General features: G+C 32.4%; 11 protein-coding genes across 15 annotated transcripts; 5 read left to right on the forward strand and 6 right to left on the reverse strand.

Moving 5' to 3' along the window:
- Positions 1–37,779: 37,779 nt before the first annotated feature.
- On the reverse strand, positions 37,780–41,644 carry LOC118063021 (gibberellin 2-beta-dioxygenase 8). Its single transcript, XM_073408943.1, has 3 exons — positions 40,978–41,644; positions 38,518–38,839; positions 37,780–38,188 (listed from the first exon to the last, which is right to left on the reverse strand). The coding sequence occupies exons 1-3, from the start codon at positions 41,418–41,420 to the stop codon at positions 37,958–37,960; spliced, it is 996 nt and encodes a 331-aa protein (XP_073265044.1). The 5' UTR covers positions 41,421–41,644; the 3' UTR covers positions 37,780–37,957.
- A 15,869-nt stretch (positions 41,645–57,513) lies between these two features.
- On the reverse strand, positions 57,514–60,184 carry LOC118062991 (uncharacterized). Its single transcript, XM_035076891.2, has 5 exons — positions 59,998–60,184; positions 59,723–59,820; positions 59,294–59,393; positions 58,363–58,545; positions 57,514–57,788 (listed from the first exon to the last, which is right to left on the reverse strand). Exons 1-5 carry the CDS (start codon positions 60,052–60,054, stop codon positions 57,666–57,668), a joined length of 561 nt encoding a protein of 186 aa, XP_034932782.1. The 5' UTR covers positions 60,055–60,184; the 3' UTR covers positions 57,514–57,665.
- A 5,595-nt stretch (positions 60,185–65,779) lies between these two features.
- LOC118062990 (polyubiquitin) lies at positions 65,780–67,846 on the forward strand. Its single transcript, XM_035076890.2, has 2 exons — positions 65,780–65,906; positions 66,473–67,846. Exons 1-2 carry the CDS (start codon positions 65,826–65,828, stop codon positions 67,616–67,618), a joined length of 1,227 nt encoding a protein of 408 aa, XP_034932781.1. The 5' UTR covers positions 65,780–65,825; the 3' UTR covers positions 67,619–67,846.
- Positions 67,847–71,356: 3,510 nt separating this feature from the next.
- Positions 71,357–73,247, forward strand: LOC118062989 (protein translation factor SUI1 homolog 2). Its single transcript, XM_035076889.2, has 5 exons — positions 71,357–71,513; positions 72,297–72,379; positions 72,530–72,735; positions 72,815–72,868; positions 72,989–73,247. Exons 2-5 carry the CDS (start codon positions 72,343–72,345, stop codon positions 73,031–73,033), a joined length of 342 nt encoding a protein of 113 aa, XP_034932780.1. The 5' UTR covers positions 71,357–71,513; positions 72,297–72,342; the 3' UTR covers positions 73,034–73,247.
- Positions 73,248–78,702: 5,455 nt separating this feature from the next.
- On the reverse strand, positions 78,703–82,482 carry LOC118062986 (probable tetraacyldisaccharide 4'-kinase, mitochondrial). 4 transcript variants are annotated; one of them, XM_035076884.2, is made up of 8 exons: positions 82,235–82,481; positions 81,869–81,992; positions 81,392–81,622; positions 80,834–80,983; positions 80,442–80,651; positions 80,181–80,240; positions 79,647–79,727; positions 78,703–79,262 (listed from the first exon to the last, which is right to left on the reverse strand). In XM_035076884.2, the coding sequence occupies exons 1-8, from the start codon at positions 82,405–82,407 to the stop codon at positions 79,095–79,097; spliced, it is 1,197 nt and encodes a 398-aa protein (XP_034932775.1). In that variant the 5' UTR covers positions 82,408–82,481; the 3' UTR covers positions 78,703–79,094. The 4 variants fall into 4 exon arrangements, with proteins under 4 accessions (XP_034932775.1, XP_073261313.1, XP_034932776.1 ...); XM_073405212.1 differs by having other exon boundaries at positions 81,909–81,992; positions 82,235–82,264; XM_035076885.2 differs by lacking the exon at positions 80,442–80,651 and having other exon boundaries at positions 82,235–82,482.
- A 120-nt stretch (positions 82,483–82,602) lies between these two features.
- LOC118062987 (DDRGK domain-containing protein 1) lies at positions 82,603–85,964 on the forward strand. The gene is made up of 8 exons (XM_035076887.2): positions 82,603–82,841; positions 82,946–83,051; positions 83,340–83,443; positions 83,712–83,813; positions 83,899–84,060; positions 84,423–84,479; positions 84,756–84,792; positions 85,467–85,964. Exons 1-8 carry the CDS (start codon positions 82,719–82,721, stop codon positions 85,670–85,672), a joined length of 897 nt encoding a protein of 298 aa, XP_034932778.1. The 5' UTR covers positions 82,603–82,718; the 3' UTR covers positions 85,673–85,964.
- Positions 85,965–86,110: 146 nt separating this feature from the next.
- On the forward strand, positions 86,111–89,933 carry LOC118062988 (COBRA-like protein 10). The gene is made up of 3 exons (XM_073405215.1): positions 86,111–87,494; positions 87,912–89,344; positions 89,494–89,933. The coding sequence occupies exons 1-2, from the start codon at positions 86,921–86,923 to the stop codon at positions 89,330–89,332; spliced, it is 1,995 nt and encodes a 664-aa protein (XP_073261316.1). The 5' UTR covers positions 86,111–86,920; the 3' UTR covers positions 89,333–89,344; positions 89,494–89,933.
- Positions 89,934–92,365: 2,432 nt separating this feature from the next.
- Positions 92,366–100,383, reverse strand: LOC118062985 (rab GTPase-activating protein 22). The gene is made up of 11 exons (XM_035076883.2): positions 99,972–100,383; positions 99,080–99,175; positions 98,896–98,999; positions 98,069–98,364; positions 97,310–97,432; positions 96,504–96,592; positions 96,005–96,110; positions 94,976–95,073; positions 93,896–94,156; positions 93,144–93,227; positions 92,366–92,681 (listed from the first exon to the last, which is right to left on the reverse strand). The coding sequence occupies exons 1-11, from the start codon at positions 100,059–100,061 to the stop codon at positions 92,667–92,669; spliced, it is 1,362 nt and encodes a 453-aa protein (XP_034932774.1). The 5' UTR covers positions 100,062–100,383; the 3' UTR covers positions 92,366–92,666.
- A 15,236-nt stretch (positions 100,384–115,619) lies between these two features.
- Positions 115,620–116,710, forward strand: LOC118062984 (early nodulin-like protein 9). Its single transcript, XM_035076881.2, has 2 exons — positions 115,620–115,921; positions 116,042–116,710. Exons 1-2 carry the CDS (start codon positions 115,714–115,716, stop codon positions 116,497–116,499), a joined length of 666 nt encoding a protein of 221 aa, XP_034932772.1. The 5' UTR covers positions 115,620–115,713; the 3' UTR covers positions 116,500–116,710.
- Positions 116,711–117,070: 360 nt separating this feature from the next.
- On the reverse strand, positions 117,071–123,430 carry LOC118062983 (protein disulfide-isomerase 5-4). Its single transcript, XM_035076880.2, has 15 exons — positions 123,230–123,430; positions 122,994–123,084; positions 122,817–122,911; positions 122,071–122,128; positions 121,317–121,501; positions 121,144–121,201; positions 120,656–120,696; positions 120,451–120,525; positions 120,063–120,119; positions 119,053–119,119; positions 118,810–118,956; positions 118,332–118,553; positions 117,595–117,756; positions 117,379–117,456; positions 117,071–117,294 (listed from the first exon to the last, which is right to left on the reverse strand). The coding sequence occupies exons 1-15, from the start codon at positions 123,268–123,270 to the stop codon at positions 117,217–117,219; spliced, it is 1,455 nt and encodes a 484-aa protein (XP_034932771.1). The 5' UTR covers positions 123,271–123,430; the 3' UTR covers positions 117,071–117,216.
- A 15,880-nt stretch (positions 123,431–139,310) lies between these two features.
- LOC118062981 (vascular-related unknown protein 4) lies at positions 139,311–140,637 on the reverse strand. 2 transcript variants are annotated; one of them, XM_035076878.2, is made up of 3 exons: positions 140,016–140,614; positions 139,743–139,814; positions 139,311–139,627 (listed from the first exon to the last, which is right to left on the reverse strand). In XM_035076878.2, exons 1-3 carry the CDS (start codon positions 140,592–140,594, stop codon positions 139,490–139,492), a joined length of 789 nt encoding a protein of 262 aa, XP_034932769.1. In that variant the 5' UTR covers positions 140,595–140,614; the 3' UTR covers positions 139,311–139,489. The 2 variants fall into 2 exon arrangements, with proteins under 2 accessions (XP_034932769.1, XP_034932770.1); XM_035076879.2 differs by having other exon boundaries at positions 139,519–139,654; positions 140,016–140,637.
- Between the last annotated feature and the right edge of the window lie 3,542 nt (positions 140,638–144,179).

A 144,179-nucleotide genomic window follows, 5' to 3' on the forward strand; every position in this document is an offset into this window, starting at 1 on the left:
AAAAATAATGGTCTCATTGTGATGGGTGACCTACCCAAGTGGAAAGAATATGAAAAAGTGGTCTCGTTGTGATGGGTGACCTACCCAAGTGGAAAGAATATGAAAAAGCGGTCTCGTTGTGATGGGTGACCTACCCAAGTGGAAAGAATATGAAAAAGCGGTCTCGTTGTGATGGGTGACTTACCCAAATAGAAAAAATATGGAGTGTGGTCTCATTGTAATGGGTGACCTACCCAAATGAAAGAATGGCCTCATTGTAATGGGTGACCTACCCAGAAAAATGTCGACGAGGGCTCAAAGGCGCACTCGAAATGAGGTAGGGTTAGAAAACGCACTACTCGAGAAGTGAGGGCTCAACGGCACACTCGAAAAGAGGTAGGGTTAGAAAACGCACTACCCAAGAAGTGAGGGCTCAAAGGCGCACTCAAAAAGAGGTAGGGTTACAAAACGCACTACCCAAGAAGTGAGGGCTCAAAGGCGCACTCAAAATGAGGTAGGGTTAGAAAACGCACTACCCAAAAGATGATGATGAAACACCGATACAACAAATGTTGAAAGAAATGCATTATGATCAATATGCATGTATACTTACCTGAGAAAAATAGGTGCCCCTTTCGTTGTAAACTTCTTCAAGCTCTTGTTTCCATTTGTTTGTCCAACCTTTTCTCATGAACCAAAATATACTTCATATCCTCTTAGTGAAGAGATCTCTGATTCCTTATGGGGCCCTTTCTTGCTCCATTAAGTATTGTGCTTTATTATTATTTTTAAAAGGAAAACTCAAAAAATTGGTTTTGTTCATGAAAACTAAAACTTTTAATGCAATTAGCAATTCTCATAAAAAGATGCTTTTTTTTTTAGAAGTTTTTATTATGATACCCCTTTGGGTTTTGGTTCACTATGGACCTCTATATGCATTTCGTGCACTTCTTGCCCCCTAGTGTGGTGTGCAAAAACAATGTCAAACAGATTTGCTTTGGTTTTCTCCAATTGATGGAGTCATCTCCTTGGTCATGCGATAAAAGTTCTTTTAAGTAAAAAATTTCAAATGCTAGGAGATCGTATGTTTTATGAAAAAAAAAGGTTCTTTACAAAGAGAATTCATGGCCGAACTTTAATTTTATTGATTGGGAAATTACAAAATGCATCAAGCGTAATATTTCCTCACAGAGTCAGAATTCACGGGCCTAACTAGATCTTCTCCATCCATTCTAGATAACAATAAAGCTTCTCCCGAAAATGCTTTCTTTACCACTAAAGAGCCCTCATTGTTTGTCGTCCATTTACTCTGATCTTCTCTTGGTAAAAGACAAAATTTTCTTCCATATAAGATCTCCTTCGTGGAATCCTCAAGGTCGAATCTTCTTATTGTATGATTTGGCCATCCTTCTTTGATAAAGTTGATGATGACAGATTGCGGCTATCCTCTTTTCACTTATCAAAAATCAACTAAGTTTCGTCAGATGATTTCTTATACAAAGTTTCCCCATCAAGATAGAAATCCATTGCCAACCTCCTCAACGTCTTCTTATTGATTTTTGGATGCCCCTATGGGATATGTCTGGTTTTGGATGAAATTCTTGATATCATAGTGCCAAGGGTTTCCATCTATTTCTCTTTCAAACTGAGCAATAATGAGCTAAGTTATTTCTTATATCAATGTGTATTGGTTGTACCTTGTGCCCAAAGTCTATTCTAGCCATAGAAGCTGGCGTGACCAAAACATCAAAATGGTTTCCTTCCTTTCCTAGATGGGTGAACTTTATTTCCTCAAATTCTCTAGCCCATTTAGACAAGTATTCTTGGCAAGGTCTCAACTTCTTGTCCTTGGTTTTCCCTTTTCATTTCACTTGACAAATAATCAAAATCGAGTCTCCAATACACATCTATCTTTCTGATGTTTAGCTCTAATGCAACCTCTAAAATCGAGAATGCAAGCTTCAAACTCAGTTGTGTTGTTAGTGTACCCAAATTGCGACTTAACTGAAACCGGATACTGTTTCTTATTAGGAAAGATTAGCACTGCCCCCACTCTATTACCACAACACCCTCAAAGTACATTTGTCATAAGTCGTGGTTAATTGGATATAAATTGAGCAATGTAATTCAAACTTTCCAAGAACCTCCTTACATCCTTCTTAGTCTTGGGAGTTGGCATAGGTTGACTAGCCTTTACTTAATCAGTGTCCACTTCTATCCCTTTGTCACTCATCATAAATTCCAACAAACTTCTTAGATTTCACCCCGAATGAACACCTTGCATGGTTAAACCTCAACTTGTACTTTCTTAGTCTTTCAACTAATTCCTTCAATATTTGGACATGATTCTCTCCCTCTCTAGGTCATGTCATCCACGTATACTTTAATCTCTTTATGCATCATGTCGTGAAATAGAGTCAACATAGCCCTTTGGTAGGTGCCCCCAACGTTCTTTAACCTAAACGGCATGACCTTGTAGCGGGTTTCCAAGCTTGTTCATGTTGTTTATTTTTGTGAATCCCCTAATGTTATTTTCCTACCATTCTTCCTTTTCTACAACTAATATGGATTCTTTAAAGTCCGGCCATTCATTCTCAGTGTAAAGTGTAGGTGTAGTTATGGAAGATTCATTTTGAAAAGAAAAATGATGTGTAAAAACACCAAGATGAACTTTTGAAAAGGCATTTGGAACCTCGATTTAAAAAGTTGAAAAAGGAAAACAACACAATATCATGATCAAAGAAGCATTGTTGATTAAATTTTGAACACCAATGGAGCTTCTTGGGTCTCCCAATTCTAGAACATCTTTCCCTTGGCTAGCTTTTGAATAAAGGTCTTCAGATTCAAGATGCTTTGAGCTTAGGCTTGTTTGGATGCAAAAAGATATTATGGAGCATACATCCTAAGGATAGGCTCTAGTTCCTTTATGTGAGACATTGGGTAGGTTTACTACTAGGTCTCTAAAAGAGGGTCTCTTGCTGTTCCAGTGATCCACCTCGTAAAGGCGATATGGAGGTCTAGCAGATAGTGGGATGGTACGTGTACCAATCACAATCAGTCTAAACACTCAGCAAAGAGTTGGGGTTTACACAAACTTAAACCTTGACTCAAGTCATAAGGCAAGCTGCTAGTCCCCCACTTAATCTTAAAGTTACATGTGTGTGCCCTCCAAAACATAATAATAATAATAAAGTGATGCATGACTATGCCATGTATGATAGAATGTAAAGATGTATGCTAAAGCTTTTAAACAAAGCAAACCATTCATAGTAAAAAAAGAAAAACAACAACACATAGCATAATAAAAAAAAAAACAATTACCAAGCTTAGTCCAAGGGTCCCCAGCGGAGTCGCCATTCTGTCGCACCCCAAAAAAAATATACATCTACCCATTTTTCAATTGCGGGTTCGACTGGCGAATTTTTTATTTTTTTGTTTGGAGTCGCCACCTAGTATTTCGGTCACTAGGAACCTAACTGGTCTCAGAGATCGGGTACGGAGACTGGTTGCGTAAAGGGAAGGTATTAGCACCCCAAATACGCCCTACCTAAGGTTAAGCTGCATTGTTTTATTTGTCTGATAAAAAAAAAACTAAAGTGTTATTGTGTTTTCCTAGTTGTTGGTCTGTTTATGGTTCAAGAAAAATCCTCCTCGGTAAGAAGGTCTTTTATCTTATCGGGTAAAATCCTAACCGTTCTAACGTCCATACCAAAATTTTATTAATAATATTTAGGAATACGTTTTACGTATAAATTCGTAATCCCAAATACTAAAAGAAAAAAAAGATTTTTTTAGAATTTTTGAAATATTGGCCTAGTTCTCATGGCTTGAATAAACTGGTTATTAAAGCCAAAATGCATGTTAATACATATATTTGTTTTGAAAATTTTCTTTGTTGTATGAAAATATGATGTTATAATATTTATATGTATATATTGGAGAGACTAGGCCGTATTTTAAAACAAAAACAATTTTTGGAAAAATATTATTTTTTTTATGCTTTGGCGAAAATCAGGTATTTTAATACTGAGCTTGTATCCTTACGGTATAAAAATACAACCCAATATTAATCCATTTTTGATAAAAATATGCAGAAAAAATCAACAACATTTTTAGGGACTTTTTAGAATTTTTTTGAAAGCAAAAACATTTTTTATTCTGAAAATCTTTTTGATGTTTTGACGAAAACCGGGTATTTATAACACTGGTTTTGTATCTTTACAGTATAAAAATACAAACCAGAATTAAAACATTTTTGACAAACATATGCAGAAAAATCAACAATATTTTTATTTTTATTTTTTTTCGAAATATTATTTTTTTTTTTATATATATAAATACATTTTTTATATATATAACATATATACACATATATAATAATAATAATAATAATAATAATAATAATATAATAATATATTTATATATTAAAAGGGCTGGGCCGGCCCAAACTAAACTGGGCCGGACCCAGCCCACAAGCGTTGGGCCGACCTCGGCCCAACAAGTACCCGGGCCGACCTCGGCCAAAATTACTGGGCCGAACTCGGCCCAAAAAATAATTAACCTCGGTATGGGCCGGACCCGGCCAGACCTCCGACGGGGCCAGATCTCTCTGGCCCGGTCCACATAATTCTGGGCCAGACAACATCTGGCCCAGAGGAATTAAAAAAACGCAGGGGGGGGGGGGAATTATTTCCCCCCTCGTCCCCTGCATGCAGAACGCCTCTGCATGCAGGAGACGAAATTTAAGAAACAAAAAGAAAAAAAAATGTGCAGGGGGGAGAGAAGCGTACCTGGCACGGCGGAGACGACGGCTTGGTGGCGGTGCTGCTGCGGAGACGGTGGCAGCTTGGCTTACGGACGGCGGTTCAGGCGGTTTTCTCTCTCTCTCCTCCCTTCGGGTCTCTCTCTCTCTATTCCTCTCGGGGTCTCTCCCTCCTTTCCTCTCGGGGTCTCTTCCTCTTTTTATAGGGGCAGAACCGTGGGGGACCATCGTTAGTGCGGTGTAACGGCTGGTCGGCCAATGTCTAAAGGTGGTGGGGGCGAGGAGAGAGAGGCGGGAAGATTTGAAAAAAAAACAAAAAATGGTTTTCTTCTTCTGCTGCTCTGCTTCGGGGGGAAGGAGGAAGATGAACAGTGTCGTTCAAAACGACACCGTTCTGGGCTTCCTTTTTTTTTTTTTTAATATATATATGAAACGGTGTCGTTTTGGATAAAACGCGCCGTTTCATTTAAAGGAGCCAAATTCCAGATCAGTCCTCCATTATTTCACCTTCGGTCTCCGCCCCTCTTGTTGGCCGCCTTTTTCACTTTGGTCCTTGGCCTCTGATTTATGCAATTAAGCCCTCAATTGATTAATAAACTTCCAATTTCTTCAATTAAGCCCCTGAAACAATTCCAAACAGCCCCCTCTATCTTTGCGCCTTCTCCAAATTGGTCCCTGGTTTCGGATTTTCACAATTAAGTCCCTAATTGGCCCTTAAACTTCAATATTTATGCAATTGAGCCCCTGATTTGACCCAATAAATTCCTAAAAAATATATTTTGGCCCCAAAACTTAAATTTCTCCAAATTAAAGCCCAAATTGACTTAAAAATCAATTTTTCTTGGAATCAAATCTTCTATAAATTCAAATAAAAATCCAATTAAGTCCATAAAAATCCAATTAAGTCCATAAAAATCCAAATTCGGGCTTTTCTCCTCAAAACTCAAATTTTTCTTCTCAATAGGGCTTTCATCCTTCAAGAATATACTGTCAAAAAATCAATCCTTGTATTTTTAAATTCCTTGACCAATTTTCTGACTATTTTCCGAGCGCTTCTGCCTCCTGTTATCTTTTTCTAACCTTTTTTGGCTATTTATTTTATTTTTCATGGGGACCCAAAAATGGGTTACAACAGATGCCCCCTCTTTATAATACTTACGGAGCATGGATTTTGCGCAGTAAGTGTTATAAAGATAAACCCGAAACGGAACTCCCGAAACTGATCCGGTCAAAGCTTGATTGATCTGAAACTTTGTCCTTTATAACAATCCTCTTTAGCCCAAAAACTATGATCAAAACTTAGTCATCTCGAGATCCTTATCCAGCGATCCTCTAAATTCTTACTTTAGTTTGATCAATATGGAAATCCATCCGAGATCCCATCTGGTGATCTCCTTTAACTTGGAATCCCAACCGGCGATTCCTTTACTCATAATCAATATAAAAAAAAAAAATGTGTATGTGGTCTCATTATGATGGGTGACCTGCCCGAGTGGAAAAGAGAAAGAGTGGTCTCATTATTATGGGTGACCTACCCGGGGGAAAGAATGGCCTCATTATTATGGGTGACCTACCCAGATAAACAAAAAATGGAGAATGGTCTCATTCTTATGGGTGACCTACCCAGAAAATATGGTCTTATTGTGATGGGTGACCTACCCAGAAAAAGGAAGAGTGGTCTCATTCTTTGGGTGACCTACCCAGGGGAAGGAATGGCCTCATTCTTATGGGTGACCTACCCAGATAAACAAAAAAATGGAGAATGGTCTCATTCTTATGGGTGACCTACCCAGAAAATATGGTCTCATTGTGATGGGTGACCTGCCCAAGGAAAAGGAAGAGTGGTCTCATTCTTTGGGTGACCTACCCAGGGGAAGGAATGGCCTCATTCTTATGGGTGACCTACCCAGATAAACAAAAAATGGAGAATGGTCTCATTCTTATGGGTGACCTACCCAGAAAATATGGTCTCATTGTGATGGGTGACCTGCCCAAGGAAAAGGAAGAGTGGTCTCATTCTTTGGGTGACCTACCCAGGGGAAGGAATGATGGTCTCATTGTATGGGTGACGAACCCAAGAAAAATGCTGGTCTCATTGTATGGGTGACGAACCCAAGAAAAATACTGGTCTCATTGTATGGGTGACGAACCCAAGAAAAATGCTGGAGAATGGTCTCATTGTATGGGTGACCTACCCAAGAAAATGATGGTCTCATTGTATGGGTGACGAACCCAAGAAAAATGATGGCCTCATTGTATGGGTGACCTACCCAGGAAAAAAGATGGTCTCATTGTATGGGTGACGAACCCAAGAAAAATGATGGTCTCATTGTATGGGTGACCTACCCAGGAAAAAAAGATGGTCTCATTGTATGGGTGACGAACCCAAGAAAAATGATGGTCTCATTGTATGGGTGACCTACCCAGGAAAAAAAGATGGTCTCATTGTATGGGTGACGAACCCAAGAAAAATGATGGTCTCATTGTATGGGTGACCTACCCAGGGGGAAGAATTTTGTAAACTCCATGCTTTTCTAAGAAATGGTTTCAATATGAGGTCCCTTCTGGCGACCTTCCTTGATGAATGTCGAAGTACGAGATCCCTTCTGGCGATCTCCTTTAGCCAAACAACTTGGAATCCCATCTGGCGATTCCTTTTATACCAAAGCTGAAAATTGAGGTCTCTTCTGGCGACCTCCATTGATGAATATCGAAAACGAGACCCCTTCTAGCGATCTCAAACAACTTGGAATCCCATCTGGTGATTCCTTTTATTCAAAGCTGAAATATGAGGTCCCTTCTGGCGACCTCCATCGAAATACGAGATCCCTTCTGTCGATCTCAACAACTTGGAATCCCATTTGGTGATTCCTTTTTACCGAATGATATCGATGTCGTTCTTCCTGCTGGCAGGGTTTGAAAACCATTATCTTCTCTTCTTGTTCTTCTAGAATCAACTCAATGATTCTTTCTTCGTCCATAATCTTGTTGGAATGCGCTACGATCTCCTCCTGTAACGATCCAATAAACATATATGCAATGATTTATGATTAGATGCAATGCATGCATTCATACCTGGTTTTGAAACATAGGTCCCATCCTCTTCTTCTAGTTCATGAGACTCCCTTTTAATATGAACTTTGCTTTTGAAGTCGTATGCTGGATTCATCTATCATATTCTTGGAGAAGAAGTCTTTGACTTTCTTCAAGTAGTCCTTTTCTCAAAATGTATGACTTGTATTTACCTCTTTGTCATGCTTTTATCAAATGCTTTAGCTTGGTTTTCAAATCTATAAGCTTTCGTAAAACTTTTCATAAAACATCTCGTCTTGCCCCCAGTGTAGGGGTGCGATCCTAGTCTGGGTTTTTATATAGAGAAGAAATTCATTTCGACTCAAAACAAAACCACCAACAAAAAACTCTTTAGAGAGTGAAAGGACAATAATGAAGTGTTTTTTTCAAAAAATGCACATTGTTTAGGATTGATAAACTCTATTTTTGTCTTGAAAGAAAATTTACAGGTGATGTATCAATTCATTATGTTATCCAGAGGTGAGGTTGTATTTCAAGGGTAGCTTTTCTTAAATTTCATATTAAACCATTTTATGATACTTTATTTGTAACCACTAAACCTTGTTTAAAAAGTGCATAATCTCATCATTTATTTAAAGAAAAGGTAGGCTTAAACACAAAATCTGGCTGACAATATGAGCTCTGAATGCTCACTAGAGAAAATAAAAGCAAAGACAAAAGCAAATGACAAAAACATGCTAAGGCAAATAAAGTTGTTTTACATTTTGAAAACTACGAGAAGCTCTTGGGTCCACCCGTTCTGAAACTTCTTCTAGTGTGTGGAAAGTCAACCGAGGCAATGCTTCATCTTCCTTCCCCATTTGCGTTTCCTTGTCTTCTCCTTTGATCTCGCCTTCTTCATTATTGACGATTCTTGACCAAGGTTTTCCAACCCTTTATCCCCTATCACTTTTGTCATGTGGCGATGGATTTGAACTGATATTGGGTGTATCTTCAAATGACACCCATCCTATCTTGATGAGCTTCAACAACTTGTTCTTGAAACCATAGCACGTTTCAAGACAATGCCCGGGAATACCAGCATGGTACTCGCAAGTTCAAACTCGGGGCTTATACCAGATGGGGAATGGTGGTTGTAGTGGTAATGTAGGGATAAGAGCTATTTGTCCAATGCTCAGTAGTTTGGCATATATGTCTTCAGAGGCATGGGTAATGGCGGTAGTTGTTCTGAAATGTATCTTGGGTTTTGGTCTTTGGTGGTTGTTTTTGGGTGTTTGACTAGTCCATTTGCTCGATTAGGGGAAAAAGGTTTGTTAAAGTTTATGTGGGCCACATGGGAGGTAGGTATTTGTGGGTTATATGAATCCGTTATCTTGTCATTGGACCCACCTTCAAAGTTGTTAACGGGACCTTTTCAATTTTCTTTCCGAAAAAACCCTTTGTCTCCAATGGCTCAATTATGCGTCCAGCTTTTAATCCCCTGCTCTATTCTTTCCGCTATGCGTACAACATCATAGAAATGTTGAGATGAGCTACCCATTAAATGCTCATAGTAGGGTGCCTTGAATGTGTTGGCCAACAAAGTCACCAATCTCCGTTTCTATCAAAGGGGGTTGCACATGCATGGCCTCGTCCCTCATCTTTGCGCATAAGCCCTTAACTGATTCTTGGCTTCTCTTTTCCATTGAACATAAGGCTCATTCGATCTGGAACAATTTCCAAATTGAACTTGTATTGCTTAAGGAAAGCCTCAACTAAATCCTTCCATTTCTTGATCTTGGCATTATCCAACCTCATGTACCAACTTAGCGCCGACCCCGATAGACTATCTTGGAAAAAGTAGATCAGTAACTTATCGTCATGAATCACCTCAGCCATCTTATTGCAATAAGATCGAAGGTGAGTGTTTGGGCATTCCAACCCAGTGTACTTTATAAACTCCGGAATCCTAAATTTTTTTGGTACCGTGATGTTTGGTACCAAGCATATTTCAGACGCTCGCATGGGGTCAAACCAGTCATTTCCCTCGACTGCTCTTAACCTTTCTTCCAAGGCTGATATCTTGTCATCGTTCATAAATCTGGTGGACCTATTATCGGGAGGCCCTTCCACAGTGATGTGAGCTTGAGGGGGCTGAATGGGAATGGTAGGTGCAAAGTGCTGCCCCGTCACTGAATCTGCCCCCAAGTTCTGAGATGCCCCCGGAACTTGTCGCCATTCTGTCGCACCCCAAAAAAATCCGGCGCGCGGCCTTCGATGGCGATTTTTCGTTTGTTTTTGCTTGATTTGTTTCTTTGGAGTCGCCACCTAGTATTTTGGTCACTAGGAACCCTAACTAGTCTTTCAGAGATTCTAAGGCAAGGGACTGGTTGCGTAAAGGGAAGGTATTAGCACCCCTAGTACGCCCTACCTAAGGTAAGCTGCTTGGTGTTTGGTTTGCTCTATAATTGCTATGGTGTTGGTGTTTTTCTAATCCCATCAATTTTCCTAAGTTTGATTCAAATAAAATTTATTTGGATAGAAATCCAAGGAGATTCCATGTGCTTTGAAAGCTCATTTTTCCCTTAGTATTTCAAGAGTTTGCGACTCGTAAATCGCAAGAAGGAGGGACAAAAAATTAGAAATCTAAGGAATTCAAAGCGCTTTTAAAAGCCTTCTTTTGCCTTAGTATTTCATACTTTCACGGCTCGTAAACCGTGGAGTAAAAAAATTTAAAGTTTTGAAATGTCCTCGATTATAATCAAGGCTTCTTTCAAGGATGTGTGCGGATTTATTACTCCCAATAATATTTTGGATATTCATCCTTTAAGGATTTCTTTATCCAAACATTAGCGGTGAATAATAGATGAATTCCCCCAAAATAAGATTTTTATAGTTTTTGGAATATTGGCCAATACCCTTTGGAGTTTTACAAACATGTTGTAAAATCCAGATATGCAAGAAAACAAATTTGTTTGATGTTTAAGAAATCCATGCAAAAACACATTTTTAAAACTTCCAATATTTTTGTATATAATATATATATATATAAACATTCAAAACATGTTAGGGTATTGGCCGTATGCATGAAAACAAAACATTTTTTTTTTGTTGACGAAAACCAGGTATTTTAATACCGGATTTGTATCTTTACAGTATAAAAATACAAACCGATATTGATCAAAATACAGTAATAAAATTGCAGAAAATCACAAATTCTTTGAAATAATTTTTGAAGAATTTTTATTTTTTTTAATAAAAAATTTTAGATTGGGCCTCGTTCGGCCCATATAGCTAGGCTGGATCCAGCAGGCCTAACCGGGTCACTGGCCCGAGCTAGTGTCCTGGATGGAAGCTCACGTGTGCATGCTTAGTAACATATACAAATGGTAGTGTTGAAGTGAATTATAATTCGCTATGAACAGTAGAAATGCAAAAGGAAACCACACATAGTAAACATGCAAAAAAAACAAAACACGCATAGTAATATATGGTACTGTTCAAAGTGAATTATAATTCACTTGAACAGTAACATTTGCACTTCACTGTTCAAGTGAATTATAATTCACTTGCACAGTGAAATGCTAAAGGAAATCACATGCACAGAGACGCAAAACGCAAAACGCTTACCTGGACGTGGAACCGAAAGGAACGAAGACGATGTCCAACACTCACAGTGATGCTGGTGGCGGTGGAGAGGAAGCCAACGAGGGCTCACGGTGGTGCTGACGGTGGCAGTGGCTGGTTTGGCGGTGGTGTTGTTGGCGGCTCCTCTTTCCTCTTCCTTACTGTTTTGGCGCTGCTTCTTCTCTTTATTTCCTTTGCTCCCTCTTGTCAACAAGGTTCTTCACTTTCTTTAACAGCTTCGTGGAGATGCTGGTGGTGGCAGCCTGGGAAGTGGCCTGGATGGTGGCCAACCCTTCTTCCTTTTTCTTCTGTGCGTTTTTCTCTTCAGCTCTGTTCTCCTCTGTTTTCCTTTCTTCCTTCCACTTTTCACAGGGCTGTTGTTGACTGAGATGGCAATGGCAGCTGGTGGCCGACCTTCCTCTTCTCTACTGCTTCTGCGTTATTTCTTCTCTTTGTCTAGTCACCTTGCTTCTCTGCTTCTTCTTCCAAGGGGCGGTTCTAAGAGCAAGGTGGGCGGTGGCAATATTATTTCAAACGGTGGGGATAGAGAGAAAGAGAGAGGTTATTGTTCTTCTCTTCCCCTCTGTTTTCCTTCTCTCTTTTGTTCCCTGTGTTCTCCCTCTCTCGTCTCTCGTTTCAAAAAAGCCCCCCCTCCTCTCTTGCTGGTGTCAAGAGCAGTATTTATAGGCTAGAAGGGAGCGGGTTGTTGATGCGCGTGAGGAGCAGGGGAGCGGCCTACTATTATGCCTGGGGGAGCAGGGGAGCGGCCTGCTGTCGGGCGGCTGTGCTGTTTTCCAATCATGTGGCGCAGGGCTTTAGCAGTATGTGGGAAGACACTGTTCAGTTTTTTTTTTTTTTTTTTTTTAATTTTACTTATTATTTATTTATTATTTTTATGGGGATCCAAAAATGGGTTACAACAAGGAGAACCTACAACATTATATAAAATATACTCAAAAGCAACTCAAAAAAACACAAATAAAAGATTCCAATGCATAAAAAAAAAAAAATCAGGTTTAGTCTCCCAGGTTTATTGAATCTATATTAAAAGTTCATGGTCACAAAGACTTCATTGTATTAGAAGAAACTGAAATCAAAGAAAATCATCTAAAGGTAACAATAACTAATTTGGTAGTAGGCGAGAATTAGAGTAAAAAAATAATTGATGTAGCTGAAATCATACTTAAGATTTCGAAGTTAAATGCACTGCAGAGAACTATTCAAATGAATTCGATAAGGAAGAAGACAGAACACTAGATGAAGATTCAACACTACAACCTCAATTATACGAAAACAAGATAAAAGATAAAGAATAACTACCAGAAGTAACAAAATAACAGAAATAAAAGAAACATAAGCATTTAAAGAAAAAAAACTCCAATCTTAAGGCTGAGACGAATGAAAAGGGGTGTCATACCCAAAGCTATATTGGCACACAATTGAGAGGATCACCATAAACCATCGTAACCACGTAAGCCCTTTACATACATATCATACATAATTCGAAAGGAAACTTCACAAATAAATTTCATGAATCAAATATCTTAATCCAGAATTTCATAATTGTAAGTTTGTAATAGATTGTACATACAATCTTCATACCATCAATTTACCCAATTCCAAATAACTATATTAATTAACATATAGATCATAATCAATAACCTATAATAACAACCTTAATAAGTAATTCTCCAATAACAGTCTCATCATCTATAGGTGATTAATCATATTTCAACTTTTTCATGCATTCAAAATCTATATTTCTGGGATAAAATATTGTGAAAAGAGATTAGCTTTTCCAGTTCAAAGAGTAATCAAAATAAACACATCTGGAAAAATATTATCAAACACAGATATTTCATTGAATATTATCAAAACATATATATATATATATATATATATATATATATATATATATATATATATATATATTAAAAATACTTCCAAAAATATACTGAAACCTCATACTTAAGTATTTCCAAAGAAATATTATACTCAAATAAACATATTATACAAATACTCTCAAAGATATACTTATATCAAATATTCACACACACAAGTATTTTCTCACATGAATGCAAAACACATGTACCACATATCTTATATCCAAGAATACTCTTATATCAAATATTATCACACATGTATGAAAAACACATATCTTATATATAGTATATCCAATGATGTTTATATCAATATTCACATACATATATATTTCCTCACATGTATATCAACACAACAATAATAATAATAATAAAAAACAGAGGAATCACAACAAGACGAGAAGGATCCCAAGCTCCACATATTACGGGGGTTTTAACAAAATCAGATTCCAGGTTTTTAACAAAATTAGGCTATAGGGTTTTAACAAAACCTATCTTTGATATCACCTTTGTCACGACCCGAATTCCCGTGTCCATGACTGGCAAACGGCAGGAGTGGTGTCGAAAGAACACCCCACCTACACTAAGCCTCAGAACATACATATCAAAAGAACAAGTTGTTTAAAAATATGCATCATTTCATAATCTTCAGAAATATTATATTATTCGAAAAGTAATGAAAACCAAATGATAGTTCAAAACTTCTCATCGGTAAATTAAAACAAAAAATTTAATCAATAATACTCATTACATTGTTAAAAATCCAAACTTAATTAAAACATGATAATAATGTAGTGTCTAAGACATCGAATCAAAACTAAAAGGAATGCAAGACATACCGACCAAAACTGAAGAAGTAGGAACACTCAACAAAGTTCACCTGCTATCAGAAACTATGAATCTAAAATAATATTAAGAATTAGGGGTGAGTTCAACCAACTTAGTGAGGGAATAATATTTAATATACATTTTAGATATTAATATTAATAGTTGCAAGTCGATTTATCTTGATATACATATACATATAAATAAAAGATTCTAATGTAGAAAAGAAAATCAGGTTTAGTCTCTTGGGTTTAGGGACTAAAACAACAATTTTCTAAAAACAGGACCAAAATGTAATTTTACCAAAATTAGGATCAAACTGTAAAATACATAACCATGCTGAAATTCCACCTATAAACCATCCTCAATTCTGTCAAGAATGAACCAGGGACCAAACTATAAATGTTTTATAAAGTTTAGGGACTAAAATGTAAATTCCCAAAATTAAGGGACCAAACTGAAAATATTCCAGATCAATTATCAAACTGAGATTCATCATCCTTAACCTCATAATAACACTGTCCAGAATCTCAAAATACATTTAGGGGTCAAATTATAATATTTCCAAAGTTTAGGGACTAAACTAAAATTTTCATAAATCAAGGACCAAAATAAAATTTGGTCATCTTTAAACTCAAGACCATTCTGTCCAGATTTTATAGCAAGGTAAAAATGAATTTATTAACCCATAAAAATTAATTTAAAGAAATCAACTCATAAATCAATCTTAACAATATAAACTTCCAATCCTTATAAACCTTAATATTTTCTTTAATCATTCCATAAAAAAAGTATAATTGAAAGTAATATGAAAGAGAACCACTTACTTGCTACTTCCACCTTTCTTGAACCAAAAACTCAAGATCAAAAACTAAAATCTTTGGTTTGAGGAGAGGAAAGTCACGGCGGCTACAAGAATTAGAAGAGAGGAAAGAAATTCTCTTGCAACTCTTTCTTAAATACCTAGGTTAACATATGTTGGATTTGGGCTGACTCGGGCTTAGGTTTGGGCCAAAAGTTTGAGTCTTACAAATATAAAGATTTAATTTAAGACAACTTAAAGTATGTTAGAATTGATGATTTCTAGTTGGTTGTTATTTTAGAATAGCTTCTAAATATATCATGTATGTTTCCAAAATCTCACCTTATATATATATATATATATATATATATATATATATATATATATATATATATATATATATATATATATATAATATATATGTTTCCAAAAGAAACTAGTCGTTTATAGAATGTCTTTGATGGCTAAAACGGTTGATCAGTTAAAATGACCATATTATTCGGTTGACCTGATTTTGCAAAATTCTCAATAGTTCATCACATATGAATAGCGGTCAATTGGTTCGTTTGATATACCAAAGCGGTCGACCAATTCAACTTAAAAAACCAATTTTAGTAGTTTCAAACCTGGTAAAACTTGAATAGATTAAATATATATCAATCATATTTATGTATGCAATGTAAAGTGTGTGAGTTCATTTTAGTTTGTTATTGTGTAAGATATAAAGATTTAACAATAAGCTCTAAAATAAATTCTTAATACCTAAGTCTTTACTTGCTTTGCATCTTAAACTTGTTAATAGATATAGTTTAAAGATTTTGATGGGTTCCTAATTGGTAGTTTATCTATGGCTTAGATAAAGATTTACTCTCATGAATAAATTTGGCATTTTAAATTTATTATGGGCTCGTATGCCTAGATAAATTTTTATGGGAATGGTCTATGTAGGTGCCCTAACAAGGTTCACTTATCTAGGAAGGTGAAAGGATTTTCCACAACTTGTATATTATGGTGAAAAATACTCCCGATTAAATTTGATGAATATATTAAATAATTCTTAAAATTTTCTAGTTTAACTCCTGGTATTTAATACCATCCTACTTATAGCTCTAACACTTATATACTAGGATGTTGACCATTAACTTCCATGAAATATAATTTTAAGGGTTATTGAAATATAGGTCAAAATACTTTGGAATTTTATAAACCTGCTGTAAAATCCATGCAATATCTTTTTAAAAACATTCCAAAGTATTTTTCAATTTTTTTAATAAAAAAAAAAGCTCAAATAATTCTAAGGATTTTTTTGCCATAGACAAGAAAAAAAGTATTATTTTATAATTTTTTTAACAATTTTTATTTTGTTTATTTTAAGCTTTGTATGACAAAAACCCATTTTTTGTAATAAAACTCCCTAAAACAAGCCTAAAGGGTGTTTGCCAAATACAACCTTAAAAAAAAAAAAAAAAAAAAAAAAAAAAAAATTAGCAAAAATATTGCTAGCCAAAACAAAGCTTTAGCCATGGATTAAATTTTGACACCGACCAGGTTAACAAAAAGTCTTGGATTCAACTATAAACCAAACGAAAAACATTGGTTTGACCTGAAAATAAGCCAAACAAAAAAACCAAACCTAAAGGAGATTAAACTTGTCAAAAACTCAAAATATTGGTGAAAATAGATCGAAACCCAAAAAAAACAAAAAAACACAAATGAACATTCGAAGTGATTCTAGCAACATGAACTCTAAGCCATACCATATTTCATGAAATAAAAGGAAACATAAAGGTTGTAAATCTTATAAGGATAAATAATTAAGCAACAAAACTCAACAATTATTACTCAATAATCCCGATTTGATAAAAAAAAATATATATATACCAAAACCAAAACCCTTCGATTAAAACCCTTCGATTAAAAACTCATAAAAAATATTTATTAATGCATTAAAACCCTAGATTATTCTCTAATGATGTTATGTGAATGTGAAGATGCAAAGAAATGAACTAAAACATGTAAAAAAACTTGTAGCTAAGGCAATGTTAAGAATAACATGAAGAACACAAACCCAGATTTTACGCAAAAATGCATACCAAGCCTATAAACCAAATATTTTTTGTTCACACAAACCACATTGTAATATTCATATGTGTTTGAATCAAAATAAACAACAAAAAATAACAAATCATGAAAACATACATGAAACCAATTATCCAAAACTGGCAAATAAAAACAACAAGCTCATCCATGCAATTTGGATTCAAATTTGATTTTCAAAGCATATTTTGGTCATGATCAAAGCCTTATAAACCCAGGATTAATAACATGGTTTATCAATGCATTAACTAAACTAACAAAACTAATAAAATAAGCATTGTTGTATCAAAAACTAACTTAACTAGAAGGCTTTATTACATCAAAAAAATCAAACATATCCTAAAATGCTTAAGAGAACAACAACAAACCATAAAATAAAAAATTACTAAAAAAGAAAAAGAAAAAGAAACAAGCACATCCCTACTTTTTATGCATTACAAGCACAATTCCATACTTGTAAACATAAATACAAACCAAATGACAATCAAAATCAACTCAAACAAGCCTTTTTTTTTTCAAGTATACTTTCTCAGTATTTCTCACCTTTTTTTCTCCTTTTTTTAGCTCGAGTTTTTAAAGGTATTTAAGGGTTTTTCTAGGAATTTTGATGGATTTTATCAAAGATTGATCAAAGTTGAGCCCTTTGAACATAATGAGAGAGTTCTAGACAAAATTTCATAGTTAGAACCTCTGTCTTTCAATTGTTTTTGCAATGGTGGTTTATGTCTAGGTGGTTTTTCCTTACTTGAAGATAAAGGCATGAATTCTTTACCTTCTGATCTTAAGGGAATGATTTATAGCCCTTAATAAGAACCTTTTGGGAGCTTTGAAATGTGAATACATGAAAAGATGAGGTGGTTTTGCTCCAATAGGTATCTCAGTTAGAGCTGACCGAGTTGACCATTTTCGAGGCTTCATTGGAGCAATTCTAATATTATCATCGTTGGAGACCACCTGAAGTTGGTAAAAGGGGTGAACATCTTTTGTTAGGATCCAACCTTGCTCAATTTGAAAATCTATAGCTCCATATTCACTTACTTGAAGGTGCCAACTTAATCAGTCTATAATTTGAAAATTGAGTTATGGTTGATCAAGGCATCCAATTTCATGAAAAGGCGATGTAGAGGGGATGTTCCTCTTTTATTTGCAAAAAAACCACATGTCATTTGGAGGTCCAGAACTCCACAACGAGCTCTTGAAATATGCCAACCTAATCATTGTGAATTGCCAAAAAAGAAGATGAGCAAATGCTAAATGACGTGTCGTCTTGGTTAAACTCTATAATTTAAGGTTTTTAATTTAGGATTTGACAAAGTTTCAATTTAATATTTTTTCTTCCAAGTGAGGCACATGAACCCTTAATTGACACAAAAATTTTATTTGCATGCAATTTAACCCCTGACAAACTTAAATATCAGCCTGGAAGATTAGAGTCATTTTCATTTTGGTCCTTGGTTTTTGATTTATTCAATTGGACTCTTTATTAACCATCAAACTCTCAATTTCTTAAATTTTCCGCATGATTTGGTCAATTTTAGCCTTTGAAATCTTGCTCCTCTTACGATTTGATCCTTGATTTTGAATTTTTTCAATCAAAACCTTAATTAGCTATCGAACTTTAATTTTTCACAATTAAGCCCCTTATTTGACGAATTAAACTTTACAAAGTCTAATTTCAATCCCCAAACTTCAATTTCTTCTAATTAACACCCAAATTGACTTTAAAAAATTGATTTTCCTTGCAATTAAGTCATTAATAAAATTAATTAAGCCTTCAAAAATTCTCATTAAGTCCTTACTCATCAAAATTTGTATATCATTACCCCAAATACAAATATTTTTTCTGAATAGTAGTTTTGGTCATCTAGGGCTTTAACTTATGATGTATTGATGAAACAAAATTTTCTGATGAAGGCAACTTTGATGTGAATTATTAATAATTTTCCAGCTTATGGAAAGGTTTCTGGTTGTAGCACGCATGACAAACTAGCATATCCAAACTTTATAAAAAATAACAAGACATTCATGCTAATAAACAATAGGAAAGCATCTTTTTTCAACTACCGTTTATGGTTTTTGGTAATGGATTACAGGTTTAAAAAACATAAAGGACTTATTTGTTGGCAAAGTTGAAATGGATGTTGCACCACCACTTTTCTTAGGTGAAGAATTGTATAACATGGTGTCGGAATACGATGATATTGTGTTTGGTTTTCAATCCGGTAAGCAGAAGTTTCCTAGTTATGGTTTGATCAATAATTGGATAAAACATAGTATTTTCTAGAAGCTTTTTTTATTGAAAGGCCAATCTCCTTCACCATAACCTTGATATCATGCACATAGAAAATAATGTATTTGAGAATATTTTCATCACAATTATGGATGTATAAGAGATGACAAAAGATAACATCAAGGCTATTTGTTGGGTCACGGGTCACAAAGCCCAAAACCAACTTCGCCTTAGACAAGAATGCACAATTACTTGTCTACCTATGGCTTAAAAGTCCGTGTTTTCCTGATGGACATGCCTCAAACATATCAAGATTGGTGAATTTCGAGGATTGCAGATTGTATGAAATGAAGAGTCATAATTGTCACATGTTTATGCAAATACTCATTCCATTAATGTATCGAGATTTATTGTTAAAGGGGATATAAGATGCACTTACGGAGATCAGTCACTTCTTTTGAGATATATGCTTCAACAAGTTGCAGACACAACATATGGAGATGCTTAAAACGAATATTATCCAAACAATGTGCAAACTTGAGATGATATTCCCTCCATCATTTTTTGACTCTATAAAGCATTTATCCATGCATTTACCATTTGAGCCAAAAGCTGGAGGCTCGATCCAATATAGATGAATGTATTCATTTGAAAGGTTAGGGTTTACACATACATTATAATTAAATTTTTATAGTCTTTCTTTACGTATTTCAAAACACTCATTTAATTATGTGATGAGAAGATATTTGTCAAAAATAAAATTCAAACAAGCATATAATTATGTGTTATTTAATTGCGATGAACTGAAACCTTTTATTTAGTAAGTATACTACTTAACATGTTAGTTTTGAATAATTTATCTCTTATAATATCATAAACTAATACATTGTTGAATTTATCACAAGCAACATAATCAATATTTACTATTGTAAAACTCTTAGTTAACTGAATCCCAAATATTTTAATTACAAGATGAACAAAATTTCACGTGGTTTAGAGCACATCTAAGTACTATTTAATTATTTTTATCTTTTGGGATACTTAATTTCATTACACATTTCATGTTAATTGTTCATAGTTATACTTCATGCACTAGGTTTATCAATCGGGAGGGAATGTTAGTATTACTTTGTCTTTACCAAGTCTTAGTCCTAAAAATAAAGTGAAGTGCTACAATAGGTATTTTGTTAATGGACATACGTTTCATACTGAAGAGTATAGGTAGGGTAGAAAGACATATAACAGTGAAGTTTGTGTTAAGTGATCAACTTTTAATAAGTTTAAAGTTGGAAGAGGTCATTTTGCTTCAATATCATAACGAGTTGAATATAATATTTTTATTCAAATGCTATTTGTATAACAACACTGATAGAGAAATCAAACTAGATCCCCATCATAGGTTGGTCAAAATTAATTTAAAGGCTAGACTCTACTATGTTAATGATGTCTTTGTTTTCTCCAAGCAATGCCAACAATTTTATTATACATACAATCTTTTCTTTAGAAAGGATCATTCCAGAGCTAAATGATTATCCATAGTGAAAACCAAAACCCAGGGGTCATGTCGAGGTTATTCAAGATGACAATGATGAATTAACTGTGGGAGATGATGTCTTTCAACTTAGTGAGTTAGTTAAAATATATTAAGTTGCTTTGTCTAATGACTATCGAGGTTATTCAGAATATTTTTATTGATATTGACACTAAAGAGTTGAATCTTGAGCTCCTGCAGACATAAACAAGTCAATGAAAATGATATCGATGAAAGTAACATACAAGATTGTGATGAAGATGATGATGAGTCAATTAACAAAAATAAAGAGAGAATTTGATTAATTTGCACAACATGAATATGTAATGCTATAAACTATCATGTAATATTTATGGATGGAATTCACTTCAATGTAAAGACAATGATGTTAATTTATTATTGAATGATAAGAAAATATTTATTTTATTATTATGATGTGAACTAGTGTTATTATGTTGTGTGTGTGTTTTTTTTGTGGATTTAAGTATTTGTAGGATGGATAAATAAGGAATACAAATACAATTTGTGATCCAATACTATTTTATTTATTGGACACATTACATACAAATATACGATAGAATGTGTTCGTCTCTATATTTCAGAGACCATGAGAATTGTTCCTCTTCACCAATTTGAATTTACAAACGGAATCATCGATAAAAATATTAAAAATAATAATATTTAATATTTTTTCAATAATCCCATCAGTCAAAACTAAAATAAAAGACTTTGACCATGAGAGATTTGGCTTTATCTTCTTCTCTCACACACCCATTTATCTCTATTTTTCTTCTCTTCTCTCTCTCCTTCAAACCCGAGATCAATCATTCTCTTTTATTCTCATCCTAAGGTTTGTTGTCTTTCTTCTTTCTTCTTCTTACTTTTCTATTTTTTTTTTGGGTTTATAACAATGCCTTTTTTTTTTCTTTTTTGGTTATTTTTAATTAAAAGCCGAAATCAAGCACGACTTAAGGTAAGAATTTTTCATTCCTTTTTCTTTTATTGTGTTTTTTTATGATTTTTTTTGTCATTATTTTTGTTCAATTTTGTGTTCTTAATAATTTTATGAATTAAATAAATTACATGAATTTTAGTTGTTATTGGAATAATATTTACATTATTTTGTTGATTTTTTGTTCTTTTTTTCAAATTTATTGTTCAATCTCAATTAAATGTGTAGGAATAATTTTAATTATTATTTTGTATTTATATATTTTTTTAAATTTAGGATTAAAATATTATCACTTAGAAATAATTGTGTTGAATTTTAGTTGCTATAGTTATAAGACTTGCATTATTTTGTTGAATTTTAGTTGTTTTTTGTTTTCAATTTTGTTGTTTAATTTTAATTAAATGTGTAGGATTGATTTTAATTAGTATTTTGAATTTTTTAAAATTTATAATATTTTTTTGTAAATTTATGATTAAAAATATCATCATGTAGATAAAAATTTTCTATGAAATTGAATTATGTTAAATTAGTAGAAGAAATCGAATAAAGTCAACTGGTTTGTGGCATATATGTTGTGTATTTGAAGGTTTTATAATTTTGGGTAGTTTCTTGTATAGAAGGTATGTTGTCGAATTTAAAAAAAAATATGAATCGTTTAATTTTTTTATCCGATAATTTATGTAGATGTCTGGGAGAAAGTCTATTGCACATCGCAAGGGTAGGATCGCTGATAGTTCTTATAGGAGTGATGCTGACAACCATGAGTCATTAGATGCCAACATAGACATTTACTTATGATGCTAGCTTGTCTCAATTGCGATGCCACAACATTGAAGAGGGGTCCCTTTAAAGTGTGATTCATTTACTCGCAAGTACGAGATCTAATGGAATGATGACCTTTCAATGTAAGTTTATTTACTTTCATTTAACAAATACAAACATTGAGGTTGCTAGAACAATAACATCAGCTTTTAAATCGTTGGTGGAAATTTCATTGTTTCAATGGAGCTAGGTTTCCAAACATTTTGAATGGAAACCACAGGTTGATGCATGATTACCAAGGTTCAAGGTTAGTGTTAACTAAAATATTTTTTTTATGTTAATTTGGACTGTTTATTGAAATTATTGAAATTTTCCTTTTATAAATTTTTATTTCAAGATAAAATTTGAATGGGATAGAGTTGATGATAATCATATGAGGATAGTTTGGGAGAATCACACTACAATTAAGTATGATCGAATTCAAAGATAAAAATTTTTATTCCAAATATTAAAATTTTATTTTTCATTTACTAACAGATAATTAATTTTTACCATATAGGTTGTGTTATTTTTTATATGAGGCGCAAAAACATCCCCCAAAATATACGAAAGAAAGAGAGCTTCTATACTAGAATGACATTGTGGTATGGAAGGATTTTAGACCGTCGTACGTCTCAAAGGCTATATGGGCAGAATACATTCATCATGTGACATCCATACATTTCACTATACAGTCACAGTTTAGTACGGATCACTGGAACTAGCATGTTCATGATTCTGTTACCATGCATACTAGCAACTCTATTTTATTCGTTTTGGATGCGAAGCGGATGGTAGGATTTTTTTTATTACATCCATTTCTTTATTAGTTGTTTTTTATAAATAGTTTAACTGACAATTTTTTTATTTTATTTCAAGCTACTGTTCTTGTATGCGAGCCAAGCCTGATGGAGCTTCTTATTGAAACGCATGTGCAAAGTGATGACTGCCAAAAAAGAGTGCAATAATTTATTGATATCCAAGCTCAACACATTTTGAATTAGGAGGTGCAACAGGGAATGTATTTGTTGTTGTAGGATGAAGAAAAAGGTTTCATGAAATCGATGCCCCAAACATCAAATAATTCAACTTCTAGGATATTTTGCAGTGGCATTTCATTTCGTCAAGATATATTCCAAGTATTCTGACATCTATCACAAGCAATAACAAAAGCATGAGCATCTTTAAACATAATGGGCTGATAAAAACTAGACTGCAAAACTTTGGTTGCAGTGTGTTGCGCTACAAAGTGCCCCCAATATTCAAGTGTATGGCAATGCTTTAGTATGTTTGTCATTTTCTCTTTTGGAACGCACCTCCTGATGACTTGTTACACCTCTAAAATAGTTGATAGCCAATTTGTTGATAGCACCTCTAGAATATCCTAGAAATTGAATTATTTGATGTTTGAGGCTTCGATTTCATGGGATTTTTTCCTTCATCCTACAACAACAAATGCATTCTCTTAGCAGTGGATTATCTATCAAAGTGGATAGAGTCAATTGCAACGCCTACAAATGATGGCAAGGTGGTACTTAATTTTCTATAGAAAAACATTTTTACCATATTTAGTACTCCTAGAACCATCATCAGTGATGAAGAAACTCATTTTTGCAACAAGCAGTTCGAAGCACTATTATCTAAATATAGAGTCAGACACAAGAGAGCATTATCTTATAATCATCAGTCAAATGGCCAAACAAAGATATCAAATAGAGAGGTGAATCAAATCTTAGAGAAAACAGTAAGTGATTCTCGGAAAGATTGGGCAAGAAAGCTAGATGATGCATTATGGGCATATCAAATAGCATTCAAAACACTATCGGGTCTCCATATCGATTAGTTTTTGGGAAAGTATGCCACTTCCTGTTGAATTAGAGCATAAGACATACTGGACAATGAAACAACTGAACATGGATCTGCAGGTCACAGGTAAGAAAAGAATTCTGCAACTTAATGAGATGGATGATGAATTAATTAATATTAAGTTAGGTAATATTTGTTAAATGTTAGGTTTTATATATTAATATTTATATATATAGATGATTTATGTATGTGATTTTATCAGTTATATATCAATGAATTGCTAATATAAATACCAACAAAAAGTGGTGCATGTTTTCATGAAGTATGGACGAGAGATGTTCCCTTGATGGACTTTGCTCAAACAATGTTCCCTTGATGGACTTTTCTCAAACCAATAGTGTATTTTTCCTTCGGTTGGTGTTTTTTCTTTTCAGGTTTCGTTCTCTCTTCAATAGACGACGGGAGTTGTCTTGGGTTGCAATCTGCAAGTTATGGACAAATGTCAACTAACTTTGGGGTCAAGATTGTCTCTTTGGTACGGTGATAAGCAGACAAGCATTGAAGATGTGGTGGCCACGCCACCGTATGCCTAGCCTACCACACCACCGTATGCCCAGCCTACCCTAGCAGTGGTACATCTCTATTTGTTGCAGGGCATCGAGTTCGACGAAGAAAATTTATAGTACACAACCAACATGATGGAGGACTGGAGAGGTATACTGAGGTTACATGGCCTTCCACGGTGAAGAGAAATATAATAATTATTATTTTTTAAAATATTTTTATTTAAAAATAATTTTTATATTAGTATATCAAAAATATTTATAAATGCAAAATAAAAAAATAATATTTTATTTTATTTAAAAATTTATTTTATTTTTGATATCAGTATATAAAAAATAAAGACAATTTAAAATAAAAAAATTTAATTTAAAAAAATATATATTTTTAAATATAAAAAAGATACGACCTTGTGTGTATTTAAAGACTTAATATACAAGCCTAAGGAGATAAAAAAAAAAAGTAAATATAAATAATGTCTTCTAAGTATATAGACTCTTTTTTTTTTTTACCAAAACATTTTTTTACCAATTTTATTTTCAAACTTTTAGATTATTTTTAATTAAATACTTTCATCCATATTTCCAAATAAATTCTATTTCTTATTTTGATGTGAAATGGTGTCATTTTTTAAAGAACTTAATGGATTTAATTTTATAATATTAATTAAGGGATTCTTGATTGAGAAATAAAAATAAATTATAATAAAATTGATATAAAAAATAATTTAGAGGAAAAATTGACACTATCCTAATATTATGAGGGTATATTTAAGGTTTGTCCAATAAAATAAAATAAAATAAATAAAAGAAGCACATATAAATAAAATTGACACTAATTTTCTTTTTGGTGTAAAAAAAATGAAAAGGTGAGTAGTTTATTATAGACTCTATGACATAGAATATTAATTTAAATTTAATTGCATTGATATAGTCATGTGGTTTTAGCAAAATAATTAGTTAGTCTCTCTTTTTTAAGAATCTAAATACCGAGTCCCTTTATTTTTATTTTCTTTGCTAATTTAGTTCCTTCATTAAGCATCCATTAATAAACCCAGATCAAAAAACATAGAACAAACATAGCTAGAACAACTCTTTCTCCCTCTAAAAAAAACCCACCAAACACCTTCATTTAATTCTTAAAACAATAAAAAATGAAACTCACTAGAGGTTTATAAGTATCATTGAAGTTTTTTTTTTTTTTATGAAAAATCAACAATTCTCTTTATTATCGTTATTGCTACCACTACTATTGCCGCCACCCTAACTTTATTTCTATTCCTACAAGCAAGATAAACATGCTACATTGCTATAAATTTTTTTTGTTAAAATGAAATAATTATTTAAGTTGAATTTAAGATTTATGGTGAATTTAGGTTTTGTTGAACTAATATGAAATTAGTTAAGAATATCATCGATTAGTATTGAATTGATATAGTTGAATATGAAAATAAGTTAAATTAATTATGAAATAATAGTTTCAATTAATTAATTATGTGTTGCGTTTAATTGGTGTTAATTTATCAAATTAGAGATTTTATATGTATGGTTGGAATAAACTAATAATGTAAATAATTATGCTTGATGATTTCATGGATGAGAGCATGCATGTGGTAAAATTATGATGAATTAAATGTTTCATTAAATTATTGATAAGTTGATGAATTTGATATTTTTCTTAATTATATTAATTTGTTATATTGACCAGACTGGGGAATGCAATAGTTTGGTTACAAACAACACGTTCCAATAGACATAGACATGAGCAATGCATTGCACACCATAACTCATTAAGGTAAAAATGATAATTATGACTGGTTAAGCCGACATGGAGCTTATGTATCAAAGTGAGATGTACGGAGGAATGATATATTTACAGAGATGCATTATGTGATTACAAATAAGGAGCTAATAATTTGGTACATGAGTATCACATTTCGGGTCATTATTCCTGATCCCAAGTAGGTTCCTTCTCTTAGATGCATGCAGTACGAGCACCATGCCCAGTGGATCCAAAATCTTATGAGTAATCAAGTCTTTTCATAATTAATATTTGTTAAATGTTAGGTTTTATATATTAATATTTATTAATATTAAGTTGGCTTTATGTTATGTGAAGGTCAAGAGGCTACATTTTATTTTCGTAATATTGATGAGCCAGTGGTTAAATGTGTTTTTATTGCATACTAGTGGTTAAATGTTTGGTGCATTGGACTTGATACTCTTTGAAAAATGTTAACTCTTGATGATGTCATGGCAGAGGATAAAGCCACTTAAGCAGGTGAATGAGCTAGATCTAGTTGTGCTACTGATGAGCTCGAATCATTCAGTAGATAACGTAGATGTAGATAGATAAATAGATAGATGAGTTATGTTTATATATTTTGGGATTACTTGAATATTGAATTATTTTTTATTCAATTTGCAAGAATATATGTTTTTTTTTTTTTTGCATTCTTAAGGTTATTTGTAATTATGAAGTGTAAGAATTTAATAACTATAGTTATAATTTGTTGATTGAGGTTATTGTAGTTTGTTTAAAGAGAATAAAGTTTTTAGTATAGATTCTATGTAGAGAAACTCTGTTCAAATTTTGTTAAAATTATAAGATTTTTTTTAAAATCATTGAGTAAATTAAATTTTAGATTAACATAAACTATGATTTTATAAGTTTTTTCAGCCTTAAAACACTTAAAAAAACTGAATAATAGCCAAAACGGTTATAAACTATGATTTTATGAGTTTTTTTCATGTTCAAAACACAAAACATTTTCAAAAAATAAATAGTAGCTAAAAGATCCGACTGTTTTGAGAAATGATCAAATCCTTTTAGCTACTATCCAACTATTTTTAAAATATATAGTTATTTTCTAAAGTAATATAATAATATATATAACATTTCTAAATCATGATATTTAGTTCACTACCAGAAACTCGCTAAATACCAATGGAATCCCCGACGGCATATTTCTGTCGGTATTTTTCGGTCGAAATTACCGACAGAATATTTCCGTCCATAATTCGGTCGCTAATTACCGACAGTTCAATTCCATCGGTAATTACCAACCGAATTACGGACGGAAAGTTCAGAATTAATGAGAAAAGGGCGGGTACCTGAGGCAGAGGTTTTGGCGGGTGATTTTTCCGACAGAATCACCGATGGATTCAAAACCTGGGACCCGTACAGGTGACGTGACCGGTTCACCGTAAAAAATACCAACGGAATCACCGACGGATTTGAATGCCAGATTCGTACGGGTGACATGACAGGAGCACCGTCAAAAAATACCGATGGAATCACCGAGGGATTTGAAAAAGCAGGTCCGTGCAGCGACGTGTCGATTCCCCATTACAATTAGCGACGGAGTCACCGACGTATTCACCAATGGTTTTATTCCATCGGTGATTCCGTCGGAAAAAGTGAATATATGGTTGCCCTGCCGACACTCTCCTCCCCCATTTCTCCTTCTTCTTCCTAATCCTAAGTCTCCCCATCTGCAAATAACCAGCCCTCCCTCGCCCTCAAACAAAAATCTTTCTCATCTCAGCAATTGTATTTCTTGAAGTTTTGTGGTCACAACATCCGTGTTTTGATTTACCGACGGATTTTATCAATTTTTGTAAGTAATTCTATCTTTTTAAATTTTGACATTTAAATGTCAATTTTATTGTTTTTTAAGTATATGTATTTTTATTATTAGATGTACATGTTTTATTGTTATTTCTCAAACAAACTTGTAGTTTATGAATGTATAATTTTATACCTGTTATGGTTTGTTTTAGATTTTGTAAGATTGTATTTGTTTGTAAATTTCGCAACGTCTATTCCCAGAAATTTTACTGGAGGCGGTATTAGGTGTCCATGCAGGAAGTGTCAAAATAAAAAGTATCTGCATCCAGATGTTGTAATGATGCATCTTCTACACAAAGGGTTTGTGAAGGATTACGAGTGTTGGTATGCATATGGAGAGGTATTTGTTAGTAATAGGAGAATGAGAGAAACGGTGATTGGGTCAACTTCTAGTGCTAGCAACGTGCATGAAGCGGCAAATGACAACACTAATCCTTACAGAAACATGGTTATGGATGCAATGAGAATGAATCAAGGTAATGTCAGTCAATGTCCAATCGTAGAAGAAGAACCTAATGCAGAGGCAACTAGGTTTTTTGATTTGTTGAAAGATTCTGACGAACCATTATGGGATGGCTGCACAAACCACAGTAAATTATCGGTCGTGGCACAGGTGTTCACCATCAAGTCAGATCACGGGCTAAGTGAGGCCGGGTATGATAAAATTATTGATTGGGCAAGAAGCATTTTACCTGAAGGGAACAGGCTCAAAGAGAACTTTTATACTGCGAAGTCCATGATGAAACCCCTCGGTTTAGGATACCAGAAAATTGACATGTGCCCTAACTTCTACATGTTATACTACCTTGAAAATGCTAAGATGATCGATTGCATGACATGCGGGCATTCTCGTTACAAACCCAGAACTGGCAAGGGAAAGACTCTAGTGGCGTATAAAAAACATAGATATTTCCCGATCACACCTAGACTGCAGAGGTTATTCATGTCACGAAGGACTGTTGAGCACATGACATGGCACCAAACATATGATGCGGTTGATGGTGTGATGGTGCATCCTTCTGACGGCGAAGCATGGAAACGCTTTAACAATGTGCATCTTGACTTTTCAGCTGAATCAAGGAATGTCCGTCTTGGGTTGTGTACAGACGGATTCAACCCATTTGGGTCATTTGCTCCTCCCTATTCTGTTGGACGGTCATACTCACAGTTTATAACTTGCCACCGGGAATGTGTATGAGGTCGGAGTTCATGTTTTTATCTACTATCATACCCGGTCCAAGTAGTCCGGGGCGGAATATAAATGTTTGTCTTTGACCATTGATTGATGAGCTGGTGCAGTTGTGGTCCTCCGGAGCTCTGACTTATGATATATCGAGGAAACAAAATTTCCTTATGAGGGCGGCTTTGATGTGGACTATCAATGATTTTCCAGCTTATGGAATACTTTCTAGTTGGAGCACACATGGGAAACTCGCATGTCCATACTGCATGGAAAACAACAAGGCATTCACGCTAGCAAACGAAGGTAAAGCTTCTTTTTTTGACTGTCACCATCGCTTCTTGCCACTTAATCATAGGTTCAGAAAGAACAAAAAAGATTTCTTTATTGGTAGAGTTGAAAAAGATGTTGCATCCCCGTGTCTTTCTAGTGAAGAATTGCATCATGTTGTATTAGAGTATGGTGACATTGTGTTTGGCCTTCAATCAGGTAAAAAAAAGTTTCCTGGTTTTGGTTTGACCTATAATTGGGTAAAGCGAAGTATCTTTTGGGAGCTTCCTTATTGGAAGACCAATCTTCTCCGCCATAACCTTGACGTCATGCACATCGAAAAGAACATGTTTGAGAATATTTTCAACACCGTCATGGATGTGAAGGGAAAGATAAAGGACAACATCAAGTCTAGATTGGATATAGCTTTATAATGTAATCGTAAAAATATGGAGTTGGTTTATGAGGAGTCACGGGTCGCAAAACCAAGGGCAAGCTTCGTGTTAGAGAAAAATGCACAACTGCTAGTCTACAAATGGTTTAAGAGTCTGCGTTTTTCGGATAGACATGCATCGAACATATCAAGGCTTGTTAACATAGAGGACTGCAGATTGTATGGAATGAAGAGTCATAACTGCCACGTGTTTATGCAAACACTCATCCCATTAGCTTTTTGTGATTTGTTGCCAAAGGGAATATGGGATGCACTGACGGAGATCAGTCATTTCTTCAGAGATATATGCTCCAACAAGTTGAATGTTAAGCACATTGAGAGGCTTCAAACGAATATCATCGAGACACTATGCAAACTTGAGATGATATTCCCTCCATTTTTTGACTCAATGGAGCATCTCCCTATACATCTACCGTTCGAGGCAAAAGCTGGAGGACCGGTCCAGTATAGATGGATATACCCATTCGAATGGTGAGATATTACAGTTGCAATGGAATTCATATCTAAAAGTTTTTTCTATGTTTTTCTTAATTGGAAATACTTGAATTGTAATTCAATGCAGATACTTGTTTAATCTCAAGAAAAAGGTTAAGAACAAGGCGCATGTTGAGGCTTCGATATGTGAGGCCTATATTGTTGAAGAGATATCAACATTTATCTCGTACTATTTCGAACCTCATCTGAGAACAAGAATCAATCGCGTTCCACGGCATGACGATGGCGGTGAAGTGCCTTCCAGTGGGAACTTGTCAATATTCTCCAATATTGGACGACCCACACCTAAAAATGGCGTAAGAGGAAGATATTTGTCGGAAATAGAATTCAAATAAGCACACAATTATGTTCTATTTAACTGTGATGAGCTGAGACAATTTATTCAGTAAGTCTATATATGTGTAATACTAATTAAACTTTGTCAGTAATATACGGTTAATTATATATTGTGAAATCATACACTTATTATCACTTGCAGGCAACATCGACAATATTTGCTCTCCAATAACTCGCAGTTGACCGACTCCCAGATCTTTCAATTACAAGATAAACAATTTGCCACATGGTTCAGAACACATGTAAGCACTATCACAAACTCATTCTAACTTGCAAAATTAATGTACGTATGCATGCCATTACGAGATTCTTGTTCATTTACCGTTTATTAATGTACATTACATGTATACAAGGTTTATCAAATGAGAAGAAGTGTGTCTAAGTCATTGTCTTCACTAAGCCTCGGGCCTGAAAGAAAAGTTAAGTGCTACAACAGGTATTTTGTCAATGGATATGTTTTCCATACTCAAGAATACGGGAAAGGAAGAAAGACATACAACTGCGGTGTTTGTGTTAAAGGATCCACAAGTAGTGAGTTAGAAGTTGACTACTATGGTAGATTAGAAGAGGTTATCGAACTCCAATATCATAGCGAGCAGAATATAGTGTTTTTATTCAAATGCTATTGGTATGACATGACGAATAGAGGAATCAGAGTTGATACGCACCATGGTCTGGTCGAAATCAACTCAAAAGGTAGACTCCGCAACATAAACGATGTCTTTGTTTTCGCAAAGCAATGTCAACAAGTTTATTACACATATACCCCTTCATTTAAAAAGGATCGATCAAGAGTTGATTGGTTGTCCGTTTTAAAAACGAAACCACAAGGTCGTGTTGAGGTTGTTTAGGATGAGAACGAAGAAACAAGTGTGCGGGATGAAGTCTTTCAAGTTAGTAAGTTGGTTGAACCATATCGAGTTGCTCCTTCGATTGAATTGGAAGAAAATTCAAATTTTCGTGTTTCCGATGATAGTCTTGTTGATGTTGACGTAGAGGAGTTGAACGTTGTTTTGAGCTCTAGCGAACAAGCAAATGTCGATGAAGAAGATGATATCCATATTGAAGATTGCGATGAAGGTGATGACTATTCAATTGATGACGAAGAAGAAGATAATTCTGAGTAACTATCAAAACAAAGCCCTATGTAAAACCCTTTTCTTCATGTAATTTACATTATGGATGATGTATTTTGTAAAAAAAAATATTTACTGTTTAAGCAATGTTGTTATTGTTTTATGCGATGGACAGTTTATCAGTTAAGTTTTTGCAGGAAGGTAAATAGGCAATACAAATACAACCTTTCTTGCAAAATGCAAACTTACCGACGTCCATACCGACGGATAAACATTTGTCGGCATCTCACAGAGAGTTCGAAATTAATTACGCGAAATGCCACAATCACCAACGCCATCACCAATGGATTATATTCCGTCGGCATCTCACAGAGAGTTCAAAAATAATTACAACAAAATGCCACATTCACCGATAGCAGAGATCCGTCGGTATCTCATAGAGAGTTCAAAAATAATTACAACAAAATACCACAATCATCGATAGCAACACCGACGAACCTAAATCCGTCGATATCTCACAGAGAGTTCAAAAATAATTACAACAATATACCACAATCACCGACGAACACACCAACGGAGTTGTCGACGTCAATACCGACGGAATATGTCAGTCGATAATTTGTCGATCTCAAATATTACCGATAGAAATACTGATGGAATGCACGAATTCCAAAGGGTGTGAATTGAATGCACCTCTGATCGTGTCAGATTACCGACGGAATCATCGACGGACCGCAAAAAATATGGAGGGTAATTAAAAATTTCGGTGCGAAAATAAAAAATTACCCACGGATTTTTGACCTGTTACCGACGGATTTAAAAAATTAATAATATTTTTTTAATATCCGTCAGTAAATTCGTCGGTAAATCTGCCATATAACCTATAACTTCCAGCGCCCGCTGCTTCGCCTCATTTTTTCTTCTTCTCCGTTTTTCTTCTCCTCTGCTGCCCTATAATTTTCAGTTTTTTGCTCTCAATCCTTCAAGGCTTTAACCTTGAATCTCTTGCAAGATTTGAATAAAGTATGTGGTTTTTTCTATTTTATTTTATTTTAGTTGTAGTTGTTTTTATTTTTGTTATTTTGTTGTTTTGGTGTATTTTTTGTAATGTAGATAAAGTTTTGAATTGGACATATTATTAAGGTATGTATATTTCGTTCCTTTTGTTGATGTAGGGTTTTTTTTTTTGAATTTTTTGAATATTTTTTATTGTTGTGTTGTTATAATTGGTATTAGTTAATTTATTGGATATTTTTGTTAAAGTTGAATTTAACTTAGAATTAGTAATTGACTATGTTAGAATAATTAGTAATTTTACTCCATTATTACATGATTTGTATTTAATTATTTCCATTGATTTTAATTGTTAGTCTATATTTTTTTTTAATTTATTGAATATAATTTATTGTTGTATTGCCATATATACTTATTGATTAATTTGTTGAATTAATATTGTTAATGTTGAATTTACCTTAGAATTAGTAATTGCATTTATTGGAATAATTAGTAATTGCATATGTTTTTAATTGTTAGTTTATATATTTTTTAAATTTATTGAATATATTTTATTGTTGTATTGCCATAATGAATATTTAATAATTTGTTGAATTAATATTGTTAATGTTGAATTTATCTTAGATTTAGTAATTGAATATGTTGGAAGAATTATTAATTTTACTCTAACTTGATGATTTGTGTTTAATTGTTTCTATTTATTTTGAATTTATAGTTTTGTCGTATTGACATAATTATTGAATAATTTGTTGAATTGTAATTGTTAATGTAGAATTTACCTTAGGATTAGTAATTGAATATGTTGGAATAATTAGTATAGATTGGGTCAATTTGTTGTGGCTATTGTTAATATTTGCAGGTTTGTGGATTTGGGTAGTATCCAAGTATCGGGGAGGTGCTGCCGAATTTTTTTTAACATTTCAATTGAATTATATAATTATTTATATAAAATTGGTTAGATACAGAGAATGAAAACCAGAGCTGCACGTACGGTCGCATCTAGTTCGTCTAGCAGCGACAAAGACATTTCCTTAGGTGCCTCTTAAGAAGAGGCACCTACACCACTTGCGCCGTCAGTTGATGTTGCCTCTTCCAGCGATGTTTCACGTCGCAGAAGTGGCATGCCTTAGCAGCAGAATCGATGGACCCGCAAGTACGAGGCACAATGGAAGGACGATATTTCAATGTAAGTTTGTTAAGGTTTTAATTTAAAAAAAAAACAAATTTAAAACAAATTTATGAAGTCACTATTTAATTAGTTTAATTCTTTTCAGGTTCACAAATATTGAGGCCGCCCGAGTAATATCATCGGCATTTAAAGCGTCGATGGAGATTCTATTGTTTCAATGGAGTCAGATATCCAGGCATCCTGAATGGATGCCTCAAATCAATGCATGGTTTTCCAGATTTAAGGTTCATGTTAATATATAATTTTCAGCTTATTTCTAATAAATTCTTTATATAATTGTAAATAAATTATTAACATTTTTAAAAATTATTTTTTATACACAGAATCGATTCTGCTAGAACAATGAACATAACAATGTTGTGAGGAGGGTGTGGGAAAATCATGCGGCAACTAGGTAACATCGAAAACAATACAACTTTTTTTTACAAAAAAATTTATGTTTCGAAATGTAATTTTTGATTGCGTTAAGTAGGTTGCGTGATTTTTGATACAAAGCCTAAAAAAAGGCAAAACAAAACTGCGAGGGATAGGGGGTTTCAAGGCTGAAACGATGTTGCGGGTTGGAGGGATTTCAAACCGATATACATCCCAAAGGATATATGGCCGCACTATCTTGAGCACGTGACGTTTGAGCGGTTCACACGACGCTCACAGTCCGGTGCTGGCAACCGGAATCGGCCAATTCATGGCTCGATGACAATGCAAACCGGCGGCTCCGTTCTGTTTGCTGCACATGCGAAACGGATGGTAAGATTAATTTAAATGAAATATATCGTTCAATTAATTTGTTGTTAATAAATTTTTTTCATTATAGGCTACGTCTCTTGGACGTGAGCCGAGCCCTATGGAGCTGTTTGTGGAGACGCGCGTGTGGAGTCAAGACCACCAAAAGGGGGTGCAACAGTTCGTTGACAGTCGCGCTCAACATTTTATGGTATGTTTATTCAATCATTTTATTTTGTAAGTTATTATTATGTTTATTGAATTGAATATGATGATTACTTTTTTTATTTTTAGAAGACCTATAATAATCGGTTGAGGGAGACATACGGGGACGATCCTTCGACCCATCTGGAATTCGATCCGAATTTGTGGATGGAAGCTAGATCGTCAGGTGGACCCAATAAGAATCGGGTTTACGGGCTCTTCAACACTAGGGCCGACAACTTGCGGACGACCCGTACTGCTTCAACCATCGGGAGCTCCCAATCAGTATCAAGCTCCCAATCTAAGGAGTTCGTGGCCTTCAGCAAAGGTGCGACCACCTATCAGAGGCGTACACACAACTCAAAGAACAATACACAGTAGAATCTGCACAACAAAAAGCGGCCTATGAAGAGCTTCGTCAAATGGTCATAAACATGTCACAAGGTGGAGCATGTGCACCCAATCCAAGTTGGCCGTATAACAGCCAGCCTCCTCCTCCTCCTAATCCTCTTCATCCTCCTTTATATTAATTTTTGATAAACATTATTTACATTTAAAATTTCATTTAATGTTTTTTTGAAACATTTCATTTTGTAATGAATATTATTTATCTTTCATTTTTTGTTTTTGATGCTTAATATAAATTTTATTTGCATAACTGGTTTTTATTACCATTAATTTATATCATTTTATATTATGTATTCTAAATAATTATAAAAAAAATACAAAGGGATTTACCGACGGAATAAATCCGTCGGCATTAGACAGTAGTCGCGACCATCACCGACAAATTTCCAGATGGATAAATTCGGTCGGTGTTTTCATGACTCACCAACAGATTTACCGACGGCATTAATCCGTCGGTATTTTAACTTACCGACGAATTTACAGAAGGTATATTCTATCGATATTTCATCAATTCACCGACTAAGTTACCGATGGAAATTAACCGTCGGTGAATTGTGATATCACCGACGGAATAACAATCCGTCGGTATTATTGAAGCGGGAAATTTTTTTTTTTTGCGTGCAAATTCCGTCTGTAAAACCGTCGGTAAATGATTTTTTTGTTTTGCCGACCGATATAGTGATGAAATGGGGAATCACCGACAAAAGGTAAGCCGACGGACTTATAATTTAGTCGGTAAATATTTTACCAACGTACTATCAATCACAGACCGACAGAATATTTCCATCGGTAAAACTGTAAATTCTTGTTGTGGTTACACGACATCCTTAAACTACTTTATTTCACCAAAAATTTTCATATTAGCTTGTTAAATCACAGATTTCCCAATATATCCTATACATAATCTTCTATTCAAAAGTTTGATATAAAATTATTTTGCTTGTAATTAATAGTAAATTGATTGACCTATCTTTTACGAGGTCAAATGCAGGTGATCTACGAGATTTTTTTAGCCTGTCGGGCTAGATCCTAGTGTATAGCCTGTCGGGCTAGATCCTAGAAGGACTTGCGAGTTGTGAGTGAAAACATATAACCACCAAACCCCAGGTACGTGACACCCTTGTGTTGGAGTTAGGCCAAAATGGTGGGGAAATTGTGCTCTTCTGTGCAAGGAAGAAATCAAACCATATGTGAATCAGAAGACAGATGCACAACTTGTGGACAAAATTCACAAGTAGTAGTCATCTTTAATTGAATGACGTCTCACTTTTGAAGCTGTCTTCAAGATAAGGAACTGTACTTGACTATGGGGATAAACGCAGTTGTCTGTTGGTGTCTTCCAAAGTATTCATTTCCTGGAAAATCATTTGCGGGATTAGTTTATACAAAATCATAGTAAGAGGTTTGATGCATGATAAATTGCAGGTTTGTATCCTTTTATAAATCTCTGGTTGCCTTGCTTTTCTTTGAAGGTGCTTGGTAAATTGCCTCTACTTAAAAAAATTAAAAATAAATCACTTTCCCTCATTTCTTAACCTTGGAAATTACTAATCTCTAATGTTTAAACAATAAAATCAATTTGTTTCAAAATTAATTTAATGGAATGAACTCAACCCAAGTATTTGGTGCGTTCAGATTTTACAAATAGATTTGTTTTATAATTAATGCCACCAACGTGCCAAATATCATAGATAAAATCTCATTATTCTCAAATCATTAGTCATTTAAGTATCTTGTTACCCCAAGCTTGAGCTTGATTGGTGTTTTGGAAATATTTAAGAGAGCTTACAAGGTTAAGAATCCCATGTTTTTTTTACCAAAGTCTGACATGTTTTAGCATGGCTAACTCAAAGAGCAAAGGGCTAGCTAGTCCAAAGCTTAGGAAAACCCCACTTCCTCCTTCAAGTAAAAAAAGAAAGAAGACTTGCTGCGCCATGTTGACATGTTCTATAATTTTAAACAAAAGAAAGCAAAAACATTATATCGATACAATTTAGAAACTGAAATTACCAATTAAGTTGCAGTTCAAATAATCGAAACAGTACGAAGAGGGAACTTTTATTTAACTAGTTATTCTATCTTGAAATTTTCCAGCACACACAGGGCCACATGTTCACAGAAGAAACCTTGAGACCCCAACTTTATCACCAGTAGCTTTAAGATCACTTTGAATCTGCATCATAAACTCTCTGAATGTGAACTCCTTATACTTTGATGGCTTGATGCTACTCTCTATCACAGTCTCATAAGTGGGGCAATAGAAAAATGCCAAAGAAAACCTTTCAACTTGTTGGGGGGCAAGCACCCGATGCTTGATGCTTTTGTAAACATCATTGCTCAATGCCTGAATTTTAATAAACACAAACATGAATTGAAAGGGAATACGAGTGGGGTATAAAGGAAAAATTAATTACTTTAATACCTAAGGCTAACTATAGTATATTTTCTTGATATATAGGATAGTAGTGTGATTATGTGCAAGTCTGCTCCCTTCTTTTTGATTTACTAGGTTTAAATTTTAAAATTATAGTCAGCAAGATCATGCACCCTTGATTTTTATCTTTTATTTCACTTGGAAATTATTGATTTCGCCTTCAAATTAATCTCAAGCTTATTTATAGTCAGAAGCTTATAAACAGCTAGCTCGTAAGTGCAAGTTTATACAGAACATACCTGGAATAAGTCACCAATATTAATCACTAGAGCTTCTGGATTCGGTTTAACGTTAATCCATCTTCCATTTTTCAATAGTTGCAATCCTCCAATCTGATCTTGATTTATTACTGTGAGGAAACTACTATCGGTATGAGGCATCAAGCCAAAGACCTCAGAAGAGAATGGACATGGAGGATATCTATTCATTCGAAGATAACTAGTTTCTTCTGGACAATTCTCTTCAAAGAAGGTGGATGAAACTCCCAGATTCTCAGCCAGAATTTCTGCCACGCCTTTAGCTAATGCGTTAGCTGTTGTTGTGAAAGCTCCAATGCTTGCACTGGAAAGATGGAGTGGTGTTAAAAAGATTAGATCCGAGTTCATAATACATATGTATAACCAGTTACATATGTGCATAATCAAGTTAAAGGACGATATACACTAGGAGGCTCTCCCCTCCATATCAATACACTTAAGTTTGCCTTGAAATGGAGAAATGGAAATTGGAACACCTTTTGGTCATAAATTATTGGGCTGTGTTTGCAACAAGAATGTGTAATGGTGATTTCTGTCTCAAAAACCGCAGTCTAGCCAGAGAAGAGAGGTAAAAATTCTATATCTCGAGTGCTTTATTTACAAAATATTATTTTCCAATATTTAAATGGGACTCGTAATAACTAATGAGGAACCTCTAACAGATTCGATCATATGAGTTTGCTAGCAAAAATTAACATAATTTTTCATTTGATAATTAGATAGAGCTTGCACATTCTTGTAGAATAGTTCTATAATAGGTCAATTTATTTTCATATCCAAATTAGATCTAAAAATTAAAAAAAATTTATTTTCTTTATTATTTTCAAATTCCTTTTTTAGTTAAAATTCAAAGTTTTATTTAGTTTAGATTTTATTAACTACAATAGTTTTAACTCCTACTTAAATAATGTTGTGTGTTATTTTTCATAAGATTAAGAAATTAAGAGTTATTGATGTTCATGATTTATCAAGCCAGAGTTATTTTTTTATAATTTAGAACTGTAATTTTAGAGTTGGGAAAAACTCTAGGTTCTTTTTTTCTGTTATATACTATAAAAAAATATTTTTTAAAAATAAATTTCTAAGGATATAATTAAGGTTGTTAAGTCTATTGTAGTTGGCATTTTTTTTTTTAACTAGAATGATAAATTTTAGTTTTGGAGCATATTATATATTAAATTATTTGAGAGTTATCCTGAATGACTTGATGGGTCCAAAACAACTAGACTTAATTGAAAGAATAATAAATACAAGGATAGATCAAATAAATAAAACACCATGAAAACATAAAGGGATACAGAGAAAAGAAGACAAACATATATAGAAGCTGCATTTAAGCTGAAAAATTAACACAGCAACAAATCAAAATTGAGGAAGGAAAATAACCCAGGCCAAGTAAAAAGCACAGCTTGTCCACAATAGAAAACAGCAGGAGCATACAAGAAATGATTGAACAAATGGGGCAAGCAAATGTTTGGCAGTTAGGTGGTAAGGAAACATCGACTATGCATGGATAAAAACATAAGAGCTTGATATGACCTAGATTAGCTTTGGAAAGGAAATCTATGGTTATTTATGTCTCTATTTGTCTTAATTGTGTACAATCTAGCTCCAACATATGAGACCCTTGTGGACAATCTCTTTTTGTAACCATCGAAGGCCTTGTAAGGATTGACACCAAGCTGCCGGGACCCCTGATTTTCTTATGTTAAACCAGTTCTTTCAGAACTATATAAGTACTTGATGCACATGATCATTATAGTAGGCAATTGGATAGTTCATTTTCACTTAATCACACTAGCTGAGGTAATTAGCAAACTATTGGATGAACCTTGAATTTGTGAGTGCATTCAAAAAACCTCAAGATTGAAGAATTAATTGATTTTAATTAGGTCAGGCATCCTTAATTAACTGTATGGTTTATTGTTCTCTTCCACACACACACAGAGACGCATGTATTTTGATAAGTCCAATAGAAAAAAAAACACCAATTTTGGAGACCAAATTGTAGGAAAGAGAGAAACATGAGTAAAGCTGCCATGGCAGCGAGTGTGAAAAAAGAGCAAACAACAAAACAGACTAACCGAAGAGGTGTAATCTTGGAACAAAACAGGAGGTTCATGACAGAGCTCAGGGGTGCAGAAGCAATGATTAATAAGAGCTCTATATATTTGTTTCTTTAATCTCATAAAGCAATATGCATGTACTTTACAAATCTCTAGCTACAACATTAACTTGTAGACACATGAGATTCATTTCATAAACTGAACTTCTTTAAATTGCATATGGGATTCATAGTTGAGAATTTGATATAAAAAGAAAAGTGTTCTAATGTCCTATCCCAGAAGCATTTGATCATTGTTTATTTCACAGAATGTTCATAATTAGTTTTTAATTAGCCTCCGTATATCATTTAGCTACAATAGGAAATTTGACAGTTACCTGAGACTCTTGTATGCATCACCGATTCTTGAAATATCAGTGAGAGGTACGTGGAAGGCTTCTGACCATGCGAGCTGCCTCAAACAAGTGGCTCTAGGGTTTCCCCATCTGTAACTATTTGCAGACAAATTCAGAATGTTGTCTTCAGCCTTTTCTCTGAACGGATGTTGGAAAGCCTTCCTTTGCTCGTATTGAAGGCTCTTCAACATCTCCTGTGGAATCCCATGATTGACAACTTGAAGGAATCCCCATTCACTCGCAGCCTGCTTTATCTCTTTTACACATTGCTCTCTCTCCGAGTGTTCAAGTGTCAAACGCTGAAGATCTATGAGAGGCAGCTCACACTCATCACTAGCATTCATTAGGCTATCATCCTTGTCTTTTGATACTGTGGTATAATCGTTGAAGAGGGATTTGTATTTCTCTAGAAATGGAGGATCCATTTTTATGAAGGGAGAGATGGGGCGGATGAGGCAAAGGAAAGAATGTGATCCTTGTCAAAATTGAAGATATAAGATGTGTAATCCATCAGTATATATAGAGCAAGAAATCTTGGGAGTGCAGTATAGTACAAACTTGGTAATGGCATGCAACCGCTTATGGCAACCTGCGGTGTTTACACACATTGGCTGTACCCTGTTGTGTAACCAGACCTATTCATAGTCTAGAATCGATGCCCTTTGATATTTAGACCGATCAATTAAGATGTTTTAGGAAATAATACATCTGTTTTTTGGGAAGAAATATAAATCATTTCGAAAAGAAAGGAAAGTACTGTTTCGGATATGGAAGGTGAATTGTAGAAAATTCTTTTCATCCAACAATATATATATTTGTGAATATATACCACAATCCAATCTGGATTCAAGTCTCGGTATTTATTTTGAATTCAACCATGTAAATTAGATAAAAGAAAAAAATTTAAGTGTTTATATCTTTGTGTTTTTCTCATGTGTTAATTAAAAAAATTATTTCCATTTATTTTGAATTTTATAGTTTAATTTTAATAAATATAACAAAAAATATTATGAGAGAATCTGTTCAATCATATCTCTTTGAATGTTCTTCACCTCTCTTTCCTTATTACTTATTGATGAGAATTATACATATGGATCATGGATCATATTCACTTTTCTATACCCCTAGATACCTATATATGTACAAGAGAGTATGATCATTTATCTGTGTCTATTTATAAGGGAAGAAAATCCATCTAAAAGAAGAAATTAATACAATTTATTTTGTCATTCAATTCTAAAAATTTATTCCACTCTTATCTCAAAATTATAAGAGACCTCATCAAAATCGATTATTATTGAATTTATATTAAATATTTTAATTTAAATTAAAAATCTATTGTTAACTTGATTAATTGATTTACTGAGTTGATATCAAAGAAAGAATACTCAAGGTATTTAATTAAAATAATTAAAAAAAAACTTAGTCAAAATTAATTGGTTGAATCACTAAAACCTTTTTTGTTTATGAAATGCATCCCATGAAATACCTTTTAAACAAATATACTTTAAATCAAGTATTGACATGTTCAAAAAACAAACAAACAAAAAAAAAGAAATATATCTTATAGAGTTTCAACTTGTACCCCTCCATCTACCTAAAACTATGCACGTAGTACACTATCATACAAGAAGTTTTTCCATTTGCGTTAACCCTTTTTTTAACATATAAATACATGCCTTAGAGAAAGATTTTTAGAGAACGAAGGTTTTTTTTTTTTTACCTCTCATTATCAAACGCACAACCTTCTCTTTCTATTTTCATATACACTTTGTCTTTTGTTTAGAGAATATTTATAAGTTGTCTTCTTTTCTTCTTTTCTTTTTTATGAACAAAGATATTTTCAAAACAACTTATATATCAATTGAGACTAATTCTCATATTTGAAAAATATTCTTAAGGATGCACCATCGATCATTAGATTATTTAGTTTTCAGTCATCATATGGCCTGGTTAGCATAGTTTGTTTTTGTCATAATAAGTTTGCTGTAATTTAAATTTTACTGCAATTTAAATTTTGTTTTTAAGTTGATTTTTTATAATATTTAGCTTTTTTAATTTTCATACCCGATATCATGATGACTTTTAAATTTTAAAGATAAAAAACAGAAATTTAACATCTTGATATATTTTAAAAAATAAAATTTTGGAAGTATTTTCTCGAAGTTTGAACTAAAAAAAAGTTAAAGGAGAGACCAAATTTACTTAACATATCAAGTGATGCACACTATTAACTAGTTGTAGGGCCTCACTTGTGCAAGTCGTTTACTTATTTAGTTTTTATTATGATTTTTATTTTATAACATGGTAAATACTTAAATATAATTAGATTATTTCATTGTACTTTCACATTAAGTACTAGCCATCTAGTTGTTGCTGGAAAAACTTTTTGAGAATTTTAGCAATGAAATACTATCTTTTTTCCCCTATGTGTATCTCCCTTGATTTAATTTGCTATAGCTCTTCATTTCGTGACTGTTGTTATAATTTGTTATGGATTTCTTTTCTTCTTCTTCTTCTTCTTCTTCTTCTTCTTCTTCTTCTTCTTCTTCTTCTTCTTCTTTTTTTTGGCAGTAATGTGGAAGACTATTTTCAATATATATTATTTTATACAATGTCATAGAAATGAACAGATAGTTAAAATAATGTGAGAGATTTTGTGTACTAATAGTTATTTGTTGGCACCCACAATTGTGTGCCTTTTAGATTTTTTTATGATTGTGATTAAATTTATAAAATGTAGAATGTTTCATTTATTATATATATATATATATATATATATATATATATATATATATATATATATTGTTTTAAGTTTATCACATTATTTTCAAATCTTGTCATAATCCATTTTTTCCCTTGCTGATATTTTTTTTAATTATCAATTTTCTTTCTTGCACTACCAGGATTTTTAGATTTACCGATGAAATTTTTTGTCGATATTTATATTCACAGTCCATCGACAAGAAACTTGCTGACGTGATCACCGATAAAAATAATTCATCGGAAAAACTCTTGTCGGTGATTTGTGGTCTGTTGGGGAGTTTGTTAGTAATAATTTAACAAATGGATATACTGATGGACAAAGTGTGCCAAAGAAAACTTTACCCCCTTCATTCTATTAGTACTTCCATCACTGAATATAACATATCACCAACAAGAAAATAATGTCATTCCATCAGTGATTTTTTTTTTTTATCCTTCGATATGTCTAATAGTGAATTTGAAATGTAATTGTCAAATATATCATATGTTATTCTGTCGGTGAGTAAACAGTAACAGTGACATTTGCAATAATTTTTTTTAACTCTCTAAAATATATCAACGAAACTATCTTCATCGGTAACACCATCAATAATAATTTAAAAATCTATTAAACATATACAGAAAATAATATAAAAAATAAATTAATAGAAAATTCAAATATTTGTTAGAAATTTAAACATTTATAAGTTTAAATACAATTAATCAAGAATAGGGAGGGTCTTCGCCTGGACCATGGAGAAAATATGAGGGAGCACAACACCACTCATTTGTGATCTCATCTCTGATACCAATCAATGGAGTTTGGTCGTCTCAACACTAAGTCATTCATAATCAGCAACAAGATGAGTCATCCGATTTTTAACTCGTTGGTCTAAAATCGCCTCAAACTCTGGAGTTTCAGTACTTGGAATTGATTGTAAGCATCCAATTTTCGAAGCACTATGGGTCATTTGCAAGTTTTCGATCGTAGTGTTAGAGAGTTTGTATATCCGATTTCTATCAGGCCCATCGAACAATCCTGCCTTCAATCACAAATCCGGATTGATATCTAGATGGGTTAAAGGATCATCCTTGTATCTCTCATTCAACCGGCTATTATATGTATCTTGAAAAGAAAAAAAAAATAATAGCTTAAGAAAAAAATTATTGAAAACCAACATACCACAAAGTGTTGAGTTAGACTATCAATGAACTACTACACCTCTTTTTGGTGGTTATCAATCCACACATGCATTTCTAAAAAAAAATCCATTAGACTTGGTTTGCATTCAAGAACTATATCCTGCGAGAAAATTGTTGTTATTTAATATATTTATAAAAAACAACAAATAAAAAAAAAGCAATTAAAAGAGAATCTTATCATCCATTTTGTATGTGAAACAAATGGAATGGAGTCATCGATGTGCGTAGTAACAAAACTGAGAACATGCTAGTTTTGCTTCTCCGCATCAGAGTACTATGATCCTCGCACGAAACAATAAGACGTTATGTGCTGAATATATTCCACCAATATAGCCTCTTAGACATACGGAGGTCTAAAATCCTTCTAAGCCACCACCTCCTTCCAGCCTGGAACCTCTCTTTCTTTCATATATATTTTTGGTTTTCTTTTCCACCTCGTATAAAAATTCACACAACCTATATGGTATAAATGAATTATTTGTTAGTAAATGAATAATAAAATTGAATAAAAGGATTAAATTTTTTTTATCTTGATTTCAATATTATCTAGTGGCAGCATGATTCTCTCAAACCCTCATTGCAATAGCGTTGTCATCTCTGTCTCATTTAAATTTTTCCTTTTAGTTAAGATTTGTACAAGAAAATTTTCATTAATAAGTTAATAAACTAAATAAATTAAAATGATAAAAAATATTTAAGTTAATACTAACCTTAAACTTTTTGAACCATGTATCAATCATAGGTTTCCATTCAAGATATTTAGAAACATAACTCCATTGAAATAATGAAATTTTCGTCGAGGATTTCATCATCGATGTTATGGTTCTTGCAGCCTCAATGTTTATAAACCTAAAATTATATTTGTTAATTGAAATTAATTTTTCAAAAATTATTAACATGTCGATGTGAATGAAAAACAAACTTGCATTGAAAGATCTTTCTTCCACGGAGATTAGTACTTCAGGGTAAATGGATCCTATTGTAAAGTGATGCCTCTTGACATGGCGGTATTGCACTAGACAAGTTGGCGTCATGAGTGAATACTTGTGTCTTATGTGCCTGCTCTTGTTTGGCACCTAACGACTCAAAATCGGTAGAATTGCTGCTAAAAGAACTAGAAACAATCATGTTTGTACGACTTGCTATTGACTTTTTCCTAAGCACCTACACAATTTAATGGATTAAGGTATTGTAAACCATTCATATTTTTTTAAAAAAAAATCAATAGCACCTCCAAATTGGCTTGAATGAATTGAAACAGTTTCTACATAACCTAAGATGCATGCTCCTTGATTCCACTGAAAACTGAGGATTTACCATAATAAAATGTTTTTCCTTTAAAGTAAAATGTTTTTCGTCCATTCAACAATTCTGTAATAACTAGCCTCACTTAACTCATTATCTGACTTAGTGGTGAATACATGTGAAATAACTGATAATTTACTGTGATTTGTGCACCTATCCCATAATAATTCGTCGGAATCTTTCAAAAGATTAAAAAAAAAAAAACATGGTTGTGTCTGTATTAGGTTCTTCATTTACTACTGGATGTTGATCGGCATAACCCCGATTTATTCTCAACGCATCGATAATCATATTCCTATTGTCATTACAACTTCATGCACATTACTAGAACTAAAAGTTAACTCAACCATCATTTCTGTCATAGTCTCATGAGGGACATGTCGTTCTTTGTAAGCAAACCAACACAAATATCTCTTTATGAACCTTTTATTTATATATATATATATATATATATATAGAAGATGCATCGTTACAACATCTAAATCAAGAAATTTTTTTTATTTTTATACCTCTTACATAGACATCTAATACTGTCTCCACTAATATTTCTCAGATTAAATAATGCGTAACTAATAAAACTCTGAATCCCATTATAATAATCCATCTTATACAACCCTTCAGGTGAATCTCGACACATTCACAAATGATCATCCATTACTTATGTCAAACCTATATAGAATATTCATGACAACGTGTATTAATTAATTAGTCTAAATCAAGAAAATTTTATTTTTACACTTCTTACATAGACATCTAATACTATCTCCGCTAATATTTCTCGGATTAAATAATGCATAACTAATAAAAATCTGAATCTCATTATAATAATCCATCTCATACAACCCTTCAGGTGAATCTCGATACATCCATAAATAATCATCCATTGCTTATGTCAAACCTATATAGAATATTGATGACAACGTGTATTAATTAATTACGTAAACTAACAAAATAATAGAACATCGATTTAACTCAAACTTATTCAACCTATTTTAATTGTGTAACTAATTCATTATTAATTATCTGTATAAATTCAAATTTCTATATATTTATTGAAAATTTCAACTCAACAATAAAATTGAAAAAATATAAAATAGACGCATTAAATAAGTCATTATTTATTTAATCACAAAACACCTAAGTCACAAATTCAAATTGAATTTCATCAATTTACAAACAAATACAATTCTACAAAATATCAAACAAACCCCAACATGTACAAATCATATATTCATATAACAAATTTCTATGGGAAAAAGCTATAAAGCAAATAAACACCTAAATTAACAAAATACATATACTACAAAAACATGCAAGAAAAAAATAACATTTTAAAATTGAGTTAAAAAAAAAAAAAAACTAGGTGGTTATGTTTACTTGAAGTGAGAAATCATCAACAAAATTTGAATCAGAACACGAATATTGACAAACTTAGTGTTAGGGGTGGCTGGATTTGTGATGGGAGATTGATTTGTGATAAAATTGAATGAGGGTGTGCTATTTGTTTCAAAGAAAATAAAGGAAGAAGAATAAATGGGAGAGGGAAAAAGAAGAGCCATTCATCAAATCATAAATTAAATATTAAATATGGATTTAATTAACATATTTAATTGACACATGTAAATCTGTGAGTAAGTTTGTTTGTAAAAATAATACGTCATGATACTTCTTGAATTTTTATTTTATTTTAATAATTGGTTAAATTACATAAAAGACCCATCTCACTTTGTATTTTTTTGTTTTATGTGAGACTTATTAATATTGAAGTTCGCTACATACAAGCCTATTTTAACATGTCATCATTAACAGTATCTCTTTTTTTTAAATGCAATAATTTTACTATTGCATATTAATTGATTGATTTGTCTTTGTGTGAAATGCAAGAATTTTGTTGTTGAAAATTGATTGATAAATAAGAATAGGTTCAAATTAGCTCTAGACACCTAGCCTACTGGGGAGGTATTCATGTATCTAAAGTTTTGTTCTCATCGAATCCATTATTACAAATTTTAAAGAAAACAATGACCACATATATATACAGAAACAGAGAGATAAACACCTCGATAAACTATAAACAATTTCACACATGCTTTTGTACAGTATTAAACATTACTTCTATAATAATAATTTATCTTTGTCTTTATAAATCGTATATCAATATTGTTACCATTTTTTAGCATTTGGTAAGATTAATTAACCGGGTAAAGAAGGAAAATGGCATCATTTAAAGAAAGAAAAAGGTAAATAAAATCTAATGAATTTAATTATTTATTTATTTATTAATATGGATATCCGGGCTAATTTGAGTGTACCTCGACTAATCTCACGGGCTTTAAAGTTAACAATCATGTAACTCTCCAGTAACCCTGAGATTTGTGAGATTCGAACTGGTTATTTATAGGAAGCAAATATAGAACTTGATCAGTTGAACTACACCCCTCAGAATTGTAATGAATCTAATTTTAGTTACTCTAATAATAATTTTATTTATAATACAGATGATATTCATATGTAAATAAATACACATCATTAATTTGATTGTTCTTTTCTATCTGCTTCATTATATTTCTTTTTATTTTATTTATAAGATAATTTTTTTAAAAAAAAAAAAACAATCATTTAACTTTTAACTTTTCCGGTGTCATTTTCTAAATAATTATTTTTTGATTAATACACTTAATTATTATATATATTGACACACATGCACACACTATGTGTTTTCCTAATGAATTTTCTCGAGCTAATGAACTTATAAGTTAACAAGAGTGTTTCGGTCAACCAGTGTCAATCCTTTGGTACAAGCTAGATGGATCTTAATTTCTAGAGTTTGGTTATCTTTACACTTAATATGGCTAGTGTCTTGCCATTGCCTTCGTATATGTATTATTAAATTAAATATTTAATGTTAAAAATATAAAAATCATGTATATTTCTTATAATAATTTTTAAAATAATCTTTGAAAAGATTTATATAATTTTAAAACAATATCCCTCATATCATGTTGTTATAAGAAGTTTTTAATGTCATTTTCTTTATAAAAAAAAAAAAAAGGAAAAAGAAAAGGAGATCTTCAACTTTTCTTGCAACTCACTTAAATGACGATTGTTTCAATTGAAAAAAAAAAAAATATATATATATATATATATATATATATATATATATATATCTTGTCCTTTTTATTTAAAAGTGAAGTTAGTTTGATTTTATCATCATATAATAAAATATAAAAGTTAAAATATGGTAAATCATAACCTAAAATCATTTTTAATATTTTTATTTTGATTTCTCTTATATTATGTAATGTTTATAATTAAAAACTCTCAAAGAATCGAAAGAAAATAAAACTTGATAAAACATCAGAACTCATATAGTAATATTTATATTTTATCATTACAAAATTAAAATGCCTTCTTCTATCAAAATTACTATTATATATAACACAACTTATAAAACACTTTTTTTTTCTAGAGGTATTTCTTTAAATAAAATCTATATAATAGGAAGACACACAAGACGTATGATGCAAATAAATTTTTTTATTTAAAATCGAATAACTTTTAACACGATAATGTTAGCATTATAGTCTTTACATAACCTTTTATTTACAAAAAAAAAAATGAATTTCTATTACATGTAAGATGGTTAGAGTATAAGAAGAGAAAGGAAATTGAGGAAGAACAGGAGGTCTGCGATAATCATCATCATCAACAACAACAAACCTCTGTCATCGCTACAAGTATGCATTGAAAGTCTATTCATGTCTCCTGGGACTCTGGAAGACTACAGATGGTTCCAGGATAGGTGTCAAGAAATTAATTGTTGATGTATTTAGGAGGGCATATGTCAAATTATGGCATTGAGTTCATGATGTTCGTTAATTTTAAGTGACGATAGATTTCAATTTCGTACGATTGTTTTCTGTTGCTCTTTTGGCCGCAGCAACGACTAGAGTAGGTGCTTTATCTTTGTCAAGCCTAATCCTCGATTGGTAGGAGGTAGAGACGTCGGAGTACCACACACATGTTTGCCCACCTGACATTCAAGTGGGGTTGTCTGCCGCCGGCATGGCTAGCAGGCTAGCAGCTCGTGGCTATGGAGGACAAAAATATGAACCAACTTCAAGGGTCACCACTGTCTCTAGGCCATCACCTAAACGTGTACCTCCTCCTATCCTAAACAAGCTTTTGATTTGATACCACATCGGAAAATGATGTCATGAGTTACGTAGAGTAGTCTCCCTCTGATTCTTGCACACCTGGTTTAATTGATCCCATTCAAATCCAATCGTATAGTTCTGGTCATGGCTGTATGCACGCATTTGGTTTTCATTATGTATTTGAAATTCTAACATACCACAAAACATAAACACTTCCTAAGTTCCAAACTCCTACAGTTTCATGGGTCATGGTGTCCCTACAGGTATAGTTAAGTACTATCGGCACATATAATTCTCAAACAATTGGTTACGAATCACTTTCTATCTTCGCCTGATGTGCTTCTACATTTTCCTTTCAAGTTATTTTTATTAGGAGAGATATTGGATAAGGGGAAGAATAAATTGAGTAAAGTAAAAAAGGATGTGAAGTGATGTTGTGGATATTGATTTGTCATCCATTTAGGAAAAAAGATTGAAGAATAAAAAGATGGAAGGATAAGAGTCGATCTAAGTCGTTGAAATTATACAAGAGAAGATTATTTCTTTAACAAAAAAAATACAAGTTTTCCCCCCTCATCCATCAATCGTTCCCTCGAATCCTTTTTGACAAATAGTGTTAGTTTTTATAGTTCTACTCCAAATCAGACATGAACTTATTTAGAGGTTAACTAGTATATTGGACTGGTTTTCTGGCAAATAAAAAGGTATAGCCATTGACAATATATATATATATATAAGAAAAAAAAATTATTGTGAGTTAAAAACAAATTCGTGAGTAAAAAAAACATTAAAGAGGGCTGAAAAAAAAAACCCCGTTAATGTGATAAAAAAATACTATAAAATTTCATGAAAAAACATTAAATAACATCTAATCAAACAACAATAAAAAAAATAATAATCGAATAAAATCTAAAAACAATAATCATAAAAGGTTATATAAAAAAGCATTCACTAATACATAAAAAAAGCTAAGATTTCATAAGAAAAGAAATTGGTATTCAATAAAAAAAAATCAAATTATTTTGAATTAAGCCAATCTATTTGAATGGAACAAGTGTTAACTAAAAACACAAAAAACAAAAACAACAAAAAAATATGTCAGGCACATGTTTGAGCTTGCATGTCTAGCCTATTAAAAAGAGGTCTAGCCCACGCACGCGGTCTTTTTGTTTTTATACTTTAAAGAGTGTATAATATGTTATTTATCTTTTAAAAAAAACATTGACAATGCGTTATTTATTGCTCTAGAATTCAATGATGGAGGGTCGTTGAAAAATTATAGTAGGGATATTTATACTCAAAAATTTATTTTTCAATATATTTTTACTCAAAATATCTAGAGAAAATTCTAAAAATCTTAATAAACTTATTAATGGTCTCAAATAACCCTAAAATCTATTCAAAAATCTATAATCAACTCGAATAAAAAAAAAATAAAGGCTTGATATATCATATTAAACGATGAGAATGCTAAAAAATACTTTCAGTACAATTCTCATCATCAAATGGAATTCTTTAACACTAGATTGACTACTACAATTAAGATTTTTTCTCTTTTCAAATGAAATCCAATGATTCTCTCTCCTCTCTTGACTAGAAAATAAAAAATAAAATAAATAAAATTTTAAACCAAAGTTAACTTTTTAAAATATAGAGGGTAGAAAATTTATCATTTAAAAAGTAATAGGATCATATCAATTTTGAAACTATCAACCATCACTCATTTTCTTTGCTCCCTTTTCACCCTAGTTTTCTGTATATAAATCTTGTTTTTTTTAATAAAATTACTTAAATTGATCATCAATTTGGTATTATAAAGATGAAATTAAAAAGAAAAAGTTTAGGGGAAAAAAAAAAGAAAAAAAAGCATAGCGTTGTTGCAATCCACAACTCTCTATACCTGGCATTACAAAGCGTTATACTATACTAAAAGCACCATCCCTTTTAATTTTTGTTAAATGGGACGTCTGCTGAGGCTCTATCTGAATTACATAAAAAATCAAGCCATTTATTGGGACCAAGTGAGAGCGATATTGTACTCGTGTGTGTATATAAAAAACAAAACCATACACGAACAGAAGTAGGTGCACCTTCTAGCGACGTTGCCACCGGGATTAATACAAAAACATGTGGATGAACAGCAACATGTTCCCTTTTTAACCTAAGGAGACCACCAATATTAACCTGTCTTCAAGATACCTGTACTTGAAATGTTTTAATCCTGGACTTAATATCCAGCATGGAAACATGTTACATGGTTGTATATACATTTTTCACAAGAGAAACTTGGACAGCCCAATTTTGTCTCCAGTAGCTCGAACATCCTTCTGGATTAATTTGCTGCCTATACTCTCTGAAATGAAGTTTCTATACCTACCTGGCTTGATTCTGCTCTCTATTGCAGCATCATAAGAGGGACAGTAGAAATAGGCAATGAAAATCTTTCAACCTCTTGAGGAGTTGCCGCTCTGTGTTCATTGCATCTGGAAACATCATTGCTAAATGTATGCATTTCATTGTCACATGAACATGAGAATTAACAATATATTTTTTGATTTTTCTTAGATATTTAATTTCCATTTACACTACTTAGATTAAGCATCATCGTCTGGAACAAGTCACCAATGCTGATTGGATAGCTTTATGTATACTGGTATATATGGATTTAATGCGATGTTCGGATGCGATAAAAAAAAATAAAAAAATTGGTTTAATCCTTTATGTGTTAGGCCTGCTGGCAGCTGGTTGAAGCCTTGGACAGGTTCTCTAAAATTGAATGTTGATGGCTCCTCTTCGGGGAAGCCTGGTCGGGCAGTTATTGGAGGTGTTTTCAGAGATTCCAACGAGCTCTTCAAGTATGTTTTCTCTTACCCAATTGGTATCAAGGAAGGAAAGCTTTGGAATTAAGTGCCTCCTCTCCGGCGACTCAGGTGGATCGGATTACGTGACTGAACCTAATTTGCGCTATTTCATTAAACTGTCCCCGCGTTCTTCATGGCTTAGCAGTGTCCAGACCCATCCAATGAACTCCATTTTCTTAACTCAGGTTCGCTCACATTACAAGGGAAGGCAATGTCGTTGCTGATTCATTAGCAAAAGATAGCCTGAACAGATCAGATGACTAGTTGCTTAGTTCTGATGCAAGTTAGGTTTTAATCTTTGTTGTTTTTAGGCTTTCTTTGTCCTAACTTTTGTGTAATTTGCCACTCCTTTGATGGCTTTCTTGTTTCCATAATGCAATATAATCGATTTTTATCAAAAATAAAATAAAATATATTATTCATGAAGCAATCACCGAAAGATCAGTAGGGTTTTCATGTAGGGCTGTATTGACAAGACAGGAATTGATGGTGCTATTAAATCATCAGGATAACGCCAAAGATCTATAATTATGTTCATTGCAATGACTTTAAAGTTCATGGTTCAAGGCTAGCAGCTAGAGATTTCAAAGATATATAGGAAGTACCTGAGATTCATGTATTATCTCATCTTAGAAACATCAGTTAGAGATATGTGAAAGGCTTCTGACCAGCACCACTGACTCAAACAAGTTGCTTTAGGGTTCCTCCACCGGTAACTATTGTTGGAAAAAAAATTTTAAAAAAAAAATGTTTAACGGGTATAATTGAGTTTAATTTAAAAGTAGGGTAAATTAATGCTTTGTTGAAAATTATTCTTTAATAAAAATACTATAATATGAAAAATTAACTTGTTTAAAATAAATTATAAATAAATAAAAAATTAATTTTAAAAACTATTATTTGAAATATTTCATGTTAAAAGATTATAAAAATTTATTATAATTTATATAGTTAAAAGTTGAAGAGTTAAAATTAAGCATGCAAAGCATCAAAATTTTTATAAAAAAAAAACCCCTTAGTTAAGTGTAATTTGAACTTAAGCCATATTGGCACGCTTACTCTACTTTCGACACAAGTATCTTCCCTTCTTCTCCTTTGTTTTTTTTTTTTTTTTTCAGTTTCCTTTACCTCTTGTTTTGCTTAGTTTTTGCTCCATTGTTTTTTATATTCTATAGCTTAGGTTGTAGTTGACTAGTCAGATATGTTCCATACAACAATCATTCCTTTTTATCTTAAGAATTGATGACCTATTTAACTCCTTCTCTCTAAACCTCGGGTATTTATCTTTTAACCTCTCTTTTTTCTTGGACCAAAAATCAACATGCACAAACATAAAAGTGGATCCTTCACAGTTTGTTTTATTTCCTTAACTAGGAGTCTAGTTGAAGTTATGACACATTAAATTAAGGCTAAAGTTTAAGAAATTAGTAAATTTATTTAGTATTTTTTTTCATTTCAATTTAAATTATCATATTTTAATTGAAGAGAAACTTCAAGAATTTATTATACAGAGTTAGTTAAAAAGGTAACCATGAAAATTTAAGATCATATTGCAAAAGGTTTAAGAATGGTGTTGAGGAAATAAAAGAGTTATTTAGTGATGGAGTCCAATAAATTAGAATGAGTTACAATCCACTATCTCCTAAACTAGATAAGACTATTTGGTTCCACTACTATAAAATTAGAAAAAATTAATGAAAACACCGACACAAAATATTATGTCACAATTTATTTATGGAAAATTTTCATCGGAGATTTTAAAAGGAATTAAAACTCGACAGTTATCTCTTTTCTTCATTTCATCTTTTTCTTTCAATTCAAATTATAGCAGTCCTATCTCTCTCTTGAAAATTCTGATAGCCCCCTTTCTACAAATTCAACCACCACATACAACCTATTAGCGCCAACACAACATCTTTTCAAAAGCCTAAGTTTCCCTCTTTTAGTTCTATTTTTTGTCAAGTTTTACTCTATCAAGTCAGCAAACCCACTCATTTATGTTTTAAGTTGATTTATTGAAATTTGTTTGTAGTATTTGTGATTTACTTATATATTTAAGTGTTTTACTTATTTTATAATGATAGTTTTATAGTATTAATATATGGTTTGTATTTTAAGATTTGTTTGGGATTTGAGGGAAATTGATTTAATTTTTCACTTGATGAAATTGAGTATGATTTTGTAATTTAGATGCGTTAGAATTGAAAAAAATGATGGGTGATTTAATGGGTACTAACTATTTTGTGTTAATTTTATGGTTTAGTTGAAAATTTAGGAAAAATTGAATTTGTGTGGAATTGATATCAATTAGGGTTGAAGTGTGTTTCAACTTATGAAGTATATGATAGTTATTGGATTATGAATTATATTTTTCTAAATTGGGGGAATTGAGTTAATTTGAAATTAAAGAAATAATGGGTTATTAAGTTATTAGTAATTGGTTAATTGTGTAGCTTAATTGTGATTCAAATTTAATAAATAATTGAATTTGTGTTTAATAGTATATTTAAATTTTAAAATTGTGTTCATTGTTTGATAATATGTTTCAATTTGAAGCAAAAGGATAGCAAAATGAAAGAAAAGGAAGCTTTCTATTTTGTAAAGTTGTGTACAATAAGAGAGAGTACAAGGTATTTTAAATCTTTATATTCTGTTTTTTTTTAATGTATATCCTAGTTGTAATTAGAGAAATCATACATGTCTAGTTTAGTTTTTACATCTTTCAAGATAAGATATTACTCTAAAATCTTGATCCATGTTATTTGCTTGGATTATGTCAGTTGCTTCATTTAATTACTCATAAATTTAAGAACCAACAAAAGAAAAGGAAAGATTATAGTTTATACTCAAGTACTACCATTACCATCGAGTATAAGATGAAGACAAAAAGTGTATAAGCTAGTGGTGATGAGATCATATGATTAGTAAGGTGAAGAAAATGAATTAGAGAGATTTATTGTTTATAGAAGCAAAGAAATTTTCTCATGTGGAGTTTTGTTGAGGATGCTCTATCTATCAGGTTAAGCAAATATGGTCATTATTGTAAATAAGACACTTTGTTTAATTGGAACGAGTTTCTTTAATAACTTGTGAGTTATTGTTAAATTATTACTTTTGTTAACCATTATAATCATATTCCATATGCTAAGCTTTATAATGACAAAACATTTTTGGTTGAGCATAATATGAAGTTTAATTGGAGAATTGTTGTAGGAACAATAATAGGATTATATTGGATGTCCAAAGAATTTTTATTGGTTTTTTAATTTTTTGAGAATTTTTTTGTTGTTATTGTGGCTGTAGAATTAATGTGAGCAATTATTGAGTTGAGGATCATAACAAACGAAACGACAAAAAAATTGAAAACGCCAATGGATATGTCAGTGGAATATTCTTTCCGATGCAAATAAAATATTTCATCAACAATTCTATAGGTATTAAAAATGATCAGCTGAATAAAAACCTCAATGAGCAAGTTTTCAACAACAATATTCAGTAAGTAATTTCTAATTCCAACATAATTTTCCCCAAATACTGACAGCATATTCTGTCAACATGGTTGAATTTTCTAGTAGTGTTAAGTCCCATTATGATGCTAATGCCTTAACAAATCTCTTATAGCCCAATGATACTGAAGAATTAGAAATTACAAACGAAGTTAGAAGGATTCTTGTTAAACCACTTCCAAATGCTTCTTTTTTCTTCTTCTTTTTTGTCAATATTGACGACAATGCAAAGGAACTGTTTCTTTTCTTTCTTTCGTTTCTTTTCTTTCTTTTCTTTTCTCAGTATAGTACAGTCTACAAGATTTTTAACAAAGGGTTTCTAACTTCTACACCTGCAATCTTTATTCTTATAAAAAAAAAATCATTTTTCATTTTTTATGTATAATGAAAATAGAATTTTAATAAAAACTCGTAAGGATGCATACAACATTTTTGAAAGTGAAGAATGCATACCTTAAAATTCAATTATGAGCCAAGCAAAATATTTCCATGAGTGCCTATGGCGGTCCTTCCATCATATTCTTCTGCCTTGGCAATTCACATCAGTCTCAAAATATTTCAAGGATAGTTGGAGCGACTAGCCCACTGTTATACATAAACTGAAGGTCATAACTGAAGCTATGGTTCCATCAAGGCTGGTTGTCTGATATATATACTCACTCCCAAAACATAAACAAAATCAACCAAACACAACAACCAATCAAGTATTCCGGTGGTTATGTCTAATCATACTCGCTAAAAGAATACAAATACTAAAATAAGTGCATTTAACGTTTCATATAAATGAGTATTAGTAGAAGACAATATGTTGAAAAATATATGTTCTTCATAAGAAAAAGACAAGAAATAAAGAGCATGAACTGTATAAAGAACACACCAAAAGCACAATTATGTTACTCATCATCCTTGTATGGGTACTCTTCTGGAACTTGCTTTAGAAGTTTCACCTGCAACTCGAATGCATCATCACCTCGAAGCATATCACGAACCCATGTCACTTCAGTCTTCATTGACACCTGAAATTAAAGATGAGACAGATCAGTTCAACGACAAATAAGAAAAGCTTGATCCAGGCTCAGCTTTCATGCCCTCAAAATGCAGGCTTGATGCTTAAAGAAATTCCAGAGCAACAGGCACATTATCTAGCATTTCTTTTCACCCTGATAAGATCACTAAAACATACAGTCTGCGGAATATAAAAGGCAGCAAGGAAGCTCATGACAATCATTTATATGAAGACCAGTGATGATGATCAAAGGTACAAATAAAGGGAAACTACCGTCATCTCTGCCATACCACTGGAGAAATCATGTTTTTTTAATGATTGAACTTCGTAAGAGCTGGTCCTCTCAGCCTTAAGTGTTGCTGTCAAAACTTTAAATGGGAAGTGATTACTGTACTAACAAAATGTCAACTTCATAATTTACTTGGCAAAAAATCAACGAATGCAAGGGAGCACAAAACCAAGTTTCCACTATTCTATAGCCATTTTTTTGTAACAAGGACAAAAACCAAAATTAGGAAAAATCCACATGCATTTGAGTAAAAGGACAATGATAATTATGTGTAATAGAAGAGGATAGCACTCACCATCTCTAGTGCCCCTCTAACGACTCCACTTAAGATGTTGCAATAGTATAGACCTTGACATGTGTCTGGAAGTTCAACAAAGTCTACCAGGGGATTGTCATCCAAAACAATGCTGCAACATGTCCCATCAGCATCCCAGTTGGTAACAGAGGCACCTACCCCTAGGAACATTTTGAATCCAACCTGTATAAGAGCTATGTTAGCCTATTAATATGATCTATCATTTACTTGCTTATGAGAAAATTAAGATGCTATTTGGAATTGCAGCTGCACGAACATGTCACAAAAAATGATAAACCAAAGAGTGACACAACTTAAAGAAAGCCAAAAAATATGAGTGCATTCCAGAACAATCTCAGCTTAAACTAAGACTGCCAAATAGCCGACGAAAACTGAAACAATCACCACTTCACCAGGCAGTGGAGAATGGTTTGAAAGCTCCTTTCCCAACCAAAGACATTGTACATGCTTTTGGAAGCGAATTCAACTACAGATATTAGATTGGATTAGTCAAGATAGGTTGGACAGATTGCCTTTTCTTCAAGGCTATGACTAAGCACACAGTAAGAGTGTATCATACATGCTGGAAACAAGGTTTAATTAGTGATCAAATTCAACGTTGATCATCATTTTTGGTTCAATGCTAGAGGCAAGATCAACTTAACTATCTTCATCTACAGATTCAACTCTTTATTATCATTCACATTATCAACTTGCTCAATATACACAAGAAAACAGTGGAAAGATAACAGAGACAGTAGCACATTGACTGGCTGGAGAGCAATAAGCAATAGATTATTTTGGTTCACACTTCATGCATCATAAACAAGAAGCCAAAATAACTGTGTCTAACAACTCGCCTCAAAACAATCATGAGGAAAATTTGGGCCAGCTAATTTTTTGTGTGATGAATCAAATAATGTAAGCAGACCTTTGCGATTACATCAGCTGTCTCCTTGAAGTCCACGCATCTGGAAACATTGGATTTTGCTAGAAACTCATCAATCAGTCGAACTCCAATATTATAACCCCTGCAACAATAATCAACTAATCATATGATCGATTCAGAGTTTGACACAGACGATCATATCACCAAGTTAAATCAACAAACAAGATGTAAAGTTGCTTCTCAAATTCCAAACATTTTTCTTTTATTGGTAAATATCTAATTTTAGTACCATCGTTATTTCACTAGTTTTCCACATTGAATCCATGTATCTTCATGCTTAAAGGTAAAAAAAACCACACACACACACACAATAAAAATCAATACTTTAATTTTTAAATCATAATTAAGCAATTAAAATGACTACTACAGCATAATTAAAATTTGAACAGAGAGATTACACATAAAACATACATCTGATCAAGCTGTTTATTAACTTCCTCAACTTCTTCAAGATCCGTAAGTAACTGACGCACAATTGCTCCATAAGTCAACGTAAATAACTCCGCATTCTACATCAAAATTCACTAACAAACATAAATTACGCATCTAAAAACCACTATCATCACAAGAATTTCCTGATTTTCTAGTAAAATTGGAGGAAACTAAAATTAAATCGGATTGAATTCTAGGTTTTCACGAGTTCGTGTTTGGTTAATGAGAAAATGAAGAGAAAGTTTAGGGCATACCACGTGCTCAACGCTAGCGAAGATTGCGTCGCCGGATCGAGGAGCAACAGGAGCCATTGTGTTAACCAATAGGGGAAAGAGATCGGATGTGTGTGATTTTTATGGTGATGTCTTTCTTTACTGCTTTCAGTAGGAAGAACTCATTCACTGCGCTATTTTTATTTGTTTTTTTTTTTTGTTGTTGTCGAATTGAGAAGGGCATGGGCTGAGATGTGGAGATTTGGGTTTTTTGTTTTTAATTGCAATTGCTATTGGGCTTCATATTAAGGCCCTAAATTCGAGCTGCTTGAATTTATTTTATTTTATTTTATTTTTGTAATGAGAAACTTAAAAATATAAATACTCTTGCCGTATCTATACTCTAAAGTCATCAATATTTTTATTTTATTTTTAATTATATGTGAGATGAATACTCAAGTATATGTTTACATTATTTAGCTAATATCTTCATTTAATCATTTATTGTATCTTATAATATTCAACCAAAAGTCAAAGTATGCTTATTATATCTATTAATATTATTCTCTCTTTTCTTATTGTTTAGTCAATAAAAGTTATTCTTGTATAATAATAATCATGTCTCATTTTATATTTGTCTTTTTATATTTTTCTTTGCTTTTTCTTCCTCTAAAGGTATTGTTATTTTTATCTATTTTATAATATATGTGTGTGTGTGTAGCAGTTAGAAAAAGTTATTAGGGCGTCCAGAAAATGATCAAAATTTAGTTAAGGAGGTTCAAATACAAAGATTGAAATTTGACATTATATCATTGACTAATAGAAGCCATACTGATAAAGAAAATTCAAATTCAATAAATAAATGTCCAAAATCAATTTTTTATGGACTCAATTAAATTTTATTGAAGGTTTAATTGAATTCATAGAGGGTTGAATTGCAATAAAATTTGATTTTTAAGTCAATTTAGGCTTTAATTAGAGGAAATTAAATTTTTAATGTCAAATTATAATTTTTAAGAGTTGATTTGGTTAAATTAAGGATTTAATTACATAAATAATGAAGTTTGAAAGCCAATTAGAGACTTGATTAAAGAAATCCAAAACTAAAGACCAAACTGGAAAAGACACATAAATAGAAGGACTAAAATTGATCGAATTAGATGCCAAATTAAAAAAATTTGAAGTTTAATGATCGATGAGGGGTCATATTGCATAAATTCAAAACCAGGGATCAAAGGAACAAAGGCGTTGAAATCTAAGGTTTGAATTGAAGTTAGTCAAGGGTGAAATTGAACAAAATTGAAAGTTTTATGCCAATCAAGGGTGTAATTAGAAAGAAATAACAAATCAAAAGACTAAAGCGTGAGTGTCCAAAACGGTGCCATTTTTAAAATGACTATTCATCTTCTTCTTTAGAGAGGCCACCCGAAAGGCCTCATTTCCAAGGCATTTGACACCTCGTTTCTCCCCTAAATTAGATGAAGCTTGCACATAAACAATCACCCGACACCTGATTACACACTAGTGCAAACTGTTCGACCTGAATGAGGTTGCAGTGGCAGTGGCATCACCCCAAAGTAGCCAGCCCAATCAGCCATGTTTCTACACAAAACTAATAGTTCATCATTGTTACTTTGAAGCGTGGCTATGATGTTTTAAGGTCGAATCAAAGATCAAGATTTGACACCAGAAGAGACAAAGTGTCCCTTTTCCACCCCTTATAAATACATTTGATTTTCATGCCCGAATGAGGGAAGGAAAAGGAAAAAGAAAATGAGATTGTTTTTTTTTTTTTAATGAGGATGGTTTGAAAAGGAGAGGAAAAACAGAGAACTGTTAAGAGAGAGAAAAACTTGGAGAGAGAAAGTTTGAGGGAACAAAAATAGGGTAGATTAGAATTTTGTCAAACAAGTCATAACAAATATTTTGATTGCCCTGACCAAAGAGGTAAACATCCTAAAGAGGACAATAACAACATTTTTAATATTCATCCCTAGATCTCTAGCGGTCACTTCTTAACTTGGTAAGAAAAAATATTTTTTAAAAAATGAATGCAATTTCAAAAACTAAGAGCAAATGATGATATCAAAAAATGCAATTAAGAGCATTTAGTGCTCTATTAATGCTTGATGAAAACTTTGTCAATTAATGATTCATTTGTTTAATGGAAGTTCACGTGTTTATTGCCTATAAATAGGTAATGTATAGAGCAACAAAGGAAAAGAAAAGACACATTAAAACACTTATTATCTTTATTTAATCTTACCTTTACCTTTTTTTTCCATCCTTACAATATTTTATACAACTCTTCCCATATATATATATAATGACACTTGTTCTCTTCATTCACTTGTCCTTTTCTCTTTCTACCATCCTTGTTATACAAACTACATATCACACATACATGTAATATGCAATACTTATACACGCTTTGAACCTTTATACAATATATTTTTCTTTGTCTTTCACTGGCTTAAGTATCAGAGAGCTCCCTGTAATAAGGGGACTTGTTTCGTAGGAGAGCATGACCTAGTTCAAGGCTAAAATTACATTTATAAACCCATTTGTCAGATAAGAAAGGCCCAAATTCAAATGAGGTTTTTTTCTCGACCTTGTTGTTGTTTTAGGATTAAGTGGTCGTTTGGTATTATGGTTGCGGGCGAGGTTCACTCGCAACCACAGTTTTTGTTGTTTGGTTATAAGCAAAAGCCATAGTGTTTTGGTAAGACCCACCTTTTACAAGGGTGTGCCGCGGGTTTACAAGAAGCAGCTCTTTGCTACTTCTTGTGCTGAGAATTTACCCATGAACAATAGAGCATGGCTCTACTGTTCATGGGTTTTCAATGACCAGTTTTAGATTTGAACCGGACCGGTCCAGCTAGAACAGTGGAGAATGTCTCCACTGTTCTAGCTGGACCGGTCCGGTTCAAATCTAAAAATGCATTGAACCGGTCTGACCCAACAAAATCAAATAAAAAAAATTTTATTTTTAATTTTATTTTATTCAAAAAACTAGTGTTAAACATTATTTAATGACATTACATAAATTAAACGGAGATCACTTGATGATGTAGTATTTGTAAAATTTGATCGCAATCCTAATTTTGTTCCTGATTATATTTTACCTGATGTTGTTGCACTCTTAAGAAATTTGTGAAAATTATAGTCATTATCGGATGTATTTCATACATGATGGAATTGTAGATAGTTTAATGGAACAATAAAAAATATTTTATATAAAGTATTTTTTATTTAATAATGTATATTGACTTTAATTTGTGCTATCAAGATGATATATACATCTTTACATAAAACACTAAAATGAACACTTAGTTCTAAGTTTTCAATATGCTTTATTCTTGGATTTTTTTTTTAATTTCTTCATGAAATCCTTTATGCTTGTTGATATAATGTTTATATAAACCTATTTGAAATTTATTTTCAACCAAGTATATTATTAATCTAAATTTTATATTATTTTTATCATCAAAATACATATAAAAACATAAATATGTCATCTAAAGGTTAACACCTGTTACTAGCTAAAGTAAAACGTGCATGTTTTTATTTTTCATCAAAATTCAAAGGTAATTTTGACTCAATTGTAAATATAATTTTTTAATGCTGACGAGGAAGTGTTACCGCAGTAAAAATATAAAAGATTTTAAATAATTTTCCAGCAGCAAGAAGGTGATTTCAAGTTGCAACTAGCAAAACTTCAAAACTACAATTAAGTTCAATGAAATATGAGAAATGCAATAGCCTTGCGTATAGATTTTGCCTTCCAAAAAATCAATCAATGTTGAAGAAGGAGAAAGTTTCATGGAATTTGGACATCGGGTAGATGAGTCCAAATGGCCTTGTAATGAGAATTTAATGCATAGTTGAAATGAATATGGACACTTTACTAACAGGATCAATGTACATTCATGCATATGCAGTTTTTTCTTTCTTTCTTTTTCTTAACTTTGAAAATTTTGATTTCAAAATCAGGCATTCTTGCAAAAAAAAAAAAAAAAAAAAAAGACTAAAATATTGCATCTTAATGCATTAAAAAAAAAAATGAAGCTTCAAAGAACTAGTCTTTGTGTAATCAATGTAATCGTTGTGGGTAGTGGGTAGGGGTGATTATTTTTTGTTCGGTTTGGTTTTTATTAAAAAATATAACTAAACTGAATTTAAAAAAATAAACCGAAACTGCTCGGTTTCGATTCGATGTGGTTTTTTAGGACAAAAACTAATTCAAATCAGTTTGGCTTGATTTTTTTTGGTTTTGCTCGGTTTTGGCCAGTTTGGCTCGGTTCTTTTCCGGGTTTTTTCTGTTTAAGTTCGGTTTGGTTTTTTCAGTTTTAGGCTTATAAAACCGAACTAAACTAATCGGTTTTTTAAAATTGTAATCGGTTTAATCGGGTTTTTTATGATTTGGTTTTTTCAGTTATTTTTTCTAGTTTTCTCGGTTTAATCGGTTTTTTGATTTTTTTGTTATTTTTAGTTGTGGGCATATGGTAGGATACAATTAAATTTCTCATAAAGAATAAGGACGATCATAAAACTTGGTATTGCGTCACCGCATTATCTTCTAACAACTATTTTATTTGTTTTTTTAGCTTTTTATCAGCAAGTCCACCACACCCTAACACCGTTTGCAACTTGTGATCTATTCTATTGGCGAAAGCAACGGCTACCTACCGTTTACTCATTCCAACACGGCAAGACGCCGGAAAAGAAAGATCTAAACTAATAATCGTTCATACTGCGTGCACGACACTCCCTCAATTATTTAATTCTTGTTTTTAAACGCAAATTAGACAAATCTCTAATAATTATAAGTATAGTTGCGGACCTGTGATTGTTTTTTATTTAAAAATTTATTAAAATAATTTTTTTTTAATTATTTTTAAAATTAGCGTATCAAAATAATTTAAAAACACAAAAAAATATATTAATTTGAAGTAAAAAAAAAATAAAAATATTTTAATTTTTTTAAAAAATGTTTTTTAAACGTAAAAACAAACAACGTCTAAATAACACTAGAAATCTTAACTTAGGTGTAATGAAAAAAACTTAAAATAAATTTAAGATCAATATTAGTAACAGGCATAAAAAAATAACATGCATATTTAATTCAATAATAATAGATTAAAAACATTACTACTTGTAATTAAACAAAATGATATTGTGAACTCTAAGATAAATTTTACTAAATTGAGTATTAAATAAGATTTATAAGAGAATTAAAAAAACAAAAATAACATGCTTTATATTAAAAAAATAGTAAATTCCTTTCACATAAAATTATAGATAAATAATTTATGCTTAATAAAAAAAATTATGAAAAGTGTTGTTTTTTTTATATTTGAGTAAAACTCAGAATTATATAGATAATTATTTTTATATATTTTTTATTTAAGTGTTTAATTTAATAACTACAAATCAAGTAATAAACTGGTAAGAAAAATGGAAAATTAGAATAAAAATGGGGAACTAAATAGAAAATGTGAGAAAAAAATTTAATAGATAAATGCAGGAATTTTTACTTCAATAACTTGTCGGATACAGAAGGCATTGATTTTAGCAATGAATAAATTGGCCATAAAATAATTTGTTTTTAAAAAAGTTCATTACTTGTGATTCTCCACTTTACATATATGATAGTAGCGCGTAAGCACGCGTACTGGAAGAGCGTGGTACTTTCACCTCGGCTTCCTTAAAAATATCCGGCTCCTAGAGCTACCTAGACATGAGAATTGATTAAAAAAAGGAAAAAAATAAACCTGAGTCTTCGGCAAAAATTATCCAAATACGTGGCGTGTTTCAATTGGCTATTCTAATAGGGCATTTCGGTAATTTCATCACCGAATCTACTATAAATGAAGGCGGTCTGCAAGCTCTCTTCTCCTCACATTTGTGATATTATCTCTTCCCTATCAAAGCATTCAAACTCTTTCAAGGTATGGCTCTTCGTCTCCATTTCTCGTGTTTCATATGTTTGTGTGTGTATGTCTATATATGTATATATATTAATTTATTGATGCTTAATTCTTAAGATCTGTTAGTTTTTTTATGGATCCATCCCTTTCTGAAAAGTTGATTGATTAATAACTAGAGATCTGTTTGATGTTTTGATGTTTTAATGATTTTGTTGTTCAGATCTTGACTGGTGCTAGGGCCTTATAAGATTTGATTAATTAATATAAATCATGGTTTTTTTTCGTTTAATTTTGATGTTAATTTGTTTAAAGGAAAGGAATTTTTTAATGATTTTTTCAGCTTTGATCCATTGACTTTTAATTTCTTTAGCTTACTTTAAGATGATTTGTAGATATAATATTGTAAAATCTTTTTTTTTATATACTACCGATCAGGCAAAAGATTTTTTTTTTTCATATTGAATTGGTTGGTTGAAACTTTTTTCATATATTTTGTTGAATTTCTGTCTGATCTGTGGGTTACAAACATAAATCCTACGATGTGTCTGATCTGTTTTTTTTTTTTTTTTTTTTTTTTTTGTGTTCAGATGCAAATCTTCGTCAAGACCCTCACTGGCAAGACCATCACCCTTGAGGTGGAAAGTTCTGACACTATTGATAATGTAAAGGCCAAGATCCAGGACAAGGAGGGGATCCCACCAGACCAGCAGAGGCTCATTTTTGCTGGCAAGCAACTTGAGGATGGCCGCACCCTTGCCGACTACAACATTCAGAAGGAGTCTACCCTTCATTTGGTGCTCCGATTGAGAGGTGGCATGCAGATATTTGTTAAGACCCTTACTGGCAAGACAATCACCTTGGAGGTGGAGAGTTCTGACACCATCGACAATGTGAAGGCCAAGATCCAGGACAAGGAGGGCATCCCCCCAGACCAGCAGAGGCTGATATTTGCCGGCAAGCAGCTTGAGGATGGTCGCACCCTTGCTGACTACAACATCCAGAAGGAATCCACACTCCACTTGGTGCTCCGTTTGAGGGGAGGCATGCAGATCTTTGTGAAGACCCTCACTGGCAAGACCATTACCCTTGAGGTGGAGAGTTCTGACACCATTGATAATGTGAAAGCTAAGATCCAAGACAAGGAGGGTATCCCGCCAGACCAGCAGAGACTCATCTTTGCCGGCAAGCAGCTTGAGGATGGCCGTACCCTTGCAGATTACAACATCCAGAAGGAGTCCACCCTCCATTTGGTCCTTCGTCTTCGTGGTGGCATGCAGATCTTTGTGAAGACCCTCACAGGAAAGACCATCACCTTGGAAGTGGAGAGCTCTGATACCATTGACAATGTGAAAGCCAAGATCCAAGACAAGGAAGGCATCCCCCCAGACCAGCAGAGGTTGATTTTTGCTGGGAAGCAGCTTGAAGATGGGAGAACTCTTGCTGACTACAACATTCAGAAGGAGTCAACCCTTCACTTGGTGCTGCGTCTCCGTGGAGGAATGCAGATTTTTGTCAAGACTTTGACCGGAAAGACCATCACCCTGGAGGTCGAGAGCTCAGACACCATTGACAACGTGAAGGCCAAGATCCAGGACAAGGAAGGTATTCCCCCAGACCAACAAAGGTTGATCTTTGCTGGAAAGCAGTTGGAAGATGGGCGCACCCTGGCAGACTACAATATCCAGAAGGAGTCCACACTTCACCTTGTCCTTCGTCTCCGTGGTGGTTTTTAAGATGTGCTGTTCATGTTGTCCAAGATAATGTCTTGGTTTATATGCTATTACTCTGGATTATGGTTCTCTTGTGTGCTCAGTAGCCATCTTTGAATGGTTGCTTTTAATAATCTGTTGAACTCTTTTTAAATTCTCTGTTCTTGTTCACCTAGGTACTGTTTGGAGTGGCTGTCAAGGGCCATTCCATTGCAAGCTTTAATTTCTATGCAAATAAGACTTTTTATGCTATATATGCTCCTTTGGCTGTGCATGATTTCTGTAGTTTCAACCGGGGATATTTTTGCTAATATGATCCAGAGGGCTGTTCGTTTGTAACCTTGGATGTCTAGCCGCAGCGTTTGTGCTTCCCCATAAAAAAGCAGATGCATTCACGGTTTGGTTTGTGCCTTGATGTGTGTTATATTGGAAATCTTTTCCCCTCTTGTTTAGAGAATCGAGAATTGTTTCTGTTCTGCCAAGTGTCTACAAGATTGAGAGGCTAGATCACTTGGAGCCATTTATGCAGAGATTATGATCCAGAATTTAAGGTGTGGTTGATAAATAAAAAGGTTCCTATTCTTGGGTCTTGTCGGCTTATTAGCTCTTTGAAGATTCTAAACTTTGTTTGGTTGCCAAGGGATGTAATTGAACTAATATTTTTTTGATTAAATTATCAAAAACTATATTACATGATTAAGATTAAAGCTTACCTAATAATTTCTTAAGAGAAACAGAGAAGCAGAGGATGTGTTCAGGAACTGTGACGTGTTGCTTTCTGGATTTTCTTTGCAAGCTTATTGCCACGCTACAGTGGAGTTTCTTGGCTCAAGTTATGTGCATTTGGGGCGAGACAATAAGTGGCATTCTCAAATATATAGAAATCCTGAATCTGTAACGATCCTTACATATATGCTCATGTAAAGATTTGCGGTCTAATTTCACAGTTTCTACCGCTTCCTTGCAAGCAGCATGTAATGGTTGGAGGATTAGTTTGGAATGATTTGTCCAGACTATACAACAAGTGCATGTGATGTGTGTTTTGTTTGGTGATGGGTTACTCTTCGACTGTGATTAAATTGATTTACACTCGAGAATCATGTAATTGCTCACTTGTTAGATGTTCTGTCTTCTTTAAAGGCAGCATCCACGGATCTTAATTTTCAGACCAAGAAATTCAACTTCTACCTTTTTTATCATTAAAATGTTGGAAAATTTGGTTAAGAATATGGTTAATGGGGGATGTTTGTGAGGCTCCATTTATTTTCAGGAGGAAGGCTTCGCTGGAGTTTAACATTTGATATAAGTTCTTTAGCATAAAACATTAACATGTTTTAAATAAAATATGAGTGAATAAAAAATTAATTATAAATTTTTTTGATTTGTATATTTTAATGAAACTCAAAATCTTCTAAAAAAAACTCTTATCTTACATAGAAAATAAACAAAATTATCTTGATATTTATATACAAAAGAGACCCAAGCTTTTAAAGGATTGGGGTCTTTTAGCATAGTGAATTGTGAGCTTAAACCAAAGCTCTAGGTATGTAATTTAACAATAAAAAACAAGGGAAAAGACCACTTGAAATATTATCGGATAATTAAAAACTTCATTTATATTATAACTTATTTGATTAGCAAACTGAATAGATTTACTAATAATTCAAGAGTGGATAATTGAAAAGTAATATGAATAAGTAATCAAATATTTGAGGTACATTGTAGACTACACTATACTGATTATCCAACAATACTTGAAGAGTATAATAATATCAATTGAATATTTAACCTTAAGGAATTGAAATCCACTAGTGAATATGTCTTCACACTTGGTGGAGCTACCATTTCATGAAAATTCTCTAAACAAACTTGTGTTGCAATATTCATGATAGAATCAAAGTTTATTGCTCTTGATAAAAGTTTTGAGAGAAAGCTGAATGATTTTAGAATTTGTTTGAGGACATTCAATGTTAGCCGAATCAATGCTAAATATTTTTGTCCATTGCGATAGTTTGTCAACAATCAAAAAAGGCACAAAATAATATGTATAATAGTAAAGTTAAACATATACATCATAGATATAATATCATTAAACATTTTGCTTTTGAATGAAATTATTTCCATTGACTGTAAATCAAAAAAGAAAATATTGCATATCCACTTGCTAAGTTTTATCGAGAGAACTTGTATATCATTTGAGGGGAATGAGTTTAACATCTTTAAAAATAAAATAATATAATGATAATAACTATATTAGTTGGTTGGAGATACCAAGGTTCAAATAAAAAACTAAATTATATAATTTTCTTGAAATGACCATCATTTTCTTTATAATGTTTTTTTTTTAATATAGTCATATTGATGGAAGGGCAACTTAATAATTTTAAAAATATAATATTATTTAAAAATAAAGTTGTTGACGCATATTGCGCACATGTCAGTGCGTTAGTTGCTCTTGCACCTTTAAGATAGCTCATAAAGAGCCTTCATTAGGCTAAACGGTGGCTTCCAGGGCCACGTTGGAATCATCTTAACACCCTCTATCCCTAATCGACGTGTGAGGAAGATGGAGCCTGATTTGAAATTGATTAAATTTTTTTGTTTTTTTTTTCCTTCTTGATTTTCATGTTTGTCTTTGTAAATTTCAAAATAGTTCTTCAATTTTTTTTTTTTCAGATTTGATCCTTGTTTTTTTTATTACTATTTGTTTTAATTGAAGTAGTTTTATAAATTTTTTTTTTCAATTATATCCTCCAACTTTTTTGTATATTAGATTTGGTTTCTATTTTCTTTATTTGAATTAATTTTTATAGTTGGGTTTTTTTTTATGATTTCATTATATTTTGATTTTTTTTATATCAAATTTGATATTTATTATTTTAATTTTTTTACCTTAATAATTTTTTAAAATTAATATATTTTTAATTTTATTATTTAATATTAAATCAGCTACTCCATCAAATAATGAATTATTTAACTATGGGCTTTCCACGATTTGCAGGAGACTAGGCTTGTGCTAGGAATCCAAAAACATGTGACTTTTAATAATCTATATATGGGATGATGAATGATCTGCAAGAAATTTGATTTCATTTGCCTTTGACTGATTTATGGATGGAAATAGAATAACAAAATTCACTGTAACTGTACAACTTGCTAATTTTGGGACATTTTTTTTTATTAAAATTATGATAATTTTTATTTTTAAAAAACCTTGGTTTTAGTAAAAAAGAAATGTTTTTGTGAAATATATGGATATAAAAAGAATTTTTTTACTGAAAAATACATTTTTCATTTGAGATGTAAATTAATAAAATTATTATGAATAATTTTCTTGGTTATTATAAAATTAAATAGAAATAGTTTTCAAACATGTTGACACTTCAAAAAAAAAAGTGTGTTTGGATGTTTTTATAAAATTATTAAAATAATAATTTTTTTATTTTCAAGGTATTAAAACTATAAAATAATACTTAAAAAAATTAATTTAATATTTTTAATAGTAAAAGCCCAAAGAAACAAACAAGCGGTCCTAAACTCTTAATTCATCAACGGTGTCGTTCGGTAAGAACAAACGCTTTTCTATCAAATTTCTTCACTCACTCCCTCCAATGACCAAATCTTCTTTACTCGCATGATCCAACCGCCATGTGTTCATTCTATTAAAATCATACGCTGGAAAATATCAATCACAACGCGTGTCCAGGCACTCACCACTCTTGAGAGTAGAACTTATATTAACCGACCCAACCCTAAAAATGTAAATTCAAAAACCAACACACTCTCGCTTGTTCTCGCTATATAGTTTCTAGAGCTCTGCTTTCTTTGCAACCAAACAGCCTTTTATCTTGACTTAGCATCGCTTCGCTTCGCTTCAATCAACCAATCTCTCACATCGAAACCCTAGTCACCGGATCAAGTAATTTCTCTTTGTTCTATTTGGTTGATTTCATCTTCTTTTTATGCTAATTTTTAGCTTAGTTATTAATTGCCGGCGTTAATTCTGTGAATCTTGTTTAAGAAGATCAGATCTTTGTGAGTTGATTGCAAGCTATAGTCTTTCTCTTGATAGATCGCCTTTTTTTTGGTGTCTTAATTGATGGGTTCTTCTTTTCTTCATTTTTTGAAGTTAGGTTTTTTGTGTCTGTTGTCTGATTAGCTTATTGGCTTGTGGGAGTGATCATATCTCTTTGTTCAATTAGGTAGTTAAGATCCGTATTTTTGTTGAATAAAGCAAGCTCCTTTGTTTTACATCAAATGGGTATTTGTGTTTTTGTTTGTTTTTTGATGAGTTTGTGTTTATAATATGGATGCGATTAGTATTACTTTATGACATGTTCTAGTTAGAGTTTTGTAGCTTGTATTGTTCTGTTTGGTGACAAGCAACTTATTAATCTAGGATCTTGATTTTTGATGTATTGGTTGACAACTTTCTTATGTGATTTTTCTCTATCATGATTGATTAGTTCATAAACGGCCTAACCTGCTTGCCCCAGTGTGAGCAGGAAGTAATTTATTGTTTCCATTTACTTCTTGTTTATTTAGGTGATTTCCTTTTTTTATGGTGAAAATAGAGCGACTTGTTTTTGTCTCCTAAGAAATATGCTGTGATTTTGGAAAGGATAAAAAAAAATATATATTTTCCTAGCAAAGTTAGTCTTATCCTTTCAGTCCCTGTTAATATGGAGTTATTTCTATTCAGGTTTGAGCTTTTAGGTTGTTCGGCTTCCTTGAACAGTTAAGGTTTTATGTCTGATCTCGACGTCCAAACTCCCACTGCTTTTGGTAAGCTAGCTGTTTTACTCATCTTAAATTTTGTTGCTAGTATGCTCACGGATTGTATTGTACTGATACATGTATTATTCTGAGATGTGACAAAACCTTCTACTCTATCTACACCTAGATGTCTCACAATTATGTGGTTTGCCATGGTAGATCCTTTTGCTGATGCAAATGCTGAGGACTCTGGTGCTGGGGCAAAAGAGTACGTGCACATTCGTACACAGCAACGCAATGGTAGAAAAAGCTTGACGACCGTGCAAGGTTTGAAAAAAGAATTCAGCTATAACAAGATACTCAAGGACCTCAAGAAAGAGTTCTGCTGTAATGGTACAGTGGTGCAGGACCTTGAATTAGGCCAGGTATGCGTGTTTCAGCTTAGCATTTAAAATAGCCTTTGAATGTTAAGTCTCTCGTTGCTTATGTGATTGCTCTATACAGGTTATTCAACTTCAAGGCGACCAGCGCAAGAATGTCTCTACCTTTCTTGTTCAGGTAATTTTCATTCCTTGTGCGAGCTGATGAGTTTAACAATCAGTTTTTCTCATTTGTGTTGTCTCCAAATACTGATATGTAAGTGGATCCAAATTTTTTATTTTGTTTTTGTTTGGTCAGGCTGGCATTGTGAAGAAGGAGAATATTAAAATTCATGGTTTCTAAGCTGTTCCAGTAAATTTAAAACTCCACACCGTGCTCTCCCTGCTCTTATCAAGAACTTTAGAGATATCAAAGCTATTATTATTATTATTATCTTTCCTATGTTTGGTTGTATTTGTATGACATATGCATCATTTGTTTCTGGTGTTGTCCAGATATCTGGTCTCTATATTGTGGGATGATAATGGAATACTTCACAGTTTGTATTTGTGTATTATATAGCTATTGCTCTCTCGAGTCGAACAATAAATTATCGATGAAGTGTTGGGGTGTTCCTGATTAGTGCTCTTTTAACAGCTGTTGGCGCCATATGTTTTTTAAAAATATATTTTTATTAAAAAAAACATCAAAATAATTTTTTGATGGGTCATTTGAATTGGGAGCAAATCAATCTTTTAACAAATAAAAATATTATGAAAAATAAAAAAGTTCATGGTGTGTACGTTGCATGTTCTAGAGAGTAGATGTTGTTCGAATCCTTCAAACAACCCGTCTAGCTACCAAAAATAACCACATTGTGTTTCCCAAAATGTCTCATAGTAGCACAACTAAAAAAGCAGCGAGTATAGCTGTAGTTAAGTGGAATGGTTTAAGAGCGGTATAATGTTTTTCCTCTCGCTTTTTCTCTGTCTTGATATTGGAATTCACTTCTACCCTTGTAAAATTCAATTGTATCCCTCAATTTATGTTTATTTTAATTTTAATTCTCATTAATTTAACTGCTACTTATGTTGATTTTAGTGTTTTATGAAGTTTTTTTTTCTAAATTTCATCAATGGGTATTTTTTTCATTTAATTTTTTTTTATCCAATTTGATCCTTATTTTTTTATTGTTTTTTTTTGTATCTTTTTCTTGATATTTGTTTTTTTTATTTTGTCCCTCAATATTTTATTTCATTTAATTTTTATCTAATTTTATCCCTTTTGATTACTTTTTTTTTTTAATTTTTTTTTAATTTTGTCTATAATTATTTTGTATTCAATTTTAGCATTCATTCTTCTGATTACTCTTTCATTTAATTTTTATATCAAATTTGACCTTTATTGTTTTGATTGCTATTTTTTAGTTTTTTTTTTATTATTGAAAAATTTGCTTTGTTATTTTTTTTTTATATTTGCCTTATGTGAGGTAATTCCAATCTCATGATCTGAGTCATTGGTTTCAAATATTAGCCTAGTTTAAGTTTGATCTTTTTTTAGGTTTTTTTTTTTATTAAATGATTTTCTTTTTAATTTTATCCTTCGACATTGAGTTTTTGGCCTTTGAGTTTTGTGATTTGTTCTATTTTTTTTCCCATAGGGTTATCCCGATCTCATATTTCGGGTAGGATAACATGTTATTTGAGTTCATTCAAGTTGACTTAGTTTTTTTTTCTCAATATTTTTTTTATGAAATTGATTTTTTTTTTCACTTTCATCATTTTGTATTAAATTATTGGCCCTTGAGCTTTATGATTTTTCCACTTTCTTTTCTATAAGGTTATCCTAGTTGCGGTTTAGTCAAATTAACCTAGATTGACTAGGGTTTTTCTTAGCATTTTTTTTATAGATTTAATTTTGATTTTTTAATTTAATTTTTTTTTTATCTCATACTTTAGAAGATCAACCAAGTAACTTTTAACATATATAATTTTTTATATTAGGATAAATTTGACCTGGTTCACTGTGTAGTGTGAGCCATCTAAATAGTCAGTATCTATATGAGGTTATGTTTTTTGAATTTTCAAAATTAATCAACCATGATATTTTGAAATGGTTGTGTCAAGTTATTTCATTTTGAGTTGATAGTTAAAAAAAAAAACTTTAGTTAAAAAACATATCAATAATGATTACATATTTTTTTTATATTTTAAAAACATAATAAAATATTTTTTATGTTTTAAAAGTTTCTATAGTGTCAAAGGGAAATGACAAAAAGGTATATGACGGGCATGATAACTCATGCAAATACACTGATATTATTATTGTTGGTGTTGGCTTTGCTGGGTTATATTGTGCTTATAAGCTTAGCAAGAACCATTTTATCAAAATTATCATTATTTAACAATATGTTAGCCCTAGTGGTGGCACTTTGCTTGGTGGCCAACTCTTCTTTGCCATGGTAATCGAAATTATTCCCTTCTGTATGCAATTAATGTTATTTATTGTTTTATTAATTAGCGTATGCTAACAAAAAGCTAGTTACTAACACATTATAGTTGTCAATATATCATATACAATACCACTGTCATAATTATAAAATCATCACAAATGCTAATATCCCAAGCTTGCTCGATATGCATAACAATCAACAAGTTTTGAACAACTAAGATATTTGCTACAATTTTGAGCATGTTGGACAAAGACAAAAAAAGCAACATTTTCAAAACATGAAATCTAAGAAAGGTACACAAGTTATGATCATTTACCATTCTACATTAATTAGACCATTGATGAAGTCAAATGAAACACATATCCATAATTACATAAAGGCACATAATTACTATATAAAAGAATTAAATCATTGTCTTATTGTTTCCTTACTTAGTTCTCAATCCAAAAGGACTAAAAATAAGAAGTGATCAATCAAATGAAAAATTAGATGAAAAACAAAGACGTGAAATCCTAAATTTAAACCTTTTTCTAATGAAGCTAAATGCAAATAAGAAAGGAATATCATTACACTATGATAGTTAGAGCTTTAACATCTGTGTTATAATAAATAAAGTGGATAGTCAAGAGTGCAAATTTTCTAGTCAAAATAGGATGAGAAAGGTAAAATATTAATGATGAACATTTTCACTCATTTTGCCCTATTATGTTTAACACTACTAAACAAGAACAATTTCACTAGAGAGAGTTTAATGATAAAGAAGATGAGTGAAAATGATGTAGTATGCAAAAAATTATTAATCAACCAAACAACTTTCACAGTACACAAGTAAAATCCAAGATCTAACTTTTATTTACAAATCTGTCACATGTTACCTTTATATTTCTTCTCTAAAAAACCACACACATACAACTAGCAAAACAAAAAAAACCAAAACCCCAGAAAAAGCTTCACTACCTAACCAAGCAACAATGGAATCATCACATAACCATAAATATAAAGAACATTGCATTAAGAATTAGAAATATTAGCATGTGACAACAACCATATTTAACAAATAATTTGCAATAAATTGACAAAATTATTCTTCTCATAAAAAAAATTAGTTAATAAAACAATATATATTCTCTCTAAATTACAAATACAATCTCTCAAATATGAATTTCTAATTATACCTGCAATCTTTGTTGCACCATATTTATTTCTTGCAAGATGAAATCCTTGGAAGCACAAATTCAGTGGAAAAAAAGTTAAGAAAGTGACATATAGTGTTTTTGAAAAAGGTCATCTTGGGAGCACATATTCATGGAAAACAATTTAAGAAAGTGATAAAGATGAGGTTTTTGGAGAAGGAATAAAAAGAGACATATAGGTTGGGGTTCTTTTGAAGAATGAAAGGTTTTTCTCTTGAGATTGGTATTTGTCTGTGTGAGGTTTTTTTTTGGTTGCAAGGTATACATTATCAATTAATTATTAACATGTTTTTATTGCTTTTTTTTTTTTTTGTATAAAATTCAAAATCTAATCTTTTCTTTTTATCAACAATAGACGTTTTTCATTGTAAATTTTGTGCAACCATATTTGCAATGGAAAATCCGTTGCTATTTCTTAATCTATTAATTTATTTTTTAGTAGCTGATTTTGCATTGCTAAATATGTTGCTATATATATATATATATATAGCCCATATCTTTTTGACTTGCCTGTTTTGAGTCTTTTTTTTTTTTAAGCCCATTTGTTTTAGGCTTTTTCTTATAAATATTACCTGATATTACAAACAAACAAATCCAATATCGATGGCAAGAAGACAACAGATGAAAGTCCCACAAAAAACATGAGTATTTTTCATTTTATCGTCACCCAATCATGGCAGACAATACCACATGGGTTCACATGAGTTCTGATGGAATCTCCAAGCTTTCCCAATAAGATATTTTGGCCTCTTCCGTGTCAACTCGCCTATAAAAGGAGACTCCTAAATCCTCAGAAGACAGACTATCATTTTCCTTAAGAAAATTTTATTCTCATTTGTAACTCATACCTATAACCTGTACTCACTCTCCTCTGTAACCAATATATCTTGTGTGTGTGTGTATTTCATTTCTAATTTGTTGCTAAATTTGCATTTGGATTATTTTGTGTTAATATCCTATGCTAGTAATTTTTTTTTTTTAGTAGTGACACTTATGTTGTTTTGTTAGTTTTTTTAGTAAGATTTCTTTTGATTTGTTTTGTCCTGGTTTTATTTTAATTATTTTGGGCATGATTGATGGTTGATGATAAGGATTTTGATTAAAGTACCCTTTTTTAATCTATGAGCCACATTCTTTTAGTGATTTTTTTTTAGCTCCTGTACGTGTGTGTGTGTGTGTGTATTCTGGAGTTTGTTTTCTAGTGCGCAATTAATCTACGAGCCATAGAGACGAGAGCATTGCCATGGTGTGGATCCCCTGAGAGATGTTCCTGAGCAACCATGAGCAAATGTCAAGTTTTTCAATGCTGTGGCTGCAGAGGACTTGATAGTGAAGGAAGGAAGAGTAGGTGGAGTGGTCACTAATTGGGCTTGTGTCAATGAATCATGACACACAATCTTGTATGGACCCTAATGTGATGGAGGCTAAGGTGGACCATTCGGTGCTCCTAGGGTCAAGAGGCTTAAGAGCATTGGCATGATTGTTAGTGTGCCAGGAATGAATGCCCTTGACATGAATGCAGCTGAAGATGCCATTGAGAGGCTTCCTAGGGAGCTTGTGCCTGTAATGATTGTCACTGGCATGGAAGTTGCTGAGATTGATGGCTCTCCATGAACGGTAACCTTTAATTTCCCGTTATTTCAAATGTTGTCGGGATTTTAATGATCAACTGAGATTGCCCTCGTTTACTCTTTAACTTATGAGCTACATAATCAATATCTGCAACTAAAATTGTTAACAGACTTGCATCATGCTGTCAAGGTAGTGTTCTCAATTCATCGAGTTATTTACGGTTGATGTGGTGCATGCATGGAGGGTTTTGCTAATAATCTTGGTGTCTTGGTGCTGTTGTTCAAGCCTGGATGGAATTGACACAGTAGGTCAATCACGACGGAAAAAATTGATCCAGGATTTGATTTCAAGAACGAGAGAACTTCTCCGGCAGTTGTTGCTAGTCTTTCAGCCTCTGATACTGATATTGTTCAGCCATTAAAGAGGTTTCCCATCATGGATCTTTTGCAGGGACCGGAAACAATTGAAAAGCTCAGTAGGCAATGTTGAGGCCAGAGTGGTAGAGGTATAGATGGAAGTGGGAATATACCACATTTCAAGAAGCTGTGAACTCGACTCCAGATAAAAGTAAAAGACGGTTTGCGATACGTGAAAAGCTGGATTTATGAGGAGAAAGTGGAAGTTGCAAAGAAGAACAAAAATGGTATGATTGCTGGAGAAGGTATGGATTTCACCACCGTAACTGGTAGCCTCGGTGTCTTGGATGGATCTCCAACCTTTAGATCTGCTAGCTTGGTAACAACCCTCTGTTTTCCTACTATTTTTGTTGTTGTTTAAGCATTTGTTTATGCGGCAGTATTGTTAGGCGTTGCAAAGATTCCAAAACTAACTCTTTAATTAGGCATTTTTTTTTGGTCTAAGCTAGACAATATTTGAAAATTTTGTTCCAAAATACAGGACCAGAAAAGCAACAAGCTTTGGCTCTCATTGCAAGGAAGCCTGCGGCAAACCGAAAGAACATGGTCACTGCACAAGGTCGGATTGATCCAAATCAAAATACTGGGATCTCAATCCAGAACTGTATCATTATTCCAAACCCTGATCTTTAAGTAGCACGTGTAGTTGTGTCATGCCCAGTATTCTAGAGTCAGAAGTTTGAGACATCATTTGCTTATGTTTCGACCTTTCCCGTAAATAAAAGTTGAATAGATAAAACTGGTGGATCAATTAATCCGTGCTCAGACCCTATGGAGTTGGTATCTGAAAGCTAGTTCTGGTTTGCTCCTAAAACTTTTACCTCCACGAGCTCCTTCAACAGCTTTTTGAAATCATCATCCCCGTTGTCTCTACAAGGAATGATTTGCAATTCTGAGCAGAGTGCCATAACTTTATAAGGACTCAAATGCCTGAGAATTTCAGGGTCTCTATCATAATCCTGGTAATTCAATGGAGAAAAATAATAAATAAACACAAAGTAATGAGCTGTTTTCTTAAAATTCCTATTTAAATAATTTACATCTTCTATGGCCCAGGATTTTGCAGTCAATTCAGTTTTAATGGTCTAAATTGCGCACAAGCATTCTCATCAGGAAAGAAAACTAGGTATGCTTATTTCCATTTAAAGGGAAGGTGTCCTGCCAGTGAAAGTAAATAAACTGCAAATTACATGTACCATAAATCGGACATGCATGTAAAATGAAGTCAAGTAGCATATGTCCCTTTAGTGTTCCTAAATAAGCGAGGGACAAAAAGATATAGCAGTGTTGCAATCAAGCACAACTAGCTTGGAACCAACCAGGAACAATAAATACCTACTCACCTTCTCTGTTATGACAACAACTGGCATGGAGCCAAACTTATCCTCCAGCTCTTTGAGTTTCATTCTGATTATCTCAATATCCTAAATTAAGTGACAAAAGGGCAATAAGATTGACATATAGAATTGGTACCACAAGCAACAACAGGCGAGTATGGATGAGATAATATGCTGGTATATATCACGTGCTATTTCATTTTTAATTCATTCTCGCTATTATTCCCCTTCTTTTCGAACAATTACTTAGCAGTTTGGGATGAGTTGTACTGATAATATGGATACTGCCAGAAGAGGCAATCTAAATCATGATATATCTCACAAATGAATTTGCCTCCCACAAAAGTTCAATTGTGCATATGCAATCAAAGAGTCTAAAAACTAAAAGACAGATTCAGGAGATTAAATGGTCACTGAGGTTAAGTTCAAGATTAAATTTGAACTTATAAAGAACAGTCATAAGCATCTTTGAGTTATAAAATGTTGAAGTGCGTGTATAAAGCAGTGTAAAATTTAGACAGGAGAGTATGGGAATTGTACCGTGTCTTGGAGTGAGTGATGATCACTGAAATCAAGTCGATCAACATACAATGTTCCCATCTGCCAAGGAAACCTCTCATTTGTAGATAAAAATACATAACGGTAGGGGGGAACAAGGGGCAAGGATTTGAGAATAATATATCACCTGTAATCTGTCTCCCAGTATTTTTTATTGGACTTCCATTAACATGTGTGAAGATTCTCCAGATAAAATAATTAAGCAAATAATATTTAAGATCAAATGGCTAAGGGGCAAAATACCTTCTTTATCCCCTGCACAAAAGCATTTGCAGAACCAATTGCAGAAACACATAGCACAACACCATTGCATAAGATATCCAATGGTATTCTGGTGTTGATATTTCCTACTTCAAAGAAGTGTGAGGGAGACATTCTAGTGAAAAAAATACGAAGAGATTTTTTAACTTCTCGCATCATTAACTTGATGTCTCTGAGATTATGCTCCGAAACCTGTGCAAAACTTTTATTTCAACATATTTGAATCAATTTCCTGCTATATATATATATATATTCATCTTAAACATGAGTGGTAAGAGGAATTATGTTCTTTAGAGCATCAAGAAAAGCAGAATTTTAAATGAAACATAATTTAAAAAACACCGACAAACTATGAAAAAATCAGTGGTAGGTACCAGGTTTGCATGATGAATTACAACAACATCTGCTCTTCCGAGGGCTGTCAAAGGTTCCCTTAAAGGTCCAAGAGGAAGTATTTGATGATTTCCCCATGGTGTTAGTCCATTAACCATGACAATCTCTATGTCACGCTGCAGGCTCCAGTGCTATCTTCCATGTAAATAAAAACTATCACTACCAGCATATGTATAAGCCACGTGTTTTTTTCTTCATGATTAGAGGACTATTAACAATCAATTGGCTGAATATGACATGACTTCAATTCACAATATAAGAATCCCACTATATTTTGGCCAGCTTATCAAGACAATAAATTAAAGACAGAAGGCACATAGACAGGCATTTCACATAGACAGATAAAGAACAATACTTGGGTGAGAAAAATCAAAGCATGGGTTAAAAAATAAGCAAGTACAGCCTGATGCTGCACAGAGTTATGTAATACAAACACATGCACACAAATTACTGAACATAAGCATGTATACGCAAGCAAACACGGAGAGAGTGAAGGCAAAATGACACAAATCATAGGAAAAACATAAAGGAAACAATACCTGCATTCCATCATCCAAAACCACAACACCAACTTTTCTTGAGTTAATCCAACTTCCCTCTTTCTGTTCATGCCATTTTCCCTCAACTAAATAATCACGAGGATCTACATAACCATGTCGCTTAAAGAAGCAAGCAGCAGTAGCAGCTCGATTTGCACCAACACCAATCTTTACTGCTTTCCCACGAAGATGCCTAGTAAGCATCCTAGCTTCATCTCCACCAGCATAACCCTGCCAACAAGAGAAGAAAACATTAATCTCTCAACTAAGCCAATGGCTCCATACAACTACACAAACACTAAGCAAATCTGCACTTGTCATTACTATGCAATCTGGTTCGTGCATGCCAATGTGCGAACCCACACGCTGAGACTAGATTGCATAGTCGCGCTAGCAATCATCATATCAATAACCAGCAGGAAATGTAATCATTCACTAGGTAAAATGAAACCAAAAAAGAGAAAAAGGTTAAAATACCCTAGTAAGAATGAGAGGTGAAATTCCAGAATCAGCTAACCATGAAGAAATGAACTCAACCATTGGAGTCTTCCCATTTCCTCCCCATGTTAAGTTGCCAACACTTATCACCGGCACTGGCAACCTTCAAAAATAAACAGATTACAGCAAAAACCAATAGAAAAATATACTTTCCTAGCCTAAGCTACGCTCTTGTTAGTCACGCACAATGGCAAAGGCAAACAAAAATTCAAAAAAAGATAGGAACTTACTAGAAACCACGAAAAACCCACATGCCAAAATAATAAAAAATCAAAGCTTTCTTTCAGTTTCTCTTATTTCTTTGTACTTTATCAGAGACCAAACAGTAGGTAGGGTCATGCATACCTGTGCTTAGAGAAGAAGCCAAAGTGGTAGAGATAGTGGCGGATAGAGAGAACAACTCTGTAAAGTGAGGAAGCTAATGAGAGGATAGGAATTAAAGATTGGTGCAGTGTAGAGAGCTTAGTGTAGTCTTGCACGTAGGCTATCTCCTTCACTACTCTCCTCAGTTTCTCCATTGAAGAAGAGAAGCAGCCTCGAAAAAGAGAGTACCGGTGGAACCAGCAAGAAATAAAAATAATGAAGCCGGAGCGGGAAGACAAGTCGTCCAATACATTAAAATACTCTGTACATGTCGTTCGTTTTACTTTGTCATGAAAGTGACACGTCGTCTGAGCAGTAACAGTTCCTTTTAATCTCTCTTCCCTCAGTTTTTTTCTAAAAAAAATAAGTCTCGCGTTGGAATTAAAATTTTGAAAAGGTCTGTTTGGTTGTTGCGAAAAATTTTAATCTTGAGAAAAAAAAATTTGAATCGTAATTTGATAAAAGAATGGAAGAATTATTTGTTTTGATTCTTTCAATGCTTCTTGTCGTCGGTTTAATACCGTTATATCTATGGAAACGCCGTCAAGATCGATCGCAAGACGAACCGCAACAACAAGAAGAACGGCAGGTCAGTCAGTGGTTACAATTTGTTTTGGAATTTTTAAAGGTTAAGAAATTTCTAGGTATTTATGGTTTAAAGAATCGAGTAATGAATTTTTTGGGGTTTTTCAGGTTCCGAGAGGAGAGACAGTGGTGCGTGCAACTGGTACGCGTAGAATGCGTAGAAGACCAGCAGCTGGAGCGAGTTCATCGAGAAATGTTGAAGCAACTGTTGAAGGTTTAGTGTTTTTTTTTTTTTTTTTTGTGTGAAGATTCTGCACTTCTAGTTGAATGTAAATTTGTTGGAGTCCAGGCGTGTGTTTGCTTGTGTGCGTTTTTTTTTAATTGGTTTCGATTGACATGCCCTATACTGTCCTGTGTGTTTGTTCTTAGTTACAAAGAGATGTAAAAGTGTATTATGATGTGTGAATACGTTAGTTTTTTGGTGCTTTCCATGTTGAATGATTGGCTGCGGGATTTGGAAATTGATGTTTGTGTTGAGTGTATGGAATTGTGGAGTGTGCAGATGCTGGTGCTGAAAGTGATGATGAAGTTGTTGGTGGTGCTTATCATGAGGATAAGGCATCGAAGAAGGAGAAGAAACGGCAGGAGAGGGAAGCACAAAGACAGGTGTGCTTTTAATTCCTTAAGATTTTTTCAAGAAAAGTAGCAGTTTTTTTCCTTGTCTGAACTTTAGTGAAGTTGCTTACAAGGTGTAAGAATCTAGAGTAGCTTTAAGAGCAGGTGAGGCATAGAGGAAAAGTGTAGGAAACTGAAAGTCATTTTTCTTAGTTGTTGTGGCTCTTTTGTTGGTCCTGATTTTTCATGTTTTTCTTTTTCTCCCCTCTCTATTGGAGTGTCGGTGTTTGACTTGACAAAGCTACTTATTGTTGTGAAGGCTGAGGAAGCAGCACGTGATTCAAGGCTGACCAAACAAGACCGTTATGCAGAAATAAGGAGGAGGAAGGAAGAAGAACGTGAGGCAAAAGAGCGCATGCTAGTGGGTTGCTTAGCTTTACTTTTGTGGTATTTAGGGATATCAATTGTTGGATTTCTAGTAAGGAAATTTGTCATGATTCTTTTAGGAAGAAGAAGCCAAGGCTCGACAGGCCAAGGAGGAGGAAACTGCTGCGTTGGAGTTTGATAAATGGAAAGGAGAGTTTTCAGTGGATGCTGAAGGATCAACAGGAAATGATTTGCAAGATGGAAATCAGGATTTGTTGTTTGATTTTGTGGAATACATAAAGGTACTCCAAGTCCTGCACTTAGTGAGCTCTCTCTTTAAGTTATTTGTCCTTTAATTCATAGTGAACTCTCTCTTTAAGTTATTTGTCCTTTAATTCATGATAAATATGCGGTGTTTTCTTGCTGGAAAGTTTAGTTGTTAATTTCTCCCTGTAATGTGAGCAAATGAATTTCTCCATCAAATGTGAAGTATTAGAAGTTCAGCAAACATTTAAAAATTATCTTACTTTTATCTGCTATCATGCACTGTGATCCGCTGTTGGTAAAAAGGAAACTTCATTGGTGATTATAAGGTTTAAAAAATCAAAGTCAAAGTTGTTATGTTACTCATTCTTTTGCTTTGTTTTCTAATGTGATCTTGCAGAAACATAAATGTCTTCCTTTGGAAGATCTTGCTGCTGAATTTAAGCTTCGGACTCAGGTACTCTCTCTAAATCACTCCCCATTATTCCCATTTCATCCTTCTGGACACAGCAGTATATAAGGATCTAATTTGACAGTAGCAATGCATATGCTAAATTATGTTAGTTCTTGAACAATGATAGATCTGAGCTTAATTTGTTCACAATCCTCATTCACTGGTTGGTTCATTATATGCATCTGGTTGTCCAAGTAAGTAGGAGTTAAATCATGTAAATATGACATCATTGCCTCTTCTTATGCTAATATGGGTGCCTAATACCTTTGGTTAATTCAGGAATGTATCAACCGGATCACCTCCTTGGAAAGTATGGGTATGTGTTCTTGCATCTCTTTTATTCATTGCATATATGTTTTAAGCAATCTTTAGTGCCCTGCGCAACCTTTCATGGTTTAATTTGCTTTAATTGCTTCTCTGCTCTTTTATTTTCCTTCCACTTTGGGTTCTGGAACTTTATTATCAAATTTTCAAACTCAACCTTCTTCATGCAATACCCTTACAAGTATAAATATCTTTATCGAATTTGTCCGTTTTCTCTGTCTAGTTTTATCCACTCTTTATCTTCTCTAATGTAAGGTTGGTTCTGTAATTTTTGCTCTTATACTGTAGAATGTTCTCTAAAGGTTGACTGTGGCATGTTGGTCTATATCCTTTAACATTCCACCATCTAGCTATAATTTATAATGAAAAGCAACTCTTAAATCATCTTTTCCGATTAAAACTGTGGTAAAGTCTAGTTGGTGTTTCTTTAAAAGAAAAAGAAAGGCCAAAAAGAAGATGTAATTACCCATTGCCACTGGAATGCTAGTGTTTTCTGTCGTGGTTTAGTTTGCAACAAAATATGAAATTGATATGCCTAGTCATTGATTGATGCAAAGTAAATATATTCTTTCTTCAGTAAGTAGTTTCTGATGCAGAGTTGAGTTTCTCTAAGATGGTTCGGTACCCTTGATTAGAAACTTAACGTTAGATTTATTTTTGTATCAGGGCGACTTTCTGGTGTCATGGATGATAGAGGAAAATACATATACATCTCACAAGAAGAGATGAGAGCTGTTGCTGACTATATTAAGCGTCAAGGGAGGGTTAGCATCTCGCATCTGGCAAGCAAGTCCAATCAATTCATTGATTTGGAGCCAAAAGCACAGTTTGTTGAGGAAATCAGCAACGTGGAAGAACTCACTGTTGCTTGAGTTGGTGTATTTCCTGACTTAGTGTCATATAGATAGAAGAAAATCATGGTGCACCATCAACAGAAAATATTAGAACTTTTTCAATTTTTTGTGATGTATAAAAGAGAAAAGAAAACGACCATGAAGCAGTCAATGTGCAGGCAGAATGTTGTTGGTTTTACGTGGGAAAAACTCAGGAAATGTTTCCGAGCTTAATCCTATTCGTTTTGTTTAAACCCTTCATAGAGAATCAGATACGCGAAATCGTTCTTGAAGAATGCATTGATTGCTGATGGTTGAGCTGTGTTTTTTCGAGTCCTGTCCCGTTTCTCGGACCGAAACTTGTTTCGGTTCTACAGAAACCGAATCTCCTGATATTGTAAAACAGGTTTCAGGTTTCCTGGTTGACCAAAATTTACCAGTTATATTTCTCTGGCAGGGGTTCATGCCAATAAGAAAAGAGATTTGATGGAAACTCCATCAAATCGAAAAACATGGTTAAGGTTGCAATTTTCGGACGTGTTTTTAGCTAGTTCAGAAACATGTTTTCCTTGCAAAAGAAAACCATCTAAGTCGGCTGTTTATCATCTGCTGTTATCCATCAAATCCAGTTCTATCCATCTCTTGTTAATCAAGAAAGCTATGGTTGATAGAAACATGGAGCTTTAGAATAGAAAGAGAGCGGGAGATGACGAATAATCGATCTCCCTCGCAACTGATATCGAGAAGAGACTCAGAACCAACCGGAAACCAAGCCTGCTTGACCATGAAAGCAGAAAGACCATAAACTCAAAAATCACTTGCCAGAAGGGTAACAGAATCCATTCTCTATGAGCTGGTTCAGGGTATTTTTTGGTCCCTTGGAATCATTTGGACAATGCAATTTTTGATTTTTTTTTGTTTTTTAATATATACATATACATAAAAAGTAAAGAAATATTTATATTGCAGTTAAATTCAGTAATTACCCTCTAAAAATAGTAATAACCCTGCTGACATCCTCCACCTCCGAACCAACCGTGAAAACTTGAGGAAGAGAATTGGTATAAGACTCGGTCTTGGCTATCTCTATTCCAATTTATAAGCTTCTCATCTCACTCTAACTTGGGTTTCCCTTCTCAGTGACTCCCCATTTCTCATTCATAGCCGCGTTCTCGAACGCGGCAAATTCACCACCAGCTAACCCATAACCACACTTTTTGGTTTTTCCCTCTCTATATTTTTTTATTGAAAAAATAAATTCATTCTTGCCCTGCAAGAAACTAGAAAATGAAAGCAAATTTAGGAGTGGAGGTTCCATGGCAACGGGTAATGCTGATTCTCATTGCCTTACCATCTGTACTTTTTCATGTTTGCCATGGCCAAACCGATGATTATGAAAATCCTGCAGCCCCACCGCCTGGCCTGGATGAATGCAATGGATTATTTCTCACCTATTCTTTCATTTCCCGCGAAAAAGAATATCCAAGGGTAAAGAATGCATCCGCACAGGCATGGGCGTTCAAATCATTGGCATCGATAACCAATACAGGCCAATATGAACTCAAGGGTTGGCAAATGTTTGTAGGCTTCCAGCACAAAGAAATTTTAGTGTCTGCTTCCGGGGCAATCGTCGTCGATGGTGACGATTTCCCTTTGGAAGTTGGCAATGGGACAACCTTCGCAGGAAATCCGATGACTGACCTGAAGACTGCAATTGACACAGCCGGAGATTTCACCCAGATTTCAGCACAGATTGAGATTACAGGCTCGGTGTTTGGAATTAAGCCACCAGGAGTGCCTATGCCAAAGAATATAAAGCTTGTTAATGCTGGGTACAAATGCCCTAAAGCAACTTTGAAAGGTAACGATCCTCATGTCTTGATGGACATGTTTTTTCGTTCAAATTAAGCATTGCACTTGGTTTATCTTTATGCTATTTAGATAGATTCTGTTCATACAGAGAGCTTGTTTCCTTTTGTTCTCTTGTTCAAATCTGTGAAATGTTCCCGACCAGGCCAAAAGGCAGGGACTTGAATCTGAGTTCTTGCCCTGTTCTCGCCACATGCCAACGATCTCATTGAAGCAAAATTATTTCAGATAAATTTTACATGTTTTTCCATACCATGCTTCATAAATGTCATCAAAAGTCTACAATCAACATTGCTACATGTTTCAGTTGATATATATATATATAAACCCATCTTTGATAACATGCCACAAAATGCAGCAGAAGTTTCCTTATAATCAATATTCATAGTTTATTTTCTTTTCCTTCTAGGAAAAACCTATATGCAAGTTTGTTGTAAGAAGGATCCCAAAGCCAAGAAGGTTGACAAGAAAGTGCTCAAATTCTTGCCTCGTCGATACGGGGATCTCTCTCTCACTTACGATGTGCTTCAAGCCTACGGTAGCAACTACCAGGCCCAAGTTACTATTGAGAATATCAATCCATTAGGCCGGCTTGATCACTGGAACCTAACCTGGGAATGGATGAATGGAGAGTTCATTTCCAAGATGAGAGGAGCCTACACTCACAAAAGAGACTTTTCCGAATGCGTTTACGGTCCTGCTGGAAAATATTACACAGATCTCGACTTCTCCACTGTTATGAACTGTGAAAAAAAGCCAGTCATCGCAGATCTTCCTCCGGAAAGAAAAAATGATTCACAAGTTGGGAAACTGCCATACTGTTGTAGAAATGGTACCCTTTTGCCAGCTATAATGGATGAGAGCAAGGCAAGGTCCATATTCCAATTGGAAGTCTTCAAAATGCCTCCTTTCTTGAACAGAACTGCTCTTGCACCACCCGAGAAATGGAAGATTGATGGAGTTGTCAATCCTCAATACAAGTGTGGCCCTCCAATCAGAGTAGATCCAACAGAATTTCCTGATTCAAGTGGACTTGATTCTAAAACTTATGCTATTGCAAGTTGGCAAGTGACTTGCAACATAACGCGTCCGAAGGAGAAGCTTTCACGATGCTGTGTTTCTTTCTCTGCTTATTACAATAGATCTGCCATTCCCTGCAATACTTGTGCCTGTGGTTGTGACAATAATATGGGTTGCAGCAAGACTGCAAGAGCAATGCTTCTCCCAGCAGAGAGTCTTCTTGTGCCTTTTGATAACAGGACAAACAAGGCATTAGCATGGGCAAATCTCAATAAATTCAAAGTTCCAAACCCAAGACCTTGTCCTGATAACTGTCCAGTTAGCATCAATTGGCATATTGACTCTGATTACAAGACTGGATGGACTGCTAGCGTCACTCTTTTCAACTGGGATGATTCTCCTTTCGAGGACTGGTTTTCTGCAATCCAAATAAACAAAGCCTACAAGGGCCTTGAAGGTGTGTATTCCTTCAACGGAACCACGTTTGACAATCTCAACAAAACTATCTTCCTTCAAGGCCTACCAGGTTTGAATTTCTTGGTGGGAGAGGTAAATGGAACTAAACCAGGAGATCCAAGGATTCCTGGAAAGCAACAAACTAAGATATCATTTACCAAAAAACATACCCCAGGCATAAATATAGCACGGGGTGATGGGTTTCCTACAAGAATACTCTTCAATGGAGAAGAGTGTGCTCTGCCTAAGCAAATCCCCCTGTCGAGTGCAGAGCAAAAATCTCCTTTTAAGTTCCTCACAGTCATAATCATGGCAATCATGACTTTCATTACGATGACGGATCACCTTCATTGATCATCTTTCAAGGTTAAAATTCTGGTTTATTTTTTTGTATGGAATTCGCTTGGGTGAGCATTTGTCTTGCCTGTATCTATTTCAATTAAAGCTTTTTAGCACTTTTGTAAAGACTAGACTGTAACCACTTTCTTGCTCATGACACAACTTTTCTGCCTCAGAAGCGGAGCAGGAAGAAGTATGTGACAAGAAATGGAGCATGATGCAACAATGAGTCCAGGGCCTGTATCTTCTGAAGTTGAATACCAAACGGAAGATGAGAAAGGTTGTAACAAAGTTCAAAACTGAAAAAAATATCATAATTTTTACAAAACTCCAACTACTACCAGTAGTTAATTATATGCAAAACAGTGATGAATTGCCCTCTGTATACCGATTCCATAGCTGTCTTTTTGTTTATCATGCCTTGATGAGGTTTTAATGGTAATAGAATAACTTTCAGTCCATTTGATCCGTAGGGTTCTTGATTTTTTGCATAAAATGATGAGACCATACAGTTTAATTTTGCAATTCTATCCTGAAATAAGATTTCTGCAGCCTGCAAGGTTTGTCTTAGCTTTATGAATCTCAACAACTCATGTTTCTTAAAACTAAGAAATATTTCTGCTTATTCAGTTCAGACAATGTTGTTTCACAGAAACTAAGAATGCCATATTCTTGTCCTAAGATAGGAACATAATGAAGGGCTTTCGGTAGTTTATTCCATCTAAAGGAAAATAATTAAGGTTGCAGTGACTAAGAAATGGAGAAAATGTTTTCAATTGTTATTTAACATGGCAAACCTTTTAAAACCACCTGCTGGGGGCTCCATTTTGAACCTGTCTAATATCAATTGAAACAGATTATACTCAACAAGATCAGCTAATTATCTGGGGCTTTAAATAAAAATAAAATTGATATTCTATTGCAAGTGTTGATTTTTTTCCCAAGTTTACTAATCTATGCCGATCTGCATTTTTTTCAAGCAGCTGAGTTGATGAAAGTAAGGAACCACAGTTTTGGCCATGAACCCAATAGACTGATAAGTCCCTGATTCTGGATGGGTTTAAAAAAAAAATTATTTGAGAGTTGAGGTATGACCAGCTAAAAATTTCTGGTTAACTTGGATATAGTTGACTGGTTAAAATTTGTTAATTTTTTTTTATAATTTATTATTTTCAAAATAATATCATTTTCATTTTTATTTAATTTTTTTCAGTTAATTGGTTAATTTGTATGATCCATGATGGCCTTGTACCAAGTTAATTCCGAGTCGAGTTTAATAATTTTAAAGTTTAGTGGAGGAAATAGATTTTGACAAGGTTACTTTTCACGGACGGTAGCTGTGGATCGAACCATAATCTTTTTGGATGTGAAAAAGAATCTCCAGGCCATGGAGAATTTTTTTGGTGTTATCATTAAACTAGATCCCAAGGATCAAACTTAAAAACCCTTGACAAATCAAATTCTACGGGAGTTTTCAAAGGAAAATAATAATAAATAAATCAAAGGAAAACAAAAATCAAATACCAAATGACCACAAAAAAAAAAAAAAAAAAACACAAGTACCTGAGTTCTAAGACAACCAATATAACAAGTAAAAATATAATTTTATTTTAAAAAAAAAATTAAGATGAAGATTTTTTAAAACATTAAAACAATGATTATATTAGATCAACTCAGGTCAATTTATCAAAATTATGATTTTAATCAACTAAGTTTAATAATAATTTTTTAAAAAATTTAGTTATATAATAATAAATAAATAAATAAATCAATTTAAAATCAATTAAATATTAAATAATAAATTAAAAAAACAGTAAAAGATTCAATAAAAACCTAACTTTAAAGGATAAAATTAAAAATAAAAAAAACCTGAAAGTTACACATAACATGTATTTTTTCTAAAAAGAACATGCAACTTCAACTTGTCGCCTAGTGAAATTTAGATTTTAAATATTTTTATGGTAGCCAAAGAATCACGATAATGACCTAATAATCCCAAAGCATCATAAAAAAAACTAAAAATAAAACATAAAATTCTCACTCCCTGTGGAGACTACCTTTTCTCTTTTATTTCAAATTCAATAACTGAAAAATAAATAAAATGAATATTTATATCAAAATAAATTATAATTTAAGGTTTTTTTTTTTTAAAAAAATACCAAACTTGGAGCTTACAAATAAAAAAGATTACATGAAATCATTGAACTTCACTCTCATATGTGTTTTATTATTATAATAGTCTATTCATAGAAGATTTAAAATTTTTAAAGTCAATAAACTTAGTTTGAAAACACTAGTAGTGATCATACATCATATATACAAATTTCATCAATTCATGATCAATCATGTTGCATTGAAAGATTCTTGAATTTAATACGATAAGATATGATATTATAATTTAAAAAGATTATAATTATAGTTGTTGGATGAATGAAAAACTCGAGTTATTAGACAATTATGTATTTTTCCAGTATTTTACTTATTATTTTTATTTTTAAATTTGATTTTTTTATATAATTTCAAAACTAATTTTCATTAATTAGTCTATAGAAAGATTAACTTTAAAGGAAAAAAAGTTTGAAAAAAGAAAACAAAAAAAAAAAGCAGTAGCTTCACTGATAAAATTAGGTGAGTTCCCCAATTGTAATCCTCCACCATGGCCCAATTTTTTTTTTTGGTCAAGCTATGTGACATCAGCATCTTCCTGCCTTCTGGGTTCTAGTACTTTTTAAGAGTCCATCGTGGAGAAAATTCAAGTAGGATATATATGTTTAATTTTAATTTTCACATTATCATTTCAGATTTGAAATTAAAAGACAACTGTAAGAAATAGAATTATCAATGAAGACATTAGTAATACTTGGATGATTTTACAAGGTATGGATAGCTCATCCCTGTCCCAGAGGGATTTTGCATGGAGACCGGAGACTACAATAAACTTTTCAATCTAAGGAATTTATGCTTTACAATCTTCATCCGCCAGTCCATTTTTGACAAGGAAAAACATTAAAACAAGAACATTAACAGAGAATTAGAGATCAAGTCCCATACAAGCAAATGATTTTCTTTGTATTTCATTGATGATCAAGTTAGAATGTATATGTTAACACAAAATGGATGGATACATGGTTGTATTTGTACATGGATTCTTATGTTGAAGAGGCTGGTTTACAGATAACAATTTACTTTCTGCAATACCATTTTGCAGGTTGGAGCAATAATAAAGTTTTGGTATCTCCAAGCCAAAATTTGTGTGGGAGTATACCGCATCGATTGAAAGTTTAAAATACAAAATGAAAGCTTCCCAATATTTATCAGCTGGGGAAAAAATCATGTGTTTCATTGTTGGCTATGGCTTCTTCGCCTGCAAGAACAATGAATGACTGTAAGTTCAAGAAATAACCAAAAGAACTTAGCTAATAAACAAGCAGCTGAGAATCCCCAGGAAAAACATGTACATAAACTGCCTTGGCAATAAAAAAGAAATCATCAGCAAGCAATTAAAAGCAGGACATTGTGCTGTTATAACCCTTTGGATGTAGCTAGGTTTTCGTTTTTCTTTTTCTCAATTTCCTTCAGAATAAAAAAACTCTCAACAAAGGTGTAATGAAAAAGGTATTACTCCCTGCCCTTTGAATATTTATTTGATATAGAAACAAAAATGCTAAGAAAAAACTAGAGATAAAAAAGGCTTGATAGAAAGTTTTAACTCTAAACTTTCTTTTTCTGTTTTTTTTCCCCCAACTGTTTGCTCTCTCTAATTCTAATTGAACATTTCAAACGCAACATCAGGGTTTATAGTAGCACTCCAAGGTAAGAAAGTCACCTTTTTTAAATATTTCTTGTGAAGTTTCATAGCACTGCTGCATGCTTTCTTGGCATCTAAATTTCCAGTCATGTCATTCAATATCTGAAAGGCATTGCAAAAGAAAATGAATGAGAAAATAATCAGGTTAAAATCATACTGATACACAAATTCACAGAACAGCAGCTAGCTCGTGGAATATTATCCAGGGAGTGCATGCACTACTATTTACCAAAAAATAAACAAGTTTTGCAAGTTTTCTGTTGTCTTTCTTGCTACAAATCTACACTAGATGCAAGCATAAATGAACGTTAGAAACCTACAAGCACGATCAGTGTTGATCTGATGGTTAAGTGGATGTGTTGAATAACTTGGGGAAGACTCATTCAACTATCCCCATGTTACTAGACAAACTTTGGCCACATTTTCAGCTTCTGACTCCAACTAACAATGTCATACTTGGGATTTGAGACTGATCCTCAACAAACAACTATAGCAACTAGAGCGAGAAATGAAGGCTGCTTAGAATTGAAATTTGAATCTTTCTTGAGACGCATGCTTGCAGAAAGGGTGATGCTCAATCTGCAGCGACCACCCGTCACCCCCTGCATGCAAACTTATAGGGTTCGTGGACCGTCTTCACCACTAAACACTTCCACTTTTATTTACTTTCTCCTACATGCTTCTGCTTGTTGGTACATTGCCCTTCCTAAACTACATGGTATTTTATAGGTGTCTAAAGCATAGGGCACAAATCAACTCATCAAGCTTACCTTGACAACATCATCCAGGCCCCGAGCCTCCTGCAAAAGGGTAGAGCTCTTATCTTTTAATACACTGGCAACAAGGAAAATAGAGATGGGGAGGGGGCTTTCAGAATTCACTGCCCCATTTTTCATGTTTTCCCTTTCAAACTTCCCATAGTGCCGTATTGACTTTGTTCTTCCCTTAGATCCCTCAGCTTTCTCACCATTCAATTCCGGCTCTTCATATACAGAGAACAAATCAGGGTCGTATTCAAGGGCCCACATCATCTGTAGAGATTAAAGAAAAGAATGCGCATATAAGAAGGCGTGAATTTTATGTTCTGCAAGCAGAGAGGTAAGTAACTAAGATAACGTAGTTTACGAAGAAAAAAAAACCTTTATGCCTACATCTCTATTCAAAGATGCATATACATGACGGAAAACAGACAAAAGATAAAAGAAAAGAAAATGACATAGCGCTCACATATATAGGCTCAGGATTAAAGAAACTAAAAGAAAAACACCATTTAGGCACCAATGACTTGTTACAACATTCTGTAGCTACAGAGTGGAGGCTTATCGGATTTTTTTTATCTACAATCCTTTTCCATCCACCCAAGAAAATAAATGTATGTCTAACCACATACATACAATAAAGGTAAAAGGCTTTTTTTTGTTTTGGTGATTGAGTAGCAATTGTTCTCACATATGGGAATGGACGATCTAGGAATCAAGCTGGGGAAATTGGGTTGGGCTTGTCTATTGATAGGTCTGGAGTCCTCTGAGCTGGCTCAGCAGATTTTTTGAAGGATCTAAGATTTGTCCTTGACTGTCATTTGTTCTGAAATTGTAAATAAACTCCGCAGCTTGGCGATGAACTACAGGATAGGGTGAGGAAATGATCACTGGAATATGCATACACATTATCAGTTTAAAATGAGTTTTCCAAACTTTTGACAAGACCAATTCTGTAGATAAACAGTTCTACCCATAGCTTTACATTAGAATTTTACATTGCCTTCATTACAGGCAATCTGAAAACCACTTGAATATACGTACTCTTTTCAATAAACGAAACTAAAATAATATAGCGAACTTGAACCATACCTCCCAAAGGTAGAGTGAATCACAAAATGAAAATTCTCGGCGGAACAAAACCATGAGCATACGGAAAGCAAATAAATAGTCGCCTCCACCAAGTGCATCTGTGTTCAAAGATCAAAACACATCTTTACTTTCTTTTTTCAGCATAAATGAAGAAAGTTGGGAAAAGTTAAAAACTATCACAAGAATCATAAAAATTTGTTATTATTGCTAAAGAATCACAGCTGAAAACTGCAATCCGAAAGGCAGATCATAACATAAATTGGTTTCCATATCATGGCTGATACCACACTAAGGCAAACACTCATGTACACATAGGATCAAGCTTTCTTAATCCTGTACCCTTTTTCCCATGGAGCATCTAGATATTAAAAAACAGTATTTCGAGGGGTTATAAAGCAAATACTTATTTTGTTTTTTCCTGAAGAACTTGTTCCAATTTTATAGGAACTTAAGTTCAAGGGGACCAAAACTACTATGAAATGAACGGTATGAATGAATGCTAACTAAAATGTAAGGGATATAGTTGATTATAATTGTTCTTTTTCTTTTTTGGTTGGGACAGGGACATCAATCATGATACTTCCACCCTAAATTTTAGGGCTATCTTAAAATTGACAAAACTTTGGGGGTTCCACAGTCCTCCAAAGGTATGCGTAGGTCCACTGACACAAACAAGCCACCTTACAGGAGCAAAAACATAGAGAAACACTTTCATCACAGACAAGTCAATTAAAAAATTCTCCAGGTGCTGTCCCTTTTCTTTATGCAACAAAGCAACAAACTGTGACATTAAGGCATTTGTCCATTGGTTATACTCAAGATTCCAAAGTAAAAAAAATTTCTTTATCTATTTCTTTCTCAATAACCTGTATCTTCTTTTGGTAAGTGCTAATAAAAAGAAAAAAGAAAAAGTAAAGAATACTAAACTATTAAACTGAATGGGATTTATGAATTAACAATCAGTATATTGAATAACATAGAGGCTGGCTTAAAACACATAATGGGGAAAGCATAAATTTAAGACAATACCTAAATGCTGATGAAGTTTTGGATCGACAACCTGAGTAATTTCGGCCAAATTACTAAGTTGTGTCTCCACTCCAACAGAGCTCTCAGTGCATCTGAAATTTCCTCGCTACAAAATTTCAAATAATATAAATTCATGAGAATGTGGAAATCAAAAGGAAAAAAAAATACTGAAGCTAGAGCTGTGGAAACCTCCAAAAGCATTTTGATTGATCACAAAAGTAATTTCAACTGGGAGAAAAATAAATCCCAAATAACTAACAAAAGCAGAAAAACAAGTGATCAGAGCAACGGAGGTCAGGAACCAATTTATGAAAGTAAGCAATATAATAAATGCTCGAAAATCCACAAGGACATGAAGAGGTAGTTAACTCATGAGATATGAAAGTTGCAATAAAACCATCAAGTAAGAAAAGCCTACGTGCTTTATCCAAGAGCACCATCACACTGTAAAGTATCTTGCGCACAAAATTGAGAGACAAAGAAAATGAAGAGAAAGTACCAATCTGCGCATCAATCGTTCAAAACACCAAAATGCATCAGCTTCATCTTCAAGCAGCATTATCATGGGTGAGCAAAGATCACTCATTCCTGTCCGCCATTCGTGCATTTGAGATTTTAGAATTTACACTTCATTACGTCAATGTAGACATAAGTAGATGCATCATTATAAAGGTAGCATAATCATTATGACCTTCAGCAACGAAACATAGATATTCAAAAGAGAAAAGGAAGACATATTTGTGGAGTTACTTCTTTACAGCTCAATCTATTATAACCCAATACATCATGTCCAGATCTTTTCAAATCTCATGTAATATTAAGGTTATGTTGTGTAGATGACTGTGTACATGCATATCAATATTAATTTTCAGGTCAACAGAATTTCAAACAGAAGAAGAAAAATGTATTTTGGTTTTGTAACTGTCATTGATTAGTCTATTATAAATTAAGTACCAGAATTGATGGTTATTTATTGAATGAGAAGAGGTATCTGGCTATCCAGGTTACAGGGGAATGGGGATAATAATAAAGAGAATGGTCTTTAATTCTACCAGTTTGCAGAACGATCTAAAAATGTCAAGCACATATATTTCAAGCATTAGCACTTGTCTATAATTAGGTTTTGAAACTGTGTTTGAATCATATGTGCCTGTTATGTAGATAAGGTCAATAAAATGACAACAGTGCACATGCCAAGATCCTATACTTACAGTGAAGTGACTTTAGACTCTCTCTCTCTCTCTCTCTATATTATATATATATATATATTAAATTCACAAATATGACAATCATTTTATCATCTACCTTGACAATAGCCGACATCTGTATCAATCCTGGCATAAACAGCTAGAATGTCCCAAAGTTTTGACAAGTTCTCTTGCTTCTCATAAAACACCAATGTCCTGTCAGTGCGATGCACATCAAGACCTACCACCCATAATAGTTCAATCAGAAAGAATCATTTGATAGAAAAAAAAAAATAAAAAATAAAACAGGATTACAATAATGCAGTTATGACTAATTAAATCTTGAGGTTCAAATTAACATAGTGCAATATGCATATCTTTTCTATATGCAGGGGCGGAACTACTTGGAGGGTTGGAGGGGCCATGGCACCCTAGACTTTTTGAAATATTTTACACATTTCATTCTTAAAATTCTTAATTATACCCCTCAAGTTAAGGTCATAGGACTTTAAAATCTTGCACCCCCAAATATCATTAACTCTGTTGGAGGAACGACTTCAATACTCATAAAAGAAAACATAAACAAGAACCAGAGCATTAGAGGAACAGTTTAACTCAAACTCTGCAATCCTGCATGAGAGAGAGAGATTTATGGTAAAACAGTGATTATAAATATTAAAGCCAGAGTCTAAAAGTAACATGTGTGCATTAATGAGAGAACATCAATTAATCATTAACTATTGCATAACAAGAAAATTGGCTTTGCAAAAGCTTTAAATTTCCATTAATACCTAGCAAAGCATTGACAGGAGAACAAGAACTAATTTTGCATCAATGTAGAGAGAAATCTGCGCGTTAATATATGAACATCACCAACCTATTTGATGCAAGGTGAGCAGCCATTGGATCACTTTCTGGTCCAAAGGACCATGGCTAGTAAGCTCTCTCACCATTTCTGAACAGGAAGCATTCATTCTTGATTGATTTGTGCCATTGCCATCTGCATTGCCAGTTTCAGCAGAGGGGCCTCTGTCTTGATTTGTTTCTAATATTACTAACGGTTCTTGAATGGGCTGACCATCTTCAGTGATTATAGGCGCTGTAATAAATCTGCCACTTCCAACAACAGGAAATATTTGGCGGCACTCTTCTTTCCACCTAATATATTGTATCCTGAAGGTGCAACATAAGAACAACTTTTACATGTCTTCTAAAGTAGGAATAAGGCATCACCAAACTTCAAAGGTTTATGCACAGAAAGTAAGGGTAATTACAGTACTTAACTCAAAATTAATATACCTACATTTCTAAAGGGGAGATTCTGACTCAACTAGATTATATTTATATCCATGCAAGGAGATGAAGTCCCCATTATAGTATTATGTAAGAGATCTCCAGAGTCAGATTAAAAAACCTAATGAGAGCATAATCTTTTGTTGAGTAAGTTCACCTACATGGTCCATAAATTATCAAACTTGCCTAGCCCAAAGAGAAAGCCTGGTTCTAGATGGTGACAAGAACCAAATATTGAAATTATCAAGTTGTCTCTCATTACTGTAATTCCTATTGTCACAATAAAAGAAAAGCAATTAATAAGTCAATGTCTGGTCATTAACTTTGATTGAACTAAATAAGTAGATCCTGATCCTCTTCTGTGGTTTGTTGCCCATATGTTACACTTGTGAAGAGCAGAAAACAGACTACCTTCTGCGCTGCCGTATCTCATCTCGTTCATCAAATGTACTCTTAGGGTCATAACAGCCGAGTAAAAATTCCCAAACTTCTCCTCTAATTGATGGATGGATCCCCTAAAAAAAGGGAAAAGAACAAACATGAGCATTAAACTTCTCCTCTAGTTGATTATAAGTTCTCTTAAAAGAACACTTGCCCCACGGTAGATTCGACTAAGGGTCTTGCTTATATCCAGATATCCTTCTGGTGTAAATGCAGCCTGCCATTTCCTTGGACTTAGAGTTTTACCTGCCTGCAAAAGTGGATCCAAAGGAAGCTGCAGTTATTTCCATTACAAGCAATGTGTTTTAAGTTCAATTGGCAACACCAATTAATATGAACTATTGGAGCTGAACAGTTTGACCTTGTTGTTTATCTATTTCACGACAAGCTAGCTTAAGTGTACATATAGACTTGCCAGTTTAACAAGCTAGCTTATGTTACATTGGTGATTATTGCTGAAAAAAATCCTTTTTCACTAAACATTTGAATTTAGATTAAACAAATCAAGTGAACAATCCAATTGACTATTCAACCCGGCTTTTAAAATAAAACAGAAAAAAGGGAGCCTTTCTTAATGCGTTAATCATGCAACCATTTCATCTCTGGTCCAAAGCCAACATCTTTCCTCGAACTCAACCATATGTAATGATCATAATAGCATTATTTTCATATTGTAAGCTATATTTTCCGTTTTATGCGATACATTGATCCATATCATCATAGCAAACACCATTTCACTCCAAACTAACCAAACGATGAGAGCCCGACAAATATCAACATAAAGCCACAATGAACCGAATTCCAAAACATTGATCCATATTATTCAAATGGATATCCGGAAAATATAAAAGAAAGCTACAAAGAACCAAATCTCAAAACTCTGAACCAAATCAACCAAATGGGCACGTCACAAACATATCAACGAAGCCAAAAGAGACCAAGATTGCAAAACTTTGATCTAAATGAACCAAATGGGCACTTCACGAATATCAAAAAGCAGTCCAGAAAGAAAAGGAAAAAGAAAAAACCAAATCTTTAACGCAAACCTTGATTTTGAATCTGGTTTTTGGAACATCCGTGCATTCAGGCCGGACCTGATAATATGAATCAGCAGGCTGTCCAGGATCTCTCCACATTTATAATAGCCAAGAAAAAGAACTCACAAAGCAGAAATCAGGAGCTTGACCCCCTTAAAATTATGAGATTTACAAGAAGATGAAGGGTTCAAAGAGGGGGAAAGCTCCTTAACAATAACAGCAACAAAGACAAGTTCAAAACAATAAATTATGAGAAGCAAAATCGGAAGTGTTGTTTTTTTTTTTTTAATGTTTCTGTTTTTAGTTGTTGATTTGTTTTTGTGTTTTTTATAATAAATTAAAGAGTAATAATTATAATTAGAGGTTAGGGTGTTGTGGGGTTATTTTCTTGGTCATGCTCATGCTGTTTTACTCTGTCAAAGTTCTATTTCCATCTCGCATCACCAAAATTCCTTCTTTCTTTTTCTCTGTCAGTTTTTGTTTTCTTTTTTAAGAAAAAATTATTTTCTTCTTAACCTTTTTTAGAAGTAATTAATTCTTATTTAAATTTTTCTTTTTTTAAACTACTAAATTTTATAATAAAAAAATATAAAAACACCTGAAATTTTTTTAAATAAATAAATTTTCAATTTCCATTGATTTTGTTTTTTTTGATTTTTTTTTTTTTTCTTTTCAGAGAAGCTTAGAAAGAGCGAGAAGAGCGCGTGATCATACGACTTCTTGTTCAGTTGTCTTCCCAAAGTCTTCCCAAAGTCCACTTGCCATTTTTGGCGGGAATGAGAGGACATTACTCCCTGGATTAGAGTTAGGAGTTGTCCACACGGACCCTTTGTGGAGGGTGAAGCAAACGCGCCGTGCTTGTTGGAGGAGGCGTGGTGGTGCCCGTGTTGATTGACGTGTGCTGTAAGTGGGCCCAAGAGAAAAAGAGACAGCTACCGATTCTCACCCGGGTCACTTCACTCCGCCTTCAGGGAGAGGGAAAAAAACGGTTACTGGTTGACTTTGACCTGTTGAGTGACCGATGTTTGGATTGGTACCAAGTTGAACGGTTGTGTGCAGGTTGTGAGGAAAGTACTATAGATCTTCGCCCACCATCACCATGAATTATGGGACCCTGGTCTGCCGAGCATGATCAGCCACACCGAGACTAAAGGGTGTTTAGAAGTGTGGTAGCGGTTGTTTTTCAAATAGCTTTTCGTGTCAAAAAGCATATTTTTTTATTTTTTAAAAATCATTTTTGATATCAGCACATCAAAACGATTCAAAAAGTACAAACCGCACTCAATTTGAGCAAAAACAAAATTGAAATTTTTCAAAAAGCAGGTTCAAACCGCAATGCCAAACGGTGTCTTAGACGTTTTGTTTTCAAGAAAATAATTTTGATAAATAATTTTTTTTATTTTTTTTTATTATTAAAAAAGTTAGTCAAGAAAAAACACTTTTTGATCAAAGAAATTTAGCTTGATTTTCAGGAAAGTGGTTTTTTTTTTTTTTTTTGGAAGCACTTTCCAGAAATTGTGAAAAAAATTAGAAATGTCATATTATTTGCTGATTATAATCAAATTTAGCCCTCAAACTTTTGATTGTTGTATATATTTTTTGTTTTGAATATTTTTTTTTCAATTTCATTCCTTATAATTTAATTTTTATAGTAACTTTGGTTTTTTATTTTATAATTGTTATTTGATTTTTCCTTATCATTTTTTAATTGAAACTTTTTATCTATCAAATTTGATTCTCATTCTTTTAATTGTTATTTATTTTATTTGTAATAATTTATGAAATGTTAATTATTATTATTTTAATTTCTTTATCTTTCAATTTTTTTAGATTTAATCTCTATTATTTTTGATTAGTATTTATTTTATTTGAGATAATTTATGAAATTATATTTTTTTCAATTCATTCTCATTCAACTTTTAATTTATAAGATTTGTTCCTCATTATTTTAATAAATTTGAAAAAAAAAACATTAATAAGTTATTTTTCAACTCATTTTCCATGACATAACCAAATATTAGAAAGAATTTTCCAACTTATTTTTTATTATACTACCAAATATCGAAAAATATTTCATTTTTTCGGAATCCATTTTCTAAAGGAAAGTACTTTTCAGTAAACAAACATGGCGTAAGACTGAAATCGAATTCAAATCGAAGACCACAATCACTCCTCTTTTTCTGCTTCTGCTAGGATTTTGTCCTGATAACGCCATGCTTGTTCAAGAAAGATTTCCTTTAATGGAGAGAAAGACTCCAGGGCTAGATAGTCACTCGCCTATCGCCTTGAGCCTGAAGACTATCAATTCCTTTTTTAAGTAAATAAAGACGGAGCACTTGTGGTTGGACTAAATCATTCCTAAAATTATAATTTCACCATAAAGTTATTAAACTCGAGTTTATATCTTGCTGAAGATTTAATTTATGGATTAGACTAGTTAGAATTTATATAATATTGCGGTAATAATTATTTTTTAAAATAATTTTTTTGTTTGAAAATACATTGCAATAATATATTTTTTTATTTTTTAAAATTTATTTTTAACATCAGTATATCAAAACGATTTGAAAATACAAAAAATAATTAAAAATAAATATTTTTAAAATGTAAAAATAAATAAGCTCTTAATTTGAGTTAAATCAAGTTAAAATAATATAATTTTATTTAAAAAAACATATTAAAACAAATATCATTTTGTATTTTTTTTAATCAAATACAGTGAATTCCAAATTGATATATATATATATAATATATATATATATATATATATTTGTTATTTTTTTGTTATTTATATTTTAATTTAACAAGAACTAATTGTGGAGGAGAAATCAATACTCCCCTCCTCACACTTTATTGTTCATTGAAAACCATAGCATGTTTTTTTTATATTTATTTTAATATTGAGTTTATTGAAAATTAGATTTTGTTATTTATTTGGTTTTCTTTATACATAAGTTATCATGATCTCAGAAAAATATTGTAGCATTGAATTATAATTAGTTTTATAACCGTCTATCTTTTTTTATCATATTATTAAATAAAAAAAATGATCTATCATATTATCAAATAAAAATAGTTTTAAAAAAACCATAATTATTATTAATAGGGCTTCATGATTTATTTTAATTTTTTATGAGGTTCTCGTGGTCTTATAAAAAATCCTGATATTGAGTTAGTGCTTGAATTTAAAAATATCTATTTTTTATAAATAATTATATAAAAATAGTTTTTTTTAATAAAGTTATTAAACTTAATGGAGTTTATGATCTAGGTTATAGGTTTGATAGGTTAATCTAAGTTGACCGAGGTTGATTCGATGTGTCACCATCTCTGTAAACCCTTGAAAATTTAAAAATACAAAAATAAATAACAAATAAAAACATTGGAGAAAATCCTTGTTGAAAAATGGTAATACTATTGCGAAATGGCAATAATCCATAAAAGAACATAAAAAAAGAAGTAAAATAAGTATTTGGAATAAATAAATGGCCATAAGGTTTTAGTGGACTAAGTGATTAGATTCATGAAAGGATAACACAAGAAAATTTGGATTTTTAATGCAAAATCATTTATCGACTAGTTTTATGTTATCAAGCTTAACCCCCCCACCCCGCCACACACACACACACACAATATATATATATATATTATCTTAGATTAAAATTTTTGAGCAATCAGAGTTTAGGAAGATTATATAATAATGCCAACAACCAAACAAAAAAAAACTTATAGACATATTAATGACATTTTCATAAATAAGTGGAATAAATTTGAAATTTAGTTCTTCTTGTCCTTATAATAGAGAATTCGGTTGGAAAAAAAAAGAAAAGATTATTCCGTTTTTTTTTTCTACTTAGAGAACATAAAATAGATTATAAGTTAGAGCTTGGTAGATGAGATGATACGTATCTAAACACATCAAACACAAATTAAGAAGAGATCAAGTGAGAAAATGAGGTGCTAGAGAGAAGGGGGTCATGATAATTTTCAAGCAATAAGAGGAAATAGTGGAAAAGCTTTGATTGACTAACATTAGAAACTCATTTGATTGTTAGGCAAGGAGTTCTAAACATATATATACAAGTTTGAGTAATGATAAATAGGTTCTTGGTATGAAATTCTCAATTTATGAATTAGGGTTCATTGTTGAAATTAGATGAATTTGAAATTAGGTGTAGTTGGGATCAATTGATGTAATATATTAAGAGATTTGTTTGAAATTGGATTATGCTATATGTTTAATAGATTAATAAGGTGTGAATTTTGCAAAAGAAAAGGAGAAACTAAAAAATTGTATGTAATATCTGATGTACTGCACAAACCGGTCAATCACTTAAAATTTCTTTATGAACAAATCGACCAATTGAAAAGAGAAAAAAAATAAAATTAGCTACTGTCTAATTCGATCAATTGAACTGGTTGACCGTTAGGGACATCAATGAAATTCAAGTAACATTTAGTCGACTGGTTGGTTTTAACTTTTCTAATGGGTTCATATTTTAATGATGATTAAGTTGAAATAAATAAATTTAGATTATATTATTTTGGACCACTGAATGAAAAGTAATATGGTATACCTGTTGATATAGGAGAGGTCACAGGAGGTAATGGAGCTAATGCTTAATAAAGGACAATGAAACTAGTTATCCTGTTTTAGATCTAGTGTCCGGTAATGGATAGTGAAACTATTAGCATGTTGTATTAGATTTAGTGCCCGGTAATGGGTAGTGGAACTATCTATCCAGTAATAGAACTAGTGCCTAGTAATAGATAGTTCAACTAACTATCCGGTAATGGATTCAGTGTCCAGTGATTAGTAGTAGAACTAGTTAACTAATGATGGAGTTAATATCCAGTAAATGAGTGGTGAAATTAGTTAACTAACAATGAAATATTAGCCTCAATGCTAGCGCTTTATTATGGTGCCAAAATTTTTATTGTGTAGAAAATGATGTTTAAGTGCCGCAAGTATTTTTTTTTTTTTAAAAAAAAAAATATGCAACTTGGGTTGAATAAATTGACTTTATTTGAATTAGATAAAAAAAAAATAGAAAACAATAGTAGATTGATGATTATTTTTTTTTTAAAAAAGGATTAAGGTAACCTAGGTAATGTTTTTTTTCAAAATGGAACAAACAATATATTTTAATTCACAACCCATAAAATAAATAAGAATGAAATGGGGTAACAAAGGATATAAAAAAAAATAATTCTAGTCAACCTGAGTTAATATGACAAACCTATAACCTTGGTAATCAAGGTCAAGCAAACCCGAGATATCTAGCCAAACTCATGGCTTAGATCATTAGATTAGAATAAACCTATATAAAGAAAATAAAGTTAATTATAAAGCCTTTTTTACAACAAAAAAAAAAAAAACTCGTGTTAACTTTTTAAACCCATGACCTATGTCATTAAACTCGAAGCACCCTATTTGAAAAACAAATCATGAAATCTAATTCTCAACCAATTAAATTTTAAAGAATAAAATTGAAAAAAAAATTAATTACACAAAAGGATCTAAAAAATATCAATTAAAATAATGAGAATTAAAACTGAAAAAACCAAATAAATTTTATATTTGATTGAAGGGTAAAAATTGAAAAGAGAATTCAATATAGCAAAAAGACCAAAAAAAATCAAATGAATGAGGATCAAAATTGACATAAAAAATAAAAATAAATTGTTGATTGAAGGGTGAAATAAAAAAGAATAATAAATTTTACAAGAGAACCAAGAAAAAAAATTAGAAATAAAAAAAATAGAACCAAATAAAAAAAACATAATACCATCAATTTGGATTTAAGGATGAAATTAAAAACCAATAAAAAGTTTACAAAAGGGCCAAGAAAAAAAATTAAAATCAAAATAGTAAAGACCAAATTGAAAAAAAAAATAATATATGGTAAATTAAGATTGAAAAATGAAATTGAAGACAAATAAGATTTCTAGAAAAGGGACAAGAGCAAAAATAAAAAATTGAAAGAATAAGAATTGAAGTTGAAATACCAAAAACAAAAAGAGTTAAGTTGTAATTTTTAAGGAAGAAGAGAGGAAAGAAGAGGGGAAAAAAAATACTCACCAACTACATGCGCTACTCCACCAGAAAAAGAACACGGCGACACTTCCAATAATATAGTAGAAGGGTATTTTTAAACATGAAGAGCACAACATGTACCACCTAAAGGGCACACATGCTTTTATTTTTTAGTTGTCTTTTCTTTTATTTTTCTTTTCCTTTTTTTTTTTGTAGGGCTTTGATGAATTAGAGCTTAGGTTTTGATTTTGGAGGCTCTAACCATCTCTCTCTCTCTCTCTATGTGAAATTTCACGATCCATTCTATTTGATGAAGGAGTTTACCTGCAGAATACTTCACTACAAATTTCTGTTAGAGTTATTAGAATAATATTGATCTACAGGGAAAGTCCTAGTCTATAGGAATATCCACTTGTATTTGATTTATTCAATATTTTTGTTATCTCTTTAGCTTTATTTATGCTAAAATGCTACCTTTTCATTTATGTTAAGATCGTGTATTAAATGGCTATTTAAAGCCAAAGTCATTGATAATAAAGTATTCATTCATCCCAGTTTTGTGTTCTAGCTCTTAGCTTCTTTGTTCAAAGTTCCTAAGAATCTGGTATTAGAGCTCCCACTAGGCCTGACGAATCAAAGTAGCAGTCTTTGAAATTCTTGCAGCAGCACAAAAATGACTACAAAATGAAGTTTTATACAACCAGTTATTCCTCGCTTTGATGGTCATTATGATCATTAGAGCATGCTGATAGAAAATTTCCTTCGATCTAAGGAATTTTGGGAACCAGTAAAGTCTGGCTATATTGAGCTAGCAAGTGAATCAATGCAAACAGATGTCCAGTGAAAGAAGAATGATGAGATGAAGTCGAAGGATCTAAAAGTAAAGAACTATCTCTTTCAGGTAATTGATCGAACAGTTATTGACACCATTCTTAAGAAAGATACTGCCAAAGATATATGAGATGCAATGAAAAAGAAATTCAAAGGAAACGCAAGGGTCAAAAGATCTCATCTTCAAGCTCTTTGTAGAGAATTTGAAACTCTTGAGATGAGGTCTGGTGAAGAGTGACAAAGTACTTCTCCAGGGTCATGACAGTGGCCAACAAGATGTGAATTTATGGAGAAGCTATGCAGGATGTTAAAGTAGTGGGGAAAATTATGCGCTCTTTAACTGAGAAGTTCAACTATGTTGTATGCTTTATTGAGGAGTCGAAGGACATCGATGCTCTTACTATCGATGAGTTACAAAGCTCATTAATAGTGCGTGAACAGAAGTTTCAGAGACGTAAATGTGAGGAACAAGCTTTGAAAAAGACATATGAAGAAGGAAAAGATCATGGTCGTGTTTCCTATAGAGGCAGAGGAAGAGGGAGAGGATAAAAGTTGAAACTTATTCATACAGATATTTGTGGACCGATCACTCTTACATCTAATAGCAACAAAAGGTATATTTTGTTATTCATTGATGATTACAATAGAAAAGTATGGGTGTATTTCCTGGTAGAGAAGTCAAAGGCTTTTAATTTATTTAAATGCTTTAAGTCTATGACTGGAAAAGAAACATGGTTATTTGTTAAGTGTCTTCGTACTGATAGAGGAGGAGAATTCATTTTAAATGAGTTTAATGATTTTTACAAGCATAGTGGGATCAAGAGGTAGTTGACTACTGTTTATACTCCACAACATAACGATGTAGCTCGAAGAAAAAATAGAATCGTGATGAACATGGTTTGTTCCATGTTGTCTGACAAGAACATTCCTAAAACTTTTTGGTCGGAGGCAGTGAACTAGACTATTTATGTCCTAAACAGGTGTCCTACATTGGTAGTAAAAAAATGTTACACCAGTGGAAGCTTGAAGTGAAGTAAAGCCCTCAATAAATCACTTTTGGGTTTTTTGTTGCATAACACACGTTCATGTTCCAGAAGAAATAAGGACTAAACTCGATAATATAAGCATTATTTGTGTGCTATTGGGAGTTAGTGAGGAATCAAAAGGTTACAAACTATTCCATCATATTGTTAAGAGAATTATTGTGGGTAGAGATGTAATTTTTGAAGAAGAAAAGCAATGGGAATGGAATGTGAGTTACAAAAAACAATTAGTAGTTGACTTAGAATGGGGTGATGGTTAGAATGAAGAAAGGGTGAGTGAAAATGGTAATGAAGAAGATACTGATAGAGTTGATGGAGTTGATGAAGAGATTTGTGATACGGGAGTTAGAGAAGAGGAAGATAATTCTAGTAAGGGTGAAGAGAGAGTAAGGGGGATACGACAATCACATGAAAGGCAACCTCTTACATGGATAGGATATTATGTTAGTGGTGAAGGGCTATATGAGGATGAAGTTCATATGGCATTAGTAGTGTCAACAGATCCTTTATTTTTTTAGAAAGTTGTGAAAAGTACAAATTAGAGATTGGTTATGGATAGCAAAATTGAATCCATTGAAAATAACCAAACATGGACACTCACTGAGCTACCAGGTGGAGCAAAAAGAATAGGGGTGAAGTGGCTTTACAAAACTAAATACACTGAGCATAGAAAGATTAATAAGTACAAGGCTCGTTTGGTGGTTAAAGGGTATTCTCAAAAGTATGGAGTAGACTATACAGAAGTTTTTGAACCAGTGGCAAGGATGGATACAATGTGGATGATTATTGCTCTAGCTGCACATAAGAATTGGACGATTTCTTTAATGGATGTCAAGTCGGCTTTTTTCCATGGTGAGATAAGTGAAGATGTTTATGTGGAGCAGCTAAGAAGATACAAAAAGAAGGGTAGTGAGCATCTAGTTTACAAGTTACCCAAAGTATTGTATGGATTAAAACAAGCTCCACGAGCTTGGTTTAGTCGAATTGAAGCACATTTCATTGGTGAAGGATTTTAGAGGTGCGATAGTGAGTAAACATTATTTACAAAGAGAAGCAGAGAAGGAAGAATTATCATTGTAAGTGTTTACGTTGATGATTTAATTTTTACTGATAATGATTAAGTTATGATGTCTGAATTTAAAAGCTCTATGTTAAGAGAGTTTGATATGTCTGACTTGGGGAAAATAAGGTTTTTTCTTGGAATTGAGGTACTACAAAAGTCTGATGGTATTTATATACGTGAAAGGAAGTATGCATTGGAGGTTTTGAGAAGGTTTGGTATGATGGAAAGTAATTCGATAGGGAGTCCAATAGTTCTAGGTTTTAAAATAAGCAAAGATGGAAATGGAAACTCTGTTGATGAAACGTATTCCAAGCAGCTGGTGGGTAGCTTAATGTATCTTATTGCCACAAGACTCGACATGATGTTTGTTACTTGTCTTATAAGTAGATATATGAAAAAACCAATGGAGATTCATCTACAGGTAGCTAAGAGAGCATTTCAATACTTAAAAGGGACTGTGAACTATGGAATTCATTATAAGAAAGGAGGAGATTGAGAGCTGTTGGCATTAACGGATATCGACTATACTGGAGATATGGAAGATAGGATGAGTACATCTGGTTACGTTTTTTTAATGGGTTCAAATGTTGTTTCATGGTGTTAAAAAAAAAAAAAAAACAGCCTATCGTGACTCTATCAACCACAAAATCTGAGTTTGTGGCAGTTGTAATCTGTGCTTGTCAAGGAGTTTGGATGAAGAGAGTTTTAAAGGAGCTGAGACATTCTGATAAAGGTTGTACAACCATAATATGTGACAATAGTTCAACTATTAACTTGTCTAAAAATCCAGTTATGCATGGCCGCAAACAAGCATATTGATATGAGGTTCCATTTCCTAAGAAATCTTACTAAGAAGGGTACAATTGAATTAGTTCATTATGGGAACCAAGATCAAATTGCAGATATAATAACCAAACCATTAAAGCTTAAAGTTTTTCAAAAGCTTCGAAAACTGCTGGGAGTATATGAAATTTTTGCTATGGTATAAACTAATTGCTTCATAGCATTTAGTTTAAGGGAGGGAATGAAGGAGTTTACCTGCAAGATACTTTACTGCAGATTTTCTGTTAGTCTTTTAGAATAATGCTGATCTACAAGTCCTAGTCTATAGGGATATTTACTTGTATTTGATTTATTCAATATTTATGTTATCTCTTTAGCTTTATTTATGCTAAAATGCTACTTTTTCGTTTCTGTTAAGATTATGTATTGAATGGCTATTTAAAGCCAAAGTCATTGATAATAAAGTATTCATTCATCCTATTTTTTGTTCTAGTTCTTAGCTTCTTTGTTCAAAGTTCCTAACATCTTATTCAAGAAAACCGCCCTCGAAGAATAAAGATAATAGATTTAATTGTTATTTGATTTATGATAAAGTAATTCTCACTATCTTTCAGTATTTTTATTTTATTTTAATAATAATACTTGTTTGGTTACCGAATTATGATTAATAATAATTGATATTTCCTCCATATTTCATTTTGATGGTTTATCTTGTAGTTGCATTATTGTTCATCTTAAATGGCAAATAGAGCTCCAATCTCATATAACTCTACACTCATTGAAAATGATAAAGAATTCATAAATGTCCCTAGTAAAAATAAGAAATTAATTAGTTGGTCTAGATTCATATAGGTGATTTAATATATATATATATATTATATATATATATATATATATATATATATATATATATAAAAGAAGACTCTAAAAATAATTAATTTTATTTCTTTATGTCTCTATTTAAAAAAAAAAAACTCAGAAAACCCTAATAATACTAAATAGGAAAGATAACTACAAAACAAATTCTATTCAAATATAAAATATATAAAAACATCATAATAAAAAAATAATACAAATGAAAAGAAACAAAAGTAACTAATAATTATTTTTCCTAAGAAAATGTGTGCATCAACTAACTAGTGATGTCTTATTTGATACTCTAGTTGTTTTATTTTGAACTCGGTGTGATAGTGTTAAGACGATTATGTATGTCTTAAACTCTTTAGGAAGGTAGTCCAATGGATATTTGAAGAAAAAAAAACTTCTTTTTCTTTTTCATTTAACTAGCATATTGACCCATGCTCCGTAACATGTCAATAATAATTTTTTAAAAAATATTAAAATATTATGAAGAGTATAAAGAATATTTTAACTATCTTAGGTGTGGCGACAATGCCAGACCCAAAATAGCCTTGGATCAAGCTATAAAGACAAACCCAATAGAGTTCAAGACAAGAGCATTTTGGTGGCCAAGCCATACCCAATAACCTTGAGTCTATCGACAAAGTCAGATCCAAGAGTTTTGGATGTGACGACAATTCTAGACCCAATAGCATTGAGTCTAACTGTCAAGCCAGACCCCAAATAGCATTGGGTCTGACGGTCAAGAAGCTATTAGGTCTGACTGGGCAGTTAGACTCAAGTTTTTTTCCAAAAGCTGTTGGGTCTAGCTGGACAGTCGGACCCAAGTTTTCTTCCAAACGCTGTTGGGTTCGGCTGTGTAACCGAACTCATGCTATTAGGTTAGGCTTGGTAGCAGGACCCAAATCTATTGGGGGGATTGGATTGTCATCCTCAAGCTTCGCCACCACTTGGCCATAGTGTTATTTTTAGGTGTTTTGAGTTGCAGAATTTGGGGTTTAAGGTGCTGATGGAGTGTTGGAGCTTTAAAATTTGAGTGTATTTCGAGTTGTTTGTTTTTATGTTTTAAAAATATTTTTGCAAAAAATTTAAAAAATTATTTTTTTTTGCTTTAAATTAAAACAATTTGGTATTTTTAAATCATTTTGATATGTCGATATCAAAAATAATTTTTTTAAAATAAAACAAAATATTATTTTGATGCATTTCAAAGCGAAAAATATTTTGAAAAAACAACTGCTACCACACTTTTCAAACAACACATCATTTATATACCCGGCAGATGTAGATGTGAGTTGGTTTTCAAAATATATTTTTATTAATTTTATATGTTACAAAGGATATCTTGTAAGAAAAATAAAAATAAAAAGTAGTAATGTTTAAGATTATAATAGTGGTTGCTTTTTAAAATGTTTTTTTTCTTGGAAAAACATTAAAGTAATATTTTAAAAAAAATTATTTTTGATAGCAACATATATCTAAAATCAATAAAAAAATATTAATTTAAAAAAATTAAAAAAAATTTAAAATGTTTTTTAAACACAAAAACAAAGATAATCTAAGTATATTATCAAGGGTGGTTTCAGGTTGGGATATGTCAATTATTATGGATATCAAGGGTGTTAAAGGTTGTTGTTGGAGGGTGGTTTCGGGTTGGGACAAGTCTATTATTATAGATATCAAGGGTGTTAAAGGATGTTGTTGAAGGGTGGTTTTTAACGGGTTGTCAATGACTTGGGTGTTTTGGTTATTGTTCATGATGGTTTTGATTGGTTTGTTGAGTGAGTTGTTATGGATCTATTTTGGTGGTTGTCGGTTGATGTTTTGGATGTTATGGGTTTGCTCAATAGCTTTGGATTCGACTGCTCAACCAGACCAAATAATGTTGGATCTGACTGCCCAGCCAGATCCAGCAGCTTTTAAAAGAAAACTTGGGTACAACAGCCCATCAAAATCTAATAACATTGGGTTCGGCTGCCCAGCCAAACTCAATAGCTCATGGAAGAAAACTTAGGTATGGTTGCAGAGCCACACTCGATATCCTTGAGTCTGGTTGCGAAGCTAGGCCCAATAGCATTAAGCGATGGGCTAGTCAGACTTAACAACACTTTTTAACTAAAAAAACAACAAAGACAATGTCCTTTAATGCTACAGTGTCTTCCACGGTACAAAAACTATATATCTACAATGTGATTCACAGTGCAAACACTCTATGTATACAGTACATGAACAATATTTTTCCTTGAGTCTAGAAGTGGAGCCAGACTCAACAATAATTTTTAACTAAAAAACAAAAAAGACAACGCTCCCATGGCATTATAGTGTTATCTACAATACAAACACTTTATATCTATAATATGGTTCGAAGTATAATGAGTTTATAACTACAACATTTATATAATATTTTTCTCATATCTTTTAAAGTATAGTATAATAGGGATCTGGTAAAGAATTAAGAACACTTCCAATTCTTTTCTTTGTAGATAAAAACAATTATCTTCTTCTGTGTCTTTTTGAATATGTAAATTGACACTTCCTAAGTGTGCTTGATGCACATAACAATTGCTATAACTTTTACCTGATGTTTTATATAAATATTAGCTCTCAAATCATCTCAGATGATAATGCTACCACTTCAAACATGCATAATTCAACTTTTTAGATTATACCATTTAAAATACTATTAACTAACTTGTAGTGTAACACGATCATATCACTAGTTAAATCTAAATATATTGGGTTGATTTAAAAAAAAATCTTGTATATTTACATTTAGTTAGTATCATTCATGAAAATCCTTTAAACTTTGGTTTATCTAGGTTATTTTGAGTAGTTCTTCTTGATTTTTTTTTTAAAAGAATTTATTTGATAATAGATTGATTGAGAATTGAATTTTATAATTTGTTTCGATTTGTTTTTTATTAGGTTATTATAATCTTATCATTCAAATCGAGAATTTTATAGGTTAACCAAGATTAATTTAGATCTATATTAATCGAGAATTATAACTTAGATCTATATAATATATCATCATTTTAATAATATTTTTTAAAATATATCATCTAATATATTACTAATTTAATATCTAAAAAAATATAGTGTCTAATATGAATTCATGTTTTTACTGTTAAAATAACATGAATAATATCTTTTTATTTTTTTATATTAAAAAAAAAATTAATCTAAACCACTGCATAGCGCTAACATAGTTTTTCTCTTATAGATGTGTAATCGGCCCATCTACGCACCCGTTTTGTCTAAGAAAAACCCCCCATAACGTGCTTGTTTACATTCAAGAAAATACCTATAGCTTGGCACTATCCCACCAACGTCGATTTCTGTAAATTTCTGCCATTCTTATTATAATTACCGTGTCCACAAGTTTCTTCATAGCTTCTAACCAAATCTTCCCGTTTGCTATTTCCCGTGGACTATTTTTGCATGTTCTGTTTGGCTACTACATTAACAAACTAGCTCGATCCCTTTCATACTATTTTTTTGCCTTGAAGAGCTCTGTACAAGGCAGATTCTTCTGTTCTAGCAACAGGCCAGAAGATCAAGCATGTGATTCGAACATGATGAAGTGCTCTTTTAAACTCATGTTCTTCAGTTTTGAGCTTGTTTCCTAATGCTTGAGGTGCCAAAGAGGAAGATCTTCGTTTCAGAAATGGCACCTCAGCTTATAGGCTGTTGTAAAAATTGAAGAATAGAAACATATACTATAACATGAGGTGTGTATACAAGGCTATCCTCCAAAATCTAACGATTTCCTCTTCTAAAAATAAGGGTTACATAAATAATGAACAAGATAAAAAAGAAATACCAGCAAATCTTAGAAACATAAAAAAAATAATACTATAATTTTTTTCTGCTTTTTTTATATTGTAAGAGTGCTGATATATATATATATATATAATATATATATATATATTGTTAAAATGTAACTGCTAGGCAACAAATAAATTAAAAATTAAAAAGTTATTACAATAGTTAAAAAATTAAAAAAAAATTGTTAAAGAATTAAAGAGTTGTAGATTTTTTTAAAAAAACAATTGTTAAAATTTTATAGCTATTGGAAAATTAATTCTAAGAAAAACATTCTGGGCTTGGTACTATTTCCAGATCCATGGTTTTTTTTAGATAAGATAAATTGTCAAATCAAAATATTTTGAATTTATATATTCATCTAATTCATATTTTCTAAGATCCGACATAATTATGGAACCCAAAAACTTTCTATCTATTGAAATCACTATACCTATATCAATTTATATAAACACTACCAAAAAACCTTTTAAATAATTTTTATTATTTAAATCAAATCAGTCATATTCTGAGTTACCTAAATGGACACTGCAAAACCCCAGCATTTGACCAAAGAAAAGTTCATACCTCGAAATTGTCAACCAGAGCCATTAATGGCTCCCTTTTTCTTGTAATCCATCCAGATAAACATGTGAAAGCATACATGTTTAAATCCATCAGGAGTTTAATCTATCATTTCAAAAAGACGCTAGTTATTAACATCATCTATCATGTTAATATTCGAAAGAAAAAATTGGCAAACAACTGCATTACATGAAGTAGAAACTTCTAACTGAGCTCAAATGCAACCTGTATGATATTCCATTTCTGAAACATAAACAGAGAGAACTTTATATCTCCAAGTGAAATTAAGCCATCCAGAGCTCTTCTGTGCCTGAGAAGAAGAAAAGAAACTAGCAAATCAGAGCTGCTTAATCAAGGAAGTTAATGGTTCAAGATGAGCTCATGAATGTATTATATCTTCTAGTGGTAACAGACATGTTAATAGTGTATTAGATGTCATTAGCTTTACCCAATGCAGAAGTCATGAATATTCTTGATAACTGTCAAAGGAAAGTATTATGCTAAACACTGCTTAAAAGAGTGAAATATATGCTTTGCACTGGTATCGAAGAAATCCCAAGAAATGAGAATATGAAAAAGTAGAAAAAAGCTTCTCTGCCACAGCTTGTAAAGGTCATGCAACTTGGCCTACAAAAACCCTGAACATAACACCATCCTTGTCACAGCTCAACTTCATCTAAGACTGAGATTTTAGATTTTGGGTGAAAGACACTTCACTTGCTCTACATCTCTTATTGTTTTTCAATGGCCAACATCAGTTACCAAAACAAAGTCTTTCATGTTTTGGGGCTCTTGTGTTTCTTGCTCTTGATACAGAAGAACAATGCATTTCAATATCAAGTCGGAGGCGGTTCGAAAGGTTGGACCGTGCCCGATAATACCAGTTCCAGTTCGAAGAGCTACCTCAACGATTGGGCTAAACGTACCCGATTTCAGATCGGAGACTCCCTCTGTAAGTTGACCTTTTGTCCCAAGATTTCATCTTCCGACAGAACATGTACAAAATCTTAGTATTTTGTTAACATATCCCTAACGATAACTGAAGTTGTTTCTTCTCGATCGGTTGTTGCAGCGTTTGCTTATGATCCTAGCCAAGACTCGGTGCTTCAAGTAAGCAAGGAGGACTATGAAAATTGCACCACAAAGAATCCTATTGCAACATTCAGTGACCCTAAGACTGTCTTCACATTCAACCATTCCGGACCTCACTACTTCATCAGTGGAAACAAAGATAACTGTCTCAAGAATGAGAAGTTGGTGGTGGTCGTTTTAGCAGACAGATCAAGCAATCATTCTGCTAACACAAACCAAACCACCGCAGCTCCTTCTCCATCTCTGGGTTACTCCGACATGGTCCCAGCTCCTACACCTAGCAGCGTTGAGACTCCTCCCGCTCCCGCAGGAATAGCCGACATAAACCCAACTCCAGCTCCCGCCGGTGTGTCACCAAACTCAGCTTCTTCATTGTTTGTGAGTTTCGTTGGTTCCATGGGAGCATTCTTTGCTTCATCTCTTATCTTATGGTTTTAGGAGGAAAATTATCCGAACAAGTATTTGATTTCCATTTGTTTTTTCTTTTTTGACCCTGTTCCATTTTTTTTTCACTTTTTACCCCCCTGGCTTTCTCTATGATTTTCTTGCCTTGAGCTCAGTGATTTCAACTGGGTATTTCTAAGGTGTATTGGTGTTTGAACATTCATTTGTTCCGGATAATAAAGTTTATGGTGTGCTCATTACTTCATGTGACATTATTGTATAGAACGAAATAAATAAAATTTTCACTGTGTGGATGCAAGAAATTTGGAAAATTTTGTTCTTTTCTCCCATCACTTACCAGTGGTAAACAGAGCACTTCCAGCCTGGAGCAATAGCAACATCCCAGTTCCCGCACTGGAAAACAAAAATTCTTCCTTATAAATGCCACATGATTTTCGTCGAGGCGGTGAGGAAAGAGGGGGAGGGCTGCAGGACCAATATCCATTGTGCTTGATCATGGACACATGCAATTGAAACAGACTCCTGTTTCAAGGGGCATCTATTCCTCAACTAGAAGGAAAAAAGAAAGAACAAGCAGTCAAACAGCCTAGGTTGGAGTTGTAGAGAGCCATGGAAAATTTCTTGTATTAGCAATTAGAATAGCTTATAACAATTCAAAACCAGGCAAGTACCGTAATTGTTCTAATCAAATCCTTGCTAAATAAAAAGGAGTATCAGATCAGAATTTATACATCAAATTTCATCTTCCTATCAAAAATTTTTGCCCAGTTCAACTTTTTTCATCATTCTAAATGTGTTGTGCAAAATTGAATCCAATATACCAGCCACCTGAAACACAGAAAAACTATCAGAAACTGCATCTGCTTGTGGCTGGAGATGAAAGACTAAAGAAACACAAATTTAAATACAAACCGTGAAGACACCTCCAATTATGGCACAGACATTGGTGATAAAATGCGAAAAAGACTTGGGATTTTCAGTGATCAAAACCTAATATCAGAAGTACAACAAAAAAGTGTCAGAAACAAATGGGAGATCAAAAGCAGAGAAAACACAATGAATACTCTTCCAGTCCAATAATAATAAAAGAGAACAACGAATCAATTTTTTTTTAATTTATTACTGAACCTGCATGGGAGAGAGCTCAAAATGGAATTTTGCAGTTGGCATGTAGACAGTCTGTGCCAAACTGCTATGAGCTGTATATTCATACTCCTCAATTAATTTGTGCTCAGCTGAAGATCTTCTTGTAACCACCTCAGTTTTAACAACTTGGAGATAATGCTCTATCTGCAATTATCATGTTATAGAAATTGAATGTTAAGATATCCTTAAATTGCAAGGTTATCACATTGTCTAGAATTATATCCATTCATCAGCCCACAGGACATGGGTGGTTCGAGATTTTATGATCAGGAACAAGAATGAATTTATCTCAAACATAAAGAATCAATGTCCTATTTTAAACATATACTGATAGCAACAACCATGACTAACATTACAAAGAACAAGCACGTTTAATCCATCAACCATCACTGGCTCACCCTAACAAAACTCCTGCTTAGGACCTGCATTCTCTTCACCATTTGTACATTTAAATGGTTGTGGTCCAAGACGAAATCCTAAATGAATAATTTCATATTGTGGGTCCATGGTATATTTTCATGCACATTCATGCATCCATATGAAGAAAAATTAGGAATCTACATTCTATGCCCATCCTGTCCCCATGCATGTAAATGTTGTTGGAGATGTCAAACTACGGCACATTGAAATGCTGATTGGTTATGGCTAAGCATGCAGTAAGCATTACAGAAATAAATAAAATAATGAATCTAGAGGACCACTTGCAAGAGACAACTTACAGTGACATTAGCCCCTACATCACGATGATTAATAAATGAGCGGCCATTTAACTTGTCATGACTTCGACCAATGTGAGGTATCAAACGCTTCACATCACTCATTACCCTGGGCAAAACCTTCATACCAAATGAGAAATGGGATATGACATGTGACAGGTTCATTTGAGTAGAATCAAAGGAATGGGCTCCTGAGCGAGCTGAGATCATGAGGTTGCCTGGAACCTGCAGAGCACATTACAGCTCAACTTTAAAACCCAAGAACTTACCAAAAGTAATGCTGAATATTTCCTTTTAGGATCAATTTAAAGACCCAACAAATGACCACAATATTGTGAGAATCTGAGGATGGCTGAATGATTATTGATCTGTCATCTTGTTTACTAATTTTGATCATGTCCATCATCAACTAATATGCAGCATATCTACAAGCAACCATAGGGTCTATCCCATTGATTTCCACGCAGAATGGGAGGTTTACCTTCTTTACACGCACATATCCTTCAATTCTACATCCTCCGGCTGAAGGAGCTGGTCTTTTAACATGCTCTGTTGCATTTTCAGGTTTATGCTCCAAAGCATGCCTTTGAGATTCCATTGCAATAGGTGCAACCAAACCTTCCATTGTCTGCAAGGGATAATAGAAAGAATGCCAGGTTTGCATCAATTATCATGAACAACCCAAGTTTTCACATTAAAATAGGAAAAAGAGAAGTGTTCATACCTTAACCAGGCTGTCTGTATCTCGATCTCCATAATAAGATTCATGGTCATGGTGTCCATGGTCATCCCTGTGACAGTTGAAAATGCCCGATACCAAAGTTGGCCAACAAAGCAGTAATACAAAGCCAGATAATAAAGAAAGGAAAAGGATAGGACACAAAAATGTTGTATTCAGCAATAAATCAAAGCAGAAGTTGAAATCTATTGCTGTAAGCAGCCTTTTCTTAGGTGTTAAAAAATGCTGTGAAGATTGAGAATGTTAGGGGGACCTGAAACTACAAAAAGGAGTATATTCCTTCCACCCTCCATTTTTGTTCTGATATTTTGTTTCTTAGCTTATATATGACAATCTTTATAGTGTTGCATTTTGGACGTAGCAGAACTTGATTAGGAAATTTCAACTTGACTGATTTAAAGTAGGAGGTTAAATTTTACGAAGGAATTGGTGTTGGCCACCAAGTATATGAAATTGAGGGAAGACTACAAAACAGGGTATCAAAAACTATGTCAAGGATAGTAGATAATTAAATTGACATGTACAGATGTTGTACCCAACAAAACAAAAAAAGTTAATTCAAATGCAAGACACGCCACTTCGAGGCTCAATCTACCTAATTATTTCCGCCTCACGTTCACTTTTGAAAACCAAGGATGACCAAACAAATTAGACAATCTTCAAATGATTACAAGTCAATCTCATATCTAAGACTGTATCAAAGCATCTCAAAATCTCAAGATATCTATATGCTTGCTAAAGAGATAGGTCATCATCATTTCTTGTCTTGTGCAACTTTTGATTTTTTATTCATATTTCTTACAAAAATGAAAGAAAGAAAGAAAGTCTCCTAAATAAACAGAAGTGAATACGGAACTTTACAAAAATAGATTTACCTCAAATGGTAAATTTAAAGAGCAAATATGCATTCCAAGAAATGTGGAAAGATAATCATCCAACATAAATGAAAGATAATCATCAACAGCATATAAAGAGTATAGAAGAAAATATATTACCGAAGATCACTTCCTTTACGGAAAATACGAATTGATGGATACCCTTGTATGTGATTCCTGAAAATTCATGGAAAAATACTTACATTAAGAAACAATCAACTTAGGAAACTAAACCCTACAACAAGGGTAAACGAGAAAGGAGAAACAACCCTATGAACAATAGTGAAGCTAAACAGACAGTAATTACTATTGCGTTGGAAGAAATCTTTCAACACATTACAGCAATGCAGCGTTTTTCGTACACACTAAACTAGAAGTGCATCATGAATTTCAAAATCTATTTGCTACCTTATCAGAATAGAAATGCTATCCCCAAATGACCCATTACCACTTTGTCCCACCAATGGAAATCAAATTACAAGTCAGGAAACATTGATCTAGAAAATACCTCCTACACAGATCACCTTCTTCGGTGCAATCAACCTTAGCCAACAGAATCCGCCCATCTATTTCTGGATCATACCTGATAAAATGTACGTACATTGTGGGAATTAAATAACATAATGCCAAATCAAGGAACAATTTACTTCAAATGAAGGCTCTGTCTATATTTTCAGGGAGAAAAAAAATGTAAAAGTAGGAAAGAAAAACACCTTTCTCTTATTATTTTAGCTGCCTTTTCCCATGAAGGTTTCTGAAACAAGAGAAAATAGTCAGCAAAGAAGAAAGCAAAACACTGAGTCCACCAGTCATCATTGTATTTATGCAGGATGGGTTCAATTTGATTTTGCCAAGCATAACTGAGTAGTTATTCAACAACAAACAATAAGACAAAAAATTTGAAACCCTTAGATGATTTTGCCAAGTCCCCATATGAGCTTATTATCATGAATCTATAAGTTCCTATCTCTCAGTAACATCAAAGAGCAGTCTCCTGACACTAAGATCACATGACATTGGACAATTTCAAATACACCTAGACCTAAATATGCAGCGTATTGCTTGTAGAAATTAGGTTCAGAAGCTGTATCATTGAAAAAATTATAAAAGATGTGCAATCTATTAATCTGACACCCCAAATGGTCTTCTATCCCAATATTCAAACTAAACGTTAAGCAATAAATGGACTTTGTAAAATTACCAGGCGATTACTCCAGTAGCACCAAGGAGCATAAAAATTGACAACTAAAATTGGATACCTGAGAAGAAAGTACTCCATATAAGTCAAACAAAGGTATCGCTAAAATCACTACAAGAAAATCTTCCAAATTCAGAACCTAACAAACATCTGTAAATTGAAATTCAGCAACTTACTGATGTGTGTATTGATCAAAATTATGAGCTTTGAGTGATACAGAACCTTCACTGCTGCCTTCATCAACTTCATCTCCATGATTGATGTGATGCAAAACTGGTCCAGAGTGAAACTCAGATCCAGTGGGCTTCAAATCATGATCAATTGAGAATTTGCGGATTGTTTTTGTTATATTCAACCTGTTCTGGAAAAAAGAATGTAAAATTTTAGGCCAGTCCAGAATAATGTATTCAGAAAATAAATTGGCAGCAAGGATCGTGAACCACAAGGGTGCACACCAAGCTCAATAATTTCAAGGATATTTCACCATATTGATCAATGCAAGCATGCAGTGAACATCAAACTAAAAAAAAATATGGGAAAATTGTCAAGAAAAATTGCACCTGCACCCTAAATAGAAGATAAGGCAAAGCAAAAATGGCATTCTAATTTATCTTGGAGCACAAGAGGAATAACAATTATTATCTCTAGAGATTTCCATGATTCCACTCACATGTGAGGATAGATTTGTGGACATCTTGGTCAATTTAATTTTACTTTTCAATGAAATCCTACTAAACCAAAGGCACCTACTACTGTTTTTTTTTTTTTTTTTACAGCTTATCTCAAGTCTTGGGCAGCTATCGCCTGTCAACACCCAAGTCACTTTCACAAAATGAAAAATAATTTATAAAAAAGCCCTTTAAAAAACATATCTAATCATTTTCATAAAACTAAATAGAAGAAACACAACAATAGATAGAAAAAACTTACAGTTCCTAACACATCACTCACGTCAACTGATGCAAACTCACATGAGAGTGAAGGAAAGCTACAGTTAAAAAGAAAATTTATCTGTCAGCTAGTTTAATACAAGATTAACAGTTACTTATGTAAAGCCAAGAAATTTACATAGGAAAAGCATTACAGCATCATTAGAGGTTTGAAGCTTTGAAGAGGAAACAAAAACAGATTGACAATCGAAACTAGGTTCACACCTATAGGTCAAGTTCAAAGTTAAGCACATGAGGGGCAATATAAAACCAGACCTCTTTGATGAAACTGAAACAAAAGAAGTTGAAAATAAAATTGCCACTTGAACAACAACTGCAGCCTAACATCATAAATCCTGACAAAATCCCAAAAGCTAAACACTACATTAACAAGAGACCAAGGCCTAGGTATCTCTTCCAGACACTGTAATCAGCTATGTACATAATACCAACTCCCCTCTACTTATCGAAAAACAAAAAACATCTTCAACCATAGGTCAAGGAAATGATACTCATCCTACTTATCTACTGTGCACCAAATGCAGCAACGCAACTCCTGGTATGCATTTGTACGAGGGATAAATCCCAAAATAATAATACTAATACTCTTCTAGACCTCAGCTTAAAATGAAACAATCATATGCTCAATCCAACCAACCTTAATTCAATGGAAAGAATTCCTATGCAGAGAGTGAAACACGGCATAGGCAAGATTTAAATAATGAAAAATAAAAAACATAAAGTTACCTAAGATTGAAATCAATACGTAAGAACTCTCCATCAGAACTATTGTCAACAATCACAGATGTAGAGGTGTTGACAGTTAAATAATTATTAAGTTCCTGCAAATCAAAATAATCATTAAAACGCAGCAGCAATCTGCGTATTCAGTACTGAAAAACTGATAGAGAAGAAGCTACATACCATTCCAAACAAAAACACCATAGCTAGGGCAGCTACTATCGATAATCCTGCACCTGATAACGATGCCTCTGTCAAATCTCTAGGAATTTTCCTGAAAAATCAACACATACACATACTTTATTTACTACATTAACAAACCTCATTCATGAGATAAATAAAATATAGAAATAGATATTTAACGCTTCCAGATTCATAATATAAAGCGAAATCTTTGAAGAAATGGAGATCGATCGGACCTGTAAAAATCGACGGATTTGAGCTTGTTCGTTGAAACCATGACTGCTGATTTCAATCACTCGCAGACAAATCCAGAAGATCAGGGAAAATATAATATGAGCACTCAAATCACAAGAAATGAGCGCTAAGATCTGTTTTTTTTTTTTTTTTTTTAAGAAAAAACAAGTTGGTTTAGGTGTGTTTTTCGTTTTTTTGAGAGGGGTTACTGTTACAGTGTTACCGTAACTAGGTATACTCTGTAGGACTGAGTACGCGTGAAGTCCTCCAAGTTTAAGTGGTTAGTTAGATTACTCCCTATACTAAAACAATGTACAAACAAACCCTACTTTTGGTGGCTTTTCAGGGTTAGGGATGGGTTTAAGCCATAGTTTTGAAACCCGGTCCAGCCTGGCGAGTCGAACTAAGACCTAGCTGACCCGAGGCTAGAACCGAGACGAAGTTGAAGAAAAAATAAAGAAAAAAAAAATCTGGTGTAACCCGACGAGTTAAACTAATAGGTTGACCTGTTTACCTGGCAATATCTAGTTGTAACATATTAACTTTTTTTTTTAACCAAAATGGTATCGTTTTGATTTTAAAAAAAAAATTGACCCTGTCAAAACCCGAGATTCAAGCCTTGAATAAAGCCGGCCACCAAGTCAAGTCTGAAAACTATGGTTTAGGCCATTTTCCTTCTCTTTATATCTTTTTAATTGAAAATAAGAGGCTTTGCGTTTTATATTTCATAGGTTTGAAATCTTTTTAATGATAAAAATTCAATATTAACTATATAATTAATATTCTCACACGTTCATGAACAATAAAATTTCATAAAATTATGGTTTACAAGTTATGCCCATATATTTGAAAAACAAAGAATCAGTGCTATGAAAAAACATTCATTGTTTAGGGAAAGAAACAATACAAAATCAATTCCTTGTACTGAAAAGTTATAATTTTTTAATAAAAAATAATTTATTAAAGAAAAAAATAATGGATTTTTATTTCTCCCCTAATATATTTATTTACCCATTCTATTAGGTTTATAATCTTATAACTTGTCCAGAGAGAGAGAGAGAGAGAATTATATAAAAAAGGAAGAAATAATTGTTTTTCTCTGTTTTGAAGGAAAGAGAAAAATACATAAAATAAAAAGAAGGCAAAAAAGGTTTTTCTTTTAAGGCCGGTATGTTTCATAGAAAATAGATTTTCTAAAAAATAATTATTTTTCAAATTTTTTCATGTTTGTTTACCATTAGAAAAATTACTCAATAAAAAATAAAAGAATTTTTTTAATTAAATATTAATAGACACAAAAATGAGAAAGTATTAATTAAAAATAATAATTGAAAAGAAATTTTTATCATTTTTTATGCTGATATATATTCACTCTCAATTTTTTTTATTTCTTATCCACTGTAAAATATTTTCATGAGCATTGCTTCTTATTTTTTATAGTTTATGTTAGGGGTGAGTAAAAAAATTAAAAAATTGATTAAATCGAGAAAATCAGAAAAAAATAACTGAAAAAACCGAACCATAAAAAACATTGACTAAACCAATTATTTGTTTACCATTAAAAAAATTACTCAATAAAAAATGAGAGAATTTTTTAATTAAATATTAATAGACACAAAAATGAGAAAGTATTAATTAAAAAAAATTTAATTGAAGAGATAATTTTTATTATTTTTTATGCTAATATATATTCACTCTCAATTTTTTTTTTATTTCTTATCCACCGTAAAATATTTTCATGAGCATTGCTTATAGTTTGTTTTAAGAGTGAGTAAAAAAATTAAAAAATTGATTAAATTGAGAAAATTAAAAAAAAACATAACTGAAAAAACCGAACTTTGAAAAAAACCGATTAAAATTTTGAAAAAACTCAGCGGTTCGGTTTCGGTTTTATAAGTTTGAAATCAAAAAAACTGAACCGAACTAAAAACCGAAAAAACAAGAAAATAACCGAGTCAAAACGAAAAAACTGAGCCAAACTAATAAAACCAAGCTAAACTAAAAGAATCAAGCTAAACCAATTTGAACTTTTTTGTTCTAAAAAAACAAACCGAAACCGGTTGGTTGGAAACCGGTTTCGGTTTTTTGTCTAAACAAAATTGATTTTGTTATTTTTTTTATAAAAACCGAACCGAACCAAAAATAATCACTCCTAATTTATGTTATTAAGATATTATTTAAAGGTAAAATAATGGTTATTTTTTAAAATGATATAAAAATAAAAAAAACTATTAATTTTAAAAATTTTAATTTTTAAAACATAAAAATAAACTATAAATATAACCATTATGCTGTTGATGCGGGATCTGTTCCGAATGATCTTCAGGTAATGTTTTCAGATCTGCACCATCTTTTATCTGTTCTAGGGATCCCACATGCGACCTTGAAAGGAAGAGGCTCTTTTTTTTTTCCTCTTAAAACAAAGCTTGCCGCTTCAAAAGCATGACACCGACACTGAATTTAAAAACTTATTTTGCATAGATTTCTTGTAGGCTTGTTATTTTTAAAAAAATACAGTTTTTTTTGTTTTATTTATTAAAAATAAAATATTTTTTTATTTTTTTTAGTTTAACCTAGATATAATTTTTTTTAATATAAATTAAATTTGTTTTTTTAAAATATTATAATTATTTTATGCCGTATTAATGAAATTCTTACTTTTTTATATTTTATTTTTTAAAATTATTTAATATAATATCAAAATATAATTTTATAAAACAAGATTTAATAGAAAAACATAGCTTTCACGGATGAGGATAAAATAAGGCCTTGAACACTGGGAGTAGGGCTGATTATTTTCGATTCGGTTCGATTTTTATCAAAAGAATAATTAAATCAAATTTTTTGTTTTAAAAAAAACAAAACTGATTTAAATCACCCTATTTTGGTTTGGTTTAATTTTTTAGGACAAAAACAAGTTCAATCCGATTTAGCTTGGTTTTTTTAAGTTTTGCTCGATTTTTACTCGATTTTTTTATGTTTTAAACTTATAAAACTGAAATTGAATCGGTTAGTGTTTTTAAAAATTTTAATCAGTTTAATCGATTTTTTTTTATAATTTGATTTTTTCAGTTATTTTTTAAAAAACTTTTAATTTAATTGGTTTTTTAATTTTTTTTCTACCTTTACTAGGAAGTGGGGACATTCATATACATGAGAATCCTGCAATACATTTTGCTTCTAGGTTGTTCCGCAAAACAAGTGAAAAAACTGCAGAGCTGTATTTGGGCCCAAGCATTCTCTCTTTATTGTTTTCTTTAAATCTAAATTGCTGTATTTGACCCACTTGGTTTTTGGGCCTTACATTTGTTTTTTTGTTTTTGCACGTAAATATCATTATGCTTGGTTCAGGAAAAAGAAGCTGTCAGATAATTATGGGTTTAAGAAGTTCCGAGTTCTGATTACCTCTTCAAGACAAGCAAGTAGCCAATCTGATGACCTTTATTTAAACTGTGTTAAAAATTAAACAGAATCTATTTACTTTACATAGAATTGATGTAGAATTTATATTAATAGATATAAATTTATCAACATACTGGTACTGGTTATGGTGTAAAATATTTTTTAAAAATAAATTTTAATTAAAAATATATTACATCAGTAAATTAAAATTAATTTTTTTTTTTTAAAAAATATCAATTAAATATTTTTTAAGTAATAATTATTTTAAAAAACAGAAATTACCATAATATTAAAATGATAATTAAGAAATCATGCTTTTTTTTTTTTAATTAAAAGTTTAGTTTCACTTGTACAGAGTTGGGTTTTTCTTTTCAGAAAACTAGTAAGGTTAGGTTTTATACAGGAAGGTTCTTTATAGGAAGGAATAAGTGTGTGAGATTTTAATAATAATTGCTTTTTAAAATATTTTTTTATTTTTTTAAAATTTATTTTTAATATCAATATATTAAAATAATTTTAAAAAAATAAAAAAAAATAAACACACTATTTGTAAAAGGATTCATTTATTTTTTTATATAGAGTATATTTATTTTTAAGTTTTAAAAATATATTTTTTAAAAAATAAAAAAATTATTTTTTTACTTTAAATTAATATATTTTTAGTATTTTTATATTATTTTGATATATTAATATTAAAAATAGAATTTATTATTATTATTTTAATTTAAGCATAAAATACTTTTAAAAAAACAAACTTTACCTCGCTCCGCGTTACCGTCCAAAAAAACAAAAAGCTGCATTCTTGCATCGCATGATTGGTCACCAGTCTTGTCGCCCCTGCCATTAAAGGATAACACCAACGCCATGACCCACGTTTTTTGTTTTGTTTTCATTCCATAATGCGAATGAAAGAAGATCAAAACGATTTTCTGTGGTGGGGTAAAAATCAAAGAGCAAAAATCACATGCCAACTTTTCGCGTACATGTTTTAACAGCCGAAAGCACCATAGGCAAGTCTCTTGACTTCCACCTTGGTAATTTGAATGTGTTTTTACTTTAAATTAATATACTTTTAATATTTTTAGATTATTTTAATATATTAATATAAAAAATAATTTTTTAAAAATAAAAAATTATTATTTTAATATATTTTAAAATAAAAAAACACTTTAAAAAACAATTACTAACATATTTTTAAGTACACTAAATATATATTTCTGTAATAATTTTCAATATGGTATTGTGATATCATGACACCCTTCCACGATATCGATGAGATAAAAATATTTTTACATTATATTATATTTGGTGGTGTTATTTTTACATCTTTTTATAAGATATATTTGGATTGAAAAGATATATTTTGTTATGTTTTCTTTTATGATATGATATCTTTGATTTATTATTATTTAGATTCATTTCTAGTTGCCAAGAGAGATGCAAACAAGAACAAAGATAGAGAGGTATAAATGTAAGGACAATTAAAATACTAGGATATGAAGTAATGCTAAGTTTTATTTGTTAATGTGTTTTAAAAATATTTTTAAAAAATTTAAATTTTTTTTAAAATTAATACTCTTTTAGTATTTTCATATTTTTTTATATACTAATATCAATAATAATTTTAAAAAATTAAAAATATATTATTTTACTATATTTTTAAATAAAAAAATGCATTAAAAAACAACATCGGCTGTACTCGCAGACACCTTTAAATGAAGTGGGGGCTAATGTCATTTGATGCCTTCATCAGGAGGGATAATGGAAATGACTTTGATTGTACTATTTTTCTTCTGGGAGTGCGTGCGTGCGTGTGTGTGTATGTATATGTATGTGTGTGTATGTATGCATGTATGTTTTATTCATGAATGGAAGTCTTTGTACGGTTTGCTTGCATAGTGGAGGGGAACATCACGTGCGTCCCATACCATCACCATGTGCTTCATGTCTTAATGCATTTCATATTGGTAGAAATATTGCCTTTTGAAGCTTAATAAAGGTGAGGATAAGTATTTGTTTGCTGATCAGAAAGCATATGGGGACTTGGAGATTTGAGGGAAATTGTTCTGATTCCGTAATTAAGGCTCGTGCTATATGTTCAAAAGAAGACTCTGTGGTTTTGGTTGCTGCCTGCAAGTTTCCACACATAAATATAAAGTGTTCTTTACTTCTTCTTCTTCTTCTTCTTTTTTTTTTTGTTTCTTTGTGTGGATTCATTGAATATCATATTGGAATTTGGGAATTGAGTTAGGCAATTATGAGTAGCCGGACGAAATACAAAGGAGGAGAAAATGAATAGGGCTCAATTGGGCCCTAACAAAAAAGAAAAGAAAAAGAAAAAGGAAAAGATGAGGAAAAAAAAATAATCTCAACTAGACTTATAAACCTAACACCCCAAGCTCAACAATATCTAAGATCAACTCCAACGTGAAGAGCTAATAGGATAAGCTAAAATAGAAAAATTATACTTTTACTTATTATTTTTAGTTTTAACAACTCTAACAGGGTAACTATATAAATTAGGGATAAGTAAACAATTTGAAAAATTGATTAAACTAAAAAAATCTAAAAATAATTAATTGAAAAAACCAAATCGAGAAAAAAAAAACTTAACTGATTAGAAAACCCAAAAGAATTTGCGGTTCGGTTCAGTTTTAGTTTTCAATGCCTAAAATCGATTGAACCGGAATGAACCAAACCGGTTCAACCACATAACTGACTATAAAAAAATAGTATAAATAGTTACTAACCTAAACCCTAAAGCAACACACACTCACAGCTACCCCCCCTCTCTTAGACTCCCTGCATCTTATATCTCCATCACATTCTCTTCTCTCCATAACAATAAATTCATGAACTTCAGCCTCCACTCACCCCCTCATTTTTTCTCTTTGCCTCCCTACATCTTATTTCTCAATCACACTCTTCTCTTCCTAGCAACAAATTCATGAACTTCACATTTTACTTCAATCAAGTTAAACTATATCTAGGATCTGTCCATCTGCTTCGTTTTCAAAGAAAACCTTTGCTCAATTGTTGCTTCTTCAAAATGACTATGGACAACATAAATATTTGATGGAAGTGCAAAATTTGAGCCCTCATTTAGATCCAACTCGCTCATTATGGATATATCTGTTTTACTTGCCATTTTGATTAATCTCTAGTTTCTATTTTTCTTGATATTTTGTGGGTTTTTGCCTCTTTTTTTTCATTATTTTGTAATTTGCGACTTTGGTTGTAAACTGGAACAAGTTCTTGAAGAACAAAAACGAGATTTGATTCTCGGTTTTACCGGTTTTTGAACAACAAAAACCAAACCGAAACCAATCGGTTTGAACCAGTTTCAGTTCGGTTTCGGTTTTAAATTTTAAATAATAATAATTTTGGTTTGGTTAATTTTTCCAAGTGAAAATTGAACTGAACCGAAAATGATTACCCTTAATATAAATAGCTAAAATACATTTTCTAGCTTTAAAATGCTATTTTTACACTTCTGTGTAGAACAACCAAAGACAAGAGAAAGTACATATATCCATTGGCCAACATCTCTTTGCTTTGTTTTTCTTTTTAAAAACATAACAGAAAGAAGAAAATAAACATGCAAATCTCAAAGCCTTGTCCCTCAGCTTCTCTGTGGTTTGAAAAAAACACAAGATGAAGTTGTCCTCCAATTAATTAAAAACATCAGTTGCACCTCTACTATGTTAATTAGTTGAAACCAAAAGGTATGATTATTTAAATCCTTTTTTTATTTTATTTTTTTTATCTCTTGATTCTTAATACCTTTTGATGTTAATTTGTTATTTGTGATGATTGCTTTCTTTCTTTGTTTATTATTTTATGCTTTTGATACGGGTTAAGACAATTTTCATATATGTTGTTGTCTATGAAAAAATTGAAAGGAAGTAATGGTGGTGACTGGTATTGATGAAAACATGGGGTGACATATCTTAAATTTATTCTTGATTGCTTGTTTTAATTCGGGGTCAATTATATTGTCTTATTGGAAATACAACCAAACCAGCATATCAATCCTCTTTTAGTTCTTAAAGATAGCCAAATTCTAATGGTTGTATGATCAAATTAATGTTAGAATAAGTAAGAGGCAATACTTATTGTTAATTCACATGTATGGAAACTATAAAATTGCTAGACATCGAATGTGAGCTTCCTTTACACTCTCTTTGTGAAGTTCTAACTTGAGTTTTTTTTTTTTTATATATATATAGATGGATTCAAATTTCCAAGCTCCTTTACCAACCTTCTTTTAAGCGAGTCAGAAGATATTCTCTTTCAACAAAGTGATTCTAATCAATTAATTGATGACTTAACATACTCGAATTTAAATATCCATACAATAAAAAATGACATAGAAGTAAAAAATTCGCACAAGAGGAAGATTGTTTACTTGTGTCTGCATGGTTAAATACAAGCAAAAATCCAATTACAGGAGTTGAACAATAAACAAAACAATTTTGGGTTCAAGTACATTCTTACTTCGTAGAGAATGGAGGAAACTTGAATAATCATTCCCAAATAAGGATCTTAAGTAGATGGCAAGAAATAAATAGAGAAGTTAGTAAATTTATTGGATTTATTACTCTAATTGAAAATCGTCATCAAAGTGGAATGACCAAATAATCAAGGGTAATTTTAATATTCATTTTCATGTTAAATTGTTTAACACATATTTTAACATTGTTGAATTTATCTAGTTTTTAACTAGATTAATAATGCTCGGCAAATGTATGCTTCTTGTGTTGGCAAATGATTTCAACTAGAATATTGTTGGGTTATGTAACACTCTGTAATTTAATACATTCGTAAAAGAACTCTGAGCCTTAACTTAAAAAAAAATAGGTATTTTTTTTTCTCCTGCCTAACTTACCAGAGACTTGCCGAAATGTCCGTCAAAATTTTAGCAGAGTTTCCCTTATACCTAAAGGTCCCAAGTTATCGACAATTATCCTATACAGTTATACTTATTTTCAAATACTAAATCTCCATTACTCATCGAAACCTCATTACTTCGATCATATGTATTTTTTTATTAGTATTATTTATTTTTATTGATGGGGGTTTACAAGTTATCTTAAAAAAGAACCCAAATGACAACTTAAGCATGCAAATCAACATCAAAGGTCAAACAAGAAATAAAAAAGTCATGCCAATACAAGTTCGGCTTCATCAACTCCATCTACCCCGATTCTGTTAGTTTAGGAGAAGATAGTGGATTGTTGATCTATCAAGATAGACCAATCGATCAAAAGGCTGTAAAGGAACGACTTAAATGTAGACAAACAAAAGATGAAGTTAGGGAGATAATTGTAACAAATATCTTATAATAATTCAAGGATATTCTAGTTGAAATTAAGGATAAAAAAAAAACTAGACAAGAAAATTATGTTAGAACAACAAGTTATGATGATTCAGCAAAGTCAAGAGAAACATAAATTGGACATGATTGAGAAAGAAGAACAAATTATGAAAATATACATTTCTAATTTGGATCCAATTTTTGCAGTGTATTTACAAAAAAGAAAGTTATAAATTTTGCAAAAAAGGGGTTTTAATTTTTAATTAAATTGATTGATTTATTGTTTAATGTAATGTATTTTAATTAAACATGTAGAAATTTCTTAGTTATTTAAATATATTGTTATAAAATTGATATCAATACATAATACTTTTTTCAAGTTCTTCTAACACTCAACAACAATAAATAAGATTAATTAACTTAAACGATAACAACCATAATGAAAAAAAAAATATACTTGAAAACTATGATAATATAAAAAGCTCAAATCTAATGATTCTACTCGTTGTTATATTGTTCTCATAAATGTTCAATCAAATTTTCTTGGAGTTGAAAGCTAGTTGCTCTATCCCTGATTTGATTACGAGTTTGAAAAAAATCATTTAGTTCTAGTATTTCACCATATAACACTGATATAAAGGAATTGACTTCATGTTCACGGTCAAATCCAAGGTTCATTGCTCCTTCATCCTTAATAATCATATTATACATTATTATGCAAGCTTTCATAATATTTGCAAGCATTTCTTCATCCCAGTATCACACAGGTTCACGTACAATTGCAAAATAAGATTGTAGCATCTCAAATGCTCGCTCCACATCCTTTCTTGCAAACTCTTACTTAATTGCAAATTATTTTCTCTTTGCCCCTAATAACCTTGGAAATGTCTTAACAAAGGTTGACCAATTAGAATAAATCTCATTTGTTAAATAATATCCCATTGCATATTCATGCCTATTAATTGTATAATTGACAGGAGCAGTACGACCTTCAACAAGTGCAGCAAATATGGGTGATCGATCAAAAACATTAATATCATTTAGTGATACGCGGTGAAGGTAATTATTTTTTATGATTACTATCGCTTGATATGTCTGCTACTCTAATTTAGCTGTAGGGATTAATCATGTTAGAATCAACCACACATGACACATATGCCTAGTGCTAATATATGGTAAATATAATCATATCACTTTATCATGTTCTTCTTGCTTTTTAGGTGTTTTTTTTTTTCTTTTTTCATATAGGAAACTCTTTAACCTCTTTAATTCTACATCCTTCACCTTCGACCAATACTACTTTAGCAAGTCACTCATTTTTGAATCATAGCCAATCATAACATCCTAATGTCAAGGATATCATGTCACACTAAATACCACATGACTCACTTATATGGAAATCTATACTAACTTCAAACAACTTGAAGTAAGTGATTGTAAGAAACTTAATATCTTATATCTTGGCTCTACTTTAATTTATACACCTCAGTGTTTCCTAAAACTATCTACCATTTGACATTTTCTTGATATCATAAAATCTATGGTTTTCTATATGACAATTTATTTTAGATAATGTTTTTTTATTTTTAATTTAGCAATTATTTTTGTCTTGTCAAGGATTGAGTTTCTACAGTCAATTTTTTTTTTTTTTTATCCAGTATAGTTAAAGATAGTTTAAACTAGCTTCACTACCAATCCTTGACATCGAGTCCTCTAAACAGAAGAGATGGAGGCAATGAAGATAGAGGAGACAAGATAGAAAAGGAGACAAATACAAAATTGTGTTTAGTAATGATATACAAGATAAAATAACTGTTTTTATATCATGTTTGGTTATAGTAGACAAGACATAATAAAATATGAAAAAGTCTATTTTTATTCTTAATTTGTATTATTGTCAAACTTACATATTTAAAAAATAATTAGATTGTTTTTACTTTAGTTTATAATGAGTGTTGAAAGTAATAATATTATAATAACCATAGTTATAAAATTAGGACTGATTAGATGGGTTGACTTGAAGCTTGGACTGGTCTGATTTAAAAAAAAATAGAGGAAGGATTAAATTGACTTGATTCAGTAAAAAACCCAAGTCAACTTGGGATAAAACATGGGTAAAAAACTCATTGATTTTTTTTTGAATTTGTTTTTGTTAAAATAAGGCTTTGATTTTTTTTAAAAAAAAAACTAGGTCAGCTGGGTTGACCCTCTCAACCTGTGACTTGAACTTTACCTTGAGTCAACTCTTGAGTCAAGTTTTAAAACTATAATAATAGCCATTTTTACCCATACATTGACTCAGGTCAACCCATGTTGACCCTCTTGACAACCTAAGCCTTGCCCTAGGCGACCCCCAAGTCAAGTTTTTAAATTATGATAATAACAACTTCTATCTTTATATAGACCCGGGTCAACCCAAGTTAATATTCTTAATCTGTGACCCAAACCTTGCCCTAGGTTCACCCATAACTAAAGTTTTAACACTATGATAATAATAATTTTTATTTTATGTTAACGAGGGCCAACTTGGTGACATGTGACCTAGGCTTTACACTAAGTCGATCCCCTGACTTGGGTTTTTAAAACTATGATAATAATCCTTTTTATCCTTACATTGACCTAGGTTAACAATCAACCCCACTCATGACTTGGGCTTTTCCCGGGTCGACTCCTGAACTAAGGTTTAAAACTATTATAATAATCATTTGTATTCTTAGACTGACTCGGGTCAACTCTACCTGTGCCCATGCCTTAACCAGTGACTCTGGATTTGACTTGGATCAACCATTAAGCTGGGTTTTCAAAATATAATAATTAATATTTTTATCCTTACGTGTCTTAGTTAAACAATTTTGAAATTAAGAGTTTTTTACAATGATGTTTAGGAATAAAAAAAATAAAAAATATATTATCTCTAGAGACATGTCCCCTCTATACCTTCTGTTTTGAAAGTACAAAAATTCACTCTAAAATTATCCAGAGACATAAACCAATCCCTACTCTAGTGTTTTATCACAAAAATTATCTTTGTCTTTTCAACCAAACATATTTTTGTTTTCACTGTCTTCGTCCCTTCTATTTCAGGATAGTAACCAAACACTACCATAGTGTTTTATCACAAAAAAACTATATTTGAAGTCTGGAATCGGCATCTTGGTCATTCACATTCTTGCTTCTTGCATCAAATTCATCTTGGTCGTTCACACTCTTTCTTCTTGCATAAAATTCTCTTTAATAAAGTTATTCTAGTTTCATCCTTAACCAATTATCATTTTAATTATATAACTTACCTTTATGGAAATTCCAATTGATCTCATTAAAGATTCATCAAAGCATGTTAGTTTGGCTCCCTTGGACTTAGTTTTTTTTAATGTTTTATGGTCCCCTGCCAAATTTTTTAGTGAATAAATTTTTTGTTGATTATTTTCTAAATAAACCTGGTTTTTTCCTTTACAAAATAAATCCAAGATTTATGATGCTTTTTTTTTTCAATTTTAAAAGTGAGTTGAAAATCAATTTGGAATTCATATAAAATAATTTTACAGTGATTATGAAAGTAACTTTTGAAAACTAAATTCCTGCTTTAACAATATTTGTATTGCTCATTCTACCTTCAAAATTGCTATTCTTATCATCAACTGAATATACACAAAACTTCTTCAACATCATTCTTTTTTACTAAAACTTTTTAAACAATAACCTAACTATGCATTTTTAAATATTTTTAGTTACTCATGCTTTTTTGTTTCTACGTCTATATAACAAACATAAACTTGATTTTTCACACTGCCTCATCTTTCTTTCTTGGTTATAGTCTAGTCATCGAGGATATCGTTGTATAGATATCTTTACTTGACATGTTTATATTGTCTCATTAAACATTATATGAGTCCTTATTTTTTTGATGCCAAATCCACTTTATTAGTTTCCTTTATGTCATCATAGTACTTGTGTTCCTGTCTTTTAACTGTTAATCCTTCATGGATTAACATTCTTATATCTATTTTATTACATCATCTTTTTATGTCATCCTCTACCTTACTTCTTTCCGCTTTGTCTCCTAGTTATGAGACTCCTTATGATGCTCCATCATTGGTCCCATTTTCAATCTTTTTATCTAGTTTCCATTCCTTAACTTTGATACAGTCTCTTATTATCTCGTATCATTCATCTATTTATAAGACTCTACCCACTACTTCTGATCTTAATGTTGTCAAGGATAATAGTTCCTCTAGTTACTCTTTTTCTTTAAATCTCCTATCATATATTCATATCCATATTCACTTCATAACCCTTTGTCCACCTTAACCTAAACACTATCTTATCTCTCATTTTTCCTTAAACAAGGTTACTTCACACTTTTATTTGAACCTTCTTGTTATATTAAGGCCAAACAAAATTCTAAATGGAATCTAATGATGACTAAAAAAACTAATACATTGGTTCATAAGCACACCTGGTCTTTTATTCATCTTAATTCCTCTATGAGCATTGTTGGCTGTAAGTAAGTGTACAAGATTAAATAGAAAATCGATGGGTCCATTAAACTCTATAAGGCTCGACTAATATCCAAATGTTATCATCAAGAATAAGGTATTCAATTTGATAAGACCTTTAGTCTAATAGATAAGCTAGCTATAGTTCACATTATTTTTGTTATTGTTATTTCTCAATGTTGGTATATTCGCTAGTTAGATGTTTATAGTGTCTTTTTTAATTTTTTCTTGACACTGATGTTTGCATGCAATAACCTTTTGGATTTGTTGATCTTAACCTTTCTTTTCATGCATGAAAAATTCACAAATCTCTTTATTGATTTAAGGCTACATTTGGAAACACTGGCCAACCCGCGTTTCCAACAAATTCAATTTTTTTTGGTGAAAAATTATTTTTTTTGGATGTTTTGGATTGTTTTGATGCGCTTATCTCAAAAAATAATTTTTTAAAAAATAATAAAAAAAACATCATTTTGATGCATTTCGGCACGAAAAACACTTTGAAAAGAAACTGCAATCACACTCCAAACAGACCCTAAATAGACATCATATGCATTGTTTAATTGGCTTTTGCCAATTCTTCTTAGGTTTTATACTTTAGAGGTGTATCAAACTAACACTTCATTTTTTTTTTTATAAACGAATCCTTAATTACCTTAATCTATATTCTAGTTTATATTGATGATGCCTTATCACATGTAATGATCTTTCTTCTATAACTTAATTGATTGCTCGTCTTAATGTAAAATTCTCTATTTGAGACTTGGGTTGTTTGAGTTATTTTTTTGGAATTGAGGTGAAATATACTTTTTATAAGATATTCTTCTCCTAGCCTGGCTATGCCTCTTATATTATGCACATAATTGATATATCTCGATGTCAACTAGTTTTCACATTGATGGCTGTTAGTTCTTATCTTTTTGCCACCTCTAAAAGTGGTTTTGCTTATTCTGACTCTGTTTTATATTATTTGGTGATTGTTCCTCTTCAATATCTTACTTTTACATGATCAAATATTTCTTTTATTGTTAATAAGGTTTGTTAGTTCAATCATGCTATGTCTAAGGACTATTGACTTGTAGTACTTAAATGTATCGTATGTTGTGTACATGCAATATCTTTTTTTACTTATGTTTTACTATTTCTTCTAATCTCCTACTGCATGACTTTAATGACTTTGATTGGGTTGATAATGTCGATAATTTAAAGTCTATAGATACTTATGTTGTCTATCTTAATCGTAACTATATCTCTCGGAAGTCTAGTAAGTAGAAAATGGTTGCATGATCTTCTACAAATGTTGAATATAAGGCTATCACTAATGTTGTATGGTTATAATGACTCTCTTTTTTATTGTTTAAACTTGGTTATCTATTTTTTTTTCCTTATATCTTATGGTGTGACAGTCTTGAAGCAATTTATCTCATAGCTAATTTGGGTTTTCATTTATGCATGAAATATATTAAAATTGATTTTTATTTTATTGGTGACATGATTGTGAAAATGAAATTACAAATTCAATTTGTTGCCATTGATGATTGGATAACAAGTATTCTTACCATATCATCTTACTATATCATTAAGCTGTTTTCGTGTAGTTTTTTTTTTTTTTTTTTGTTATGTATTTCCATCTAGAATCAACTTGCAAGGCGTATTAGAGAGCCTTATTAGACCTTTTAACCATATAAGGAGACATACATTTCTTGTTCAAAATTTTTCATATTCTAATTAGAGACATACATTTTTTGTTGTGTATTTTTCTATTTGTATTATGATTAACAAGCAAATATACATACACACTTGTCATCTATCAAAAACACACTCGATCTAATACAGAAACTCATATAGCAAAGGGCATTATATTTTTTTGTCGCATTCTCCATCTCTTTCTCTTCTTCTTTCTGTCCTCTTTATCTTCTTCTTTCTGTCCTCTTACTTTTATATTAATAAATGTCTTTTCGGTTAAACATGTCTCAGTGCAAAAATCCTATGTGTTTTGACTTTTTTTTCCCCTAAAGAATTGTTAGAATGCGAAGGAGATATTTGGAATTCAAATGAGATGATATCATTATGATATGTCGGCAGTCGGCATATATCTACGGTGCTTGAATTATTACTTTGGTGATCATGAAACAGCGAACTCAGCTAAATTTGTTCCAACTTAGCGGCAGGGGCACATTTTGAATTGGTTTTCAATGGATTTTGTTTTCAATTTCATCTTCAAGTTAGATTATGAAGGAATCAAACTAGATTTATTCCTCTCTAATTAATTCAACCATGAAACAATTTCTTTTTGAAAAGTATTAATTTATACATTGGAGATTCAAGTACACCTTAGAAATAAAGGAGCCTTTTCTCTTATCTTTTTGAAGCAGAATTAATTATGGATTTATAGGGGGGGTAGTGGGGTTGTTAGGTGTTGTTTGAAAAGTACTTAATACATATCACTATCTATCAAGAAAAGAAGAGGCGAAACCCAAATAAAATACTCAAGATAAGGAACCGAAAGATTTGAAGTTCGTGGTACTAATTAGTAGAATATATATATGCAAGAAAAATTAACTAGAAGATCAGTTAGAATATTGCTGTAAGTTCTTTCCTTACGGTGCACGCTAGCTAGCTAGCTTCAAGAGAAATTTTGGAACGGGAGGATAGATTATTGAGTGTGTGTTCGGTGGAGCGGTTGCGGCAAGTTTTTACATGGGATACAATAGAAAACGCAGCAAGAATATGAACATGAGGAGGAGAAACTTCTTCTGCTTTAAAACCCTTCAAATCTCGCTAATATCCCTGACATTACAGAGATGTTTCCTCATACCCCTTCGCATACACAATGAGAGAAGGTTTTGCATGAACTTAATACCAGTATTTATATATATATTATCAAATGCCACAAAGATGATGATGGGTCTTAATCCCATCACATCCTTTTTGTTCATGCAATGCCATAAGACAGGGTACTAGCTAGAGTGGTCCAGAGAGAGAGAGAGAGAGAGAGAGAGAGAGAGCGCTACAGAGCTAGAGAGAAATGCCGAGAAAAGGTGGATTTAACCAAGATAATTTACTACCATGGACAGAGGAACTAAGCAAAGACCCTTTTTCTTCAGTGCTGCGTTGTCACTTCCCCCTCCAATAAAACCGAAATCACTTCTCTTATCTACCTGCTTTGAAGCACTTGCCTCGTCCTATATTGCAATAAAATCCACAAGAACCTGCTGTTAGGTAAGATAACATGAAAACCTGCCAAAAGGACCATGCATGAAAATAAATTATTAAAACTTCAGAAATGGATGCTCATACCTGTGAAATTTCCATGTTATCTTTCTGTTTTGTGCTCCTTTTGTATTGGTTTATCATCATATCATCATAAACCTACTCACATAAGAGTTCAAGAAAAGATGGTTGACTTAACAACATGCTTGATAAAAAAAATATAAGATAGTTGACATATACAAAAACAAATTGAAGAAAACAAAATCCCAGTATACACCTAACTATGGATTGAGAAAGAAGAGGAAAAATAAAGGGGGATAAGAAGAAGAAGAAGAAGAAGAAGGGATTAACATTTCTAACCTTGGGACTATTAGCAGGAGAACTAGCAGTATCCTCCAAAGCATCATCAACCAAAGTTCCTTTGGTTCTTCTTTTCTTGAAACTTAAACTGTATTTGAAACTTCTGTTATTATTAATAGGTAGCCCAACAACTTGTTCACCGTGATGATCACCAGCAGACTTCTTCACAACCAAAGAAGCAGCATCAGAGACTAGTGAAGAACTCCCATCATGATCATACGAGAAAGAACCATGTTCATTTCGATCATGATTATGATCCTCTTCATTGTTCTGGGCAAAGAAATCCTCAAAGTACATGGTCCACCCACTCTCTTCAAAACTATCATGATCAGTTGTTTTCTCTTCAGAAGAAGAAGAGATTATTGGCTTGCAGCTCATTGAGTTTTCCATTTCTGAAAAAGAAGTTTGTGGGCTAGCTCGACAGAGGCACTCTATGGTATGTATGTATATATAGAGCAGATCGAAAACAATGGGGGGAAAAAGAGAGAGATGAGGATTAATGATCATATACTTGGAATCTTGGTATAATATACGTGGCCCCAAGGGAGGCGGAGAATTAAATTTTAGAGGGTTTGACATTAGTATTGGTAGCAGGTCATTATATATATAATTAATAGATATACGCAACAACAGAGATTATACTTCCACTAAATAATTAGATGCATTGAACAATTCACAAATGGAGAGTTAGAGTTAGACCTGGTACCTTTTGTTTATCTCACGAGAAACTGTTCAAATACCTCCTCTCATTCCTTAAAAATACTTGTTTTTTTTTTTTTTCCGTTGACCGGGTATCTCCCACCCTTTTTTGGTAGAAGGTTGGATTAGTCATGTTTGGAGTTTGTAATTATTCCTCTTAATAAATACATTTTTTAAGGATTGAATTTGTGTTCATCATTGTGGTGATATAGCAATGCATTAGTATTTTTTTTTTAAATACAGATATATTTTTAAAAAACATCTAAAATAAAAATTATTATAATTCAAAATGGGTAAATTAATATGATAGTGTGCCTACCACTAATTAATGTTAACCATAATTATCACTTAATTACCCCAAAGGTTAATTAATGTTCAAGGCCAATATACTGTGCATGGTGGTTGTTTTTCTTGCTATAGCACATATACAGACAGACGCCATGGTTTGTTCAAGGTAAAGAACAGTATCATGTGGCTGGAGTTTGATCATGCGTGCTTGATATATCGCGAGAAAGAAAGGAAGGAATGTTGATGTGATTAATTTTATTAATTACTAATCATGTGGATTTGGAACTTTGATCGCCTTCTTTTCCTTAAGTCATCCGTTGAAACGCAACATTCACAGGCACTCATCATTGGGTGGAATGATGTGTGCAAACTGTTGACTCGATGGAGAAGAAAGCATTAAAAATGGGTTTCAGCAAACATTATTTTCTGAAAGCCAAATGACCTCTGACGAGCCCCTTCAATTTTTGTTGGATTTGTTGTTTACCAAATTTTTTATAGCTTTGTTTGGCATATAGCTGACGTCCGTCCAATATTTTATTTATATTTAAAATTGGTTTCATTCGTCATACAGGAGGAGTGCAGCATGATTGATGCCTTTTCTTAATTTTTCTCCTCCTTATCCACCAACTTTACACCATGTTAGATGCTTCATTAATTAATTTATAGTATAATAATGAACTTCTATTCCCAAGATTAGATGTGGGAAAGGGATACCTTTCTCGTAGAAATCATAAAAATATTTCTCGCAAGAGAACCCTCTCTGTAATGTTATAGCTGAACCCGTGTTTTTTTTAAATTATTTATTTTTATTAAAAATTAATTTTTTTATATATTTTGGATATCTTAAAATAATTTAAAAAATATAAAAATATCATTTTGATATATTTTGACATAAAAAACACTTTGAAAAGCAACTCCAGCGAATCATGTGTACAAGTTAAATATATTGTAATCAAATTTTTTTTTTTGAAGGAATCTTGTTATAATTTTAGTTAATCCTCTAGGGTAGCCTTTCTTAATTGATTATCATAGTTTATTTAATTTGTCCGGATAATTAATTACCCTTACTACTTGGGTTGCAATTATTAAAATTTGAATGTTGAGCTATCGTTTTCCTAACCCAAATTTAGCATAAGCTCAATTCAGTGAAGATATATAAAGGAAGGCAGCCTTTCCAGTGCTTAATTCTCTTGCTTAGTTAAATTATTAGCATAATGTAAAGCTATCGTTTTCCTTACTTAATATGGCAAAGAACGTGATTGAGTTAAGAAATAAAAAGTGGCGGCAAATTTATTACCTTTTCTATGGTCACTAAGCCCTAAAATTAACACTTCTTGACGTTATGTTTTAGTGTACAAACCGGTCCCCAGATCAAATTATTCAAGAGTAATTAATATATGATTAAAAGGAATTGTACATATCATCACCTTATCGTTAGTGCCAACGTTTTCTTTTACATGTAAAAAGGGTGCCGTTATATCAAGGACATCGATCTTTAAATCCCTTTTCATGAATGAGATAAAACATAATGTGTGGATCTAATTTCTCTTTCCTTAAATGATCATCAAAAGTTAAATTGTACAATGTAGTATTTGTATTGATAGAATGACTACAAAATAATACTGATAGTGATATTTAATTTATAACCTAACAATTAACTCTCCTTTTCTAATTTTTCTTTTCTTATGCATTTTTTTCTGTAACAATTATACTGATATTGATCAATGTCCAATCATAGATGAAGAATCTAATGCAGACACAATCAATTTTTTTTTTAATCTTTTGAAAGATTCTGATGAACTATTATTAGATGGTTGCACAAATCACAGTAAATTATTAGTTGTTGCACAAATGTTCAATATCAAGTTAAATCATGGATTGAATGAGACCAGTTATGACAGAATTATCGAATGGGCGAGAAGTATGTTACCTAAAGGGAATAGACTGAAAGAGAACTTCTATACTGCTAAGTTCATGATAAAACCCCTCGGTCTAGGATAACAAAAAATTGACATGTGTCCAAACTTCTACATGTTATACTACCTTGAAAATACAAAGTTGACTAAGTGCAGAACATGTAATTCAATAAACTATAATGTAATATTTATTGACAAGATTCACTTCAATGTAATGGCAATGATGTTAATTTATTATTGAATGAAAAAAGAAATATTTATTTTATTATTGTGATGTGAACTAGTGTTATTTTGTTGCGTGTATCTATGGATTTAAATATTTGCAAGATGAGTAGATAGGGAATACATATATAATTTGATATCATACACTGTTTTACAGTGATGAAAATACTAATATACCATACATTACATACAAGTATACTAACAAAATGTATTTGTTGGTATATTTCAGAGACTATAAGAATTGCTCTCCTTCACTTTAACAATGTTCATGATGTTCATTACATATGTGTGTACTATCGAAATGTATCCATTGGTATATTCTAGAGACTAGGAGAACTGTGCCCCTTCACGTTGTATTCATGATGTTTATTACATGAGGGTATATTGACAAAATATATATGTTGGTATATCAACTGGTTTGTGGTTTATATGTTGTGTATTTGAACATTTAAAAATTTTAGATAGTCTTCTGTATAAGAGAGATGCTGCCAAGTTTTTTTTTTTTTTTTTTAAATAATAGGAATTGTTTATTTTTTTTATATGTTAATTTGTGTAGATGCCTAGGGGAAAGTCTATTACATATCATGAGGACAAGATCACTACTTGTTCTTCTAGTAGCGATGCTGACGATCATAAGTCATTAGGTGCCTACTAAAAACAAGCACTTGAGGCACACACATCGACTCATGATGCGAGCTCGTTGAGTGTGGTGCCATAACATTAAGGGGGGTTCCTTTAAAGTGAAATCCATTTACCAGCAAGTACAAGACCAATGGAAGGAAAACTTTTCAATATAAGTTTGTATTGCTTTCACAACAACATATTTAATAATTTTTGAAAAAATAATATCATTTAACAAATGCAATTTTAGTTTTACAAACATCGAGGCTACTAAAACAATAACACCAGCCTTTAAATCATCAATGAAAATTGCATTGTTTTAATGAAGCTAGGTTTCCAAACATCCTAAATGGAAACTGCAAGTCAATGCATGGTTTTCAAGGTTCAAGATTAGTATTTTTAATGTTAATTTTGACCT

Source organism: Populus alba, chromosome 1 (genome assembly GCF_005239225.2).
Source record: "Populus alba chromosome 1, ASM523922v2, whole genome shotgun sequence".
Lineage (NCBI taxonomy): Eukaryota > Viridiplantae > Streptophyta > Magnoliopsida > Malpighiales > Salicaceae > Populus > Populus alba.

Bases quoted from the DNA above. Each gene is read 5' to 3' on its own strand.
- LOC118063021 (XM_073408943.1), bottom strand. From the start codon at position 41,420: ATGGATCCTCCATTTCTAGAGAAATACAAATCCCTCTTCAACGATTAT. The intron at 38,840-40,977 runs GTAACTGTCAAA...CCATCTTTCCAG, and splicing joins GATGCATACAAGAGTCTCAG to TGCAAGCATTGGAGCTTTCA. The intron at 38,189-38,517 runs GTATGTTCTGTA...ATTAAAATTCAG, and splicing joins ATATTGGTGACTTATTCCAG to GCATTGAGCAATGATGTTTA.
- LOC118062991 (XM_035076891.2), bottom strand. From the start codon at position 60,054: ATGGCTCCTGTTGCTCCTCGATCCGGCGACGCAATCTTCGCTAGCGTT. The intron at 59,394-59,722 runs GTATGTTTTATG...TTATTGTTGCAG, and splicing joins AATAAACAGCTTGATCAGAT to GGGTTATAATATTGGAGTTC. The intron at 57,789-58,362 runs GTGAGTGCTATC...CTTTAATTTCAG, and splicing joins TTAGAGGGGCACTAGAGATG to GTGTCAATGAAGACTGAAGT.
- LOC118062990 (XM_035076890.2), top strand. From the start codon at position 65,826: ATGAAGGCGGTCTGCAAGCTCTCTTCTCCTCACATTTGTGATATTATC. The intron at 65,907-66,472 runs GTATGGCTCTTC...TTTTGTGTTCAG, and splicing joins AGCATTCAAACTCTTTCAAG to ATGCAAATCTTCGTCAAGAC.
- LOC118062989 (XM_035076889.2), top strand. From the start codon at position 72,343: ATGTCTGATCTCGACGTCCAAACTCCCACTGCTTTTG. The intron at 72,380-72,529 runs GTAAGCTAGCTG...TTGCCATGGTAG, and splicing joins CCAAACTCCCACTGCTTTTG to ATCCTTTTGCTGATGCAAAT. The intron at 72,869-72,988 runs GTAATTTTCATT...TTGTTTGGTCAG, and splicing joins TCTCTACCTTTCTTGTTCAG to GCTGGCATTGTGAAGAAGGA.
- LOC118062986 (XM_035076884.2), bottom strand. From the start codon at position 82,407: ATGGAGAAACTGAGGAGAGTAGTGAAGGAGATAGCCTACGTGCAAGAC. The intron at 80,241-80,441 runs GTATTTTGCCCC...TTTCCTTGGCAG, and splicing joins TTGTGCAGGGGATAAAGAAG to ATGGGAACATTGTATGTTGA. The intron at 79,728-80,180 runs GTACAATTCCCA...CACTTAATTTAG, and splicing joins ATCACTCACTCCAAGACACG to GATATTGAGATAATCAGAAT.
- LOC118062987 (XM_035076887.2), top strand. From the start codon at position 82,719: ATGGAAGAATTATTTGTTTTGATTCTTTCAATGCTTCTTGTCGTCGGT. The intron at 83,814-83,898 runs GTGGGTTGCTTA...TGATTCTTTTAG, and splicing joins AGGCAAAAGAGCGCATGCTA to GAAGAAGAAGCCAAGGCTCG. The intron at 84,061-84,422 runs GTACTCCAAGTC...GTGATCTTGCAG, and splicing joins ATTTTGTGGAATACATAAAG to AAACATAAATGTCTTCCTTT.
- LOC118062988 (XM_073405215.1), top strand. From the start codon at position 86,921: ATGAAAGCAAATTTAGGAGTGGAGGTTCCATGGCAACGGGTAATGCTG. The intron at 87,495-87,911 runs GTAACGATCCTC...TTTTCCTTCTAG, and splicing joins CCCTAAAGCAACTTTGAAAG to GAAAAACCTATATGCAAGTT.
- LOC118062985 (XM_035076883.2), bottom strand. From the start codon at position 100,061: ATGTGGAGAGATCCTGGACAGCCTGCTGATTCATATTATCAGGTCCGG. The intron at 99,000-99,079 runs GCAAGTGTTCTT...CCCTTTTTTTAG, and splicing joins TTAGTCGAATCTACCGTGGG to GGGATCCATCCATCAATTAG. The intron at 97,433-98,068 runs GTTGGTGATGTT...TATGGGTGGTAG, and splicing joins GCTCACCTTGCATCAAATAG to GTCTTGATGTGCATCGCACT.
- LOC118062984 (XM_035076881.2), top strand. From the start codon at position 115,714: ATGGCCAACATCAGTTACCAAAACAAAGTCTTTCATGTTTTGGGGCTC. The intron at 115,922-116,041 runs GTAAGTTGACCT...CGGTTGTTGCAG, and splicing joins TCAGATCGGAGACTCCCTCT to CGTTTGCTTATGATCCTAGC.
- LOC118062983 (XM_035076880.2), bottom strand. From the start codon at position 123,270: ATGGTTTCAACGAACAAGCTCAAATCCGTCGATTTTTACAG. The intron at 121,502-122,070 runs GTAAGTTTTTTC...TCTTTTTTCCAG, and splicing joins TGAGTGATGTGTTAGGAACT to AACAGGTTGAATATAACAAA. The intron at 117,757-118,331 runs GTAAGTTGTCTC...TGATAATTGCAG, and splicing joins ATGTAGGGGCTAATGTCACT to ATAGAGCATTATCTCCAAGT.
- LOC118062981 (XM_035076878.2), bottom strand. From the start codon at position 140,594: ATGTCAAACCCTCTAAAATTTAATTCTCCGCCTCCCTTGGGGCCACGT. The intron at 139,815-140,015 runs GTTAGAAATGTT...TTATGTGAGTAG, and splicing joins CTCCTGCTAATAGTCCCAAG to GTTTATGATGATATGATGAT. The intron at 139,628-139,742 runs GTATGAGCATCC...ATTGCAATATAG, and splicing joins ATAACATGGAAATTTCACAG to GACGAGGCAAGTGCTTCAAA.